At 39.5% G+C, this 144,179-nt stretch overlaps 4 protein-coding genes across 10 annotated transcripts in view; 2 read left to right on the top strand and 2 right to left on the bottom strand.

Moving 5' to 3' along the window:
* Positions 1-7,499, top strand: part of LOC113948778 (cytochrome b-245 heavy chain) — a 20,487-nt gene extending 12,988 nt beyond the window's left edge. Inside the window, exons 9-13 of the mRNA XM_027646689.1 lie at positions 1,328-1,581; positions 1,866-2,028; positions 2,829-2,975; positions 4,167-4,291; positions 5,010-7,499. Coding sequence (XP_027502490.1) covers positions 1,328-1,581; positions 1,866-2,028; positions 2,829-2,975; positions 4,167-4,291; positions 5,010-5,136 — 816 coding nt within the window. The 3' untranslated portion in view covers positions 5,137-7,499. The remainder of the gene's footprint in view (positions 1-1,327; positions 1,582-1,865; positions 2,029-2,828; positions 2,976-4,166; positions 4,292-5,009) is intronic.
* Positions 7,500-17,347: 9,848 nt separating this feature from the next.
* Positions 17,348-24,619, bottom strand: DYNLT3 (dynein light chain Tctex-type 3). The gene is made up of 5 exons (XM_027643523.1): positions 24,500-24,619; positions 23,430-23,471; positions 21,476-21,599; positions 20,447-20,524; positions 17,348-19,365 (listed from the first exon to the last, which is right to left on the bottom strand). Exons 1-5 carry the CDS (start codon positions 24,527-24,529, stop codon positions 19,289-19,291), a joined length of 351 nt encoding a protein of 116 aa, XP_027499324.1. The 5' UTR covers positions 24,530-24,619; the 3' UTR covers positions 17,348-19,288.
* Positions 24,620-40,255: 15,636 nt separating this feature from the next.
* Positions 40,256-128,173, top strand: SYTL5 (synaptotagmin like 5). Of its 6 annotated transcripts, none has more exons than XM_027636226.1 (18): positions 40,256-40,666; positions 68,805-69,312; positions 79,624-79,839; positions 90,648-90,760; positions 92,129-92,261; positions 94,105-94,230; positions 98,175-98,331; positions 99,906-100,035; positions 101,859-101,965; positions 106,439-106,513; positions 110,440-110,505; positions 111,446-111,624; positions 112,460-112,562; positions 114,685-114,846; positions 118,340-118,448; positions 119,923-120,058; positions 121,278-121,486; positions 122,110-128,173. In XM_027636226.1, the coding sequence occupies exons 2-18, from the start codon at positions 69,194-69,196 to the stop codon at positions 122,250-122,252; spliced, it is 2,283 nt and encodes a 760-aa protein (XP_027492027.1). In that variant the 5' UTR covers positions 40,256-40,666; positions 68,805-69,193; the 3' UTR covers positions 122,253-128,173. The 6 variants fall into 6 exon arrangements, with proteins under 6 accessions (XP_027492027.1, XP_027492010.1, XP_027492041.1 ...); XM_027636209.1 differs by having other exon boundaries at positions 106,439-106,531; XM_027636218.1 differs by lacking the exon at positions 40,256-40,666 and adding an exon at positions 43,511-43,563 and having other exon boundaries at positions 106,439-106,531.
* Positions 128,174-133,909: 5,736 nt separating this feature from the next.
* SRPX (sushi repeat containing protein X-linked) overlaps positions 133,910-144,179 on the bottom strand; it is a 25,327-nt gene continuing 15,057 nt past the window's right edge. For both annotated transcript variants that reach the window (XM_027635933.1, XM_027635942.1), the window contains 6 exons: positions 141,061-141,187; positions 139,530-139,651; positions 138,667-138,846; positions 138,088-138,221; positions 136,647-136,768; positions 133,910-134,375 (listed from right to left, as the gene is read on the bottom strand). In XM_027635933.1, the coding sequence (XP_027491734.1) occupies positions 134,195-134,375; positions 136,647-136,768; positions 138,088-138,221; positions 138,667-138,846; positions 139,530-139,651; positions 141,061-141,187 (866 nt within the window). In that variant the 3' untranslated portion in view covers positions 133,910-134,194. The remainder of the gene's footprint in view (positions 134,376-136,646; positions 136,769-138,087; positions 138,222-138,666; positions 138,847-139,529; positions 139,652-141,060; positions 141,188-144,179) is intronic.

The raw sequence follows: 144,179 nt of genomic DNA, 5'->3' as shown, positions 1-144,179 counted from the left end.
AAACACTACCATTATTTTCCAAATGGTACAGCAAAGCCAGAGGCTCCTACATAACAAAGTTGTCAGCGAAAGGCATGTTCTGACCACTGTCATGATGCAAACTTCTAACATCCTCTAAAAGGGAGCAAGAGGAGGAAGTTTAGCTAAGGCACAGGACTGAATCTTAGGAAGGAGAATTTTCATTTTATTGGGTGAAAAATTCCACAATGCAGAAATTCAACAGACTTAAGAGTAATTTAAGATACAGAATAAATGACTTCTGAAAATGAGAGTTAAAGGGTGAATATTTTATGCCCTCAAATCTAATGCTGAGCTTCCATTCCCCATGATGTCCTGTAGAAATAGTAACCCAGGTTCTGTAAGTCTGACAGTTAAATTTGCTAGGCACTAAGTTTAAACATATAAAAACTACCCTGGCCTTTCCCAGTGTAACTTCCTCACATGACACTGTGCTGCACCTTGAGGACACACCCTGTTCAAATCGCAGCAGGGTTTGGGGGATGACATTAGATTTCTCTACTGTGCTCTAGAACAATGTTGACATGTTGGAAGGTGCCTATATACTCATGTGCTTTTGGTAATTTTACCAAAATGTCTGTGAGTCATTTCTACACCATATGTCTCTGGTACCTGTTTAGTGCCCTGTTAGCAAAAAATTTCTTCCATAGTTGTAAGCACTGTTATTAATACCTACATTGGCAGATAGAGAGGCTTGATTCTCCCTCTTGCAAATATCTTTTGAAAAATGAAAATAACTTTGGTAAACAACTTTAGAATTAAAAAATCACAGTGGCAGAATTACTAGCAATTACTAGCCTTGCTTCTAGAATATTGCTTCTGTTTATTCTTGGCTAAAAATTAGCCAAGGTACCATCCAACAATAATAAGACAACATCACTTTCCAGTGGTTTTGCCTATCCAATTCCCTATCTGCATGATAGCTCTATGTTTTCTCCCCTTTATTTACAGTCAGGTCCATTAACAATGTGCTCTGTGCAACTGTGTAAAGTGCATCTGGAATTAACAACGTGCACACGTAGATCTGGTGATGTGTTACAAGATGTGCCAGTCTGGTCTGTCCCTTTTGGAGGGACTCCAAGCGTGGTGTGAAAAACTGTTTCAACCAAAAAATCAGCATCTTCTCCAGGCTTTCATCTGGCTGTCAGTGCTGTTCCTCACTCTCAGTTCTGCTGGGAAGACAGTTTCACCTGCTTCCCTTGCTCTCAGAGCAAAAGATGATGACAGTGATGGAAGATGTTGATACATCCAGTGAACAGCGAACACAGACGTCTTTTCCTGTTTTTCTCCCTTGTCCTTCTCACTGCAGGTGGTCATTCATCCCTTCAAGACAATTGAGCTCCAGATGATGAAAAAAGGCTTCAGGATGGAGGTTGGACAATACATTTTTGTCAAATGTCCAGCTGTGTCTAAACTGGAATGGCATCCATTTACATTAACCTCTGCTCCAGAAGAGGATTACTTCAGCATTCACGTCCGTATTGTGGGAGACTGGACAGAGGGCTTGTTCAATGCCTGTGGATGTGATAAACAAGAATTCCAGGAGGCATGGAAGCTGCCCAAGTATGTACAAAGAATCTCTGTGGTAAAGTTAAAAATCACTTATGACAGTTTAAATTTTGCTCAACCAGTTTTGCGACACCAGCTATAAAACCTTAACTACTTCCATCACAGATATGGGCCTTAAGTGGCTCCTCACAGTTTCTTCTATCAACTCCACCTCTCCTTTTACTGACTAGTATTCAGCCCAAGTATGCATTGTAGCAGAAAAATACCTTTTTACTCTTATTTTAAATGGTGTTAATAAATATTCATTATTGATTTATTGAGCATACTTTCAATTTCAGGATAGCTGTGGATGGCCCCTTTGGAACAGCGAGTGAAGACGTGTTCAGTTATGAAACTGTTATGCTTGTGGGAGCTGGAATAGGGGTCACTCCCTTTGCATCTGTGCTCAAGTCTGTGTGGTACAAATACTGCCACGATGCGACCAACTTAAAACTCAAGAAGGTATGTGTTCTCATCCCCAGAACCCATGTAGTTATTCATGGGCCAAGAGCCCAAATCAAAATAGGAACAGCAATGGTGATCTGCCTCCAAAAATACATAAGTCCTAAAAAAAGAAAGAGTCCAGTTGCCTCACAAGGTTAGCAGGAGGGATCAAAAGGAAAAGCATAATGAAAGGAGAAACAGCCCATGAGCAAATGTACCTACTGACTGTGGCCCTGGGGATTTCCACGTGCACTGGAGATGGTGTTCAATCTCCTTGAGGAACACAAAGTCTGAGGCACTATTGCAGCCTGGGCAAATATTGCATTCCTTCCCCGAGCACTAAGAGAAAAACTTTTCATCAGTGGCAAAGCAAAGCTACCATCCTCCTCTCCCCTCCTGCCCCTGGAAACTCCCTATGCAAAGGTGTGGGGTCATATTTTGCAGTTATGGTCTTATTCAGAGAACAGAACTGGTTTTGTTATCTCCTTTATCTTGCATGCCAGCAGACAGAAAGAGAGTTCACCTCTAAATCATTTCTTTATGTCCTAACAAACTGTTTTACAAGAATGTAAGCAGGGAAACATTGTGAACTAAAAATGTTGAAGAGAAATAGAAAGATATTTCCTTGTTCTTGCAGTCGGTCATTCAGCTTTACAACCCTCCCAGCATTAAAACTGATTCAACAGCATCCTACCCACCTACTGAAGTGGTCAGGACAATTTCTACAAGAACTCCACAACCCTCACTCTGTCAGCAGATATAAACCCAGAAACCATAAGTGCCTATATCCCCTGACAGCTCACTCTTGTCTCTTCCAGATTTATTTTTACTGGCTTTGCAGGGACACTCATGCTTTTGAATGGTTTGCTGACCTCTTGCAGTCTCTGGAGGCCCAAATGCAGGAGAGGAATAACGCAGATTTTCTCAGCTATAACATCTACCTTACAGGCTGGGATGAAACTCAGGTAAACACACAGTGGAAAATAACACTTCCACATGCACTGGTGTTAATCTTAGCAAGTCTGTTTTGATTAATGTTCAAATGGTCTTTTATCCTGGGCATTCATCTGTCTCTCAGAGGTTTTGTATGCAGACAGGTATTATCCATCAGGAGTTACATGGGATCAGTAACTAATGTGCACTCTGACATCCTGTCTGGTTTATTCTGGCCATGCAATGTGGGAAGCAGGCTTTCCTCGCAGCAGCAATGTCAGCTGACCATGAAAGTATCTCTAAAACAGTTAATGCTGCCTAAAGCATATAATTAAAAGCATTTGAGACCAGAGAATCTAATGCACAAAGGGTGAACAATAGCAGCGTATTTGTTTCAGGACTCTCATGAGTTCCCTGTCTGGTCCCACACTTGTAGATTACTGTGAGGGTACAAAGGAGCAACCACTTGAGAATGTGTGATGAGTCAGGAGACTCTTACTTTTAGTGAGGTTTTAATTAAGTTACATCTCACTGTTGCAAAATTCACCATGTGCCTACAGTGCTGTGGTTCAGCTGGACAGAGAGGGAGGTGGAGGAGCAAGGTAGGATGTTATCACATGTACAGTGTTAAAAAACAGGAAGGGAAGAAGAAAAGTCCCACAGTTTTTGCTTGGAGAGAAAGTTACCTGTAATTTTTTTTTTTCTCACATAAAATTTCTGCAAAACTCTACAGGGCCTGAACTTAAGCCCTTAACCACATCTTCTCTTCCTGGCTTTACTTAACTTAGCTGGTCTAGGTGACAGTTACACAGGCAAGGCCTCATGTGGATCAAACCTTCCAGAGAGCAAACTGGCAAGACTTCATTACAGTCAAGACAATTTTATTATTGTACCTGAAGGGAAAGTTTTGTTTTAATTTGCAGCTCTATTTTAGAGTTCTTAGACCAAAACATTTCATTGCAAAAGAAATGTAATTGATTTTTGTGATCAATTCTTCATAGCTTTAACTTTTGAGATCACTCAATGTGGGGAAAAGCAATGGGTAGACACTGATAGTCAGGGCTTTATGAATGTTACCTTTCCTTTCAAAACCCCATAAATTCCATATTCTTGGTTGGGAAATAATTCAGTCAATATTGACATTCTTATTTTTTTTAACAAGACATGATGCTCCCATATCTACCTCTGTCTTTACACTGTCCTTTGTGTTTCATTTCCCACAGGCCACTCACTTCGTGGTGCATCATGAAGAAGAAAAAGATGTGATTACAGGCCTTAAACAAAAAACCTTGTATGGAAGACCTAACTGGGAAAATGAGTTCAAAACTATTGCTGAGCGGCATCCTGGGTAAACCTGTGCAAATTTATAGTGTCTAAGGTCTTCCTTTGTCTAAATACCATGCAGCACAATCTTGTTCCTCTGGCTGATAAAGTCTGAGGAGCATATTTTTTTCTATCAGTCTCCAGGTATCTTCTATTCTCTTTTCAGCAATGAAAAGAGAATCTTTTCCAAAGTGTTCCAAATTTTGACCAAAGTGTTTTGACCTACAATTTAAAAAAAAAAAAAAAATCATCCTTTTTTGGTCAGGTACTTCTTGGAGTGTATAATTACTAGCAGAAGATTTAGGAAAAAAACATAGCCCATCATTTCAGCTGAAGTAAATAGGAATGAGAGGTGATGTCTAAATACCTCCAAAACCACTTTCTACTTCTAAAAACAAAACCTGAATATGGATGACCTTTAACTAAGCAGCTAAAATTAGTAGGAAAAAACCAGACAACTCCTCTTTGGTGCCATAAGACCTTTGAAGCTCTGTTTCCTTGATCCAGAGAGGTTGATAAAGCTGTTTTCACTGACTTCTGCTAAGATTTACCCACCATTATTTTAGAAGCAGCAGTAAGTTTTAAGGGATTATAAATTTTAAGAAAGAGACATCCAATTCTACTTTAGTTCCTGTAATTGAGAAAAAAAACCCCTTGCACTATAGAACATAAAAATTATCTACATGAAGAACATCCAGCTGCTCCATACCTAGTTTCTGACTATATTTTCATTTTCTTAACAGCTCCAGAATAGGTGTTTTTCTCTGTGGACCTGAGGGCCTAGCTGACACACTCAACAAGCAGAGCATCAACAACTCAGAAGCTGACCCACGAGGAGTACACTTCATTTTTAACAAAGAAAATTTCTAACTCCTAAGCATGTGGGAGTCATTCAGTACAAAGTCTAAAGACTGGATGTGTTTTTTCGTTTTGGAGTCTGGGAGGGACAGCCCAGCTTCTAATTTCAGCTACACTAACAAAAATCCCTTTGCTTCTTGGGAATTATTTTGGCGCTGTGGTAGAGCAAAAGAGTCAGGTTTTACCTCAGGGAAGTTTGCACTGCCCTACATGTGCTGGCTATTTAGTAGAAATCTATTTTCTTTGTCTGTGTGAGGGGATTTTCCCTCAATTAACTGCCTTTATCCTCCTATTATTCATCATGACTGCTGAACAGTCTGGGCTGCCTTACGCATTTGGGAGTCAATTCACACTGATAAAGCTTAATGCTATTGAACAATAAAACATTCTAGCATAATGCTTGCTATTGGGAGACCATAGCTGCAGCCAGTCCCTGAAGCAAGGGAAGTTGGGGAAGGGTGGCTGGGAAAGTTAGTTCCTTACTAGAGGAAAACTCTTTAGCGCACCAGTGTCTTCCAGGCTTCCAACATAAGCCTTAAATACCCTGCCCAAGAGAGAATGCAGGCAGCTGAAAAGCACCTGCTTCTCTTTAGGGAAGTGGAGAACTGGAAAGGAACCACCTGGGCTCCTGAGGACCACCCCAGCTGCAGGGGTGTGACGAGGAGAGATCCATCCCCAGTCCCACACCTTGCATATGAGCCATCGCTCGGCTGCTTTGAACACTCTCAGTTTCACTTCTTCAGATTCATGGTGCAGGGATCCAAACAAGAAGAGGTTTTGTGTTCTCAAGACTACCATTTCTGATTTTCAAGGCTGAAAAAACTTGTTGTTAAATGGTTTAATGGATATTTTTCTGAAGCACTCTTAAAAGCGCACTGTGCTTTTGGCCCTGTTGCTCAGCTGTTCCTCTTTGATGGTGAAAAAGGCTTGGGAAAAGAACGATCACTTTATTTCACAGCTACAGAATAAGTCTCCCATACACAGCACAGTACTTCTGTGTGTACACTACAGGTAGCAGGTTCTTAAAAACAACAACAAAAAGAGAACTGAAAGTTCTGATAGCAGTAGCAGAGGAACAAAAAAAAAAGGCAATAAAAGCAGAAGCATAGAAAAAACACTGAAAAAGCAAGAGCAAAAAGCCTTGAAAAACCACTCCAGTTTAGTATACTATCAGTCTTCTGTTGCCTAAGCAGTTGTCTGCTTAGTGATTTTTAAACTCCACAGCCAAGCCCTGTGATAGTTCCTACACAGCACAAGACCTTGCTGACAGGTTCTTACAGCCTCAGAAGAAAGTGGTGGTCTCCTTCTGCCATTTCAGACAAGTTTGTGAAGCCATCTGGTTGCATGTGGCATATTTTACACTTCATCTTGCCAGACAGGATGTGTTCTCCATCTACAGCAGTTTTAAATGTTATCGAAGCTCTCAAAGCTCCTTCAGAAAGACAACCTACCAGTTCCTATTTATTAATATCAGTTTTTGACTAATGTTGGCAGGGATCGGCTCTTGGTGGGGAATTTTACACTTCTTTCCCTCAGAAAGGCCATATTCAAATCCACATAATTCTGTCTGAAACGCACCTATTAAATAATAGTAGAACATAAGCAGAACCTAAGAAACTTCTTCTGTAGAATGAAAAATATTGCCACTGAAATATAATAAGGGTCTCGTTCAATGCAGAGAGTACTGAAATATTTGCCTTTGATTTTAATGAAAATGTGATCAGACTTTTATACTCTTAGAAAGCGGGCAAAGAGGAATCACAAGGATTCGAATGGAGACAGCATATTTATCATATGAAGAGTCTTGGAGGGGTGTATTTTAATTCACCCATTAATTTTCTAAACATTTCCGTGTTTGTTCTTAAAAGGGATCTTTTCTTAGTCAGTCATTTGCAATGACACTCCCTGACCTGCTGCACACTTGTACCAGGGTTTGTTTTTCACCCAAAACTCAGAAAAAGTAATTCTGTGTTTGTAAATAAATAATTATCATCCTAAAACATATAAAAGAATAAGCAAGTGATAGCTTCTCAGTTTCTTTCAAAAGTTTGTTATATTCCTGCTAAAATAGGAAGCCATGCATTATCAGTCATGGTCTGAATATGAAGGGTTGTTTATATCTAGGATACATGAGTGAAACAGAGAGCACTGAAATACAAATATAAGAACCAAACTAGCTTGTCCTCAGGGCAGTGGGCTACAGGTGAGCCTAAAGGACAGTCCTTCTTTGTGGCCAAATGCCACTGCTTGCAATCTGACCAGATTTCAGCCGGGGCTCTTGCTGAAAACTTCCTCCTTCCGCGTGTTTGTGGATTTTCTCTCTTGGTGGCAGGGAAAGGGATCACTTTCACAATAAACTGATTCTTTTGCTGTCAGCTGATTCTTTTGACTCCAAAGGGCCTGCCCTGGAAACAAAGGGCGGTCTCTCACCTTTGTTTGAGAAACATGGTATTATTCAGCAGTTTAGCCAAGGCCATCTGGCACCATGACCCTGCTGCAGTAGCACCATCAGGGTGTTCTGAAAGGCAGGGCTGTCTCAAGGTTGGTTCTGCGGACCCCAAGGTGAAACAGCATTAGTGGGGTGGCACTGAATGGTTGAAGGCAGGACTTGAGGGAGCTCCATGTTTCATTGATGAGAGCCAATTGCCACCACAAAACTCTTCCTTCCATCTTTATTAAGTTCCTAATTTGTTCGGTGACAAAGTAAACGAGCTATTGCGCTTGCTCTGGCAGAGCTCTGCCACTGTCCACACCCACCAGGGTCTCTGGGAGCCCTCCAGTATCACCTCCATTTCCAGTGGAATCTAAACAACACAAGCAGCTCTCCCAGTAAGACTGTCGTTTCACAGTAATCTTCAATCCTAGCTCTGCCTCATGGGCGGGGATGACTCTAAAAGAGATAAAACACCATAAGTGCAGACAGGAGTGCAGTCTGTGTGACACATGGTGCTGAACTTAGGCTGTACCTGAATTCACAAAGTGGATTGACATCTGATCTGTCCTTCAGTTCCAAAAAATTTGCTATTCAAATGAAAAATGATCTGCTGAGGGTAAGAAAAGCCAGTTGTTGGACTATTAAAGTAACTGTTTAAACTAATGGAAGCAATTACAAGTTCAGTTCAAAGTGACTGAAGAGTTGGCCTTGCTTATAGCCTCAGCCTAGCATGTTTTCCTCCCTTTCTTATGTATTTTCTATGTCTTCCCATAGGTATCATCCGAAATAAACAGTTAATCAATTCATTAATATCTTTGCTCTCCAGTCCATTGTAATTAACCTTACAGTTAAAAAAGATCATAACACTCAGGGGTGCTGCGCAGCTCTGGTTTCCACTGGCCTCATCTTGATTTTGGAAAGTGGAAAGGTGCTTTGGAGAGGACATGGCACTGGGCCATACTCAGACAATGTACTCAAACAAGACCTTCATCTGTACTGGGTCTCATCTAGTCCTCCTTCCTTCTCTGGTACCTACTTGCAAAGTGTGCACATGGGCAAATGAAATTCAAGCTTTCCTACACTAAAAATGCTACTCTGCCTGCTCATCACCATGGTGGGGAAACCACGCTGATTGCAAAATAGGTTTTCCTCTGAAATCTTTAAGACTTTCTCTGCTGTGTGGGGATTTTCTGCCTTTCAGTTCTCAAATGATGGGTTAAACTAAATTAGAAAGAGAAAGAAAAAGCTGCCTGTGAAACACAAGTAATTTTTGAAAAAAAAAAAAAAGAAAGAATGTTAATGTCTCATTATGGCACTTTTTCTGAGGATCCTGCTCTATTTTTGGAGTGTTCTTAGCAAGTTAATGTTTACCGATTTTTTTTTTTTTATCTTACAATTAGTTTTTTGTAGAATTCAGAGCCCAGTGTTAACCCTGGGCTAACACATAGTTATATATCCTCAAAGGAAGTCAGGAGCATACATGAAAATGCTACGGTTCTAAGTGCTGGCAGGATCAAGATCCTCATGCCTGACTGTGTGAAACAGTGTCAGTTCCACAGGCAAGCCAGAGTAGTTATTTGTCATGAACCAGACATTTGGTTTTGCATTTGATACAGACCTTAGCAACCCACTGGTCTCATTTACATTCACTACCAGCTCAGACCAGTAGTTAAATTAATCACAGTAGAGTGGAAAAGTGTTGAAAGACTTGATTAAAGATTACAAACGCTTTCCAGTCCCATTTTGCACCTCTGCTGGCTTCATTCCCTCCCTTTCCACTGGTACTTTTCTGCCTGGCAAACTGGTGCATTTCTGCCCAGACAGCTACTCTGGATTTCTCTCTGTCCATTTCTTCTACCAGTTGCTGCTGTCCTCCCTTCACTTACCCACTCCTTCCTGCTCCCAAGCTCCTCAAATTTCCTAAAACCCTCTGACTCCCATGTCTTTTTGCCAATGTTGTAAGTGCTTGTGCCCAATGCAAGTTCAGGGAGTGGCACAAGAGGCACTCTGAGCTCCAACCACTGCAGTGCACATCTCGTGTAACATGATTCTGCTGCAACCTCCCCTGTGACTACAAATAGACCAGGGCTGTAGCCACCTCTGCATTGCCAAAATGGACTGTTTTGGTCCTCTCCCATATTATTTTCTCCTTCTGCTTAATGATTTTAGTTTTAAATTCTGCAGTGAAAGAAATTTAGGAGCTGCTCTACTCTAGGTTTTCAGCACGTGGGTCAAATTATGTACATTTATCCTGCAAAAAAATACATGCATTTAACCCTGTATTTCATTTGCAGTGTTCAGAGATGAAAGAAATAGCCAAAAAACTCACTACCCCCAAATACACATCTACCTTGCTGAGCGTTATTGTACAGGGAGGGAGAGAATGGCCTGCCAAGGGGGAGCCAGACCACCTTTATCCCTTGGAACTGATGTTTTATAATTCTGGAAACAATTTACAAAGCAAGGGCCCCTACAAATAACCTTTTGGATTATTTTGTTTTGTACTTGTAGGTCAACTGGTGTTGAGACCAGAAAACATATACCATTCAGTATAAGTTTTATGGTCTCCAGGACAAAGGGATTGCAGAGATAACTTTGGACACCTTTGAAGGAAGGTGTAGATGCTTCTTATGCTGGTTTTGTCTTTTTGCACTCCTGTGAGCTAGACTGAACCATGCAAAAATCTGGGGTCTGCTCTGTGGCTCTGTAAGGTTTCTCTTTGAATGATGGAGAGCACTGACAAAATTCAGGTGGAGTTTTCCTGGGTGCAGAAATGACATAGGGAAGAACTTGGACAAGGCAATTACCATTATCTCTTTGCAGTTAATAGGGCAAAATGTAGCTGTCAATACTGCTGTTAATAGTAGGGTATTTTGGCATAGCGAGTGTCCAGTTTCATATCACAGACTCTCCACAAATACAGACTAAAGAGATTTCTACCTTACAGTGCCATAGAGCCAGGACATAAGTGAATATCCCTGCAGGATGACCCAAGGCTGGGCCAGTTCAGATGAACAGCTACTGAAAGAGTTGCTGCTGTGGTTTTATCACCCTCTCTGATTTCTTCTCATACTTCTCCTTCGTCTGTGACAACCAATTCTAGCTCAAGCCTGTTTTCAGGTGGTGAATTCACTCAAATCCTCTGAGACCTTACCCTTGCTCAGATAGCAGCAAGGAAATAATCAGCAAAGACCAACAAACTGTGAGAAACACTTTCCCTGAGGACACAGAAGAAGAACCCTGTAGACCTTCAGCAGCTATCTTTTGCCTCAAAATTATGAAAGTTTCTCTCATCTGCTAACAATTCGTGTGATACTGTCACTGTAATAGGGCAGCAAATGGTGAAGTAAATATGTGGATCATTGTCCGTCACTGTTGTCCACCTCAAATGCATAAACTAAGAACTTGATAGCAAAAACTTAATGCTACAAGCCAAAAGAAATAATTATAAAAACAGTGTGTAAAGGAGAGCAATGAGTTGTAATAAAATCCTGCTTACAGAACACCCCAAGCTCTTCTCTGGGGTAACCATAGTGATGCGAGTGCTGGCCTGAGCATTGCTTTACATTATTGTATTGGAATACATCAGTGCACTTACAGCATTTCTCACTCTTCCTTGTTGATAGCCTGCAAGAAGACGATGTTCTATTTAAGCCCCTTAATGCACTGATGTATTCTATAAGTACCTGTATACTCTAAATCCTTCCAGGTTGGTGGGGAGGTTTACTGTGAGTTAGCTGGGCACAGGTATCAGTGACAGATTTGAGATAAGATCTCTGTAGCAACATTTGGAGAGGAGATCTTGAAGCTGGATGAAAGAGAACAGTAGTAATCAGGGAAGCAGATGATCATAGAATCACAGAACGGCCTGGGTTGGAAGGCACCTCAAGTATCATCTAATTCCACCCCTCTGCCCCAGGCAGGGACACCGAACACTAGACAGGTTGATCAGAGCCCCAACCAACCTGGTCTTGAACACTTCCAGGGATGGGGCATCTACTGCTTCTTTGGGCAACCTGTCCCATTGCCTCACCACCATCACAGTAAAGAATTTCTTCCTAATAACTAATCTCAACCTACTCTCTTTCAGTTTGAAGCCATTCCCCTTTGTCCTGTCACTACACAGTCTTGTAAACAGTTCCTCCCTATCTTTCCTGTGGGCTCCTTTCAGGTACTGGAAGGCCACAATTAGGTCACCCCAAAGCCTTCTGTTTTCCATGCTGAACAATCCCAGATCTCTCAACCTTTCCTCGTGGTAGAGGTGCCCCATCCCTCTAATTATCTTGGTGGCCTCCTCTGGACTTGTTCCAACAGGTTGATGTCCTTGCTGTGTTGAGGACTCCAGAGCTGGATGCAGTGCTCCAAAGCAGGGGCTCACCAAAGCAGAGTAGAGGGGCAGAATCACCTCCTTTGAACTGCTGGCCATGCTGCTTTTGATGCAGGATATGGTTGACATGATGACAGATACTATATGAGTCTTAGCTTGTGAGACTGAATAGAAAAAAAAAAAGCATCCCCCAACTGCTAATGCTGCATGAAAAAATCTGCATTTCTCAGACACAGTGAGGGGGTGACAGACACAGGCAACTTACTACTAGGAAAATTTAACAGGAACAGTTTCTTTTATGTAAGCAACAGAAACCAGCCCCAAACCCAAGAATATTATGAAAGTCCTCATGTTACTTTCAAGTCGTTTCCAAACACTAAGCTCTAACCCATTAAGATGGCCACTTCCCCTTCAGAAGTAACAGATGTTCCCTCCTTATTTAGCTAATGTCCACAGCCATTTAATTTGTTTCCCTTCTCCCCCTACCAGTGGATAAAAACACTCTTCATTACCAGGTAACAGGGAGAGCTTTTGTATTTGGTAAACTCACAAGGCAGTGGTATCAGCAGAGAAAATACTGGTGAGGTGAGCAAACTGCTGCCTTACATGCCAGGTAGGTATTTACTCCTGCAGAGGAAAGTGTCAATGGGAAAGGTCACCCAGGACTTTGCATATCTTGTAAATGCCACAAGCTGAAAAGGGAACCTCTCACCTTGTTTGTCTTGTTCTCCATCCAACTCAAGAAAACTCTTATCTTTTAAAATACTAATAATTTTTTGCTAATACAACATGCCCAGCAGTGACCTTGCCTTTATCTCTGTCCTCATCATGAGATAATGGTTGTGCTCGAATTCCTTTCTAAGACTGCTATTTTTGGAGTGGCTAACAGTACCTCTTTGTGTTCCTAGGACTGCCTGTGTCCACCCATTTCAGTTTTCTCTCTACAGTCAAACCGAACAGCTTTCAGGTTGTAGCTGGGCTTTTCTTTTATGCTTGAATAACATCCAGCATAGCTGGGCATTGTTCCCAACTCAGTGCTTCTAGGTGATACAGTAATAATACTATTAGAATAACAATACTACTACTGGTACTACTACTACTGTTACGGAGAACCAAGATCATATGTTCCAGTGGCTACCATTTGAGCAATTCTTAAGCCAGGTTTCCAAGCTAGTTTATTTGTTTAATCTGTTTTCCAAAAGAAATGAGATGGAAGCTGAGGGGATGAACGGATTACTGAAAAAAGGAGAGATGGAGGCCAGGTTCTGTAAATTCAGCTGCATTTCAGTGTTGGTTCTGTGACTTGGAGTTTGCCATTTATTTAAATAATCTACCTATGCAGAAAATAAAAAAAAATAAATCTGGAGCTCTACTCTTTCTTCAGTTTCTGTTTCAGCTGTTGGTATTTTCCATGCCCCTTCACGCTGTTTCTCTTCATTGCTTCTCTCAGTTTCAAGTTTGGTTTATAAAAGAGAGAACATCATGCAAATTTTTACAAGATTGAAGGAAGTTGGCAATAGATAAGACCAACTATATTTTTAATTCGGCAACATCTGTTCAGTATCACTAGGTACCACGACTGGTACTGTGTCTCTTCTCAAGAGAAAGTATTTTTAATAGTAACAACACTGAAATTAAAAGTATGTAATGTATGGAGTTAAGCATGCATACAAAAAGATTACTTTTATGGGATCCAACAGTTAATACCAAAACAGCCCAAGCCAGAAGATGGGCGGGTGACTGTCTCACCCAGCTCACAGCTGCGGCTGCTGCCCTGAGCCTGGAATTCCCAGCAGGGAAGTAAGAAGAGCATCCATGGGGTATCTGCCAGCCAGCAAAGCCAGGCGGTTTGCAGCCTCATGTTCCCTGGAGGCTGTGCCAATTTCACAGAAAACACGGGTTTCATGAGGAATGGCATAACCATAACTGCCCCTCGCTGTTTTGTAACAAAGTTACTGTTACTTGTTATAACTACTTTTAAGACCACAGATGGGGGCATTTCCTCCATGGCTGACCCCCCACCCGCGAGTTTATCTGACAGGCTCTCCCACGCACGGGCACCTGCTGTAGCTGCCCCCTGCACCCAGTGGCAGCAGAACTGTCTGTTCAGAGATGTCTGTGTTTGGTTCGTGTGGAGCAATTCATGGAGCCCAAACTGGAAAACATGTATTTTCCAGCTGTTACTCAAATAAAGCTGAAACTTTGCACAGACAGACTCACACACCTGAGGCAACTGCTTAAGTTGCTTATGATGTCAAAGCAATGCTATGAAGAGATGAGCTTGGAAGATCTCAGCACTGATCCCTAAGCCTCAGTTGATCCAGAAATAAACCTTAAATTAAAGCTACTCAATTCCTTCCCATCCAAAGCCAGCTTTTGCAAAGTTGTTCCCCACAAAAAATCATTTCAATTTTTGTTCAGGGGACATGTATAATGAGTGCCATGACATAGGCAACTATAATTGGCTCACAGTATTAGTAAACCACCTAGCTACAGCTGTGGCTACAGTTTGTTTAAGATTAATTTCCTGTTCAACTGAGGCATGAATATTATATAGCTATCACAGCATTGATCTGTGAGGTCCTTACATAATCTTGAACACATTTCAAACTTGAAGACATTTCAAACTAACAAATGACATCACTTGAAACCCTGCAGTAGATTCTTATATGATTTGGTCAGACAACTCTAAAAGCCCCCAAATTTATTGACTGAGGTTGGATCAAGTCATGACTGTCTCAAGCAGGGTGCTGTGAGTACCAACAAAGGCAGTCATAGTCTTGCTATTACCTAGCCCTCCCAATTCTGCCTTCTGCTGGCTAATATCTAAATGCTAAATTGTATTATCTCTGGACAGGATATTTGTTTGTATGAACACTGTTGGAGCCCTTGTTTTCATACTTAGATGTTGCTGAAGTGGAAATAAGCAAAAAGAGATGGAATTATAAATGAACAAAATTGTCTGTGTATGACTCAAAATTGTTAGGGAAATGGATAAATAAAAAGGTATGAACATATTTAGAAATATATGTGTGCGTGATAAGTTATACAGAAAGATCATACTTCTTTCTGTCAAATAAGGACTTCATTTCATTCATTCCTCTTTCCCCCAACCTCTAGTTTCACCCAGGTGGTCATGAACAAGTACTGTATAATGGCTGCCTCAAAAATTGGAGTAAACTCTACAGAAACAGATATGATGCAGGGTTTTGCAGATAAGATATTTCTGATTTGGGAGGTGCTGTTCAGAAATTATTTTAACTATATCCAGTATAGGCCTTTGAGGAGGAGAACCTGCTGATTAGAAAGAAGTTTGAGTGTCTTGTACCTGAGCTGGTTTGTCCATCTTGCCACCTTCCCATGTAGATGGGGGATTTTAATGGCTTTGATTTGGTCTCTATGGTGTGAAGCTACATAAGCACAGATTACAAATTCTGTCATTAACTTAAAGATTTGGTAAAAATGTCTATTTAAAATGGTAATGTCACTACAAAATTTGCCCTACCGACTGTTTTGCTTCAGGCACTTGTGCTCTGTGGCCTTGGTTGTTCCTTTGCATGAGAGTGACTGTGAGTGCCTGACACAAACAGTAATGACCAGTGAGGTGTGTCTGTAACCCTGATTCTCCTTTTCAAGTCATTTTAGGTCAGACAGTGGGATGGGTGTTAAGGGGTGTTTGCAGCTGTCACTTCAGCACTACCCTGTTTCTTTTTAGAAAACTTTTATGTAACAAATAAAGCTGCTGTCACATGATTCCTGTGCTTGAAAACAGATGGAACATGTGAGCTAAAACCCCCAGTTACTCAATGGTGATTTAGATTCTTCAGAGGAGAAAAATCTCCCTCAGTGGTCATGTGGTGTTTGGCTGCAGCCTTCCACTGAGCAGGGGGAGGACAGAAACCATTCCATCTGCAAGCCAATGTCCACAGACCCCTTACCTGGCATAGACTCAGTAGGTTAGAGGAGCTCACACGAAACATAATGTAGATGTGACTGCACAGCTTTGGAGTCCCTTTGCAATTGGGTTTATTGCTGCACTTACAGAGTATCACATCTGAGCCTGCAGGCACACAGACAGGACTTCCTGGCTCAAGATATTCTGATGGGGGTGTAGTCAGACTCTGTACTTGTGTCACACCATGACTGTGCTAAAAAATCCTTCTCCAAATTAAATGGGAACAAAATGACCTGGTCAGACCGTACAGGAGGCAGAAAGGCACATCCCAATGATCAGGTAAGAATTGTTCACTACAGGATCTGCTGTCTGTATTAGAACAAACCCCATCTTTCTCTAAATGGTATCTACTGTACTGATGCATACAGCCCACCATGCTGTATTTAAAATATCAGTGTGCTGACATCATGCCCAACTCCACTTCAGCTGGCTACAAACTGGGATTTCAGTGTCTTCTGTGAAGTGTTTTAGATTACATGAATCTAAATTGAACATACCAGGATCTGTATTTTCTTCATTGATCAAGTTGAGTGTAATGGGAAGAGAGTCCTCAGAAAGGTAACGTGTTACTGACAGACACCTGGCAGGCAATGAAATGGAAAAGTAACAAATCCGGTCCTTTACTTTCCCTTTCACTTTTCTCTGGATTAACAAAATCTGCATGGGAAGAATAACAGGTGTCTTTCTTCATGAAATCATACATGGGAACATATATCTCCACATATATATGGGCTGCACCTTAATGCAAACTCTTCTGTCCCATTAAAAAAAATTCCATTGTTCACGATAACTCATTCTCCTGATTGCAACAACTAAGAAGATATTGTATTGATAAAAAACACTAATGAAATGTTGTTGTGGGTTTTAATATTCTGCAATTCATAGCTTTATCCTTGAAAACAAACTACTTGGAAAAGCAGCTGATGGTGTTCAGCATTTGTTTGGAGAGTTACATTAAATACAAGTAGCTGTTTGCACCCACAGAGGATGGGGAAAGATGGGAAAGAAGTTAAGTTCACTAGGATATGACACAGAATGAAAATACTTTTTCCAGTATTTCATAATAATCTTTCTATAGTAACAAAACTTTAACTTGCATCAAGACTCGTAGTAAGAGGAAGAGAGGTCTGAGTAGACGAGGTGTAAGAAATTAGTCTGGGAAGAAGCCTTTGAGAAGGTTTTGTCTCTAAAACGTACACAAAGCTTCAACGTATTTTCCAGGTTCTCACTATTGTATACAAGTGAAGGAAAGCAAGAGGAATATTTTTCTCAGTTCCTATATACACTGATCAAGAACACAAGGCAAATATACAACTAAGGCAAAACTTTATTTTTTTTGGTATAAATTAAAATGAAGCAGTCCTACAATTAAGCAGTATTTTCTAGGGTTCTTCTGCAGCAGGACCTTCACCAAGCCTCATTAAACTGATAGTCTTACTCAGCGCATCTTGTCTTCAAGTAAAACTAAAATACCAAATGAGATCACAAGTGCTATGTGGAATATTTCTTCTGACCATGGCACCTGAATGCACATTAAATGGGGATAAAAGCCACCACTATTTTTACATACCCACTTCCTAAACTGTATTAACTGTACCAAACATTTTTCCAGTGGCTACCCCACGTATTTTTTTCCACTTTGCACAATCCCAAATATCACTGAAACTTCCGCATTTTTGTCAGTTCCACATCTCAGCTCTTGGATGGTGGCACATAGCTCAGAAATTTGTCCCAGCCCAAATAGTGTTTAATAATTCTAGGTTTGAAGGTCAGTAGGACATACACATTTTCATACTACACTGTTAGGCCAATGCAGTAATACAGTCCTAACTTTACTTGCACTCAGGTAAAAGCAGAACTTAATTTGTCTGCAAAGCAAGACATTTTGAACAGTACTGTGAATTACATATACACATGTTCCTTCTGTAGTGTCATACTAGTTATATGTACACACAACTTAAGCAATATTTTTTAGCTTGTTCTTTGTACAGGACATTTGTTACATGCCTTAATAGTAAATTATCTGAAAAAAAAACCCCAAAAACAAATCAAACAGAACTTTGTAGTAGTGCTTTAATATTCATTTCTTGAAATCCAAAACAGCCTTACAGTAGCTGTTAGATAGTTACCAGTCTCTTCCAAAGACATACAGTTACAAAGAAAAAATTCTGTTCATAAGCAGCATCTGAGAAAACAACTTAATGCAGCTGCCACTTAGTGGCAGCACTCATTTAGGCATTTTTGGTATCAATACATCTCTTTATCATATAATTTGTGCATTAATGAACAAAAATGTAGGCCCCAATCCGGCAAATACTTTCATGTGTGCAAATGTTTTTCTTCCATGTGGAATATTTCAAGTTAAGACTCATCAGATGAGCAAAGTTAAGAACTTGCATAAATCTTTAAAGGAGGGGAACTCTTAGTGCTCAAAACTTAACGGTACTATTTCATTGGACTAAGATCCAATTCTAGACTTAGGGAACCTAGGAAACACTCTTATAAACAACAGATATGTTACTCTGATAAATGCTTTCAAAGCAAACAAGAGCCTCTAGAAATGTGTGTGCCTTCTCACCAAACAGTTTAATCCTACTTGCAGTGATGTGGGTCCAGTCTTACTGCCCTAGGTCCTGGCTGCTGCATGAGGAATCAATAAAGTGCTTGTCACAAATTCCACGATCATGGAATAAAATCAAATTTAAGTACCTTCAGAATGTTTTTGGATTTATAAATGATGAATTAAGGGCTGGTGTCAGATTCCCAGCATGTTTCCCTGAATTGCTAACAAATATTATGCTCTACATTTGAAGACAAATTAGAACTCTGCTAGGACTAGGTATATTTCACCCAGTAAAGTCCTCCTCTGCCTCCAGGGGGGAAAGCTTAACTGGATTTAATGCCAGTGTAAATGTTCATGCTTGACCAAAACATGATGCTTCTGAAATTTCACAAGCACCAGCATTCAAAGTGAAAGTCAGCTTTGTTTAATCAAACATGAAGAACCAGTATTGTTTATAATATATCCACTCTGAATTGTGTTTGTCATTTGTTCCCAAGTGCACCATGATCCTGAGAGGTCTTGCTTGCCCTTTGACACTTCCTTGGATTTGCTGTGTTTTGTTCTTCTTGAATAAAGTATCTTTGATATTAGCTTTGACATAAATTGTATTAATCTTTGTGGCATCTTCTCATTACCATACTTCTGAATATTTAAATTAATAAAACTTTCTCTTTAGATAGATACATATATATATATAAATTAAATTTTTTTGCTAGCTTTCACATAATTAATCTATGAGAACTGGCTTAGACTGTATGCTCTCTGTAGAGAACTTCTGTATGTTTCTCATACAGAAAAAAATCATAGTTTGAAACATTTAGCCATATGTTTGGATAATTTGTTTTTTAAAGGCTTCGGTGTTGCTTATCTTTATCTTCCAGCCAGCTACAGGATAATAGCAACAGCAAACACATTGACAATGCAGTTCATTGTTCGGTTTTCCCATCTCACTGTGCAGGTTCCTAGAAAAGATTATTACAAAATGAAAAATAGAATTCTGGTGTCTTTACTACATTCACTTTATCACAGTGTAAATTATGTCAAATTAGCATGAATATTTCAGCTGTGAGTTAAGGTAAATAATATTATGTCATCTTGCCCATAAATAGACTACACTCCTCAAAACATTTTCATTAATTTGTACATTGTTTGCTACCTAACATGAGCCTTGTATGCTTAAAACAGTTTTCAGCAAAACACCGTTTCAGTATCTCTCTTTAAAAGTTGAACTTGCAAAAATCCTTAAAAATCCCAAACTGAAATTGGCAAGATAAACAAACAAGAAATTAGAAAAAAAAGACAGGATCAAATACATACTACTGTATTTACTTTCTGTAATTTTTCCTCTTCTATTGTATCAATACCTTACAAGCCAAGGAAGCATGAAGATTAAATTGTACTTGTTTACTTAACTTCATTTTACAATTTTTTTTAACTTTGGTTAAGTTTTTGATGCCCTCTCTGCTTTAATGTTAAACCTTGGCACCCTCTTCTAAAAAGACCTTTCTGAATCTGTGACAGACAAAACATTATTTTAATATTGTTTCCCCATGATATTCTGAACCTGGGAAAAAAATTGTATTTAGAACTAATTTTGAAACAGTATAATGCATCCAAAGGCTGGTTGACAGCTAAGCAGATGAAACACATGCTGTTAGTCAAACTATTTCTATTTTCCACCAAGCTCTGCTCTCCTCTTCACAGCAGCCAGGCATATTTAGTTTAGGACTAACCACTTGTATTTACTGTGAATGTTTTATTGCCTCTTCAACCTGTCTGTGGTTACTGACAAGGATTAAATGCTTTGATTCTTGTTTCAGAATGGAAGGCATTTCTATTCCTGCTTCTCATAATCTACAAAGCAATTGCTCTTAGTGCAGGCACTGACTGGTAACATTTCTGCTGGGATGGTAAACAAGCAGCTAATTCTGAAAGCTGCTGCTTCTACAGCCACTCCTGAAAACGTTCAACACAAGTGTTACAGCTGGGCAAGAAGCAATGTTTCTTTTACTACAAATTCTCTGTTTGGATGGGGAAACTCACCATCAGTTGTAGTATCCCAGAAGCATGAGCTTGCTGTGTGAAGACCAGCTCCACTCCTCTGCATCACCGCACAGGTAACTGCAAGGTGCAGTCATAAAATCAAGGAATTAATTATTAAAGCAGAAGAGGTGAATCATTCAGCACTCCTGAACTCAAGCCTGTATTACATTTTCAAATGGCTGGTATGTGGCATTTAGCTAACTCAAAACCAATTTTGACAACCCTCTCACCCCTAGTATTTTCCTCAAGAACTTGTTATTCATTTCATGATTATTTTTACTCACATTAACACAGCGGCTTTAACAAAATGCCTGCTAATAGGATTATGATTTTTATCTTTTAAACTTCTTAGATATGGCTTGTGTCGTGTGCACCTCAGAACAGGACTGCAGGTACAGCAGAAGTCACACTTTGGAGAGTTGTTTCCCAAAAATACTTGTTGCCTGCTCTCTGAAACCACACAGTAGTAACATGCAGTGTTTCTAGACTGACCTGCAATGGTCATAAAACCAGAGACAATCTGAATCCAAGACTTTCAAAACAGAACTGAGTGCAAATACTACACTCCACAAAAGGACCAAAGTGGGTTAAACTTCTACTTATTTCAATTTCCCTTCCACATATATACAAATACAATGGGACATGACAGCACACAAGACTAAAGTCTTCCGAAAGTTTGTATTTATAGGAAGTTTAATCCAACTGATATTTTTATTTAAGATAGCAATTATTTCCTGAACTGGTACCAAAAACTTGATATCATTGTTTTGGGCTTGCTGAACAATCAGAAAAGACCATGTAACACATAATCAGTATTAAGAGTCACCAGCATGTTCAGCCCAGGTAAAACTGCCACAGCTTTACCACAAGGTATTACTAAAAATCTATATAACAGAAGAGTTCAGGTATCTGCTCTGCTTTGCTTACAGTTTAAAACTTTCTATTGAGTATAGCACTGCATCCACATGAACTTTTCAGTAATTCTTGATTGTGACTGCATGTGGTACAAGCACAACTGCTTGCACTTACCTATGTACTTGTATGTTTTTCCCAATTTCACCAGATGTGTCAGCGACTGTTCCACTATGGCAGCAGTCCACTGGTTGACTTTGTTGTGATTATAATCTGCCTTCCCTAAAACACTTTCTATGCACTAAAACAGAGAAAAAAATAGTTACAGTAAACATATTTCAAAATGTAAAGGTTCAAAATGTTTCTCATAGTCTGAAGAATTTTTTCTGTAAATTCGATAACTTTAAATCACTTGAGATCATCAAGTATCAGTTGCTGAATGGGAAGTAAAATGACCCTTCTTGGAAACTTACCTTTAGTACACATTTACTACAATATTATATGAATAAAAAAGAGGTCCTGACTGAACATTTCTTGCAAGAAAGACTTCAGCCATAAGCTTTAAGTACCAAGTATCTATTTACCAGTGAAGGTACTAACACATCCCACTGTTCCTAATGATTGCCTACTCCAGCTTGGCTTCCAGAAGCTACTGTAATGGAAATGGTACAACTCCAATCAATAGTATCAGCTTGGGCTGTCCAACCTTCCAGAACCTGTGAGCAAAATTCCAAAATCTTCAGAGACAGAGTGACAATAGTGAAATGCCCACCCCAGCTCAAAAGATGAGGAAGATATGGGAGATACTCAGAGATTGTATCTTGCAGCACAAGAAGTATCTGAACTGCTTGAAAATTAGCAGCTACAGATTGGCCAACCCTTGCCTAAACTTAAAACGATTGAACAGAAAGCCTTCCCGCTAATTGTAATTCTTAAATTGCATTCCCTGCTCCTAAGAAATTCAGAATTACGTGCTGACTGATACTTCTTAAAACTGAGAAACCTGGCTAAGAAACACACATCTGGAAAAGGTCAGTAAAATAAAACTCTGTTCTCCTCTGATTCAGTAAGATGAATCCCATGCACTAACCATCCACCACCAGGCTGTGTAAGAGCCTTATGCCCCAGATTTTGAAAAGCCCAATTAGTTCTGATCACAGTGTATAAAGCTGGCCAAAGGAGTCAATGGAAACAAACATCCACAAAATACAATAGAAGACAGAAGAGGGACAAGACCCCTCAGGGATTTTGGTTCTTCCAGAAATGTACCCAGTGCTAGAGCTCTGGTTAAGCTTCCAATCAGAGGCAGAAACATTTGGCTTTACTCCCAGCGTCTGGAGTCTGTCTCATACCGTATTTGGCTTTACAAGGCAGGGACAGTTACATAAAGGGTTGAATTGTCGTTTATCTGACATCCAAGAGCTTGCTGTTGGGTACTGTGGCAGCTTCAAAGGTACAGTCCTTTCCCCTCCTTACAGGGCAGGTGGAAAAAGACCTGCAGAGCCACTCCAGCAATTCCTTTCTCAAAACGTTGCTTCCCTGCAAAACCTGTAAGCCACAGTTTCTTTATTAATCACTCTCTAGTTACTAGGTAAGTAACTCAGACCATCAGGGTGAGTTAACTCAGACTCACTTGTCAGCCTGCTCTTTCTCTGTAAAAATCATTGCTAGAACAACGAGCTCATGTAGTGCAACCTCCCACACAAGCTAAGGCTAAATTCCAAGTCTGATTACATTGTCCAAGGCCTTGTCAAGTTTTAAAAATCTCTAAGAATGGATACTCCACAAGCTCTCCCTGCAACCTCTGTAGTTATCAGCTTCTCTCTAGCTGGATAAAGGGGCAAAAAATTGGTGAATTTCCCTTGTAACTTGTGACTGCCACCTCTCCTCTTTCCACTGCAATGCAAATCTGGCTCTCCTCTCATCTACCCTCTCCTCTTCAGGTAGCTGAAGACAGTAGTTAGATGAAAGTTAAAGAAGCTCCAAATTACACTGTCTTTATTTGATAAAAATAATACTTTCATATAAGGTTGAATTTATGTGGGATGGTCAATGAAAATAAGTGCTTTCACTATACTGCAAGGTAAGATAAGGTAAAGAATTTCTTTGAAATACAGCTGTTTAAACCTACCTCCTTAACTATGTTGTGGGCCTCATCAGCATTGAAGATCATCTGTAATAAAAGTTAATTATTATTATTTCTGACAGATATGTAAACCAATTATACAGTTTTACTCTCCGGAACACATAATGATTAGGTCTTGTGTCTGGTTATTTCCACTATGGTCTGTCAGTATAATTCTAAAAAATCTTACTTTTTCTCCCAGCTCCATGAATATGTTATTTAGTATTGCTTTGCCACTGATGTTTGACTGAGGACAAAAAGCTCAGGCCTCGGTAAGCTTGGTTCAACTTACAGTTTCTGCAACGACTGAATCCCACCACTGTCTATGCTTGCCATGGGAAATATTCTCCAAGAAAAATTAAATGACAAATCTTTTATTCTGGGTCTTAATCTGTGTTTTTATGGGAGTCATGGACTTAGTAGCATGCAGGTTACATCTTGCTTCCAAAAGGCTTTGTAACCCTGGCATAAAAGAGACGAGTTTGCACAGTCATTAGCTTACCCAAATATCTTTCCCTAGCGCAGGAAAAGCTTACAAGTTTTAATTCCTCCTGTTTCCTACTCATTCCTACTCATCGGCACTTGGCTTGGATTCCAAAGGGAACACGGCACGTGCCGTCGTGCCGCCTGCGTCTTCCCAGCCATGAATTTCAATCACTCGGGTAGGGGCAGAAACCTCAAGGGCATTAATGTTTAAGTCAGGTTTTGAGTTTGTTTTTTTTTTTTTTTTTAATGAAAACTGGCGGCCAGAGCCCCGAAGCGGCGCCCTGGGGAGGGATCGGCTCCCCCGCCCGGGCTGGCAGGACCGGCCCGCGGCGCTGACCCGGCACTTGTTGGCTTTTCCCCAGGGAAATGGGGGAGGTCGGGGTTTTCCAGGGAAACTGGGGGGGCTTCCCAGGGAAAAATGGCCGCGGTCTGACAGCGCCCGGCACCGCGGCCCCTTCCCGGAGGGAACGTCCATCCCCGGCACCGGGGCAGGCCGGTGGCAGCCGCAGCCGTGGGGCAGCGCCGCTCGGCCCCGGGCTGGCCCAGGGTCCCGGCACAGCCCCCGCGCCCTCGGGGGTGGCGGCCCCTACCTCGTCGTTGTGAGGGTGAAACTCCTCCATGGCCCCGGGCGGGCGGCGGCTGTTCCGGCAGCGGCGGCGGCTCCGAGTCCTGCGCGGCTCCGCCTCCGCCGGGCGGGCGGGGCTCCCGCGGCGGCGGCGGCGGCCGGGCCCCCGGGCCGCCCTGAGGGAAAGGGAGATGGGGTGATCACCCCGGACAGCCCTGAGGGAAAGGGAGATGGGGTGATCCCCCCGGGCCGCCCTGAGGGAAAGGGAGCCGGGCTGGTCCCCGCGGGCCACCCTGAGGGAAAGGGAGCCGGGGTGATCCCCCCGGACAGCCCTAAGGGAAAGGGAGGTGGGGTGATCCCCCCGGACAGCCCTGAAGGAAAGGGAGCCGGGCTGTATCACCCCGGAAAGGACCCCCGGGCTGGATACCCCCTCCGGACCGGCGGGTACCTGGAGCCGGCAGTGCAGAGCCGAAAAGGAAAGGAAAAATGTCCCCAGCACAGGAAGGACCTGGACCTGTTGAAGCGAGTCTGCCGGAGGCCACCAAGACTATCAGAGGCATGGAGCAGCTCTCCCAAGAGGAAAGGTTGAGAGCTCTCCTGGGGTTGTTCAACCTGGAAAAGAGAAGGCTTTGGAGTGACCTAATTTGGTCCTTCCAGAAGGGAACTTAGAGGAGAGATGGGACGGGACTATTTACAGGAGCATGTAGTGACAGGACAAGGGGGCATGGATTCAAATTGAAGGAGAGTGAGTTTAAATTAGATATTAGGAAAAAATCCTTTCCTGTGAGGGCAGTGAGGCACTGAAACAGATTGCCCAGAGAAGCTGTGGCTGCCCCATCCCTGGAAGTGTTCAAGGCCAGGCTGGATGGGGCTCTGCTCGACCTGGTCTGGTGGAAGGTGTCCCTGCCAGTGGCAGGGGGGTTGGAACTTGATGATGTTTAAGGTCCCTTCCAACCCAAACCATTCTATGATTCCATGAGCAAGTGCCTGCTCATTACCAATAATGTTACCACCAAATTTGCAATTTTGGAAAACTGTAATTTCATGTTATTTTAATTCCACTTTATTACAAAGAATTGATCCTGAGTTTTATTTCACTCAATGCATCATATATATATATCAGTACACCAGATCTTTTCTCTCTCTCTGAAGTTGCCTGGGAAACAGGAAAGGCACCTCATACAACACAATGCAGAATTTTCAAATGGTGGAGTTTTTTGTTCTTGTTGTTTTTTTAGATTATTATAATTCTTTTCATATGGGGGAAGGTCTGGTGTAGATTTTCCTCCTGCGATTTCTCCTGGTTTTCTTCTGGTTTCTCCTGTATTTCCCTCCTGTATTTCTAAGCCAGACTAAACATAACAGAGAAGACTAAGGCTGATACCCCACTTCTAACTTCAGTTTTTGCTGTATATGTTTGGACAGATACACATTTACCTTACAAAAGGTAAATGCATTGAGTCTTAATTGTACACTCATTGGAAATACTGTGTTTGAAAAACATGAAAGTACAGGGGGAAGCAAAACTAAGCATTTTTATACTGACCTGCTCTCAGACTAGTTTTCGTGTTTAGTATTTGCAATGGTTATGGTAGGACAAAAGCGAAGATGAAAACTGAATCTCTTTAAAAGCAGATCTTTACAAGCAAGTGCAGTTGGATGTAGTCATAGGAAAACACATGAAAGAAAATCTCCTTCAGTATTAAGGCCTTGGCATCCTGTAGACAAAGCAAACAGTGCTTAAATAACTTACCCTTGGGTCCTGGGCATTTTTTATTCTCTGTATTTTCAGATGTTTTGCATCTTTACATGTGTGTTTTCAGATGCAGTATCCTGTCAAGTGAAAATAGTTCCTAGACTATTTTTCAGTTCTGCTTAGAAATATTCAAAGAAATAAATTCCTTGAAACATTAGCAACAATTATGTCACTGAATTACATGGAAAATAAAGAAGGTTCCTGTATGATCAACGAGTGTGTGTGTGTGTGTGTGTGTGTGTAGGTCCAAATGCGAAAAAAATTACCTATTCTTCCCCTCCTGCTGCGCTTTGTAGATTAGGAGGATAGCAGGAGGTCTGAGGAAATGCTGAGTCCATCAGGCTCAGCTCAACATCTAGAGAGCCATTAGAAAAATAATAAAATGACTAAAGTATATTAACCCAGGATGTGTTTACAAATAAACTCCCAGCATCACCCATGAGCATCCAACACAGATGTGTGAGGAGTGTACGTTAAATAGTCTGATTTTTTGTTCTTTGCTAAGGCAGCCAGTTTAATGGATGAAGAGGAAATAAAGAGTAGGTGTGTTATTTTGTACTAATTTTGTCTTTTTTTTGCTCTCCCACATAAGCATGTATAATCTAGCAAAAAACTAGCCAATCATTCCTAATAAAGATTTATCAAAGTAGGAGGAATAAGTGCAAGGAGATGGGTAGGTTTTCACCCCAAAAGCTAATTAGTATTTGTCACAATAACTTGAATAATGGAATAAAAATAGTCCTTATAAAAGCTTTTTAATGACAGCATGTTTAAAGAAGTTACAAGCACACTTAATGACAGGATCAAAATTTCAAGTGTTGAATAGGTTGGAGAAAACAACAAGAAATTTCATTAAAAATATAAAGTATTATCTGTAAAACCAGAACATCAAATGCACAAATACAAAATGGGGCCTAATTGTCTAGGCAGTAGTGCCGCAGAGAAAAATATGTAATTATAATAAATTGGAACCTGAGTAGGATGTTATAAATAACTAAATCATTTGAAGGATACAGTAAAGGACACAGAAGGCAGTTATGTTGTTCTACTTGGTGTTGATCAGGCATTGAATGTAATAGAGACAGAAGAATAATTCTTCCTGAAGGCAGCAAGACCAAAAGGAAGCTTAGAAAATGTGATTTGCGGAGGAACTGGATTTATGTTATAACCCTTGCCCAGATTTTCTTGTAGATGTCTCTGACTGCATAGTGATTTACTGGAAAAGGTGATTAATGGCCCAAGGCATGATGACAGGTAGGAGATAAAATAATGCTCTTATTTGAACTCAGTGAAATTTATATTAAATATTAGGGGAAAAAAATCCAAGTATAAGAATAATAAAGCACTGAAGCAGACCTTTGGAATCACCTTCACTGGATCAGTAACATTAAATAATATCTGCCAGGCATCTAGCTAGCCTTTAGTGAGGAGGAGGAGATATTAAATAATCTTTTGAGATAGTTTTAGACATAGATTTTTTCAATTCAATGAAAGTACAACTACTTTCACAACTATTGAGTGGTTATTCTCCTTTCCTTCCTAGCAGATTCACTTTTTATCTAATCTCAGTAACCAAAATCACCATTATTTTTCCCTTTTTAGCTCTGAGAATGACTAATGCTATTACAGATTTCACAAAAGCAATGCTAAATTGTAACAAGGAGAGAGTACACTTCTTTTCAGCGGGAGTTACCTGATAACATTGCTTAATTCGTTTTTACTCTACTGCAAATTGTAACCTGGGAAATGCAAAGGGGTTGGCTGTATAATTAGCTCTGAGAACTGTAATAGGAAATGGGAAAAGTGCTGAAAAAGGTGGCTCAGAAATACAATCCTAAATGTGAAAGAGCTGTAGGCTTTCATCTTTCAAATGCAGAACACGAGCTCTTAACAAGAAAGAGAACAAAGAGTGCAGTTCAAATCACTTGTTGATTAAGCAGCAAATATTTGAGGAGGATTTGGCGTACTGGGGAGGTGGCAGCCTGTGTAGATCCTACGCTGCCTGAGCACAGCCAGCAAAAATTGTGAATGCTAATGCAGCTAAAATAGTCTGCCTCCTGTCTTGATTTTTTCCTTTAAATTGTTGTAAACATTTTAAACCTTCACATCTACTTTAAGCTGTGGAATCACAGTAGAATTTTTGTATTAATTTTTTCTAGCTTGGTTCCTAAGCTACATGTGGCTGGATGCTGGAGGAAGGATCAGCGTGTGCTGCTCCTGTTCTTGCTCTCTTCCTACACACTCACTGCTCGGTACCACAGAGGTCAGAAGGGTGGATCAAATGGACTCTTGGGCTGATCAGTATGGCAGCTTTTGTGCTGGCCAGACCAGGGATGCTCAACCCCAGCAGAAATTTTAATTAGTTGCGGTTCTGAGTCTTCTTTTTTTCTTTCTTTCTGAGTGCTGTTTTAGTGTCAACTGCAGTGACTTGCTAGAACTTCTCGGAAGAGCTGAATGGCCACTTGACAATTGTTTAAAAAAATCCTTGGTTCTAACACAGCAAATCAGAAGCACTACACTACACAACATGACTACTCAAACAGAAACCCCTGAGCTGGAAGGGGAGCAGAGCTCTGCCTCCTTCACTTCCTAGGCTTTGGAACTCACTTTAACATGAAACTGACAGAATAATGTGGACTGGCCTTGTTGCCTTGTGCCCAGGCAACTGTGCAAACGTATTGAGATGTACAATATGTAGCAAACACTTGGGATAAAAGCCGATCGACATTTTGAATTTCTCCTTCATGGGAAATGCCAGCATTTCAGATCTTACAGTTTTTGGCAGAAATTCAAATGAAATGCCATTTGTGGGAACTGGTCACCTGCTCACTGAGGGCAATATATTTATTGTGGCTTTCATGAGAGGACAAAACAAGCCATGATGAAAAACACTTGCACTGATCCAGTGCTGGAGACCCAGCTGCCACCAACAAGCATAAACGGCAATAAAGAAGCAAAAATGTTTGATGAAGGTAGGACAAGACAGTAACAAAATGTAGAATGAGATTGTCCAAAGAACTGAATGTTCCTGTGCATGGCAGTAATTAATCAGTGCAATGAACTGCTTCAGGAGAAGCTGTTACCTGCCCTTAAGGATGCTTTCAGAATGTTCATGTTCATAAAGACTTCTAGCTTCTCCAAAATTAAAGCTGAGGAGAAAAAAAAAAAAAAAAGAGCAGGGGGAGAGGATACGAAGAAGAGCTCTCTGGGATCAAACTCTTCAATATTTTCCTTGGCACCAAATAGAAGAAAAGTTAGTGACATAACTAATTAATCTTTCCAGTTTTTAAATATAAATGTTGACCTCAAACAAAGAGATAAGGGCTTTTAGGCCCGTTAAAGATATCAGTGATGGTCCTTGAAACAGTTTCCCCTGCTTCTCTTAGGAAATAGGCAAACTCCTACCTAGAGAGAGAACAACACTTATGGCTTAACACAGGGATCTGCCTTCCCATTTTGTTTCCTTCTGTGCTGGCATAGAGTTCCAAATAATGGCACAAACCTTCTGTACTGAGTTTGACATGGTAATGTGCTCGCAGTGGCTGCAGGGCTGAGGGGTGACCTCTGTGGGAAGACATCAGGAGCTGCCTCCATGCCAGGCACAGCTGGTTCCAACTTGCTTGAAAATGAATCTGCCGCTACCCAAGGCTGGGCCAAGCTGGTGTCTCCGTGCGAACATGTTTAAGAAAAGGTGAAAAACACTGTACAACACCAGTTAGAGGGAGGAGTGAGAGAAAAGTGCGAGAGCAACAGCCCTGCAGACATGAAAGTCAGTGAAGAAGGAGGGGGAGGAGGTGCTGGAACTCCTGAAGCAGAGATTCCTCTGCAGTACACAGAGAAGACCATGGTGACACAGCTTGTTCCCCTTTAACCTATGCAGGACCATGCCAGAGCAGATATCCACCTGCAGCCTGTGGAGGACCCCATATCAGAGCATGTGGATACACTCTGAAGGAAGGTGCAGCCCATGGAGAGTTCAAACAGAAGCAGACTCCTGGCAAGAGCTGTGGCCCATGGAGAGGAGTCTACACTGGAGCAGTCTGCTCTCAAAGGACTGTACCCTCTGGAAAAGGACCCATGCCGGAGCAGTTCTTGAAGAACTGCAACCTGTGAGAAGGACCCATGTTGGAGAAGTTTGTGAAAGACTGTAGCCCATGGGAGGGACCCCCTGCTGGAGCTGGGGAACAGAGAGAGAAGGAAGGAGCAGCAGAGAGGAGCTGATACGAGCTGACTGTAGCCCCTGTTCCTCATCTGCCTACAATGCTCAGTGGAGAGCAGGTAGAAGAGTCATGAGCAAAGCAGTGAAGCTGAGCCTGGGAAGAAGAGAAGATTGGAGGGAAAGTCATTTTAGCTTTGTCCTTATTTCTCATCATCTTACTCTATTTTTAACTGACAGTACATTAATTTTCCCTGAGCCGAGTCTGTTTTGCCCATGACAGTAGTTGGTGAGTGCCTTTATCTTAACTCATGAGCTTTTCCATCCTATTTTCTCCCCCTGCCTTGAGGAGAGGGAGTGCTGGAGCAGCCGGGTGATGGTCTGGCAGCCAGCCAGGCTTAGCCCAGCACACACACACCTGCTACCAACCAACAGATTACAGCTCCCCCTGTACATCACATCTGAGAGCAGCACGTTTCTCCGAGCCGCTGGCTGTGCTCTGTAAGTGTTACAGAATAACTGCCAGCATCGTTTTATTCAGTAATACTCGACAATTAGAGGCACAAATGGGCAAGAAGGATGACAGGTATTCTTTGAAGGTCTTTGAATATCAGCTTTCTTAAAGCACAAGAGGAAGATGCAAGAGCTGTTTATCATTTGCTCCACTTCAGTTGTTTTTCTCATTATTTTGCTGAATACAGAACAGGAACAGCAGGAACAGCTCAGGAGCAGAATGCTGAAGAATAGACCTAGCAGATATGATATGACTAGGCATTCTCTATCCTATGGCTTGTTTTTCTTCTGAAAGTGATGCCTTTGTTCCAGTAAGATAAAGAAATGAGAATAGATCTAACCAGTCAAAGGCAAGGGACGCTGTATTTAGAATGTATTACTGGCTTTTTACATCTATGATAAAGCATTATTATGTGTTAACATCTTTTAGACCTATTATAGCCCTAACTTGGGATTTGTGTGCCTGAGTGGAAAAGACCTTATTTCCCAAGTAGACCAAACAAGCATTATAGAATATATTTTACTTTTCCAAAACCATTAGCAAAACAATGTACGAGGCAATTTAGTGGGAGTTGCTAGGGATCAAAATTTAAAAATAAATACCTTAAAGCAAACAAAGTCCATGAGTTTGCACATTTTTTTTAACCAGAAATTGGCTGATTTGTATTTAAAATGGATCCAGATCTATTTATTTAAAATGTATTGAAAATGTATGGAAACTTCCTCCTGCAAATCAAAATACACCACAGATGGCTCAGGAACAATGTGTGATCTCTATATTGAATTCTCAGTTACTGTTTGGTTTACTTAGGTACATGGATAACCTCTGAAGTCAGAGAACCAGAAATACATTGTCTTATTGTGGCTATTCATATGGCTATGAAAGCTCAGAAATTTGAACGATTTCTGAGAAAACCGTTTTATTTGTCGAGATTTCTGAAAACAGTCATGTGTGGTAAACAACCTTCAGTGACCTTATTGTGCAAACATCAAAGTATACCAAGACTACCTGTTCACATGTTCGTAACTCTTCATTTTCTTCTGTTAAATGACATTAAATAATATGTTAAAATGTACAGAACACAGTGTTTTAAATGTTACTCAAGTAGTCACCATAACACTGTTGTAAGACTTGTGTCCAAATACTCCTACAATATACGTGTTTGAAGATGACAGATTTTATGATGTATAAACATTTAAGTGAAAATAAGAACTGTTTTAAAAAGTATTTGTTTCAAAACATCTAGCCTTTGAATTATTTTTTTTGTGTGTGCTGTCCATAAAACCATCTTAGTCTTTTATAATTTAGAAATGCTGCAGTATCAGCTATTAAAAGCAAGCATACTGTTATCCCTTACTGGAATGCAAGACCTTATTTGCATGAAATTTAAATAAAACATGTGGTTCTTTGCCATGACCAGAGCACTTATCTTTTAATCTATTACTTGCTTTACTGAGGTGAAAATAACCATTGTAGGACTGCGAAGTATTCTTAACATTGTTCATAATATAGCTGATATAAAATGCCATACCATTAGATGTTGAATTAAACACTGGCAAGAACATTCCATGGAGGCACTTACATTTCAGTGATCTTGTTTTTTATTTGCGGTTCAGAAAAAACACAAACACGTGTTATTTTTAAGGTGGGGCAAACATCAGAAGACAGCTGAGATGAAGGCTCAGTGCCAACAGATGAAGGGGTCCAGCCCCTCTCCCCTCAATTTCCTACTTCAACAGCACAACCCTGCCTTCCCTGGCAGAGGCTCCAGTTCTCCACTGACTCCTGATCCCGAGGATGTCTCACTAAATCATCAGCAACAAAAACTGAGTAACTTTCTGCTAGTTTTCTGCACTGGCTTGCTGAGAGATCACACAGACAGCTGAGCCACGAAGAACATCGTTGAAGAATGCAGCAAAAGGTACTGAATAGAGGGTTTCACCTTTCAGTGGCTGCAAACTGTTAGACAAATGCAGCCTTTTAGCCAAACATGAACTCATTTCCCTCAGGTATAAAAATAATTTCTTTAAATGATCTTTTTGCATAGTATTTTCTTTTTTATCTATAGCTGTGCTATGAACTGCTGTTAGGCAGCAAGAAATCCTAATGACTCTTGCCAGTCAGTCTTGCTTTAAGGCAATGAGCACTTATTCCAGCTAAAAGGGAAGAGACATCCCTCTTTGTCATTCTGTCTAAAACAATAAAAAACCTTGTCTAAATTATTGTTCAACAGACCACAGAAAAGCATGAAAAGAAATAATTTTTTGGCTAATGGGCTTGTCTGAACTAGAAATATCAGGACTAGCAGTTGTCTTAGTGAGCTAAGAGAGGGACAGGTAGCAGAGATGTGATTGTTCCTGTTGGGAGGAATGGGTTAAAAAGTGGAAGACTGATGAGAAAGACTTTAAATCTGGTAAATGACCTGGCAGCTGGGAATAACTCTTGATAAGCCTATGTGAACAGCAGACCAGTGATCCTCTACCACGGACAGATTTTAATGGTACCTGAGTTTCCTCTTGTGTACCTCTGCCAGGGTGTTGCTTTGGGGATCCTGTGGTTAGTGAGGTAGTGGAAATAAATTTACTCTCTACATTCTGACTGTGAGTTTTTGGACATCACAGCTGTCTACCTGTGTCAACTCACAGAGTGCCCTAAGAACTCTAAAGAGCAGAGCTTACTTTAGAAAACATGCTTTCTACAAAGACAAAACTGTATGTCTGCATAGAAAAGTTCCTATAGAAAGATAGTTCTTTCTGTAGTGTTGTACTGTGTTTGCATGGTAAGGTTTTGGTAGCAGGGATGGGGGGAGGGATTACAGGGGTGGCTTCTGTGAGAAGCCGCCAGAAGCTTTTCCCATGTCTGACAGAGCCAGTGCCAGCTGGCTCCAGGACAGACCTGCAGCTGGCCAAGACTGAGTCTGTCAGGCATGGTGGTAGTGCCTCTGGAATAACAGATTTGAGAAGGGAAAGAAGTTATTGTGCAGAAGCAAATTGCAACCAGAGAAGAGTGAATATGTGAGAACAGAAACCTGCAGACACCAAGGTCGGTGGAAGCAGGAGGGGCAGAAGATGCTCCAGGCACCAGAGAAGAGATTCCCCTGCCCATGGTGCGGACCATGGTGAGGCAGCTGTGCCCCTGCAGCCCATGGAGGTCCATGAAGAAGCAGAGATCCATCTGAAGCCTGTGGAGGACCCCATGGCAGAGCAGGTGAATACCAAAAGAAGGCTTTGACCCTGTGGAAAGCCCACACTGGAGCAGGTTTTCTGGCAGAATTCATGATCCCATGGGGAACCCATGCTACAGCAGTTCATGAAGAACCATAGCCTGTGGGAAGGACTCACATTGGAGAAGTTCATGGAGGACTGTCTTCTGTAGGAGGGGCCCCACTTTTGAGCAGAGGAACAGTGTGAGGAGTCCTCCCCGCAAGGAGGAAGAAGTGGTAGAGACAATGTGCAGTGAACAGACCACAGCCCCCATTCCATGCCCTGTGCCTCTGGTGAAGGGAGGAGATACAGAAATTTGGACTGAAGTTAAGTCTGGGAAGAAGGGAGTTTAAAGATTTGGGTTTATTTCTCATTATCGTACTCTGATCTGGGTGCTAATAAATTAAACTAATTTCCCTCAGTAAAGTCTGTTTGTCCTGTGATAGTAACTGCTGAATGATCTCCTCTTGTCCTTATCTTGACCCATGAGCCTTTCATTATATTTTCTCTCCCCTGTCCAGCTGAGGAGAGCAGTGACAGAGAGACTTTGGTGGGTACTTGGCGTGCAGCTGGGGTCAAGTGACAAGTGTTCAAGACAACACGGTGGGCTGTGTTTATAAGTCACTTAGACCATAGTGATCCTTCAAGATCATAGAATTGTAGATTGATTTGGGTTGAAAGGGGACCTTGGAGACCATCATCACCATGGGCAGGGACACCTTCAGCTAGATCAGGTTGTTCAGAGCCCCACCTAAGTCAACAGTTTTTCTCTTAGCAAAAATCACCTTGTAAGGCTACAGCTGCAAGCAAGTGCATTGAGCAAAACATAGTGCAAATGAAAGAAACTGAAGTTAGTGACTTTTGTGAAATAAATGGAAGTATTTTTTTGCTGTGAAGATATAAGTTTGCCACCTTAGTTATTTTTCCAAACCCTGTTTCAAATGCAGAATGCAGCTTCTCACTTCTGAGGCAGTTTTGCCAAAGACAAGTTGAACCAATTTGCTTGAGCTAAAGTGTCCTTTCAGTTTCTGACCAGAATGGAAAACACTGGTGTATAAAGCCTGCTTTAAATATTTGGTGTTGGTGTTAACAAGGTCTTTGCATGGAGCAGAATAGCTGTGTAGACCAATCTGAGTTTCAACAAGTTGGTAAATTTTGTTAATCCAGTGCATGATGAACCCTATAGTTTTATAGGTTTATTTTCTGGTTGGTGTATACTGAAGTGTTTCAGTGAATCAGAATATTGCGAAGACTGGTGAAATATCTTGACCTTAGAGCAGCTCAGTGGCAGCAAACAGAGGAGGAGTTTTGCCTGAAACCCTAGAAATTTTTGCAAGCCACGTATTATTGACAGGCTCTAAGGGTCTATATATGCATTTTCAGCCAAAGTGACTGAAGTCACTTGCAGAGTTTTAGGGAGGTTTTTAAGAAGAAATGGCACAACTCTTCACAGGTCTAGCAAAAATGTTGAGGTTAAGTATAAAAAAAAATAATGAAAGAGCTAGGAGAAGAGTGTTGCTGTTCATTCTCTATTGTGTGGAATTTTAGGAGTGTTGGAGTTTTTTCCTCTGCATCTTCTTTAAAGTCTTAAATCTTATCAATTAACAGTTAGTTAGAAGATAACTAACATTTAGGTGATTTCAAATATACTCTTGATGAACCTTACAAATTTTGTGTATAGGAAATCAACTGGTTTCATTAAACATTTCTGAATTTTGTAGAGGTCATTAAAATCATGTGCAATAAAACATTTGTGAAAAAATACAATTATTTTACAGATTAATTTGCTAGTTGATAAAATTGTACCTAGCTATTTTGAAGTAAAATTGTAATTCTAAAAAGTACCTTGGTATATTCAGGATGAAGTTATATGTGTGAGTTGCAGTTTATGCTTTGCAGGTACATCATAAATGTTCAAGTTATTTCAATGGTTCCTCCAGTGCTACTTTGAGAAATAATTTTCAATGTGGAACACCAGGCACCTGGGTGTTAACTGAACACTTCTTTATGCAGCATTTCGTTCTGCAGCTTTGACTCATTTTGCATAGTTCTTGCTTGTGCAAAGAATGGCATAGCTGACACCAAAACAATTGTCTAAATAAATAGCACACACAGTAGTGGGGTCTGTAGGAGCATTCCCTTAGCTTACCTGAGTTCATTCTACGCAGTAATTTAAATATTGACTTAACATAACACAGTGAGGCACCAATTAGTGCATTGTCTTATTTTTTTTTCTTTTAAATGTACTTAAGAAAAGCAGTAGAAAATAAACAGATTCCTCATTTTTAGGATGTGAGAAAGAGGAGAACAAATGTCTTGCTGCATTTGATATATCTCTGAGTCCGCTTTCAAATTCTCCTTTAAAAAGAACAGGAGATGCTGTAATTACTCTGAAAAGCTTTTTGTAAATACCTGCTTTTCTAAATCTTTTCAGTGGCTGAAACAGAAATGGCCTTGTCTTAGAACAGCTAATAACACTGGTTCCCCCTTTTTCATTTCTAAGCCTGTGATGTGTAATTTTTCTGTTCATGTAGTAACTAACATCAAGAAAGGCCTTTTTAAAGAAATACCCTGTTGTAAAAGAGAAGGCTTCATTCTTCTTGTAGAACATTTTCTGGGTCCTGGTTTTGACAATGCTCATTTACTATAGAGAAGAAGAGAAGGCCGAGATGACAGTGAATAACTGGAATGAAGCTTGAAGAATATCAATCTTTTCTCAAAGATAAACTTCTTGGCTTTGTAATAAGAAAACCTCTTCATGTCACATAAGTAAAAACAACGGGGCAAGTACACTCAGGGATAAGAACCCCTGACTTGCAGCCCAATGCCATTGTTACAAACACAAAATCCAAGTCCTAAGAAAAGCAGGTGGGTCTGGATCCCATGGCTTCTTGGTTGCATTGATCTCTTGAACTTTTTTCAGGAAAAGAAGGTTGTATATATGTATGATGCACAGTGTATGTTTTTCAGTACACTGAAAAAAAAAGTTGTCAGGGCTCTGTCAAATTCCAACAAACCCCATATGTCACACACTCATCAAGCAGGAATTGTGAAGGAACAGTCTCAAATGAAATTAAATGTGTCCTTAAATAAAATTAAAGCAGCAGGCATAATAACATTGGTTAAATAAATCCAGCTTCTTTCAAGAAGGAACTCTGGGTGAACTGGTGAATGGTTTAAAGAAATGTGGTGCTATTGCCTTGGCAGCAGTTACTGTATTTCTTCTTGAAATGTTGATTTCCCCTTTTATTCATCAGTACATCAAAGCAGGCATTTTTTCAAAAGATAAATTTGAGTTTTTTCCCCTGTTGGCTGGAAGTGGAGAGAAGCACATTAGTAGCACAATCCACATTAAAATTTTAACAGGGAGCCTTTTTGCAGAAATGCCAAAAAGTTCTTAATTTAAAATGCAGAACATACAAGATCTCAAACCACTGAAAAAAATACACGGAAATAGGACACCCGTATTGAAGTAGCTTCTATAACTTTTTGACCCAAAGAAGGTAATACTGAACTCTCTGGGTTTTTTTATGAGTACCTCCACAAAGTGATAGCTCAAAACCTTGAGCACTAAGAGCTGGCAAAAGGCTCCTCTCTCTCCATGATGGCTGCAATTACTTTTGGAAAATAGCCCAGGGAGTGTTCAACTGGACAATGAGAACTTGCATATCTCAGCTTCCTGAAAAAAGCTTATCTTTTTTTTTTTTTTTTTTTTTTTTTTTTTAATTTTATTCTCAAACTCTACCCCTAGCACCTGTGCTTTTCAGGAGAGAAATGTAAATACTTATCCCACAGCAGCTCTCACTGTTAACAGCTATGGGTGTTTATTAAAAATCTCTTTTCTGTTTCATGCCGCATGATTTCTTATCCAAAACATTTTAGTTTAGAAAACTGCATGAATAGCCTGGTTTTCTGGTATTTACTGGTAGATTAGATCAAGGTGAGGAGAAATAAAAGCCTGCAGAGTACTCTAATGCTACCTGAAATGAAAGCAAACTAGGTTTTGTTCATTAATGTTATTGACATAAACTCTGTGATTTGCACAAGTTCTTCATGTTTGGAAGAAGTTGTGGCTGTGGGAACCAGGACATCAATAAATGTTTTTTCCTTGATTTCTGGTGAATGGAGTTAGCAGTTCTGCATTCAGAAAAGAAAACTGATTGCACAGCTGATGTTCCAGAGGACTAGAGGGTTGTCATAGCACTCTGGAAAAGGGCCACAAGTACTGGAATTAATTCCCAATAAAGCCGCAGTCTGGGACCATATTTAGCTAATTCTTTGCAGTGATGCAAGAGTTACTGATGCAGATTGAAGTCAACAAAGAAATAACAGCAAGAACACTTTACCTTTGTTCTAAATAGGCCACAGATTTTTGTAATCCTGATTTACAAAGCCCTTGGTTCATGTGGTCTGTTATGGATCACAAAGGGTGCTTAGTAAGTATGGGCTTGTATGAGCTGTGCTACCAAAATAATATGGGGCCTTCCATCTCTAAGAGCAGCTGCTTTCTGTGCTGATAGAAACAGAAAAGGTCTGTGATGTTTCTCAGAAATTCTTCTTGTACTTGGACATCTAGCTGGTAACGCTGTACCTGAGCTCTTGAGCTGCTATGCAAGTGGCTATTAGCCCTTCTTTTCATAAGCCCCCCCCCCCCCCAAACCAGCATTTATAAGATGAAACTGTAAAAAACACCACATAAATCTGAAGCTGATGTTTTAGTACTTAAAATTAAATAATGTATTATGGAATATATTCACTTATGTAGCTCTATTGATAATGATTCACACTGTTATAGAGAGAAATGCATTCTTCTGGTAATTGCAGGCAAACGACATACCTAGGCATTTAATTTAGAGCAAATTCCTTCAACAGCTTTTCCTGAACAAGTCAGAGCACTTGTGAGTCACAGGTATTGTAAGTATAACGTGTAGCAAACTCAAATTATCCTTCAAAGGAGTTGTATTTATGTACTTGCCAAGTAAACATTTTGCCTCCAAAGAATAAAATTCCCAACACACATATCATTTGGAATAACACAAGCACTGCAGTTATTTAAAAACAGCACTAGGAATTTGAAGGTAACAAGTAATGTTACATTTCTATTGTGCATAAACTGTAAATTTTATGCTAAGATTTCATATGTGGAATCTGAGCAGTAGATTTTGGTTGTATGCATCGGAATTTCTTGAAAGTGATAAAATTTCACAGCTGTGAGAAAGAAAATCTCTTAAGTATTTTCATGTGTCTGCCTCTGTTCATTGCAGCAGTTTCAAAACAGTATTTTAGCATGTTAGGAAATGCACAGGTGCTAAATTAGTTTCCTTATCTGTCTTGGATGCCTGTTATGTGAGCTCTTCAGGTACCTGAGGATGCTTATGAGGGTGAATGAATCATTTGATTCATCTGGATGAATCGAGATGCTGGTTTTTTGCTTCGTTAGTTTTGAAATTTTGAATGTTTTGTAATGCTTGTATCTGTTTGATAAATCCAGATCACTTGAACCATTGAAAGTGATGGCCATAAAGCTTCAGAAGTGTTGTACACAGGTGTAAGGAGGACAGCTATGACAAGTGCCTTTTATTATACTCTTAAATACTGTTTTATTTTTTGGATGCTTCTCTCACCCAGTGCACAGAACATATTCAGCTACTATTTACTAATGGCTGAAAAACCATTAAACCTGTAAAGTAAACACCTTTTCCCTTTCCAAACCGATCCTGAAAAAATCACTGAATTGCACCTTGAACTGACAGCTCCACGCTACTAAAACACCACTGAAAACGAGGAGATAATATTAACGGGATGTGCACCCTTCCCAGCCCCGTCGGAAGGAAGGGGAGGCCTGCACGGGCGACTGGGTCCCCTCCGGCTCCCCGGGATGGGGCGGCGGTGGTACCCGGGGCGGCAGCTCCGCACGCTGGGAGCGAAGGGGGAGCGGGAGAAGGAGGAGAGGGAAAAAGGAGGAGAGGGGAAAAGGAGAAGCGGGGCCGCTGCGGAGACGCTCCCGCCCGGCCTCGCTCCGCCGGCTGCTCCGCCCCGCTCTCCGCAGGTCGGGACGGCGGCATTCCCAGCTCCCGCCCCGTATCCCAGCACGATTCCCGCCGGCGAGAGGCGCTGCGAGGCGGCGGGTGGGGCGCAGCCGGAGCTCGGCAGGGCTCACCCAGCAGCAGGAGAGGGTCGGGGGGGACGCGGGTCCCCTCCCGACGGGAACGGCCGGGTGGGAGCCGCACCCGGGCGGGAGCCACACCCGGGCGGCTCCAGCCCTTCCCGGGCGCAGTGGGAGCGCTGGGCTGCGGGAGGAGGCGAGGTTGGCTGTCACAGGGCTGCACCTGCGGGCGTCACTGCGAGCCTGCCCGTGCCCCGGGCGACTGTCAGTGTGGGGCTGTGCGGACTCGGTGCGGTGTGTGCGTTCCCTGCCCGAGCCAGGAGCCGAGCCCGCGGCGCCGGGAGCGGGACTTCAACCTCCCAGCTCCACTGGGCTGCGGAGTTGGCGTTGGCAGCCCTTGACGGCGGCGGGGATGATGCCGCTGGTACGTGCTCTTCGTCTCCTGCCGAGGTTCCTGGTGAGTCCATCGTTCTTAACAGCAACTGGTTTGGGGGTTTGTTCTGGTTGTGTTCTTTTTTATTCCTTCTTTTCTTTTCGCCGAGAGAAGGACCCGTCCTGGTGGAGAGCTTCCCGCGGGCGCCCTGCCGGGAGCGGGAAGAGAGGGCTGCGCTGGCCCCAACTTCCCACACGGAGACCGAGTGCTTCTGGCGTTAATAACCTGACGGGTGTGTGTGTATGTGTGTGCTTGTATATCGGATTGGGGTTTATTTTTTAATGCTTTCTACCGTGCGTTACTATGAAAATCGAAGGTGGTGGATCTTGCCCGCCAGTGATGCCGGCTGCGGTGGTTGTGCCGTGGGAGGGATGCGAAGGCGCTCAGTTGTCCCCATGATCACTGAGCAGGTGAGCGGCTCTGTGGCGCTCAGGTGAAGATCAGCTCTTGTCGTGTGCTGCCTAAATTTTTCTTCCACCTTTTTGCTTTTAAAAATATAGTCTACTTATTCTTAAATAGAATAACTTATAACTTCAATTTTATTGCGTGACTCTACCAAGAAAAGAGTAAATGACAGAGGATGAGAACCACTTACATAAAGTAGTTTTGGATACTTGATACCTACTGAGTGCAGCTAACCAACACTCATTTCAGCATACCAAATGTGGAATCATAGCATAAGCTGGTGATTCTGCACACCTGGAGTTAGTGATTTTTGGAAAGCCTTGTGGGAGGAGGGGAGGGGAGTATCAGCCAGGGAAATAGCCCTTTAAGCAAATGTGAGAAGATAGAGGAGCAAGTGGGACAATTACCTGTGAAGTGCACAAGTATTACTGTTTTCCTCTATGCACTTCAGCTGAGAGATTTGTGCTCCAGATGCAGCCCATTAAACATTTAAAAGCTTTTTGCTGTAAAGGCACCTTTTCTTGAGTGGATCTAAAAGAAAGAAGTGGTTGGATCATTGCCTAAAGATGCTGAGGTGAGGAATGGCCTCTTTACTCAAGAAAGAAAAGGGTTAAAAACAGACAGTGTTGGAAATTTGAAGTTAAACATCCTGAGACTAGTCAGAGTGTGCAGTTTTTTTAAAAAACCCCACTCATTAGACTAATAAGTTCTTAAAGGTTTTTCATCATTAAAAAAACTTTAAACCAGGGATGTTTTTTATAAAGGCAGATTTATTTTTAACAGGACTTAGTATGGGGAAATCTTATGGGCTATATGCAGGGAGGCCAGAACAGGTGATCATAATGAACCCTTATTGCCTCGAATAGGCATATAATCAGGAAAACCACATCATCTCTGAGCACATACTCTCCTGTATTCTCTCTTTCCTTCAGTCCCCTAATTTTCTTGATGTAAAAGGGCTTTATAATATTGAGAGCGGCCCTGAGGAAAAGGACTTGGCGGTATTGGTTGATGAAAAGCTCAACATGACCTGGCAATGTGCCCTGGCAGCCTAGAAAACCAACTATGTGCTGGGCTGCATCAAAAGCACCAAGGGCAGCAGGTTGAGGGAGATGATTGTGAAGCTCTACTCCACTCTGGTGAGACCACACCTGAAGTGCTGTGTCCAGTTCTGGAGTCCCCAAACATAAGAAGGATATGTACCTGCTGGAGTGAATTCAGGGGAGCCTCTAAAGTTGATCAGAGGGCTGGACACCTCTTCTATGAAGACAGGCTGAGAGAGCTGAGGTTGTTCAACCTGGAGGATAGAAAGCTCCATGGAGACCTTAGAACCCTTTCCAGTACCTAAACTGGGTTACAAGAAGCCTGGAGAGGGACTTTTGATAGGGGCGTGTACTGGTAGGGTGAGGGGTAATGGCTTTAAGCTGAAAGAGGGTCTATTTAGATTCAATATTAGGAAGAAATTCTTCACTGTAAGCTTGGTGAGGCACTGCAACAGGTTGACAGAGAAATTGTGAATGCCCCATTCCTGGAAGTGTCAGAGGCCAGGCTGGATGTGGCTCTGAGGAACCTGGTCTAGTGGAAAGTGCCAATGGCAGGAGGGTTGGAACTAGATGAAATTTAAGGTCCCTTTCAACTCAAACCTTTCTATGTTTCTGTGATATCAATGGTTAGCTTTTTGCTACCTGTTTTCCTGCGTATATTTAATATAAGTCATTACCCAAATGCAATTAGATCCAGGTTGCTCCATGTTTCTGTTTTGCATCTAAACAATTATATTGAAGTTCTGGAAGGTGAGAGTTGCAGTGAGAGTTGATGTTCATAGATCTGAGTAAGGTCTGAGGAATGTGGTTTGTAAGGTTGGAGGTGTGGGTATGATTTCCAGACAATATCAGCATGCTTAAACATTTGAACTGATTTCTAAGCTGACTTCAGGACTCAAAAAATACTTATTAGCATTTTTGACTTTTATAGATTTCATGATAGGTGAAATTCCCAAATCTTCGTTTGTGAAGCCTAGCCATGAGATGAGAGAGGCAGGTGAAATCTGAAGTTCTTTAGGGAGGGCGAAATGCTCATTTAACCAAAATTCTATGTGAATTATGTCTTGTAACTGTATGGGTAAGAGTGGACAGACAGTAGGTATAAAGGATCTTATTAAACAGTTTTCGTTGTGATGGTACAGCTATCTAGTCATTTGCCAGTCTGCAAAACATGATCTTGTTATATAATGCTCTCTTTAAATCTCCATATCCAGAGGGGTGAATTTCATATCTGAGCATTAACTACTATCTACTAGTAAGATGTTTGGTCTTGTGGGGTGGGAATCTGTTTGATAGAATGATGGCTGAACACATCTTCAGTGCAGGATTGTGCTATGACTGAGCACTTTGTTTCCTAGTTCTTTATTGCTGTTGTCTTGCCTACATTTACTCTGCCTTCCAATCAAACTTCCCTCATACCAGGGATGAGCACACTCGAGTGTTTGTTGTCCCAGAGCCTGGAAAGCAGAACAGGTGAGCACAGTAGGAAGAGTAGACCTTGAAAATCAGTGTGGGTTTTGGTCCAAGGGTGGAAGGTAGGAGGTACAGGAAGCTGTTATGTGTGTATTTCTTTGGACTTTTGGAGTCATTTTCTCAACTCTTTATATAGGAGGAATGTATAAACATAGACATGCAATGTATAGCAATGAACATAACACACATACAATACATACCAATGGAGCCTTCTGCCTTCCTCCTGTTCCAAACACACTGGCTTTGCCGTATCTTAGTCTGTCCCTGCTGTGATCATGTGGCCCCGTTCTGTGGGCTTTTCCATACACTGAGGCACAGCTTCAGAGCAGAATCAATTACTTGGGAACTGAATTTGTCTGTTTTTTTTTTTTTCTTTTCTCTTTTTTATTTAAATATTTCTCTGCCTGCACTGAAATTTCTACATAATTCAATTACTTTAATCTGTACCTTTTTATTTTCATTGTAACTTTTCCCTGGGTATGCTTTTTGTATTGCTTAGAAACAGAAATGGATATCAGAAATGAAACAAAATTCCATTGTGGTTTGAACTATATTCCACAAGTGAGTATTAACATGAAGCTCCTTAAATGAGCATTTTATTTATTTTGAATAGAGTTGCTAGGCATCTTCACTTCAGTGCATCTCTGGAATATTTAAGTTATATTTGAAAGTCCTCTTTTCAGTTGCTTTGCCTTGGTTCCAGGTGATTTTGCCACAGCTTTTTTTGTGAGAGATTATCATCTCAGCCATTTCCAGTGAGGAAGACAGTGCTTCCTAGCAGTGGTTGCATTATGTGTTGGGATGACTCGTGATGTGAATGCAGCTGAACATGTTCTTGTCTCTCCACTGGGACTCCAGTAACTTTTGAATTAGGCAACTACCTTTCACCTGTACAGCCTGGGAAATGGTGGAAGTAGCAGTGTACCAGCAGATGGGAGGAAAACATGTTCATAGGGTGAAGGGCTCCATTTACATCATATATTACAGGGATGGGTACAATGTAGGACTTGTATACAGCACTGATGTGTTTTAAGGGCTTCAACAGGACAGTGGAGCTTGAAGGAGATGTTTGTTTGGGTATTTTTATATGTGTGATAGTAAAATTGCAGATATTATCTGAATACTGTGGAAATAAACATCTTTGACCAAGGAAATGTTGTTTCCGAGGATTCTGCTATTAGATTTCTGGGAAGAAGTAGTGTTTGAAAGCAAGCCATTCATCACTTGGAGATGACATTTTTCATTTGCAGTTACTGCATGACACAGTTAATGGCTTTTTGAGCAATTGTATGTGCTTTGACTCTGAGCTTGCCTCCTCGCTTTTGAGGGCATTGCAGAGGTGTAGAGAAGGTCGGTCTCAGGAAGAGATGTACTTGATATCACTTCTGAAACCTCATTACTTTTCCTGAATTTTTGCACCAATCCATGGTGCCTGATGAGTCAGAGAAGAGAAAAATGGATGAAACAAGGAGCCAAATTCCCATTCTTGCAATACAAGGCCTTAAGAAAATAAATAGGTTAATGATGCCGAGGTGACAGGGGCTTAAACACACATGTGGCTTCAGAAAGCTAAGAGAAATATGACATACATTTGATTAAATAAAGGCATGGTCTAGGAATTAGCATTCATTCACTGTAGACATTAGTGCAGTAATAGCAGTAACTGTATTATGAAGTGTGTTAACACTGACAGGCAAGAACATGAGATTTGTATTGGGAATGGGGAATCTTCATCTTGTGTAAAGTAACCCAGAAGACTGGAATATGACAAAAGTGAGTATTCTTGAAACCTGTAGGTTTGAAACAGGTTTGGGTTTTACACTAAAGATTAACACTAAGAAAATGCAATATAGCTACCTACAGGGAAATGTTGCATTGCAGAAGTCACTTTTTCTAACAGCTTTTTCTACACTAGCTGTTGTTTCTGTAACATTTTGTCACAGTTACCAACCATAAACCAGCTTCCTTGACTCTTGTTGTTCTCTGGAGTAAAAGTACAAGTACGTTCTTTTCCCCAGAAGCATTTCTATCCCTTTGTTCTATAGACATATTTTAAATAGACTTAGATGATACATTAGTAATGTCTATTAACTGTTGGCATCTTTATCCAGATTAGAGTTCTCTTCAATGTTATTACCCATATTAAGTTTTAGAGGGGAAAAATAGTGAAGCTATAGCTAAGTTTTTAACCAGACTGTAGTTCTTAACCATGTCTAGCTTTGAAAGAAAAATATGGCTGAGTAGGATGCAATTAGGAGAAGAATAAGAATTAATGCATTGGAGAATGATGATTTACTAGGTAAGACTGAAACCAAACAAGGGAGAAAGCTATACCTCTTTGTTATTTTGTTCTGCTGGGAAATTATGGCAGCAAAGAAAGGTGGAGAACTATGAGTAACCTGTGCAAACACAAGTGTCATCTGGCTGCTGCTGGGGTAAGTAAGGAGTGCCCTGAAAGACGGGTGTGAGGAATTCTGTGTGCCATGGTGTGTTTGTAAACCCTGTGCTTTCATTAGTGTATGTTTGTCTGGCTTTGGCCTTTCTAGATTCAGAGTCTGAATGGAGGCCATTTTGGCAAATTTAATTATCTCAAAATTTCAGCTGCCAGCATTTTGGACTAGAAATAGTATTCCTGTGGATTTTCTGGTTTTTTCTGAATATTTTTGGGCATGGGTTTGTTTTAGTTCTGATTGTGAGAATCTTTAATGGAATTGTTTAAATGGTAAAATCCATGATAAGGTACAAGTATCTCCTTATCAAACCTTTTCTTAAGATTTTTTTTTTAAGACAATCTCTGATTTGACAGGAAATTGCTGTTGCCCTGAAATCACTTTAAATCATGACCTTGCCATTTCATTTCACTTGTGGAAGGGAGCAGAAACACGTCAAAATGATTTGTGGGACATGAGTTTTGAAAGTAGACATTCTCATTTAAGTATCTAAATAATTAATGTAATATTTTTTGTATCTGAATTGAACTTATGAGCTTCCTTCTGATTAACTTAGTGAAAACGTTTTGATGTTAGTTTGCCACATCACATTTTCAAACAGGAAAAGACTGTGTTTGGAAGTAAGAGCAGCTAATCATTCAGCTTCAAGCTTGGTGGAAGACTTGAACCACTGATGCCTGCAAAAGCATCCTCACTAATGTAGTGAGCATAAAGCTCATGATTGCTACAAGTGTTTCTGACATTGTAATTTTTCCGAGTAAATTTGGGGTTTGAGGGAAACAAGGGAAAATAAATGTTCTAAAGGGTTTGTCTTCAGTGCCCCCATCCTTCAGCTTCCAGTGAATTTGTAGGTGGTTTTAAAACCATTAGATGTCCACTAGTAATGATCATCTACAGTGACCTGGACAATGTCTGACCATTTCCAAGCTTGTACCCGGACAAAATTCAGCTTATGATTTCAATGGTTCTGATAGCAGTGTATCCCTTATGTAAGAAAAGGAAACTCCTCTTACAACCTGCTTCCCTACGTGAGTCAGGCATGCAAAACATCCAGTAACAAAAATTGTGAATCAGTTTGTGGAAGGTAATGTTGTTGAATTCATCACTTTTCAGAACATAGTTAGGCCTTTTGGGTATGTTTAGAAACACTCTACCTATTTTGTACTTTTGCATGTAAGAGTGGGATCTTTGACTCAAAGGTAATGGTGTAGAATTGTTTTCCAAAGAGTTTACTGCCTTCTGAAAATTGCTCTTTCCCTCCCAGACTCAAGACTAAAGGACTTAAGGCAAAAAAAAAAAAAATATGTGGGTTTTCATTTATCTTGCTTTAAAAGTCCTTGCATTCAGCCTCTCCTGCAATGACGTGGCTGAAAGTCCTCTTTCTGAATAAGTGCAGTCTGTCTTCTTTCCCCTTCCTATGCCTGCTGCCATCGAGAAGGTTCTGGCTTTCAGTCATTGAACCTCCGCACTCATTCACATCTTGGTTTATGAGATGGATCTGAGTCAGTGCTATTACTAAAGACAGGGTGATTTCATTACTTTCATTTTAAACATAGTGCAGATTGATTCAAAGGCTCACTATGTCTGTAGTGGGCTGCCTCAAAGCGCATAGCAATATCACAAACAAAGCTTTTTTTTTTTTTGTCTGACTTTCCTCCCTTTAATTGGGAAAGTAATATTAAAACAGCAATAACTGTTTCTGAACTTGAAATCTGGGCAATATATTTCATTTGGTACCAAAAACATAGCCATTAGGTAATGCAACATGGATGATTGCAAGTTTGTTTGGGGTATATGTTGACATGTATCACATGTATCAGTAGCACACAAACATCTGATCTCAACTTTGAAAACCCAATGACTTAATGAAAAATGAGAGAACTTTAATAGCACAAGCTGTTTATGGTGGAATGGTTTATTATACGTGCTTTGTACATGTTTTTTTTTTTATTGTCCTGTCCTCAAAAAGCTAGAAATAATCCAAGTCTTGTTTGATACTCTTTTCTTCTGTCTTGATACAATTCTTCTGATTCTGCTTGGATGTAGACCACACCTCATGTATAAACTTGCACTTTTCTGAAACTGCATTTATTTTTGACATTCTCAAAAATGCCCCATTTGACCTTCTGGCTCTTTTTAATGGTGAAGGAATGAGACCAGGTTACAGTTTTTAATTGTGACCTTGGAGGAACAGAGGAATGTCAAGAAGGACAGATTAATGTATCACCACATGGCAGCCTGACATAGATAGGAGTGTGAGGTTTGTATTTTGTTTTTTCTGTGAGGGGTGGTTTTTCTTTTTGGTTTGTTTGGTTTGTTTTGTTTTTAAAAAGGTAATTCTAGTGATGAAATAACTGGTAACAATACAGGAGTCACTAAATGGAGTGGAGCTGCTTGTCTTACTGTAGTCTCTGGTTTTACAGTAGGGATACTTCTTACTTATGTAGGTGCAGGCTGAAGCCAGAGAAAGAATGACAGAGAGGTTTTTTTTTTACCCTTCTGACTTCAGAGTGCTCTGTCCCTTGTGTCATCTCCTTGCACTGGGTTGAGATTGAGTCATGGTCATCAGAGGAGGAGCTGGAATCTATTGCATGCCCCAGTTGGCTGAGTCCTTTCACTTGGCTTCAGGAGGAGAGTGAAAGCACAAAATGAGTCAAAGAGTGGTTTGGGTTGAAAGGGTCCCTACAGATCACCCAGTTCCAACCCCCTGTCATGGGCAGGGAAACCTTTCACTAGACCATGTTACTCAGGACCCCATCCAACCTGACCTGGAACACTTCCAGGGATGGGGCATCCACAACTCTGGGCAATCTGTTCCAGTGCCTCAAGACAATAAGATGCTCAGAAGTTCAACATTGCAGTTCAACTATAGCCTGCATAGTATGAAAGCTGTAGGTTTATTAAAAAAGAATTAATATATTTGTTTGTATACACAAAAAATCTCAAGTTGATTCACAAAGAGGACTTATTTTTTGTTAGACTAATATGCAGATGTTTTCAGACAATTCTACTTGAGGACTGAAATGAAATAATACTCAATTATCAGTGCATAAACTGAGAGAAGGCTGAAAACATTCTTTCCATTAGTGCAAATATTCTTGAGCTTTGCTGACAGTGTAAGGCCCCTGCTGCTATTTTTCCACTTTATTTTTTTCTTTTTTGTCTTGAGGAGCAAAATAAAAAGACCTGTAAATCCTAAAGGATAAAATTCATAGCAATATATTCTCCTTTCAATATTGTAAGCAGATATGTAGACAACATTTTGGAAAGGAACAGACTAAAATTACATATATGAGGTCTTAAAAGTGTTATATTTGTGTTCCTGTGGATAAATAATTCTGGGATCCTTCTACAGGATCATAGTTTTATGGATGTTTTCCTTTACTGCAATATTAACATGCACACCCAAATAGCAGTTTTTAGGTGAAAGAGGAGCAGCAGCAGGATTATGCAATATCAGGTCTCAAGGGGCAGGAGGCAATAAGCAGGAGGTCAGTGACAATTAGCAGTCTGGGCTTTGTGGTTTAGAAAGAGTTTCTTTTTTCCTCCCAGCAGGTTTCTGTTTAGTGTTGAAGGACCTAGAATACCTGAGCAGATTGTGGCTCATTTTAAAAGCATAGGGAGAAACTTGCTCTTTTGAAAGATTGTCTTTAATTAGCAGTGGGAAATACCTCTAAAATTGAAGTGTACTCCCTGTGGTATGATGTTCTTTGTTTACCAGTGAATATGGATAGTGAAAAAGAAAATGGACCATCTGCACAGCACCCTAAAAATGAGAATCTTTCAATTGGTCAAGCATTCAAGCAAATGTTTCTGAATTAGCCAGATGTCATTTACTTTCATATTATAAAGTGTCTGCATCCTTAAATTAAGGGACTATGACCATATTCTTTGAATTGACTATTAATACATTACAACTTCCCTGTTGTTTTTTAAGGAATCCCACAGTGCTGACCTACCCAACTTATTATTGCTGCATCTCCAATTAATACCTAATGGAGTTTGAGTATTTTGGTTGAAAAATACACAGCGTAATGCAGCATAATTTTGGCCTTCCGCTTGTGTGATTTTTTTTTTTCCACTTCAGTAGTATAATACTCAGTAGTAGAGGCTGACTTCTCTCCCTATGTTATGAAACCCCTGATGTATAATGAAATGTAAATTGAAGGTCAGAATGAGGCAATATGTAGAAACAAGTGAACAGTAATGATCATGATGGTGTGGTAATGAAATGCTGTGCGGTACTTGAAATGTTTTGGATTCTCTAGAAATAAATGGAAATTCTACAAATTACGCCTTTTGGATGAAAATGTGTTCAGTGATTCTAGCAGAGCATGCTTTAATGTGCTCAGTGACTGTGCTGGTTTATTGCAATTCCCTGGCTACCTTAGACCTTTTGGTTTTTCTCTAACAGTTGTAACAAAACATTGTATTGAAGGAAAGTAAGAATGGAGCTGAACCCAAATGAAAAATATAATGACAATTCATTTTTCTTCAGCAGTTAAAACAGTTTATATTGCCAGAGGAGCTGGATCCCCGTATTTAAAGTAGTTTAAACTGGGCTCTTTGTTCTCATGGAGAATTCTATCTGGCACAATGGATAGGGGGAGTCCCTTTAGTGTCCTTCCAGACACAAATGGCTAATTCCCTCACACAGGGGCACTCACATTGGAAAATATACTAGAGGCTCGTAGCAGAACTGGAGACTGGTAGTTCTCAATCTTTAATGAAGACTCAGATCCTGTGAAATTGAGGTCTATGCATGTTCATGGGGGCAGATTTTAAAGGCAAGCTTGAAAATCAAAGCTGGCTTTCCAAGGTTTGTGTCAGTTCTGGACTGGAACAGCACTGGTTTCAGTAGGTTTTACTCTAGAGCGAACTGGAACAGAATGATTGTTGCAGTCATGATGGCTTAAACACAAAGAAAGTAATTTCTTCAAGCTCTAGCAAAACTAGATAGTTTTACACAGGTCTAATTATTTTACTCTTGGAGTCCCTTTTCCAACCCCCTGTACAATAGTTCTTCACTGTTTTATTCTGGTAAAAGCACTAAGGGCAGAGTAACTACTTTTCCAAAATACTGTTACACCTTCCCCACATTAAAACGTTGCAAGTATTTACGTATCTGGAGACCTCACTGGGGGTGGGAGTGTGAGAACTGTGACAAAATAAAAAAAACAGGAGAGCAGTCAGCCAAATGGAAAACAGCTAAATAGGATTTAAGGCTTACAACCTTTAGCTGTGATACTTTGCAGTGAGGTTTCATGACCTGTGCTAGTGCAGTTTTTCATGTTCTCTGAGGCTAAGGCATAAAAGCACTCCCATTATGCTAGAAACAAAGGTCCAGGAAGGCTGGTGTTTCAGACTATGAAAGAACAAAAGGAATGGGACAAGTACCAAAGAATACCCTACTTTTCCTCCCCCCAGTTCTCCACAACTCTAAAAGTAAATGGAACCAGTGCCCCTGTGCTTCCTTAGTTAAATTTGTGTCTGGACTACTGCAACTAATAGACCTGATAGTCTAAAAATCAAAGCAGGCTTTCTCAATTTTGTGAAACCTCCTAAACTGAGTTGTTTCTATGCAAATACCCCAGCTATTAGTCCTACATTTCAGTGCCTTGCTCTCTCAATCTACCAATTTAATTAACTTTTACACCATTTATAGTATTGCTTTACACAAGAAAGTCATCAAATGGACTATTTGGTTTGGTGTGTAGTGTTCCTTCTTTTTACTAAGCAAATAGTTTCAGCTGGTCCAGAAACCCGAATTTCTTTGCTTAAGGGATGACACAGATGTTTATGGAAGTCCCGAAAGACCCTCCCTTCTGGTGAGACCAGAAGAACAGATAGAATCAGTTGATTTGGATGTACTATAAGTGATACAACCAGCAATTCTTATAGATCAGGTTGTCCAGTATGTCTTACACATAGTATGTTTTTAATTTTATATTTATTTTATTTTGTGTATGTGGTTGATTTTTGTTTATTTGTTGACTGTTTTGGGCTTTTTTATCTTCACATTCCTCCAAAATCAGCCTGAATTTGACCATTGGGAAATTTGTTTCTTCATGTACTCAGTAGCTTTTGCAAGTCTTTATCAAACTTGTATGAGCTATGCTTTCCCCCAGAAGCTTAAAATGTGGTTTTAATCAGATAAGTTGTAACAGCATCTGCAAAAAGATATTCCCTGACACAAAACACTTCCTATCCTGTTTTTTAAGTTTCAAGTCCCTGTCCTACAACTTGTATATGAATTTATGAAAATGGAAACTGTGTATACCTATGACAAAGTAAGAGCAATGTGGTGGGTGTATTTCCTTGTTCTTTTCAGAATCTTCATCTAAAATATGTCCCAAAACATGAGTGTGAGTACCATGAAAACTTCATCTCTGATGGGTAACTTGACAAAGTTGTTAGAAAATTGACCTTTTATAATGGAAAAAAATATCAGTTAGTTTTTAATAGAGAGTCTTCTCTACCCACCTAATGTTATATGCTGAGCAATAAAGAAGGGACCCTATTTGCCACAGAAAATAAAAGGATGATTTTAGTAATTTGACATCTTTGTGTGTTTTAGCTAAATGTCTGCCATACACATAATATCAGTGAGCCTTGTGATCCTCGATATGTTTTTCGTTGAGATAGACTCTTGAAGAAAGAGAAAGGGTTCTCCCTGTGTCTGCTGAGAGCTGAAACGCAGAGAAATTGGGATGTGCGATGGTTTGCATATGGTGGGTGGCAATTGTTTCTTCTTCATATCAACCTGCTGCTCCACTTGGACGATTATTGTTTTTCATATTTTTACATGGTTTTAGGCATTCTCAAGAGTAATGATGAATTGATAATTAATATGACAATATATCATATAACAAAAGTGTTTAAGAAACTTCCCAAGAATTCAGTTATTTAATAATAGTTACATAAAAATCACTTTTATAGATAGAACTTTTATTTTAGAAATTCCTATAATAAATTACTGAGGAGGCACAATCCAGTTGAGGAGTTAGAGAAAGCTAAATAATACTAAATCTGTTTTTAAAAGCCTTTAAATGAATTGTGGTAAGCTTTACCTGCTACTACAGGAAAACTGAATATTTGAAAAGCTGATGAAAATTTCAGAGATCAATCCAAGTAAGATACCAGGGAAGGTAAATTGGTGGATGGAATTTGAGAATACTTTCATATGATATTATATATTTAAGCACTTGTGAGTATTACACATTCCCCAGCATTCTGCTGAATTTGACAGTCTAAATCCTACTTACCCAATTCTGGGGCAGCATGGAAAATGAGCTGTCTGAGTAATCTGTGTCTAACAATTAAATGGTCACCTAATCTTCCTTCTCCATGCTGGAGGGCATGTTCCAGTATCTAACAGTATTCATATACTTCTGTTCCCTTTGCCTCCACAAGTCATGAGTAGTCTTCTTATCAACTGGCAGCAATAAGTCCTACACTTAGTACATCCAGGATCACTGGATTCATTTAGTAAACCAATTTTAGTCCACACCTATAGACCTGGAAATCTAGCTGTGCCTCTCCTTTTGGCTTTATAGGTAGGACTTCCCTCTTTCCAAACATATGACTGCATAAAATAAGCTTTTTTAAATTTTTTTTTTTTAATTTTTATTTAAACACAATATTTTTTAGTATCCTGGCTTACTCCCTTCACAAACAACAAGGAGAACATCCCACATGTGAGATCATCTCCCATGCAGCTCCTCAGTGATTAGCCAGAGACAACCTCTCCTTGATCTGTCCACAATCCCAGGATAATGCTAGTCTAGCCTGCTGAAAAAAATCAGATTTTGCTCATGTGTTTTGGCAAGGCATCCTTGGCCCACGACATCTCCAAACCTCTTGTTTCTTTTCCTCTGATGTGCAGGCTTGTATCCTTTGCTGTGTCACAGGAACACAAAACTCTACCTTGAGCTGTGGGATGGATGATTCCTGTGCAGTTCAGATCGTTTGAAATGGTTGGATCTGTACTAGGAAACTACACCTGGGAATTGAGCTTTCTAGTGGGTTACGAGCAGGAGAGATGCCAAGGTGTGGTGCAGCACAGTAGATTTTATCCTCCCCTGTTATCTCATCTACCAGGTGTGTGGTGAGCCAATCACATTTGTTCACTCAAGTTCACAACTGGGGAAAAGCACTGAGGTTGCTGTGAAGGAGACTGAACAATAAAGGGGGCCTAAGGCGGGACTTGAGTGAATCTGATACATCAGATTTGACAGGTCTTCATCTCTGATGGTAAAATTCTCATTGAGAGAGGAGAAATGACATGGTGAGAAACAAAGTCATTGCTATGAAGAAGTAGCTTAACTCCTTTTTTATTGTTTTTGTGGGAATTCATATTGTATCTGCAGTCAAGGTGTATGCAGTAAATGAGTTTTTCAGGTGATGCTGAAAGAACTGTGAGTAATCCTTGCAAAGGAGGTTTAACTGTGGTTTGGATTTTCATGAACATGATGGAGCACACCTGGAAGTAACTTTTTTGGCCAATGCATGTGAAACTCAGAAATTAATTCCCTGAGGTTTTTTCTAGTGCTCATAGACCATTGCAGTGGTGGGACATTCGAATCCTATGGTAGCACAAAAGAATTTAAAAATGTCACCACCACTCTGTATGCACACTAGTCCTGCAATATTTTTTATTTATTTTTGAAGCTTCAGTTTCTTCATGCACTCAGTCTGTTGACATTGTGCTAGCAACATTGAGCTATAGAGAGACCATTCACTGATTTTCCACAGTTTAGTGATCGTAATTGTTGAATAATTAAGCTGCAAATGTATCTATTTATTAGTTTATCAAGTCTTCAGAATATATCAAAATTAGTTTATCATGCCTTGGTTGTAACATTCAGTGATATAAAGGTTGATCCTTTCATAGAAAAGCACATTTCAATCTGCAACTGTTTTCTCTTCCTCCTGCTATGCACCAAAAAAAAAAAAAAGAAGGACTCAAGCTCTAATTTAATTCAATGAAAGCTTAAATTTTATTGTTGTTTTTAATGGAGTGTTGTTTCCTGCTTGAACACCACATGGTAGGAAGCCTTACTGAGGGTGTTATGTGCACACAGCTCAGCATCCCGTGGTCTCTCTGTGAATATTTGAGTTCATACTGTGTTTGACCTATGGGCTGGCACAACTGCACTGCAGAGCTGTGCCATCCAACAGGCTGCTAAACAATGCTGAATTCAACTAGAAAGTTCTTCCATCTACCATTCTCTGTTGTTTTGTGATGTACTGTGCTTCCATTTTTAAGAGACTGTTCAGTAATGCTGCAGGTGTAGCATTTGTACTTCATTTGTACATTGAAAAGGTGAAGGACAGAAGGGAGGAAGACTGTGGATCTAAATTTGCTAAAAAGTAACTTAAGAGTTTCTAGGACTCATCATTTCAGAGGGGAAGGAAGTGCTGTTCTGAGGGTGTTTTAATCCACTGTTTCGGTAAAGTCTTGATGTTTTCCTAATAATAGATTAAAGTATTAAAGTCAGTGTTGTCTTCAGGTACTATTTTTAGCAAGAATTTAACTACCCCTACAGAGAGGGTACAGGTTGCCAAAAGGGATCAAGTTTGCCTCTGTTGTTGTTGGGGTTGGTCTGTAGGCTTTTGGGTTAAATCTGGAGCAACTGAGAAGTTAAAGCTTCAGTGCTCTGTTTCCAAGTACAGTCCCCTCAGATTGGAGGAGAATATTTTATCCTTTTATATGCTTTTAATAGCCTAAGGTGTGTTCTCTATGAGGCTGTGCTTTTTGTTCAGTAGATCCTATGTGGCAAAGACAAAACTATGTTATTTATTTATGTTGTTACCTTCTGATGATATTTTCAGTTTTCTAACAGCAGTTTGAAACTGCAATATAGGCTTTATCTGCTGCTTCCTCTTCTGCATTATACAACCCTAATAACATTCTCTATAACTTCGACATTTTTGGTTTTGTTTTGCATATTTTTAAAAGCTTATATAAGAAGAGCTTATAGAAATATGAATCCCTTAATATCTTCCAAGATGGTGTCTCACAACTGGAAAGGACATTTAGCTTCTGTGACTGACTTTCTTAGTGTCTCTTGCTATCCTATGGTTGGAAATTATGAGCTTTAAAATAGTACTGATTATTTTAAACAAATGCTGCAGAGAACAGTTTCCGATTTCCAGTTGATTTTAAATGCTGTGTTGAATATGAATATAGAAATGTGATAATGTTGCTCATAATGGTTTTCCAGTTTGTCAGTTTTCCTCTGTCGCTGTCACTTTTTACTAAACACAGTCATTGCTCTCCTGTTCTGCACTGGTGTGTATGTGTGCCTGTATAGAAAAATATATGTAGTGGATAAATGTGGGGGTTTTCCCATTAAAAAATGGGTCTTGTGGCTTTTTGGACCTTGTAGAGAAGCCTTTGAAAGGAAAGAAGAAGATGAGTGAAGGGTTCTTGTTCCCTATAACAAGGTGAAGTATTTTATACTTTAGGGCCTGACACTCAAAGCTGCTGGGTGTCCACAAGTTTCTTGAAAATCTTATGGGATTATGGATGCTCAATATACTTGAGAAATCAACCGGTCTGTAGCTAGTGTCCAACCATCAAGAAACATTAAATTACCTAAGTGTTTCCCTTCTTGTCCTCTCATGAACCTATAGGATTTTGCTTTTCTAACTAAAAATTAATATATCAAAAATACGATATAGATCAGTGTTTGTAAGGTACTTGGATACATGTGTACAAGTATGATAAAAAAAGTGAAGTCTTCTGTTAATTCTGTATTCAGGAGTGAGAAAATGTGCAACAAACGAGACATGGGCTGTATGGTGAATGGGGAAACCTGGAAGAAATTTGGGGCAGCTGCTTTTCCATGATCTTTTCTGTGTCTTGAATGGAATAGAAGTCCTGTGGAAAATAAAATTTGTGGTTGTGTAATATTTAAAACTTTTTCATATTGCTGGACAATCAGAATAAAAATTGTCACGTTTTTAGGATGTTGAACAGCTGCAAGTCTGAGGTAGTACGAAAGACTGTGCCCTAGGCACTGTGAGTTAGGGGTTTTTGTTTTTCTTCCTGAAAAAATCCGGGAATATCGTTTACAATAAAGCAACAATTGCTTTGGGGTTTCATGTACAGACACACAGGCTTAATTCCTGATGGTTTGAATAGTGCTGATTCACAAGTAGGAGTTATTGCAGTATATTAAATTGGGATGATCAGAAAGTGATTTTGTTTGCATTTATTTACTCTGATTTCTGGAAATATTTCTATGGGGGCTTTAAATTAAAACAAAAAATTGTATTTGAACTTGCTGATTTGCAGTAATGATGAAGGAGAGAGTAAAGACACAGATGGAGTCAAAAACATGCACTTTTTTAGAATTGGGGAGGTTTATTCTTCTGTCATAAAATAAGACTTCCAGTTTTTATAGGTTCTTGTGTGGTCTCGGAGGGGACCCCAATGGTTATCAGTACCCAATAATCTACATGTAGAAATGTGGACAGTGTTTGCTGGTGGGTGGTGTTTCAATACCAATGGACAGGAAAGGTGACTTGATCTAATACTGGAATAAGTCACAAAAAAATTTCTCTCTTTTTTCTCTTTCTCAACCATATGGGTTTATCCTGTAGGGAGGTGATTTTTTCCTGAATTATCTTGGAAGATAAAATAGCCTGCCCCAGATAAGGTGCATGTATGAATCCTTTTGAGATGGTCTTCTAGGCTGAGAACATGAGCTGTGTGCAACAGCAAGCTGATATGTTAGCATGGGGAAAATAAAACCAACCCTGAATCTCTGTGCTCCGAGTGAGTCAGTGATTGAATAGATAAATCTTATTAACCTTTCAACAGTCCCAAACTTAAATTGTCCTTATCACTCCCATGTACTCCCTGAAGGCATCTATTAAACTATAGTTGCTGCATATGACATGTAAGGAGAAATGCTCAGCAGTGGAACACGGGTATCTAACATTTGATGGCTGGAAAAAGTGTAACTGTATCCACACTGATAAATTATTAACCATGGTCCCATATATGTATCCTTAGCTTCTAAAACCTGCGTTGGTAAATGAGGAACTTGGTTTCACAGGTCAGGCTGTGATGGGTTGACTGCTGTAGGGTAGCAAGAGGCAGCAGCAGTAGCAAGAGATGCTACTGTGGGCATCTCCTGACTATGTCCTTGCCATTTTGGAGGTGCTCTCTCTAGGTTAGGACATGGTGCCACCAACCCTTCCTTGCTTCACACACTTTGGTTGCCTATTCTGTGTACACTGGACCATCTCAGAGATGACTTGTCCTGTTCTGCAAGATCTTTCATAGATTTCCTACTGGAATCGTGCATCCACTGTGCTTTCTATCTCAAACCCTGACCAGTGAGTAGTCTGACCCTCACATAATGATAAATTTTGGTATCATTTCAAGTGGCATAAGCTGTCTGTATTGCAAATGCAATCAAAGGCTGAAACACTTACTATGCAGATAGCTGGAGTAAATTTTGGACAAAAGGAGGCAGAAAACTGCTGCAAAAAGGTCAAGTTGTGATTAATATCCTGTGAGTGCAGCTCTGCACAGTCTTTCTCCTGAATAATTTCTCTTTTGCCATTTCACCTAAAAGCTAGTGTTCCAGTAATATGTTGCCTGTGCCCACCATCTGTTCTTCCCAAAACCTGGAAAAGCCACCCTAGGGTAGGCACACAGTCTGGAAGTTCACTTCCAGGTTCTTGCACTCTTTTGTCTGTAGTGCCACTGGAATTACATATCTAGCTGAAAAGTAGGAGGGAGTTATTGAATATGGAAACAAAGGGAATCAGTAATAAAGAGAAGTGATTAAGGACTTTTCTGTGTTAAAGCAGAAGCTGCTTCTTGAGAGCTTCTGCATCTTCCTGCTGTTTCTACAGCACCCAATAGTATGATATTATGGAATTGCTTTGATAGGTCATGGGCAGAAGGATAGCTGAGAAAGCTTCTGATCCTTTTCTTATAGTTAGCATAAAATACCATAGTATAGTGTATGACTTATGTCTGAAAAATTCAGAACACTGCCAAAGACTGGACAAGGCCTCAGATCTCATATGGTATTTCTACAATGGAAATTTATATTTTCTGTTATGTTCTATAAAGTAATCTTTAGCAGTTGTACCTGCTTCCTTCTAGTTTGAAGCACTTCCCACGCAGTGATCCATCATGCAGCTTTGAACTTCACTCCTCCAGCCCTGTCCCTGACTGTTTCTCACTGGCCACTGCTGAAGATTGTGCTACCAAGCAGTTGTGGTACTTTTTGTGCAAACTAGACAGAAACCAGACAGTCTGTTCAGCACTGGTAACTTCAGCTGCATGCCCTTTGCTTGGGAGAGATCCATCTGAGGCACTGGGTGGGCTGCACTGAGAGGGCAAAGGCTGTTAAAATGACAGTGAAAACCATCCCAGACGTTCCTCTGGTTTGATTAACAGTATTTTTGGAGGAATCTGTCACTTCACTTTGTTGTGCAGTGTATGAAAAACGATGCTGATCCTGTGTATTCTGCTGCCAGACAGTCTGTGCAGGCTTTTACTGAAGTTGCTCATTGGTGTCCCAGAAGATCAGGTAGCAACTTCCAGTTCTTTTCTCACTGATCTCACTTCTGGTCCTCAGTCTTATATGATGTATGGCTGCTCCCCACAGATCATCTCCTATTACTTTGAACTGTCTTGGATAGGTGTTTATGTTACAAATCTCACCTTGGGAAGCAGAGGGAAGACTCCAGATTTTCCACTGTCTCCTCTGCCCCACTGAAAGGGATCCTCAGGACTCTGATAGTTGATGCATAATCCAGACTTCAGTCAGACAGCAGTGTAACCTTTGAGATTACATTTCCTAACTAGATTTTTATGTTGGGTTTTTTTTCCTGCTTGCCAAAAGAATTTTGGAAACTGATATGCTTACATTTGCAGACTTTCCAAAACATGCCCATTTTGAGGCAGACACTCTGGGACAACCCAGATGCATTTCATGGCAAGATTTAAAAGACCTGCTAGCTTTATTTGCTGTTTGTAGAGAAAAACATTGTAGCGTGGTATTTAATGGAAAACAAAACAAGGCAACACTCCAAGCTCATCCCATTTTCTGATTAAGCTGTTTGTATCCTCTGGTAGGTTTCTGGATAAGTGTCCTTGTGAACAGCTTATTTTATACTGCAAATGAGAAGCAGAATGCATTTGGTCATGTGTTTTGCAGGCCTGCATTTGAGGTAGTCATGCGTCATCCCCTTCACAGTCACTGGAGAGAAATGGATGCTACCAAACAAAGTTTCCTTTGACCTTTTAAAAATCTCCCTATGAAGATGAGGTGAGTCATGCCCTAGAAACGCTTATTTCTCTCTGTAACTTATAGAGAGGGACTGGAATGATTAGGTCAGAATAAATAAGAGAGATCACAGAATAGAAACATAGGATGGTTTGGATTAGTTGGGACCTTTAAAGGTCACCTAGTCCAACATCCACACACCCCACCCTCATGTTGTGCAGATGAAATTCCTAAAGGTTTTTCCCACCTCTAGAGAGAAGAGTCATATAATGTATGATTAGATACCTTTGGTGTGTACGAAAATCAGACAGTTCTTCTCATTTCCAGTTGCTTTGTGAAATCAAATAGAAAGTTGCTATCATGCATAGTGGAAAATAAGGGTTATTACACTATCCTGTTGTTGCAGAAAGGTAAAAGAGTACTGGACAGGCTGAAATACTGGAGGACTGGATTTCTCTCCTCCTACACACATACACACACGTGCCATGTGCACATTTCCTCATTCAAAGCACTCACACTCAAGGTCTGTATTCCCTTCTCCCCAGATCCAGAGCAGGTAGTGGCTTGGTGGATGCTTTCCCGAACGGCTGCTTTTCTAGGTGCTGGTTCCCTCTTCTCTGACTCTGCAACCTGGCAGCAGTTCCTCAGCAGTCTTTCTGCAGCCCTCTTGCAGAGCTCAGAGAGAATTTTATTTTCATTTGTTCATGAAGAAAGCAAAGTCAATGACAGAATTTTTTCAAGACTCAGATGAGTCATGAGTCTTTCTGTAAAATGAAACGTTTGATGAAGTTAGGACACGTCCTTTGGAATACTTTTAGCTCAGCAAATCAGTGAAAACATTTGAATTTGAAGTTACAAAAGAGTTTGTCATAATCTTTGAAAAATCTTCATCCATTCCCATGTAACACACCTGCTGCTGTTTTCTGGTGAGAATATTCTGCTAGGGAAAAAAGAAATCAAACAAATCTACAGATATTTCAGCCAATAACTTGCTGCAATTAAAAGAAACAGCTACTTTTATTTTATTTCAATGTGAGGAAAGGTTGCTACAAACTTTTGAAAGTAAAGAATTGATAACCTTTCTTCAGCTTGTCTTAGTTAAATTTCATAATGGTGAGTCTTGGTTAAATACATAATTTATTCAGGTATTAAAGAAAACATATGTACTGTGCATATTAGAACTTGTTTTACAACTGTGTATAAATCTATTCTACTGTTCCTTGCTTTTCTTTCTATTTCATCACAGAAAGTATACAGACACAGGGATTAACTTCAATGTATTAAGGTAAAGTTCAGTACTGAATGAATACTGCCTTCATACATGCTGTGACTAAGCAATAAGACTGAGATGACTCAAGCCCTAAGTCATATTTTCATGGCTGATTTAATATTGCACAGATGTTATTTGCTAAACAATAGCAAAAATATTTTTCCTTCATTCATTCTTTGATGCAGATCTGTTCAGTTTCTTTAATTTTGCATGCTGATTCATTGACTTTCTCTCCATTCTTACCCTGGGAAGTATCATCTCTTCTGGTTAAATGCTCAGCCAGGAAAGTGAGCCACGTTTACTCCACGATGGGCAAAACAAAATGACACACCCTGTTGTGTCATTCTTCCCACTCCTTGCCTCCTCTTCGTAAGTATAGCAGCTAAAGCAGTGTAATATAGAGATTATTAGATATTTGCTTATCCAAAGCATCACCTAAGGGTTTAAATTCTCTCATTTAATTGTTTTGTAGGATCTCTGGGGTGCATGGGTTTGTGTTCACAAGTGGACTGCCTGGTGTACTCTCTAACTCTGTTCTGCATTTGCTCCCCTGCCTGCATACACGCTGCCTTTTTCCCAGTGCACTTGAAAAATAAGCCAGGGTTGTTGGGGTAGCAGCCAGCAGTGTACTCCATGGGCAGTTTTGCAGGGCAGTGGTGTTCCCTGTTGATGCAGTATGTAACCTGACTGGGTGGCTGCATGAATCTAAATTTCTACAGCAAGGAAACAGAAAATGTAATTTGTTTTTTGAAAAATGCTTTTTTTGTGTCACTTGAAGGCTTTTATAAGGGCTGAAAAACAAGCATTAGGAGACCTGTAGAAGGAGCAAGGTTTAATATACGCTCAGGCTGTCAGTGCTGAGCTTAGTCTTAGCTCTCTTATTTGTATAGTTCTTACACAGCAAGATCTACTTTGTAGACTTAGTGAGATTTAATATTACTGCTGTAGTATTTAAACACTTGCGATTTAGGTTTTGAAATGTTATTACAGTAATTCTAGAAATTAGATACAGCTCACAGGCATTGACTGTGGTTGGAGAGAGATCTGCAGTCCTGGAGGTAGGAGTATGACAGCTTTGCCAAGACATGACCAGACAGCTGGAATCATGCCTGACCTAAAAATGAAGTGCTTCTGGACCCACTGTGTTTGTTTGATTAATGAATTTGAGGTTTTTCTAATTACTATGAAATCAAACAACACACTTCACTACATGACTTAGAGATAGGTAGACTTAAGGAATCAGATTTTCAACTTTTCTCTCAGCTCGTTTTCACTCCAGTGCACTGATACCAATTTGTATGTGCTTTTAATGGCTCTTCAAACAATGTTGCTGTCAGTCATATATGATCCTTTCTTTAATGCAATATAAAACTTGCCAGTTCATAAATCTTCTAGCTCTTATATCAAAAGATCTTTGAAGTTTGCTCTTAACCAAGAATCCGCTTCCTATTTGCATTGTAACACTGAGTAGACCTCTCAGTCTAATCCATGTGGAATTAACTGGGATCACATTCAACAAGTATCGTTTGTTTTTCCTTTCTTGCCACTTGATTTCGGTGTCTTGACTTGATCTTTGTCACCTTGCACATTTGCTAATTTTGTGCAACAATCATTTCCTCATGCTTCAGTCCCTGCTGACACTTCATTTGCTTACCTGGGCGTGTGCACTCTGCAAACACATTGCTGAGAAGTGAAGCTGGTTTTTCTTGCTCCTGTTTATGGCATTCTGCAAGCAATGCTTACGTGAAAACAGGAGGAGAGACCAAGTTGGCCATTACAGTCTCCAGCATGATAAGCTTTACAATTTTGCATTTTTGTCTTTGCTATTTTAGTAGACTTAATGTGGGCAGCCCTTTCCTTCCTTCCTTCATCATCGACTTTCATACAGCAGTGGGCCTCAGAAAAAAGAAAAATAACTGTGGATATGGACCATGTTCTGGTGATTGCCTACTGGTGCCATCTTAGTTTCGAATTTTACTTCAGATTCCAATATGAGCTAACTCAGGATACACAGGATTTCTGTGTTTTAAGCAGCATTTATATGAAACGTCGCTTTTCATTTGAGTGTCGAAGCTGGTTGCGTTGGATTTAGATTCAGCATACTGTGTTATATAGTGCTGGCACTGAGCTGGGAGTTGGGAACTGTGGCTACCTGCAGCATGTGGAAGAAACAGCAGTGCCATCAATCCTGCTCCTGTGAAGTTCCCAGCTAGGCTGTTGTGCCTCATGCAGTTTTGATCTGAGCAGTGGTTGGTGCCTCTTCAAGAGACAATGTATCTTGGCTTCTTATGTGAAAAAGTCAATGACAGCCACCCCACCATGCTACTGCTGATAGGAATTTCTTTATCAGCATGGAAATACTGTTTATACCTGTCCCAAATACACCAAAGCTGGTAAATATGTGTGCTGCAAACAACATTGTTGGCAAAGAATTTCCCACCAGTAGCAGTAGGTGAAGTTTCTGTCACTCAAGCATCAGGAAGCTTTGGGAAACCAAACAGGTGTTCAGGCTAGAGGCCCTGAAACAGCAACTCAGCCAGAGGCCTCAGAGATAATGCTGGAGGAAGCAATGCTGTGGTTCCTGTATCACTGCAGTCAATGCTTGTGGAAAATGTTGCCTCTGTTGCTGAGTCACTAAATTGTTCCATGTGCTGGCTTCTGGCTAAGTAAACACAATGGTTCAGCAGTGGGAGTAATGTCTTGCGTCAGGCAACTTGATAATAACGCCATTGAAAAAAAGAGAATAATTCCTTTCCCTTCATCTTGCTTCTTTTCACCTTTGTCTCTTGAGAACAAGATGTCTCTCCTCCTTCCCAAGAAGATGAGGGAGAGATGAAGGGAAAGTGTCTTGGAGTGCAGATGCCTGTTGACTTGCTGGGCTTAAGAGGATGCAACAGTAACATCAGAGGTCACTGCACCTGCAGTAACTACAGAAGTGGCCAACTGCAGTGGATTCACAGTGCTTCCTGTAGCTCTTAACTAATGTCTCTCATGAAGATTCAGTTTCAGGGTGTTGTATTTCTAATTGTCACAAGCAGCTGTGACATGGCATGTTCTTCCCTTACTGTAATGCTTTTCTCCCTTTTTTTTTTTTTGTTTACTTGTTTCATTTGTTGTTTATTAAACAAACCTTAAGTAACACTTGTCTTGAGAGGGTGAGCAAATGCTCTCTAGATAGACATGGTACCCACGTGTAGTGGATGCAGGGATATTGCAGGATAAACTGCACCTTATTATTCATTTGCATCTAAATCTGCTCTCATATGCTAATAAGTGTCTATTATTTCTAATGTATTTTCCTCAACAGTAGCTTCAGATGGAAAAAGTCAATTCTAAAAATACCTTTCCACAGGGTTAAGAGAAGTGGAAAAGCATGGATAGTCCCAGTGAGCAATTCTTCTACCCTTTCCATGAACCAAGGGAAAACAACCCCATCCCGTAGAAGTTGTCTTACATACAACCTTGGGATTGTGTCACAATGGAGGAGAAATGAATGAAGTGACTCCTTCCTCTGAAAGTCTGATATCAGATCATTGCTTTACTCTGACTTAAGAAATTAATGATCTGTCTATATACTGAACGTAGATTAGAACAAAGCCCATTCTTTTAGAGGCCATTTTTCCACGTATCCTAATTTGCCTTTCAGTGCTTCTCAAATGCTCTGTTGTGTGAACTCTTCAGTTGCTCTAGGATGAAAACAACCACATTTCCTGACTAGCCCCAGGGCTACTTAATAAAACATCAAAAGTCTGTTAAAAGGGACATTGTCACTTCCCTTCCTAAAAGCTGGCTGGATTTGTTTTTAAACCCTATGCTGATTCATGATTCAACTCTTGTCAGCTATTTTATTCTGGACCATTTAGAAAGAGCAAAAGCAGTTCAGGAAAGGAGAAGAGCAAATTTTCCTATTAGGTCTTAGTATGAGGTACAGGTTTGATCTCTAATTATGTGTTGTCTGAAGCAGGGAAGTCTTAAGTGGTAGCTTGTTAAAAACAGTATCTCACTACTTATTAGTCTCCTTTCCCATAGAGCAAGAGTTCCTGCTGGTTGCGCTATCATTGTTCTCTTTGTTTAACCACTACGTGTGTAGCAGAAACGCCGGCCACTTATCACAAAAGGTAGGGGAGCCAAACCAGATGGTCTCCTGCTGTGAGGTGGGGGATGTTTTTGGTACGTCTTGTACCAGCACGTGCCACAATAACAGCGGTGTCCTTAGGGTTTCAACAGAGAATTTGTCTAATTAGACAGGAGTGCTGTAGGATGCTAGGACAAGGGATTTTTTACTAGATCTGTTTCGTGTAGGGTAAAGATATCTGCACTGTCTTCAGTCCTTGAAGTTAGCCTTGCAAGAGTAACATTATCTGAGAATTTGGAAAAGCCTGGTTTATGTAAAGTTAACTGCTGCCAGTACTTCAGCTGGCTTGGGGTAGAGAACATCAGCTAGGTCAGGAGTGTAACATGTTTAGAAGGAAGACACAGTAAATAGCAGCTTCTCTTGAGCTACTTGCTAAAGTTTCAACAACTAGGTAGTGTCTTGTTAGGAAATCTTATATTCGAGTAGCAATTTAATAGTGCAGAAGAAAATCTGGAAAATGAAGTGAGTCTGAACCTTAATGTCAATTAGCTGGTAGGTACAGGTTTGTTGGACAGCTGGCAGACAGAAAAACTGAGTTGTTCCAGCATCGGGTCTGTTACTGCAGTCCTGAACACAAAAGTTGTGTTGCTGATGTGCTTGAGGTGCTGGAGACTGTTTCCACCAAAGCAATAAGAGAAATTGGAGGATGCTGCTTTTTAAGGTTGTCATTGGTGGATTTTATCTTTCTGATACTGAGATCATTAAACAGGCTGCCATCCTGTCTCTTTAGGAGAATATTTCTGCTAATTGACAATATATTTTTACCTACATAGAACATGTAGGCAGGTAAAATTATATTTTTTGACAGTTGTCAAATTGCTCTACTAGGTGATAAAGACAGCTAAAACCCACAAGATTTTTGTCATAGATGATACTGAAGGATCTATTCCCAGGAATGTTCAGTAAAAAATAGAAAAAAAGCCACAAAACCCACTGTGAATGGAATAAAACTTCAGTTGATTTTAGTTGTCCTATAAGAATAGAGTCTACTACAAACATCTTTCTGTTAGTGTTTTTAACATGAATGTAATTTGGTACTATCTGTCCATTTGGTAAATTTTATAATGCTCTGCATTATTCTCTATATTGTAAACTCTTACATAGTTTCTGTTGTCATTACAAGACTGTAGTGATTTCTATTCAAGATTCACATGGTTCACCGCCCAGTTGACAGCATGAGATACCAAAATTTTGTTGAATAGAGCACTGTCCAGTGATTCTGCTCTGCTGTTTCTAATCCAGTCTCAGCTGGCATTTAGAGCAGTGTTAACCTGGAGATGAGTTGTAATGTCAGGTTGTACTTGTGGGCAGGAAGAATAATTCTTCCCTTCTCTCCTCTGTTAAATTTGTCTTGTATTCTTCCACTCTCCATGCCTTCAGACCTCTTACCACCACCTTTAGTGCTTCCTCCTAAATCTATCCTCTTCCCTACCTCTTCCTGAGCATAGCCAGGGGTAGCTGTGCCTGTTGATCTGTGGCTCCGAAGGATCTCCATTCCTGTGGAATTTAGATCCTACCTCCTTTCTACCTGCAAGTGCTGCCTCTGCCGGCAATGGTGTGTGTCCTGTGGTTTAGGATTTCTTCACTGTAAGAAACTCAATGGAGTGATCTTTCAGCTGCTTTACATCTGGCACAGGAATGTGTAGCACTCACTGAAATTTTAAGTCTCTCTTATCAGATAGTTTATGATCTCATCACCCTAAGCATTACCAGTGCTTAGTTCTGCTCTGGGGTCTGTATATTTGCCCCTGTACTCCATGTGCAAATGAAATAACTGGATTCCCAATTATGGCAATAGTAATTTTGGGTTTCATATATGCCCCCCTGTATTGAGAGAAAAATCTTCCAGGACTTCTAAGGATCAACGATGTTAAAGGGAATATTTGTGGATTTTTATATTCTGGTAGGAGCACTAACCTCTTTAGAGTTAAAGGAAAAAAGCTCAGAAAATATATGTCCACATGTCAAGGTAACTTTATGAAGTGTTTTTTCTCTTCCTTGCATTCCCAGTGCCAGAATTATCTCACAAGGTCGAGTGTTCTTGGTAGCCTGCTTGTTGTACCACTGCACTGTGCTTCTGCAAGAACACTAGTTGCCTGCAGCACATCATCGAGGCAATAATGGTGCTGTCAGAGATCATTTTTAACACTTTCGTTGTCCTAAATTTCTAACTGTTTTGCTCAATCTTTCCCCTTTACCTCTTGGTTTTCCATTTTCAATAAAAAATGGCATTTTTTTCCAAGTTAAAAATAATAAATACCTGTCAGAATAATGATGTGTGTCATTTGCCCAACCCTTGCAAGGAATATTGATGAACAGACATTCAGAGCACCTTGACCAGCCAAGCAATTAGCTTATTCTCTGACTGCAGAACTTGGCTCTGTGAGTTTTATGCCAATGTCCTGTGTTCCCTAGTTTGCTGGTGTTGGGATCTGATTGGGTTGAAAGTGCTGTTTTTACAAGGCATTTTTCTAGGCAATTCAAGGAAGAACTTGGCCTTCTTGAGAGTGACAGAATGCAATTCACATGTTGGATTTTTTCTTTTTCTTAAAAGTAATTCAGCCTTATAATATGAATAAAAAGACCTTTTTCAGGAATTTGAGAACAAACATAATGATCCAGTGTTGTGGGGTTTTTTTTCTTATTAAAATAAACACGGAGAATAAAAGTAAATTTTTTCCGTATGTGTTTTAATTACTTAGCTTTTGTATGCTTAATATAGCAATCTAACCAGGAGTAGTTGTCTGTGGTTTGTTTGTTTCCCAATTTTCAGTAATAGTAAGCTCATAATTGGCAATTCTGACTTGTATTTCTGCCTTGCATTGACTTCTTGTGCGATAACTTGTGTATTGTTCTTCTGTCCCATTTTCTTACCTGATAAAAATGACACTGATAAGTGGATCTGTGTTGCAGAAAGAGTGAGGTTTTTTTATTATTTTCTTGGGGGGGTGAGAGGGGAAAGAAAATGCTTTTATGTCAGCTGAGTGTAAGTAGCCGCTGAATAATCTGACAGTCTGCAAGCCATTCTTTGGTGACTTCCAAACCATTACTAGATTAAGCCTTTCTCAAATCCGATTCTGATGGTAATTTCAAAATCACCCAGACATATTTGTTTTGACTTTCAGGTAGTTTGAAATAAGTATACCCAGCTGTTTCGTGGTTCCAGACTACAATTATTCGGGAAGTTGATTCTGCAGCTGCTCATGAATGCAGTCGGAAGGCCTGCAGTGTGTCGGTGAGCATCGGTCAGGACCCGAGGGCATCCAGTAACCAGGAAAATGACTGGCTTTCTCAAGGAACAAACAAAAGAGAAACCTTTATTTCTTGTGTAGCTGGAAGGCAAAGCAATACAATCTTGCCACCCAGTTAATTTAAAGAAGCATTTTTCAAAATACCTCTTGACTGTGTGGATCTTGCAACTCCGACATAAACGTGCCTTTGGACTTGTGCAAATAAATCATTGGAAGAACGGGTTGGGCAAAGTGGCTGTTGAAGGAGTGACTGTTGGAGAACCATGACGAAGCACCTGGAGATCATCAATTTGTCATTTTTGTTGGAACATGAAAGGGAAACAATACTGGGAGTACTGAAGAGAGATGAATATTTGAAAAAAGTTGAAGATAAAAGAATAAGGTAACTCTTTTTGTCATTGCTTTTAAAAATATGGTCAGTAGAATATTTTGTTGTACCTAGTGAAGGTTTTCTTGATGCCTCAGGAGAAGGATGAGTACTGGGAGAAGACACAGTTAATTGGAAGTCCAAGTAAAGGGTGCTAAAAAGAAAATTTCTTGCTAGTGCGACTCTCTGTAAACGAAAATGATGTCCATCGCCTCAAAGCAAAAGTGTAAGAAAGATAACCAGTGCAAAAATATGCAGTAGTGGTTTATAAATTTCAGATTCTGCAGATTTAGTTTGCTGAATTTCCCCTGTGAGTGGAAGGCTTTAGTAAGGCTCTTGAAATTTCTTCCTCTGAGAGGTGCTGTACATGTGTGCCTTCTGAGATGACTGCAGCAGAGGAAGTTTGGAAGGTGTTAGAGGGAGAGAAAGTTGGCATCTGCCTCTTCAGGACTGCATAAAGCCTGGGGAAAATGTGAGATGATGACCTGTTTTTATTGTTGCAGTACTTACAGAATAGGGAGGAGGAGGGGCGTTTAATTTTTCAAATGGCTTAGATTTACTAATAAATAAATAAAACTGGTAATCTCGAGTGGGGATCTCAAAAGTAGAGCTCAAAAGCTGGGAGAAGTAGAATCTCAGGGTATTAACAGAGTCTATGAGTTCTTTTCTGAGGAGAAAAAATAAAAATCATAGTTCAGAGAATCGTGTGTGGAGGCAAGTTGAGAGTCAGTTTTAGTTGATTCAAATTGAGTTAATTCAGCTAAGTATCAATTCTGCAAAGGTTCCTCTGCTTTTCCTGGATGTTCTTGCTGCTTCCTCTCACTTCTCTACACTGCCCTTTTAAACTTTTAGCAATACTTGTTCTTAGAATTAGGCTTAGTGTGGATGGATGCTGTTGGAGAAGCTGGTGAGTGCAATGGATGACAAAGGGAAGATTTCCAGCCTTTGCTGTTTTCTTTCCATGTATTCCAGTCCAGACCTCATTGTTTTTCCATTTGGTTTTCTGAAAAGCGTTTTAGACACAGTGCATTGCACAGATGTATGTTCAGCACCTGCTGAGGCTTCTATTGTGTAAAACTACTACTTGGAAATCTATGCAGAGTTAGCCACTGCGTTTGGAAGTTTTTCTCTGCCAAGAGAACCAAGTCTAAGTGCAATACCCCTGCAGGTGTGCAGCCCGTTTACCTGGGGCAACATAGTAGCTCCTCTGGGTGGGCTAAAACTGATTGCTTCTGCTGCTGTCAGATTGGAAGGAAAAGTGTTTCTTTATGGTGGTGTGGGCAAATTAATCATTTTATCTACTTAATGGTTTGTCAAGTGAAGAAGAAAACAGACGGAGCACTGTTTGTTCTGGGTGTTGTTCTCTATTTAGTAATAAGACAAAACTTTCAAATTAAGTATTTCAGTTTTCTAAGGTGGTGGCCTTGGAAATGAGAGATGAGCCATTAGTCATCTGTCAAAGGCATCAGTATGAAGTGCATCAGATCACTGGCTTCCTAAAGCCCCAGAAAGCTTTCTTTTCTACTACAGTTGTTTTCCAGTCTCAAGTGGAAAGCTGAAACTCCTGAGGTTTTGTGGGTTTTTTTTTTCTTGTTTTGTTTTATTTGCTTAGTTTGGGGAGTTTTATTGCTGTTGTTTTGTTTTACTTTAATATGATGTCTTAAACCCTCAAATTTTATGGGTTTTTTTTGATACTACTGGAAGTCACTCTGTCAAACCTACTGAGTCTGAGAACCCAAGGCATCTTTGGAAGATATGGTTCAGTAAAGCCATGGGTGGTATTGGCTTATCAGCATTTTGGTACAAATGAAAAGAACACCCTAAGAAAATGCTGAAAACTGAGTTAATCTGAAATATGCTAATTAGGATAACTAATGATGTAATGTGATGCTTATGCATATTTCTAGCACCTGTAAATGAACCAATTGGTTTCAGATTCATTGTCACTAGACTATATTGTTCCTGATAACAGTGGAATGTAGTCTATTAAGGTCTTCCAAAATGTAAAAACTATAAAGAATTGGATGGGTATCTGCTTCCTAGGAGACTTCTTAATTTTTCTTTCTCAATACAGCTTGGCAAGGATATCTAATTGTGCCTTGTAACTATACTTCAGAGGAACATTTGCTGTCTTTGGAATTCCATTTGGTACAATCTGTTATATATTTTATTGAAGTACTTTACAAAAGAGCAAAGTGTTTCTTTTTTCAAGGCATTTTTCAGTCTTGAAAGATGTTTACTTGCATATTGTACTGAAGAATTTTTATTTGTCTGTTCCATTCTTTCTGAATCCATCTTGATAATTATTTCTTTCTCTTCCTTTTAGTCTTCAAAAACCACTGTAACTTGAGAGAACCTTACTATTCAACATGAAAGCAATGATAAATGTAGGAGGATGTCCTAATAATTAAATTGTTAAGGCTTATTTTCACTATCACTGCTCATACTTGTGTTCTGGAGTGCAGGTGGCTGTTCTTGTATTTTTATTTGATGCACAAGTATTTCACCCACACATGAGAAAAACACAGAAGGCAGCAATTTCCCTTTCTGGGGTCTAGTCTTGATAATACAAATAATCAATCTCTGATAAAGATTAGAGTTAATTTTCTTAACTCTGTTTGCATCTTGCATGACTGGAAGTTTTCTTTGAATATTGATTTAAAGCTGTTAGTAGATTACTTGTGCAAATCACCTACAGCGTTCTAAACATTATGATGCTTTTGACATCAGTTAAATTATCATCATGATTTTTTTCAAATGCTAAGATTGTTTGAGTAAAATCATTAAACACAGCTACAACAGCTAAAAATAGAGAACTTGACCACACTGATGGTAAAAAAGTAGGGTTTTTTCTTTTAACATGTGAGTCAAGACATGCTGAACTGAATGTGTTGAACTGAAACTTGTATCTTTGTCCTTATCTCCCCATCCTTTTACTATGTTGAAACAGTTTTGTTCTTTTAAGACCTTTTCTTATGAAAACAAATATCACATTTAATGTGTAGTGTGACAGGTCATGAAGTCAATATGAAATTGAAAGGATGTGTTTGTGGAAAGGAGGATGTACCATGGAATAGGTGTGTTTCATTGAACTGCTGGTGCTTTGTTTCTGTTCCAACAGCAGCCCCACTGCCTCCTCCCCAGCTGTGGTGGTGCACAGGGAACTGGGTCTGATGGTCATGGCATTTTGTATTTGGAGCTATTTGACATTTTCACATCAATATTATTCTGCTACCACAGAGTGCCACATGTGGCACACTGCTAGTGTACGTTGCTTTCTTACCTGAACTGTTTTCTTAGAGTTTAAAATACAAAGGTTCTTTTCATTCTTTATGGAGCAAAGTTATGAATGCCATGCTTTGGGGGGGATGAGAGTGTAAAACTAATAATCGCTGCACTGAGAAAACAAAGAAGGAACATGCCAGTTTCTTCCAAGGAAAAACCTTTAATGGGTTATTATTGAATCATTTTAGTTGCCAGAAGAATTTCACCAGCTACATATCTGTATTGACAAGCAAAGTTAGCAGGCCTGTCTTTTTCATTTAACTAAAATGGCACCTCCTTATTAGTCCAAAGAGATCCATGGAAGCAATTTAGAGTATTAACTTCAGTGTAATGCAGAAGAAACTGTTAGCATGGACACCACCATGTGGTAGCTACAGCCAAGTACTTTAGAGGGGGAAAAAAAAGAAGTTTGAGGAATGGGAATGGGTATTGACATCTGCTGACTGTACATTTGGATCTGTTTATAAGCACAAAATGGTTGCAAGCTAGCATATATAGCATGGTGCATGGTCTGTGTTTTTATAAAACTACCTATAAATATTCAAAGGAGAGAGTCCTTGTGTTAAATCATATTCCCATCTCTACCCCTATGAGAAGTAACAAAGTTGCTGCCTGGTGGCTCAGTCATTTGAAAAGTGAGTTTAACAGTTTAGCACATTGTTATTCCTTGAAGTAAAGAGTTCTCGATCAAAAGTAGTAACTTTTGCCAGTTACTCTAAGGGTTACCTTGCTTGTTTTGGTGTCCTGTGTTCTCTGAGAATGAGGATCCTCCATTGCTGAAAGAATTTCTGATGGTGACTAATTCTCATATTCTGAGTACAATTTTTATTGTCAGACTAGTAAGAAATCAACAAGCAATTTGCTTTTTTTTTTTTTTTTAATCTTAGTAACCATTTTTATTTGAGAATATGAGAGAGTTACTCAGAAAATTGTTCATCTGTGAAAGTTTATCATTCTGGTATCCAGTATCATTTCAGTTCCTATGCCTCACTTTCCTTTTGTTCACTAGGCTCTGCATTCATTATGCCAGATCTCTCTTTCTTTGTAAATTCACTTTTGCCTTTTCCTGTTCCCTTGCCTTGTCACCCATACACCTCCACACTTCGGTACTCTTAGCACAGTTGATCATTTTTATCAGCCTTTTATCATGCAGACATGTTACATAAGCAAAATGGGAAATTCGGTGCTTATACAAATAACAATCTAAAAAATACTTAAGGTACTCAAGCAGATTTTACAATGCAAGGAGATCTTAATGGAAATTGATAATAGACCAATTCCTTTTGTGAATTGTCAGTGGTATTTACTGTTACTTTCAACATACTGTGCTAGACAGTGGAGGGAGTCTGGTTGAATTTGTAGAAGGTACTGAGGATCAGTCTGGGGAGGAAACTTCCTTTCTTCCTCATGCTCCAGAGATATGTTGATGCCATTTCCTGCACAGAAAAATTCTCTGGTGTCTCAGTTAACAGCTGCACAGCTTCTAAAGGAGGATGTCTATATTCGTCTGTGAAGAAGAAGTTTAATACATTTGATTTCTTTAATTTCTTTAATTGTAGTTGGTTGAGGATGGGGAGGGTTGCCTTTTTTTTTTTTTTTGGTAGTTTAATTTTTTATGATTCTTTGGACTCTGGAAATTTAGAATGGCAAAATAAAGTTAGGTATACTTGGATTTTGCTCTTCTACATTTTAAGAGGTAAAAGGTTTTTGAAATGGGAAGAAGGAACATCCAGGAGAAATTTCAGAATCAAACTGAGGAATTATGTATACCATTGCATTTTACAGTAGTTTTGTTTTTTTTTTTTTTTAAAGGGGGAGGAGATAAGGTAGAAAAAGAAATCAAAATAAAAAGTTTTCTAAAATCCTACTAGAATGAAAAAAACACAGACAAACCAGTCAGTCTGGTATAAAAAAAATTACCTGACTCAAAACAAGTGGATCGTGCTTACAGAGTTAATTTGGCATTGCTTGGACAATGAGTGTCTTGCCTCTTGCAGCAGTATAGTTATTCTACTTTTCTGTATTTGGGGAATAAATATACTCTAGGGTAAAGCATACTATTAAGAAAAAATGGATCTGCTAAGGTTTCTCAATGCTTCCTCTGCAGGGTTATAGGGGTTTGGGAATATTTCATCTCTGGAGGCTACATTTGTGAGGGATCAAGTGCCTTTGGCTACCTTGTAATTTTTAGCATCAGTAGGGAAGAATCAGACTCCTTTAGGGACTCCTGTGTGCCTCTGGCAGGTGGAGGGTAACTGTGCCAAGAGTTATGACTGCTACTCCTCTGGGTGGGTTTTGTAGAATTGCAGTCCTTGCAGATTTTTTTTTTTTCCCCTCATCATTTCAAGACCTCAGATTTTCATATTTATTTGTTATATGGACTTAATCTAGGATCTGAGTAATTTTTCAAATTCAGTGTTGGCTAAAATTTGGGGATTGGACTGTTTGGTTGGTTGGTTGTTTTTTTGCTTTGGTTTGTTTTCTGCTTTAACACTTTAGATGGACCTCTTAGGCCACATTTGGAAAGGTTCAGATTAAGTTGTTCAGTATTGCCTGAAATACTGGTTATGACAGAATTCCAATTCACTTAATATATTTTCTCTGACAGTAGAGTTTAGAGTACAGTTATTAGACAGTTTAGAGGAATGGCTACTTATCCTGTTATGCTTGGCAGAAACAAATTTCTTTTTAATAGCCATCTTTTATCAAACAGTTGTTGTGATAGATTGTTTAGAAACTTCAGTGTAGGATAGGATTCTTTTTTTTTCCTGCAGCTTATTAAATTGACTTCTGCTGAGTTTTATTTTCCCCTTTATATTACTAGGAGAAGACTGATAAAGATTAATTCTTGTTTAATACTGAAGATTAAAAATATCTAAGTGCATGTTTAAATATATTCCTTTGATATTACAGAGAGCTCAAATGCTAGAATGGCAAAAGCAAATTGGGTGTTTATAATACAGCTGGTTCCTGCCTTGGGAGATAAACATAGCTGTTAAGTCAGTGCAGCTACAGGCTGCACTTGTTATCCCTTTTCAATACTGGGTAACTAGTGCAGCTCAGCTCTGGTGGTATAGAGGCTGTTATGATAATGGATTTTTTCAGATGACTCACCCACTTTCTCCTACTCTTCCAGGCCTTGGAGACAGTTCATTCTTTATTTTCTTAAGATTTGAGCATATTTGTTACAGTCAATCAGTAGTTCAGTTCAACAAACAATACAGGGAATCTCAAATGAAAGTTCATATCCAGTGTATCTGTCCATACACTATTTATTTGCTTTTGATTTTTTTAATTTTATTTGATTAAGGGAGTGGAAAAGCTGTGGGTTGATTTATTTTCTCTCGATTTCCTGGAACTCATCAAAGGTAGTTTTTATTCAAAAATAAGAAAACAAACACTTCTCAGAATTCATGCTGTTGACAGATCAACTGTCACCTGACAAGAATTTTAGATTGTCTGTTGCATAAGAAGTGGGAAATCTGTTGCAGTCACCTCTACTGGATAGTAGGAATGATGCCTTTTTAATGTCAAAAGAATACTGATAAGTTTTTTAACATGTTGATCTCTAAGCAACCATTTAAAAAAAAATGCTCCGTTTATTGGTTTGGGATGATAGAGATTTTGTAATTTTAAACTGGAATTACTTAAACCACAGATTTTGTGACCAATAATACTTCTAACAAAAAACCAAAATTTCTCAGAGAGGAGGGAGAAGACTGTAATGGAACGAGGTCAGTTTAGTTTCACCATTAGGCACCTGGATGCAGTCCATAGGACACAGTGATAATTGCAAAAAAAGATGGCATCACACTGCCTGTGAAGTTCCTGAAATGCAAGAGGTCACTAGCGATCTAAATCTTTTAAGTAAAAATAAGCCACTGGAAATAAATCTGTTATGAAAAAAAATGAGCCTTTGCTACGACTTAATATTTTAACCCTTTTGAGATTTGAGGATAAACAATATTCATCTTTTGAGTTGCCCTGATACTTGGGCAAAGATCAGTTTCTCGTTCTGCATGCAGATGTTCAGGTCCCAAAGGAAACTGGAACTGAATTGGATGTGCCCCTTTGGTTCTGTGGCATGTGATTCACCAAATCTTAACAAACATGAATAAAAAGTGAAAATTCAATTGTCTCTGTTGAACACTGGTTGGCATCTGTACTGTCTAAAAAGTCACAATTTAGACGGGAGACCATGAAAAAGATGAGGTAGAGAATGACCTATGATCAAGGTGGTCCAGGTTTGCAATCAAATTAATTGGGGTGAGGTGAACAGGAGGAAAAGGTAAGCAAGAAAATGGAGGCCAAAGGAAGGTCAGGAATGGAACAGAGGGCCTAGTGACAAAGCATGTGGAAAAGGCCAAGATGCACAATGCCTTCTTTACCTTTAGCTTTCAGTCCAGAAGAAGCAGATGAACTGACTTTTGCTGTTTGAAGGCAAACTTGTTTAGAAGTCAGATCGAGGGGGAGGGTGGCAAAGGCAGTGAGCATCTCCCTTCCCCATGCACGATGGCAACATGCAGCACAGTGGGCAGTGTCTATAGCGCAAGGCACCTTTTAATCAGCATTTAGAGCTGACTGACTGACAGAAGGAAATGGACGTGTGCCTACAACCAAATCTGTCTTTACAGGAAGTAGGGAGATGTAAGATGCAAACGATAAACTGTGAGAACAGTTAACAAAGTGCCAAGAAAGCTCATGAAACCTGGACTTTTGAAGGCTATGGCATAAGAGAAAGGCTGTTTGGATTGGATGTGAGACAAGGGTCTAAAGCAGAATGAAGAAATCACTTTTGGATAGAGGTCAGTAGAGGAAAACACTTGACAGGATTTGCAGTTCACTGCCTGGAGGGATTGGACATGCCCTTTTACAAAAGCTGCCAGAGGCTGAACATCCACAGGTCAGGTGGCTTCAGAGCAGCTGTTGTTCAGGGGATCCCAGTGGGAAGGAAAACGCAAGCCAACTTTTAGCAAGGCTGTGTATCCACAAATAACCTAATTCTGTTAGAGCTGATTCTCTGGTGGCCCAAGCAATGTTCCTGGCCTCTTCTACTGGGCTGCAACCTGTAATCTTTTATTGGTTTTATCTTCCATGTGTTTTTCTTCCGACATCCCTTCTATGGACCTTTAGGTGAAGCTGGTAGCAGGGTTTTTTTAAACCCCCCTTAAAGCATCCATGTGTATGCAGAGATTGTGATTTCAGCGAGCTGGAGTGCTGCGTGACTGAGGGACTTTGGAAGCTCCTGGCTGATGGTGGGCATGGAGTACGCAGCAATACCCAGGCACCTAAAACTGACAGAACGTATCAGCTGCTGTGCTGGGACTCTGGAGAGGAGGATGGAACAACTTAAGATAAAAGCAATTAGGGGGTGGGGAGTTGCAGGAAGAAGTCAGGAAAGAACCTGGAGAGAGCAGGGAACCCGTAGCTTGTTTATTGAACAGGTTGAGATGGATGGGAGGACAAGGAGCCTGGTGCTTGAGTGGATGGAGCTTCAGCTGAGAAGTGTTGAGAGAACACAACAGTTTTGGCCACACACACTGGCCTCAACTACATTAGCACTTGAGGCTACTGATTGTCCCCTCTAGTCAGCAATTGTGAGACCCCATCTGGAATACAATTTACAGTTTGGGGCTCCCCAGAACAGGAGGGGCATTGACATACTGGAGCATGTCCAACGGAGGGCCACCAATATGATTTGGGGCTGGGGTATGGTGTGTAGAAGGAGAGGTAAAAGGAACTGGATTTGCTTGGCCTTCAGAAGAGTAGGCAAAGGAGAGATGTGATTGTTGTCATAAAGTCCTTAAAGCGATGGTATAGAAAAAATGGAGCCAGACTCTTTTCAGAGGTACACAGGGAAGGAGAAGAGGTAATGGGAACAAGAAGAAATGTTGGAGACTCTTTTTAGATATTAGGAAGGATTTTTTTTATTATTATTTAAGACAAAACAAAACAGAATTAGCTTATGGAACAGGTGCCCAGAACCACTGCAGACTGTACTCGGAGTTGCTCTGTTACTCAAGATTTAGTTGGACAAAGCATTGATCAATCCAGTCTGGTTGTCTCTGCTTTGGCTTGTGAGTTTAGACTACCCGACTTCCAATATTCCCTTCCAACCTAGATGTTTCTGTACTCAGGGTGGGAGGGGTAAGAGCTAGAAACTGTGGCATGGGAGGGAAAACTCTGGAGTTGAGGTCAGAAATTTAGGTGCAAATAGCTATCATTGAGAGGTTTATGTTATGGTGGGGTCCTGCTTAAGTCCCTGTTTTGGGAAGATAACCATCCAAAACTGCCTCTCTAATTATCTTTCCCACCTCTTTCTCTTTAAATTCCTTTTTTTGCTGTTGGAAATGTTGTAGTTATGCCTCACAGCTATTTTCTTTTTGAAGACACAACTCATACACAACTGAAATTGCAGCCTTCAAAATTAGGTCTTAAATGCAAATGTTTTTATTCTGTAGTCAGTGGCAGAACTAGTAAGATCTGAAAGTTACATTATTTAAACAAACAATCTCTTTTTTAATTTCAATTGTTGCATTACAACATAACATTACTACCTATTTAGATATTTTGGTTTGTGTTTTCTTTAAGGTTTTGAATACCTGGTGCAGAATTGCATATGCATTCCTAACTAACTTTACACTGGCACTAGCATTACTTTACACTGCACACTACTTACAAGAAAGATTTTCTTCTTCTGTGGATGCACTGGATGGTCCCAATTCTGAACTGCTGTCAAGTTGGGCTGAGTATGGCTTGAATTATTGAGGAGGGCAAGCAAAGATGGTTTACCAGTTGTCCAGAACAACTCAGCTCTCTGCAGTTACTTATACTGATCTACCACAAGATTTTCCTCTTGACTACGTGTCTGAGAGCTGGAAGATAGATTTATTCTCCTTAGTCATATGTGTGTCAGAAATACAGCAAATATACTTACTCATGTGTTGTATCTTTAGCATAAAGTGTTTGTCTGTTAAAAAATTCTTACAGATCATTGAGTTGAATCTCCAAATTTAAAAGGTTCTTTTTTCTTACTTCTAGGAAATTGAAAAATGAGCTTCTGGAAGTGAGAAGGAAAGGAGGAAATCATCACTGTCAACAGGAAAACAGCAGGGTCTGTGTTCGCTGTCAGAAAAGCCTGGGCTTAATCTTTGACAGAGGAGACCTGTGCCAAACCTGCAAGCTTCGAGTCTGCAGTAATTGCCGCGTCGTGGGAACTGACGGGCAGTGGAAGTGCTCGGTGTGCGCCAAGATTGCGTAAGTTGTGCAGCTTTCATAAATACCTTTGGAGATTAAAGCCCTGTAAGTAATTTTGTGCTGCTGTTACTGTTGTACATCCCCTTAGCACAAAAGCATATGTGCAGTGAATACACGAGGGTGTTGTACAACTGGTGGTTTTATTTGCTGCGCTGTCTAGCACTCCCTCTTTTCCCAGTTCCATGATGGTTTCACCTGGCTTGTTTTCCAAAGAAAGCTGCAAAAATCACAGATTCTAGGCTGTTAGTGACAGTACTCTGAAAATGACAGAAAATCAGTTATAATCCATTGCCAGCCTGTTCACATTATGAAGACAGAAGTGTAAGCATCAAGTAATTCAAATTAATAAAACAGAGTTAAGAACAAGTGAGGTCCGTGTGTTCTGACTGATGGGGTAGGCTGCACTGTAAGGAAAGAGATGTAAAAATTGTGAGTCCAAGCATTTCAGTCCATGTTTCTGTCCCTGGGGTTTTTTTCTGTCTTTATAGTAACTGAACATCTAATTATGGAAAAAGAGGGTTATATTTATATTGTCTCTATTAGTGGACATGCTAAACTAAATTGTTCTATGATAAGAGGGAAAACAAAAGGGATCCCTCATTTCTCACAGTTGGAATATTGAGCATGGGGAATGAAGAAGGAAGGTAGTCAGCATCGTAGATGGACATCAGTGACAAATTGTGTCCCTATGGGGATCTATACTGGGACCAGTGTTAATATCTTCATTAATGACATAGATGAAGGGATCAATTGAAGCCTCAACAAATTTGCAGATGACACCAAGCTCAGTGGTGCAGCTGACACACCTGAAGATCAAGATTCTATCCAGAGGGACCTGGACAAGCTTGAGAAATGGGCCCATGGGAATCTCATGTGGTTTAATAAGACCAAATGCAAGCTGCTGCAGCTGGGTTGGGGCTATCCTTGGTGTCAACACAGGTTGGGGGATGAACAGATGGAGAGCAGCCCTGCTGAGAAGAATTTACGGGTGCTGCTGGATGAAAGGCTGGACTTGAGCCAGCAATGTGTGCTGGCAGCCCAGAAAGTCAATCATATCCTGGGTTGCATCAAAAGCAGCGTGGGCAGCAGCTCGAGGGAGATGATGCTGCTCCCTCTGCTCTGCTCTGCTCTGGTGAGACCCCACCTGCAGAACTACATCCAGCTCTGGGGTCCCCAGCACAGGAAGGACATTGACCTGTTGGAGCGAGTCCAGAGGGGTGGAGCACCTCTCCTGTGAGGAAAGGCTGAGAGAATTGGGATTGTTCAGCCTGGAAAAGAGAAGGCTTTGGGGTGACCTGATTGTGGCCTTCCAGTACCTGAAAGGAAATGACAGGAAAGACAGAGAGAAACTCTTTACAAGAGCATGTAGTGACAAGACAAGGGAGAACAGATTCAAACTAAAAGAGAGTAGGTTTACATTAGATACTGGGAGGAAGTTCTTTCCTGTGAGGGTGGTGAAACAGTGGAACAGATTGCCCAGGGACGTTATGGAAGTCCCATCCCTGTGAATGTTCGATGTCAGATTGGATGGGGCTTTGAGCAGACTGATCTAGTGAAAGGGATTCTGCCCGTGGGCAGGGGGGGTGGAACTGAATGATCTTTAAGGTCCCTTCCAATCCCAACCATTCTATGATTCTATGAAAGTAGCAGATCACAGTGTTGAAAAGCAGAAAATCAGTATTCTAACACAGGGTATCAAGTACATATACCAAAAGAAATGTTATATGTTCAAAGATATTTACTTGGTGTATTCTTGGAAGAATAATTCACTTGATTAGTGTGGTAATATGGGATTTTGTGCCTTTACTCGGTAAGATAACCGTGAAGGAAAGAAGAAAGATGTTGGGCAACAAAATTCAGTTATGTACCCTGATGTAAGAACTGGTTGGTATAAGAAAGAGATGTCATAAAATAATAATGTTAAAAGGAGAAAGAATTAGAGAGATAAGTTTGTTGGTTTTTTTATAGACCATCAAACTAATGAGATCAGAAAGGTAAGGTTTTTTGTAAATTGTTTCAGGGACTGAAGGCAAATTGCTAGTTATGTCCGACTTTGGGTACCTAAACAGCTAGTGAAAATCTAATACAGTGGGGCATGGAGTTTAGGGTTTCTGCATTCTAACTTTAGCTTTAGCAGATTGCATCTATTTTTAACTAGATGCCTTAACTTTCTCTACATCCAGTGGGGCACATCCAAAGGACACTGTCTCACCTCTTAAGATGAAATATATTCAAGTATTTGGTTTGTGAAATGATTTTAAACTGGTAGGAGCCTGGCTGAGCTCCTTGTAATTTGCTTTAATCAGTTTCTGAGATGATGTCAGTGTTATGCCTTTCAGAAATGATGGGGTGCAGGTGAGATGACAGGGAGGAGAACAGCAAACATAATACTAATCTTTAAAAATGACAGGGATGTTGACCCTGTCATACTACCTTTAATTTCTCTGAATAAGCTGAAACCAATGATTGCTGTGTTGTTCAAAAGCTGAGAGATGACAGGAAGATGAGTAAGAGTTGGCTCAAGAACAAAGAGTGTCAAAACCAATTTAATTTCCACCTTTGATAGGGTGAGAGAGGAGGATCTGTTGACATCTTATAATTTGACTTAAGTTAACCTTTTGACAGTTTTTCTTGTGTCATTCTAATAAGATGACAAATCAGGGGAGCCATGCCCTGGAATAAATTCTGCCAATGTGATTGCAGACCCCACTGGAAAATTATAAAGCTCTGTTCTCAGAGTAGTTATGGACATTTGACTGTCAAAAAGCCCCAAGAAGACAGAGGAAAAAAAAAGACTCCTAAACAAATAAATTAAAACAAAAAAGCCACACGTACCAAAAAAACCACCACCTTCAAAAAACCCCCAGTGGGATAGAGCAGAGTATTTCCTGGCTTTTTACAGTTAAGTACTTTAGTTAAAGACCTTGATACAGCAGATGAGTTTGCCAGTTGCACCTGCAGGTGACATAAAATTGAGAGGTGCTCCAGGCATGCTGAAGGACAGGATTAGGATTTGAAGTGATGTTTAGAATTTAGAGAAGTGGTTTGCAGGAAAAGAAAGTGTTGACTCCCTGTGGGCATGTGGAAGTAGTACATTTGGGAAAAAATGCAGCTGCAGAGACATAGAATGAGGATAAAAACAGCTTATGCAGCTGTTCCTCAGGAAAGGATCTGAGTACTGTGCTGAATAAAAGCTGAACATGAATCAACAGTATTTTCCATTGCAGAAAAGTTGAACATCACACAATGATCACACAATGATGAAGCTAAATTATGGCCTGCAAAATACATGATGCAATCCTATTTTATGTAGAGTACCTGCCCAGTTTTGTGTAGTACAGTTCATGTTTGCCAGTTGGAGAAAGCTCAGCAGAAAATAATGATCCCAAGCCCAGCACACAGTATGTCCAGAGTAATGGAAGGAGTCAGACGTGTTTGGCCAAGGCAAGAGAAAACTGAAAATAACTGAGTTTTAAGTCTACAGAAGGCAGGCATGTTGAAGAGGTATACAGGCTGTTCTATGACCTCACTTTGGATAAGAAAAGTCACGTGATACTTAAATTACAGTGAAAGGATTTAGGTTCATGGTATGAACATTGACATAACTTGGAAAGGTTGTAGAATGTTGTTCTAAAAACAGGTTGGATAAACCTCTCTTTGGGACGATGACATATGACATCAGTAAAGATGATTCAGTTTTGGGGCTGAAAGATGGATGAGGCAACTTCTCAAAACATGCACCACCACTGCTTCTCCTGCAGTGGTTGTGCTGAAATTCTGCATGCCAAGCAGTGGTTTTAGCAATCACCTTGACAATTAACTGTGGTTGAAGCCTGCCTTTAAGTTATTACAAGCCATGGTGTAATTTGCATGTAAAATGCTAAACTTTGCACGTGCTAAAGTCTTTGTTGTGTATCTTTATGAAATTGAAATCTGTGTCCTTTCTTTTTGTTCATATGCACTGTTTTTACAAGACTATATGACAGTTAATGATCTGTAAAATGTCTTTTGCACTGCTGGGAGTAGACAGAGATATTATCTTCTGCGTGGGCAGTGCAGAGATAGAAGTTTGCAACAGGCACTTCAACTACATCGCTGTGCATAGTTCTAGTTTAAATTAGTTCAGTTCTGCTTTTCTCTCAGGCGAGAAATCCAGGAGAAATCAGGATTTTTAGGTTTTTTGAGTTACAGTTGATGGAGGAGCTAATTAAGTTAATGAAAATAGAACCTTTGACAAGATGAAAAGGCAGAAGGCAAGGAAAAGAAAACAATCCAGTGTTAAGAGATATTTATTCAAACAAAAGCAGGAGGAGGGGAAAAATCTTTTAGCTCTGTAGCACTGATCTACCCACTGTGTTTCTGTCTGTGAAACTGGAATATTTTACCATACTACTGGCTTTGTAAAGAGTGTTGGAAAACTTTTATTTTTGTCCCTCTCCTTTGTCCCCCTTTTAGCAGCTTTAGCGAATAAGACCAGATTAATATTACCTGTATAGACTCCAGCACCTGCTGTGCTACTCCATTAGCAGAGCCAGGCTATATTGTTTTTATGATGTAAATGTATGTTGTCATGCATACCATAAGAACTCTAAAAGTCAGGGAGAGGGGCTTATGCCCTTTGTGAACTCTTTACAGCTTTGGTGCTGTACTAGTTCATGGCTGTTCTCCCAAAATTGTTCTCAAGAGTGTCTGTCAAGTGCCACTTAAGGCGATGGTGACAGTAGTAACCTGTACCAGTGCTCTCACATAGCCATGCATTATACCTGCAGGAATATGTCCAAAAGCAAGTTTTTCAGAACTGTTGGGAAACCTACTGTATTACATCTGGTGTCAGTGAAGAAGGTCTGATATTGGGGGTGTTGAGGGAGTGTCTTCATTCAAAGACACAAATACTGCAGAAACTACTGCATACATCCCTTGAATTACACAAACAATCCAAAACGGGTGCTGAAACAAACAACTTGCTGTGTCAATAAAAGAAAATGTGGATAATATCATCCAGCTTCTGCCTGTTGCTTCATTTTAACACATTTTGGACTTTCCTTCCTTCTGAGCTTCCTGTATCCTGCCTATCCACTCGTAGCACAGGAGTTTGGGATTCCTGTAGCACAGTGAAAGAACATTCTGTCACATGGCCTGGGATCAAATGTTGTTATTGCTGTAACATTTATGTGCAGCTACCAAAAAAGGTGTGAGAAAAAAGGTTTATATGTGAATTGTCTTACAGTTTACAGTTACTTTAAAAGGATAACCCCCTTGAATGTCCATTAAGAGAAAATTACTGGAATTTGCCCCTTTGTAGGTGTTATTACCAGCTAGAATATGTCACAAGATAAAATATTTATAGGTCAAGAAGGGTTAGAGTGAAATCTCCAGGTAACTGCAGAACTTAGTTCTTAGTTCTGCAGTTACTGAGGGCAGAGAACAACACAGTCTTTATTTATGGGATTGTGTGTTTGATGGTCACATTTTTATACTATTTAATGAGTTAAATTGAGCTTGTATGTAGTGATGCACTTGAAAGGTGAAGCTTTTCTGCTTCACTCACTGCATACAAGGAACAGAGGTCATCAGGAGCTTTCAAACTAAGATCACTTTTTTCCCCCTGCATCTTCTTAAAATGTGGTCAGTTTATGCTTTAAATTTGGCCAACAAAATAATTAATAAATTGAGGGAGAACAAGTTCTTCAAAAAGGCTGCTGACAAGCATATTTCACATCTTGATGCTGTCTGTATTTCTCCTTGGGAACATGTCTAGGTATCCGTGAACAATGGCTTTATTTTGATGGAGTTCTTCAGCAAGATCAAATGCTTAGGTGGTCCAAGTTATTACAGAAGAACAAAGCAGTAATGGGAAATTTATCTTCATCTTTGAAATAATTGTGCTGTCTTAACATGTCATGAAAATTCAGCAGTATCTTAGTAACAATTATTCCCATTAGGAACCTAAAAATAGGGCATTTTCAATGTTTTAATATGCAAATGCTTTTCAAATTTCTTATAACTTTTTTTTTACTTTAGTAACTTCTAAGCAAGTTTGCCTTTTTTTCACAGGGTCAAAATTTTCTATTTAATAGCCTCCAGCAAATTAAAAGCTACAGTAGAATTAATTTTTATTATAGAAAATACTCTGTGGAATTCAATACATACAAAAATGAGGGTGTATGTTTGGAATATTCAAGCATAGGCTCCATTTTATCCAGCCTTTGGTCTTGCCATTTTTTCCTAAGTTTTACTCCTGAGAAGGAAGTGAAATAACTTGAGGAACAGAGGACGGAAAGGAAGCTGGGTTAAATCTCTTGCCTCTTCTGGGTTAGACTGTATGATCAAATGGAGAGTGAAACTGTTTTACTAATGTGGGACTTTGCTCAAAAGAAATAATTGAAAATAACATTTGGGACTTTCCATCTTAATATTTTTATTTTTCTTTTTTTAATGGCTGGGCATTTGACCATAAAGTGCCTTGCAAAAGTGAGAATGGAAAATAATGAGCTGAGTGACAGGGATAGGCTGTAGGTTATGTTCCATTTTTAAACTGAGCAGTATGTTATTAAAGTGAATCCATTTAGTAGGAGACCATTGAGAGGGAAGAAGCGTGGAACGGTAACATACTCCCTCTCACATGATTATGGGAGTAGGTAGATCAGTAATTATTGTGTAAAGATTTTAGCAGATACCTACAGTATTTGGTACTAAACTTAGCTACCTGGATGCAAATTTTCCTAGCTCTTTTGAGCATAGGAAAGAGCTATCATGCAAAAATTGCTGATATTACTATTTATAACACTGCTTTTCTTCTTTCTAAAACTACTGACTTCAGCACCTGTTACACATATTGGAAAACCAGCTAAATACTGTTTTGGTAGAAATTACAGGTTTTTTGTACATTGTAAGCTACATGCTAACTGAGAAAGTAAAGAAAATGTATACACATACCATGATCTACAGTCAGTATGGACCTTGGGCCCATTTTACAAATAACAAAAACCAAAGCTGCAAGCCCTGATTTGACATACTGCTGAGTAAAGTCTTTGTTTCTTTTCTCACAGAAACAATTATTTATACAGAAAGGGTATGTTTAAGACCTCTATCAGAAATAGAAGAGAGATGCACCATTTTCAGTAGGAAAGACAGACTGCCTTTGTCATAATTATAAATACATGAAGATAACATTATTATAAGACTGTTTAGGTCTCGCTTTTCAATTTTTGATTCAGAATGTCAAATGCAATTATGAAATTTAAACTTCAAGTCAGAGACTTAAGTAGTCATTTGATCTGAAATCAATTCTATTTATGTGTAGAATTCTTTCAACAGGTACTCCTGACACCTGTGAGTGATTAAGATAATATGAACACTAGTCTTTGTGTGAAATGTTCAGTGTACATGAAAAATAAAACCGATAGTAGCACAGTAGAAATTCAAAGCTTTGAGGGTTTCCCCCTTATTTCATTAGAAAATGATATTTTTGTAGAGGTGATCTGTTGGGTAAGGACATTTTTGCAAAAAAGGACTGCCACAGCAGAAGTCAGGATCTCAAAACACAAAATAACATTGATGAAAATAAGGATGAAGGTCTGAAATGAGTGTTGAGGCCTTTAGACTTGTTCCATGAGGCACTTACAATGGCTGGCTGTCAATGGCTGTTGTTTTTATCCTTTCACTGTGGATAAACAGGATTGGCCAGAGAAGTGAAGCACTTGACTAAAACAAGGCAACCCTACCTTTATTTGCTGTGTTTCGTGCCTCAGTTGAGATGTCTGTGTTTTACCTTACACCTGGTTTTCTTGGTGAAGTCAGAGTAGAATGTGTAAGGACCTCTTCAAAGTAGCCCTGTCAAAAATCTGGCACCTCAGTTGGAAATGTGGATCTCATTGCTGTTTATTAACAGCAGTCTGATGAATAAGAGGGGCAATTCAGTTTGCCATCATTAGCTGAACAAGCACACGGTTCAGCTCTGTCAGTGAAGTGACTGTCACACTCCCTGTCCCACTCAGACCAGCAAAAGGGATTTGCACACTCTTCTTTGCTTGAGGGCCCAGTTTGTGTTTGCCAGAGCATGCAGTGATGACCCTGAACTTCTTTGACTAAGTAAGAGAGCACCAGCTATGTAATTTGGGGCTGTTTAATGGTGGCAGGTTACAGGTGGCAGAGAGAGATTAGTAAGAGAAGTGGATTGCTTATTTATCCGTTACCAGAAGGAAAAAGAATCAGCTAGTGTTGCCCAAATAGACTAAACTGTCTCTTCCCTGCGCATCTCTGAAGCCATGAGCAAGAAGAATATTAGGTGCTAGTTACTTCTACAAGGGGATGGTAAGAGGAAGAGGAAGTCGTTCTCCACACTACTCATTCCTTACTCTGAGCCTGGTGCGAGCCTTTCCCATCTTTCAGTCTGCTTTGGTCCCAGAGGAAGGAGTAGAAGAGGTTTGGATGGAGTGGAGTCAGAGAGAGGGAGACTGATGGTGAGGTCTAAGGTTGTAGGGGACCCATACCCCAGTGGAGTGAAGAAGAAGAGGAAGACTCTTTCTTAGGGATGGATGCTAGGGGAGGACCTCCCTCCACCAACAGCACCTCTGCTGATCCTTCCTTGTACAGCCCAGCAGCCCTCCATCCTCTTCCTTCCCAGTCTCCTTCCACACCTGCACCAACCATCCTTCCCTTTGGCTGCAGCTCCTTCGATCTCTCCAGCCCCCGTGACTCTCCTTGAGCCCTTGGTCCTGCTACTACAGGATTGAATCTCCACATCAGATTGCAATAATATGTAGTAAAACAAGTAGACACACTGGTCTCAACCAACATTCTACCCAGGCTGAGATCTCCTGGGTGCTTGTGATGCAGGAGGCACCAGAGACGTTTTCTTTCCCTCATCACTTCACATCCAGGGCCCCTGTGGCAGAGAGCTGCCTCTCCATGAACCCCAGCAGCCCAGGTGGGTGTCACAATCAGGGTTGTGTGTGGAAATAGTTACAAGGTTGGGTTGTAAAAGCCTGTAGGGTTGTGGGGAGCAGCCTCCCACTCTACTGAAAGCCTTGGCGTACGTCACACCTTATCCTTGATTGTCCGAGCTTGGAGAAGGGTGAAAGTGCTTTTGTGGATAAGTCTGTGGGCAGTGAACTGTGTGACCTTGATCAAGTTAAGTATTTGTAGTAAGATATTAAGGATGAATGAAATCTTTGATCAAGGGGAGTTTTATGGTCAAACTTGGTAGTAACTGAGGAAAAAACTGAATGCCTGATACGTCTTTTATATGATAATGGAATTTGGTGGGGTAGTGAAAGGTCTGAAAGGTTTATTATTTGATATAAAACATTAAACTTGCCATAAATCTTGCTATAGAATACTGCACAAGGAAGTGCATGCTGTAAAGGAATTGAAAAAATGCACGTTTCAGAGAAAAAGCAGTTTACACACTAGCCAGACTGTGCATAGTTTCTAATGAAGTGAATCCTTTCCAGTGTCTGTGAAAAACTGAAGTAATTTAAAAATTCTCAGTGGAAGTATAGGGCTTTTATTTACTGCCTTTCATAATAACTGAGTGATTGTCATGATGAATTATAGAAGGTTTTGTCACTAGGAGTCTGGAACAACAAGATAAGGCAATAATTTGTTTCTATGCTTGTGGACGCATGTTTTGAATTTCAATTTTTTATTTTTTAATTATTTTTTTTTTTAGTGAGTCATGCAGAGATGTGTGATTCATTAACGGGTAAGGAAGAACTGATAATGTTAGGGTCTTTTCACCAATGGTAGGATGCTATTCAGTAATTTTTAGTATTTTCTCAGGTAAGACTCCCAGGCATGACTCAAAAATAATTTAATAGCAAAGATATTGATCAGTGCTCTAAATCCATCTGTAGTAATTTTCATGCCCAAGAGACTAGATGGTTTCTTTTCCAGTGTAGGTGTGGAAATAAGTTTTCTTATTGAACAGGAAGCAGGAACAGGTCTGGAGTTAAATAAGTTTTTAATGTCTGGGGTTTATTAGTTTGTTCATTGTTTGTTTATTATTAGAGTATTCAAGATTAGTAACTTTTTGCCATCAACTGCATTTAGTGGGGCAGTAGAAATTGTTATGCTGTGCCATAATGAAACTAATTCAGGAAAAAACTAGCAATCAGCATAAAAATATACCCATGGGAAAACAACAGTGCCAGTACAGATTTTCTTAATTGCTAGTATAGGTAGAAGAATTTGAAATCAGAAAAGCAGCATTATCCAGAACAATAGCAAATTTTCATTGCTCTGAACTTCTGGCACATATCTAATTCACAGCAGCACTGTCATGTGAAGAAACTGCATGTAGTGTCAGCATATCAAACTAGAGGTGAAAAATATAAATAGACTTGCAGTGTCCTGTCTATAACCAGGTTGGGTCCATGAACTGCTGACTCACCTGGCAGGAGCTTTGGTGGGAGTTTTTCTCCCTCTACCCACTGTTGCTATTTCTATCTGTCTTGTAATTTTGGAGCTATTGGAAACTGTGAAGTTGAATAGTTCACAAAGGACTAGGATTACAGCATGTTCCATGTTTTTTACAGAAATCCAGTAAAAGGGGTTGAAATGCCTTCTTTGCAAAGAAAATTTCCATATACTGAAAATTGCTTTCCATTTACAAAGTAAAATGATATTTTTCAGCTATGTGTCCTGTTATCCCAAGATTTACAATCGATTTCTTTACTCTTTAAACTGTGTAAATGTTGCTCCAGAATTGGTGAGCATGACAGTAGAATGACGAATAGCAGTAGCCCAGGTTGGCCAAATTTGTTAATTTGTGTATGTGTCTGGCTTTTTTAATTTTCCCCATACAGACAGCTACGGATAGTGACGGGAGAATGGTTTTTTGAGGAGAGAGCAAAGCGATTCAAACAGTCGAATCTTGGAACCGATGTTGTCAGACAGTCTATCCTGCGCAAACTCCCAGGTAGGGGCCTCAAGAGAGAGAATTGCTTGTGCTTAATACGTTCAAACCTTGTTTCCTGAGTGTTTGACTTGTTTTGACTGTAGAAGTTTTAAGAATATTCCGTATTTTAATTTTATTTTTGTATTCGTGTCTTACTATGTAGTGATTTGTTCATGATTAATGTTCGGGAAAGGTAAGGCCTATGTGAAAGGAGTATCTCTGTGGAGATAGCTGCTGAATGACTCACTGTCAAAACAGGTGGACAGTGATATTCAGCAGCAAAGCCCAGCAGCAGAGGCTCTGAAAGTTTATTCTTAGCTCCTACCAGGAAGTTCAGCTTCATGGAGAGATCTAAACATGGATATTTTTTGACTTTAGCACTCTTATTTGTGATGGCAGTGTGTAAAAAGCACTCAATTTTTCTCTTCCAACTCTGAATAAGAAAGGTAAATATTAACTCCTGTGCTGTTTGCTGGAGCATGGCCTATAACCAGACTACTTGGTATTCAGACTTTCTTTTTGACCAGTTGTCTCCAATAGATTGCACCTGCACTTTTAGGTACAGTAAAGGGTCTGGCTCTCTTCACCAAGCACAGTGGTGTGTCTGTTTGTGTCTGTACCTGTGAGCTGCTGTGGTACTGTGAGTGGTGCCACGGACCACTGGTTTAAGAAACAGGAGGTTTTCCTCATGCTGATGCTTTGTATTCACTTAACTCCTTCCCTCTGCACACAAAGCTGTTCATTGGGCAGTCTGTCCCAGATATGGCATCACTTGCAGTAGGAAGGTGATGGGTGCAGTCAGTTTGTAAGAAGAGGGACTGGTTTAGTGCCATTGGAAAAAATGCCTGGTGCAAACATGCTGCTCAGCAAAATGTGGATCTTGCCAGTATCCTCGTGCTTCAGAAGCTGTAAAACTGGAAATATCCAATGCTCTTGATACTACGTCACCAATCAAATTGGGTAGCTCATAATTCATTACTTTCTTATTTGATAAATATATCGAAAAATATATTTTAGCCATTTTCACGCTACTTTACTCCTAGTTGAACAAACTCTCATTAGGAGAGCACTCCTTCATTAACACAGAAAATACTGTCCAATTCAAAATTAAATTTCAGGTCTGTTAGTTATTAAATGTTGTCAGTGATTAAGATAAAAAAGAAGCACAGCGCAAGACAAGCTGATAATGAGAAACATCTTAAGCTACTTACAGTTTTATTTTCTTTTATTAAAAGGAAAAGCCAAACAACCCCCAAGGTTTTATCATTATATTTTATCACAAAGATTTATTTTTTTATGTTAAAAATGGAAAATCTATTTTTGTAGGTTGTTTGACATGGGCTGTGTTTTCATGCAAACATTCACTTTTTCTTTCCCCCTCCACTGCAGATACAGCTTCAAATAAAGATGAAGAAAGAATATTCAAAGATCAACCCCAAGAGAATGAAGAACAAAAGCCAGGGGTATCAGTCTCCTCCACAAGTGGGCATAAGTCAGTCTTCAGCAGGCCAAGAAAGATAGGGTAAAGCCTTTTTTTTGTTTTCTCCCCAGAAACTGATAAATATGAAAACAGTTTCATATGTTGGAAAGATTTTTTTATGAGTTTTTCCGGTGTTATACATTAGCCTCAAACTTTCCAGGGTTAGAAACAACCTTCATTTAAAGTCATACTTATTATAATTAGGTTGCTGTTTCCTGGGAAATGCAGCAATAATTACTCTTCAGCTGTGAGGGTAACTGAAAATAAGTCAGTTTTACTCCTGGATTTTTCTTGTTTATACTCAGAAATAAAATACTGTCCTTAAAGGCAGTTTTGCTGAAGAAATAAATGCAAACAACTGGTTTTGGAGGGCCAGTTTTTTATGTATACTGGTCAGTTTTGCTCAAGGGTTAAGTTTTCCTTTAGTTTCTATCTGTGCAAATGCAACCTGACAGTGAATGAACAGATTTGCTGCTGGTCACCTTGCAGTGTTTAACCTTAGTCTGACTATGCCCTTAGAGGAGCACTTGCTTACTCTCAGGGGACGTGAAGAGGTGCATTGAATATATAATTGCACGAGTGGTGTTTGGACCTAATTTGAGGTTATTGGGTGAATGGGAATAAAAATTGGATGGATGTTCATATCATGGCTGGAGTTCCATCGGCTGATAGTTGGAAAACTTTGTTTCTGTTGAAAGGAAGAACACATTTCTATTATGGATCCTAAATACAGGGTAGGTGGATGCTTTCTGGAGCTTTTTTACTTCTGAGGAGAGCTGAGTATGGCATTGTTCCAACGATTTCAGGAATTAACATAAGTGATTTATCACTCTTTAATATAGGGGAAAAGAGCATCAGAACACCCCTGGCTTCTCAAATTATGGTAAAGAAAGAAACAGTTTAGGGATTCTACTGTAATAGAACCTAGATGTTGCTCTAAGTCATGCTAATTGATAGATATAATAAAAGTGCATTAAAGTTTACTTTTCTAATCCTTCTTCCATTTAAATCCTTTGGGCTAATCTATTAGTCATATTCCCCTATGGGAAACAATTATTTTTATAGTTGTCTGTTGTTTATTTTAGTGGTGCTCAATCTCTTTCTGTTTGTGGCCTGAAATGGTTTTTTGTTTGTGACGTTCCCCATAACAGAAATTTAATCCTACAATAATCTGGCTTGCTTTTCCTAGTATATTTTGTGACCTCTTTTAGGAGTAGTTCATTAATCCTCCTCTTCCTTGCTTGCTTCTTCTTCCTCCCTCAGGTTCCATATTCCTGTATCTCATGAGTGGATTTGTTTTAAGGAGGCTCTTTTGGGGTCAACTGCTACTGACAGTGTTATGAAATAATTTGAGAGACTAATGTTGTTTGTAAGGTTATGAAAAATACTAATATTTTTCAAAACTTTAATTAATTTCATTAATTTCTTTCTTACTAGGCCATGTTTTGCGAGGCAAGGGGGTGATATTATGTTTTTTTGAAAATGGCACATTTGGGGCATTAATGTTTATAATTGTAGAAATACCTTCAAGAGAAAGTATATATAGCGTATATTGCTAGGGGAAAATACACATATTTAATTAAAAAAAACTTCGCTATCTATAAGCTGTAAAAAAAAAAAAAGTGAGGAATTTTCACAAAAGGCACTTCAAGTTCAAAGCTAGAAGTGACCACGTTGAATAGGACAGATGCTTTAATGTTTGGTGTCTTAAAAAGCAGCTTGTAGTAAATATGATACTTTTTTTCCCAATAAGAATCAGTTTGATAACCACATTTGGTCCTGTGTTGACCCTTATATCCAGAGTTGTCTGCAGGTCAGACAGATGAAATCAGTAGAATGTGCACATTACAACTTTTAAAAATCTTCTGTTCCCTGTTTTCACCAGGAAGGTAATCAGGGCAGTTACCAAAGGAGAAATTACATATGGAAAAGATGGAGGTGAGAGGAGCACAGGCTCAGAAGCCGAAACCCAAAGTCTGCGTAGTGGCAAATCAGCACCGTGCTCTGAGAGGTGAGCAGTGACCTGGTACAGCTCATGCTGGGGTTGACCTGGGGTGTCTGCCAGGCCCCTGTGTTGCTTTGTGTCTTTCAATACTCAGTATTAATACTGTCTGAGAAGTAAAGCTTATGTTTACAAAACAAACAAACACCCAAAAAGCCCAAAACCCCAACAAACCCAAACATTTCCTCCATCCCTCTCATTTTACTCTCCTTGTGTTTGGCTGGTGATTGATGTCAGTATGTTGGTTTTTGTTTTCTGGCTTTTAATAGATGAGCTGTGTTCTGGTTGCAGAACTGAGGCTCTTTGTTTTTCTTCAGTAATGACATGTTAACTGATTATAATTTATATTTTCTTCTTCAAAGGCTCTGTTTGCCCTTCTCTTTTCATGATTATTATCCCAGTTATATCTGGTAGGACTCCACTTAATCATTCTTCTGGGCTTAAGAGATGTCCGTTACTGCCTCTGATAACATTATAAAACACCAGATACAACATTCCTCTTATGTCCTACCTTCAAAATTAAGCAAAAAAATAATTCCCATTTTTCTTGTTCAGTTGAATAGTCTGCACTGGATATAGACCAACATTCTTTGCTCAGGTGCACACACCCGGAAATGCTACAATTTGGAATCAAAAATTAAAAAAAAAAAGTACTAATTTTGATATAAGTTCCAATGGAAATTTCTATCTCTAAAAAAGTGTTTCTGGGAGACTCTAAATAGGTATACAGGAACACAGGATAATAGCTAAAAGGATCATCATGAAGTTTAATTCACATAGATAAGCCTTCTTGTTTAAGCAAGAACTTTCTTCTCTTTATTACCTACAATTCAACAAAAACAATTTCTAGATGTTCTGCAACATGTCTAACGTTGATGGTGACAATCTTGTTGGAAGTTTATAACTGGATTATTTTTTTCCACTGGATGTTGCAGCACACTAGGCAATTCAGAGCTAACTTTCCTTTTGTAATCCATACACAGTCAGCTCTGTGTACAGATTTAGAAAGATAGAGTGAAGTAGTCTGTAAAGATAGCTTTTGTGTTTGATTACCTTGCTTGACTTACACATAAGTTATCAATTTCTAGCATTTACCCAGAGTCAGGGTGCAGGACTTTTCAAATTAGGGGTATTGAGTCATTACAGCAACTTCCTTCTGCACTTGTCATCTCATTCTCACCTGGAGAGATCAGTGTCCTGTGTCAGAGTAACCCAACTGTGTTGCCAGGAGATTCTGTTCATAGGAGGATTAATTGTTTTACTCTCTGTGGAAGATATGGCGCTTTTTAAATAGCAGTTTGTGGAAGGATTGAGGAACAGCTTGTAATTAGTAGAGGGATGAAAATTCCTGTCTTGCACATGCACGGTTAAATACTTAGTTAGGTATCTGAGGATGCTTGCTTAGTTTATGTGTCACTAATTTATACAACTGAGTGGTAATTATTAAAAATAACAGCAGAGCTTCCCAGGCTACCCTTCCTAACTATTTTGAGTTTCACATTATAAATATATAACATCTTGGGCCATTGTAGCTGTCCTAGATTTTCCAGCGTATTTCTGATTTTGTCATTACCTTCGTCTTTTCAGCTGCATCGTCAAAATTGGTGGTATTTCACCTTCCAGCAGGGAAATGGAGACAGAATTTTCATTCTTTTTAAATGTTTCTGTTTAAGAGAATATGTACTGAGCTGGGAACAGAGAGACCCAGATCACGAGTCCACTTCTTCAACTTTATTTCTACTCCAGCAAAAAAGTTTGCTGATTTTGCTGCTGAATGAACTGTGAGGCTGCATCAGGTCAGGATACCTCTAGGAGAAATAGCATAGGAATTTCAGGGTCATCTACACAGGCACTCTGCCCCATCATACTGAAATCTTGTCTACCATGTAGTCACAACAATATTTTTCTTCTGTTGTCTACTTAAAATGTATAAAAAGTGTTGAATCTTTCTCTAACAGCAGACTGAAATAAGGACAAAGGACAGGAGAGGCCTGTTAGCAGGTCTGATGTGCAAGTGGTCAGTCTGACTGAAGACTCCTGCAGAACCCTTTGCAATATGTTCTCAAACCTTTTATCCCAGCTCACTTCTGAACACTTCTCTTGATTTATATCAGTTTACACAGTTTTTGTAACAGAAAACTACAACAATCTAGCAGAAGTGGTGTGATATGCAATAAAACTCAGGTTTTGAACACTTTGGTTGCTTTACATGCATTGGCAGGTTTGGAAATTAAAGTGTGTGCTTCTAAGTCCAACAACTTTGATAAAATACAGATGACAACCAGAAACTGATTTTTCTGACTTTGCAGAACCGAAGATGCATCTTTATATAAAAAGATAAATCCAACTACAGCATATTTAGTAGAATTTGTTGATCAATGGCTGATCAAATTAAAAAGTAGCAGTGTGTGTATGTGAAGTGCACACGAATAAGAGTGTGTTTATTCATGCACTATCTACAGTTGTCAGTATGTGAAATTGGATAGTAATTGTTAATAAGGTTACCGTATGCTCATTAAAAGACAAAAACATGGTTGCACAACACTTCTAGATAATCCTGATCTTTGGGGTTGTCCTTTGTGTTCCTTTTTTTCTACCAGTGTGGATTCAGAGCCTGTGCTCATTGCTTAATGTAGCAGTGAGACTGGAGCTGTGGTGTGGCAGAATATTTTTTCTCAGTTTAGCGGTAGTTTTAATAAAAATTTAGGTTGTGGTAGAGAAGATTTATACTGTAGTTACTCTAAACACGATATGACAGTCTACACCTAGTGAAGGAGAATTGTTGTCCAGCACGATGATGATACCAGCAAATCTGAAATATTTATTAAGCAAGCCTCTTTTGACTGAAAATATGCTGTAAGTTCCAAAAACTTTCTCCAGCAAATTTATACTGCTATTGTCCTCTGACACCATATTTTCCACATGGAAAGGATACAATTCCTTCAATTCCTACTTACTAATAATTTTTTAAATATTAATATAGTAAGTAGGAATGTATGCATATCTCTTACTGTCCTGCAAGACTTTTTGAGATTTCTATGAATTGTGAAGAAAAAATAAAAGGTTTGAACTGATGTTTGTGGAGAAAGAAGAGTTGATCTACCAGGAATGTGTTACATTTACTGCAAATCAGATTTCAAATAAAATAAAACTTTAATTACAAATGTGTTGAAATACATTTTAAAATAATTCTCATTGTTTCAAAAGGTTAAAAAAGTGCAAGAGCTTACCGTTTCTATCCCTCAATTTTCACATGGACTTATCCGTATCTTCTAGTATGAACTGTCCCATGGAAAAGTTTCTGCCTGTTGTGATGTTAGACAGCAATGGCTTCTGCTATGAGGATCACAGATGATTTTTTGTCATTTTTACTAAAGTGAAACCTGGCAAGAAGACCTGTACACACTGCTTGAAAGAATCAACCGCTCTGGGTCAAGAGTCATTACTGCAACATAAATAGGACAGTGAATGAGTCAATGTTTACCTGGAGAGCTTGGAGAGCAGATAGCCAAGGATTTTAGACTTTCTGGAGATGGTGCTGGCATTACATTGGCTGCAAAAGGGCCAGAAGTTTCCCTTTACACCGAGCAGCAGTCTGGTAGGAAGGGTTGCACGAATTGTCACACCTACTGCTGGGATGTGAATGTGGTGTGAAACGGACTCAGACAAATTGTTTCTTCTGCAGCCTGGACAGGAATTGCCCATTTGAGCTATTTACAGTTCTGATAGGAGTACTGACAATACTTTTATGTATAAAATAATTGTAATTCACCTTTGCCTATATTTTTTAGTTTTCCAATGACCGTTTCCTTGCAGGGGATCACACAGTCCATCCAGGGCAATGTTATTCTCAAAACCTGTAAGCATAGTTGTTTTCTTGCAGTGGTTTGCTAAATGAGTTGCCTTGGTTTTCTCAAAGCAATAACCTTTTAATACTCCTCTCTCCACCCCAGAGGGAGCACTCTTTCACTGAACAGCAGTGTTGTGGAGGCTGCTACAAGTCATCTGAGAGGGGCTGTGGGTCCTGTGAGGGGGGGCAGTGCTCCCATACCTTCCCTCCCGAGGTCTCCGGCGCTCAGCACACGCAGCATGACTGCAGATTATAGCAGGGTAAGTACAGTGATGTGGAGCTCACACCAAGCACAGCTGACACCAAACAAGATGACTTGGCTGGTATCTGCCCTGTTAGATCAATTTGTAGCTCAGTAAAGACAAGCCTGACAGAGAAGATCTTATTTCTTCCTTAGTTCTGCTGGGACCAGTGAAGATCTCTGCTGGAACAGAACTTGTCATGCTCTATCAGCGACGTGGTTTTTGGTTTGGCAGACTCTTCTCTTTTGTCTAAAAATTGCTGTTGATATCCAACATTATATAATGAGTTAAAAATTCTGAACTGGGAGGCACAAGTGTTTGGGAATAAGGATTTTTGGCACTTCAAGGCCTTAACTAAGTGTTATGAACTAAGGACAGGACTTTCAAGCATGCAGGGTCCAGTATGGTCCCACTGACTTGTAAATCCAGCACTTGCAAAAAATCGGGCCAAACTGATTTTAGTTTTTTCTGGATTTGGACACTGGGCTCTGCATAAATTATGCCATAACACAAAATGTGTGCTAGACACATTATCAAAATGATTCCTCTCACCTCCTCTTTGGATGTAGATGGCCACACCTGAATGAGGCTGACCACCTTGGCTTTTTGTAATCAGCAGAAGGATGTGGCTCATCTATCCAGAAGCAGACACTCTCTTTATTCCCAGACAATCTACCTGTTTGTCACCCATCTCCTTCTGGCTATGCACAGAGATGCCATTCCCCAATTCATTTCAGTCACCGTCTTGAAAAATCAAGACTGTACTAGCAAGTTATCCTAAGTTACCATGATTTAAGTACACAGGGGAAGTAAAATTTATAGTCAGAGCCTTTTTCCATCAATGTTTGAAACAAAAGTAGATGAGTGTTTAGATCAGAGCTCTATTAAATGCATCAATTTTCTTTCTTACTTCCAGATACTTGGTCTAATATGTTGTCTTTCATAACAACAAAAAAAATGTTAGTATATATGAAGGGTTGTTTTGGGACCTGTAAATAAATTAATAGTTGTTTCATTTGTATTCTTTTTGGTATATAGACTGACTTGTTTTCAAGTGCATTCAATTTCTTTGAAAAATTAATTTAATTTATATGGAGTTATGTAATTAGGCATTCTTTTAAGGAAGGCAAAATATCATAATGATATCAAATATATTGGCTTTATTTAAGGGGTCATGCTGGCAAAATTTAACTAGTTTAAGTCCATTTGGCTCTACCTTGGCTGAAATCATAATGCTGGTATAAAATCCATAGGTTTTTTGAGTTTTTTTGTTTTGTTTTAATTTCTGAGCTAAGTGAACTTCCAATAGATTTGAGTATTTCAGTTCCCTGCTCTCACTCCTGATGATCTGCTCTGATTCTTCAGCTGTAAACTCAGCATGTAAGCATGAATCGCATTTTTGTGCAAATTTTATGCATGATCAGTGCTAAGTGAAGCAGATTAGATTGGAATCTAAATATGTTCAGTAATAGACTGGTTGCTAAAGGAGCTTTGGAGTTCTGGGATCTAATAGAAATGATGTTTTTATAGACTGCTAGTGAATAAGCTCAGATTTTGTGTTTATAGGGTGTGCATTTTTTTTTATTGGGCAGGACACTGGCTTAGAAAATGGCATGATTATTCCAGCAAGTGAAAGTGTACCTGAAGATTTAATAAAGAAACACTGTAGGAAAGCATCTGGAACACCTTCCATTGCAGTTTCTAGGGTATCTTTGTCATCAGGCAAGTATTAAGTCTTTTCCTCCTTTCTACCAGCCTTTACTATCAGAGGATTATTCCTATTCTTATGACTCTGCTCTGTTTGTTTTTAAAGTACAATGAAAGACCAGGTGTAAGTTTTATAAATTTGTTCAAATTCATTCTGAAAATGTTTCCCTTTTATTAACAAATTTTATACCACTTCACAAGTTTTACATGAAAAAAATGGTAATCCTAACCCCGGTAATATTGGCACAATGTGAGTGTTAGGTAAATCACATGCTCAGAATTTAAAAGATTTCAGTCACAATTGCACATTGTTAAATCATTCTCTGTGTGCTCACCTGAATAAAATGCTACCAGTCTGCAATCTGTATATAATACTACTCTGCTTCTGCCATTACATTTCACACCCACTTTGCCCAGAAGCAAATTTGTGAAACTAAGAGTGGTCAGACAGCAAGCCCCTTACAGACTTCATGTCATTTCATTTTTATATGTGATGCACTGAACCAGTCAATCAGTCTTTAAATTACCTCATTTCATGGGAGGTTGTTAGGTGAAAAAGGCTTGCACAGGAAGGTGCTGTCACAGCCACTTTGCAGCAGCAGGTGGAGATCCTCTTTTTCCCATCTGAAACAGGAGGCAGGAACACCCTGCACTCTTCTGCTTCCCCCAGATACTCAGTTGGCTTCCTACAGGGATAACAGAATGGGTTTGGGTTTACAGGTTTCTCTCTGAAACACAGCAGGACTCACTTTATTGCAGCTGAATTTAGCCCAAAGCTGAAACCTAGTGGTGTATCCCACAGAGTTAATCAAAGGAGGTAATGTCCTTTACCTTAGATACTTCAGCTTGAAAGCATCTGAGTTTCTTTTGATAATATTGTACAGTGCAACTCCAGGCAGAGATGCTACAGATGGCTACTCCCTTATGAAGTGAAAATTCTCCTGTTCCTGCTCCCTTATAAAATAAAGGCTTTCCTAATAGATAAGAACTGACCTCATGTTACCAAAGCAGATTGATGCCAAGCAAAATTGTAGGTAACTTGGGAATTGGCCTCAAACTCTTCACTGTCTTCTTGTTGGCAGATATCAAAGGTCATTAAGCTCAGAAGAGTGACCTTTCCTGTCATGTCAACTGTAGATGAGGTAGAAGATGAACAGTTAAAAAGATTCAGATTCCCATCTGCAGGACCTAAAAGCAATCTTTTCACTCTTTTTCTTTCCAAGTATATTGAAACAGTCACACAAAATATTTATATGTGGAGGACTAAGAAAATCTTCCTCCAAGACATCTGTGTTTTATGCCTATAGAGTGGATGAGAGACCCGTGGGACTCAAAGGAATTGCTGGAGGTCTTGAAACTTGTTTGTTTTCCACTAATTTCTGCACAAGGAACAGCATTAATGTCAGAAGTACTTTCTACATCCATTTGTATCCCCAGTTGCTTGGTTCTGAAGCAGATACTGAAGCAAATTTGGTGGTGGTGGGAGGTAATCACTGTGAGCACTTGGACGGCAAGTTTTGCAATATTCCAGGCTGACGGGTCCAGAGAAAGTCAAAACTTTGATCTATAGTATCATCCACAGGAGACAATCCTAGCAGATAAACAGTGCAGGGGAAAAAATATTGCCCAGAAGGCTGAACAGCATCAGAGGACAAATTTTTCCATTTATTATATTGATGTTCAATTGTCATAGTTTTCGACGAGTAACTAAAGTATTGTTTTGATGAATTTTTATTTTCTTAAAAAACAGTTGAGTTTGGGACAATACTTGTGTGGTATATGAAATTAATATCTTGGTACAAATTATAGCAAACATTTTAATTGATTTTATTTTCCAGACCGTAGCCGATCTGAGATAGATTTGAGTGAATCCTTCTCTGAAGGAAATGAGGATACTCTCAGCATAAGAAGCAAATCTGTACCTAGTGCCTTAGATCAGGAACTGGTGAGTTATGAAGATGTAAATGTTTATCTGGTGGAAATTCTGTTTGTTTAGACTTATGAAATCAGCATTGCATGTATATCAATGTAAAATATGAATAATCCAGAACATTATTTCAGAGTTATTTAATGAAGTGTTAAACGGTGTCATCTTCTGAGTCATGGTTTCAGTTTGTTATTAATTGGCTGGGTTTTTGAATGCACAGGTGAAAGAAATCTAGCCTGAAAATAAATTCCAGGCAATAAATTACACATGCTCGGAAGTTCTGTTAATTCATACTTTCATAGATTTTAATTTTGATGCTGAGAAATTCTATACTTTGAAGACTTTAATCTTTATCTGGTTTGGTTTTCTCCTTATTTATATTTTTGGCAAATGAAGACCCGACTTTCTGTTCTGCCCCTGTTGTTTAGCTCTTTTTCCTGTTGAGTCTTCCATACATCTTCGTGTCTTTTTCTGTGTATTTTATGAACTGCTTTTACTGAAGTGATTCACAATTTCCTTCTCTTCTTATGCACATATCCAAGCTAGGCAATTTGCAGATGTGCATCAATGCTATAAAAAAACATCCAAGCTTGTTAAATATGCATGAGGGAGGAAAAAGTTATTTAAATAGTTCTTCATGTAATCATAGTTTATTCTAAAGTTTCCAATTGTGTGTTTGTAGCTTATGCATTTTGTCTGTTGTCACAGTCCTTCCTTACCATCTGCTCTTTTCAGAAGAGCGTTGGCCATGGGAGATGTCTCCCCTCCTTGTAGAGTTTGATACTTGTGTCTTGGTGGCAAATCACATGTTGGGATTTCCATCTGTTTCTTGGACTGTTAACAGTCAGAGAATTTGCCTGCAGCATTGCTTTGAGTTATTCTTTAAGGAGTCTGTCAGATGATGGAAAAATACTTCAAAAATAAGTGGCTTATTTTTAAATTGTAATCAAGAAAAAGATGTATTCTTTATTAAGAAGCTGGAAAATATTGCAGAAGAAAAGCGTAAAATAAAAAAATACAGACTTTAAATGTCTTTATATCAGTTCTCTACTCTAAGTGTACAGGGTCTGATAGTTACTACTTAGGTATTTCTCTGAGGCAGATGTCAGAGATGACAAGTCCAGAGAGGTTTTCTGTTCTTTGATTTTTGTCTTCCTCTTATTCAGAGGTGGCTTTCTTTTTTCCTATTTTTTTCCTCCTTCTTTCTTGCTGTCTCTGGATGAAATTTTAAATTGTACTCAGCAAATCTCCAGCTCCTTTGCTAGCACAGAAGACCTCTCTTGTGGTATAACCTTGATTTAGTTGCTCCAGGGTCTGTGAGAGCGCTCATTCCCTTTTAAAATTCATTCGTAACAGGATTCACAGATCTCTGATTCTACCCATATCCTCCCTTTTCTCTGCCTTATGAAATGAATTGATTGCATTCATCAGCTTTAGCATTATCATATTTTTCAAGGTAACTTGACTCACAGGAGTCCTTCATAGTCTTGTCCTATAATCATTATGGATGCAGTGCTTCGAGATAAAAGCTGTATTCCTGCTGGAATTTAGGTTGATGCTCAGTATAACTTGATACTTGATATAAGAGACAAAGAGAAAGAGATCTGATGAAGGTAACAACAGTTCCTGCAGCCTGAGAAAAGTTAGGAAGTTTCCTTTCCTCTCAGCTGGCTGATGGAGCCAACTGAGCTCCTTTAGTCCTGGGAGATGGGAGCTGACAGCAGTGGTGTGGGAGATGCCACATGTCAATAGGATATGCAGATTTCTGGAATTTATAAGCTGGAAGGATGGGAAAAGGCTTTCAGCTGCTTTGCTCCAACCTCTATCAGGATAACCCAGCACACATACAGAGAAATTAACTGGACAATGGAATGGATATTTTGCTTCCCTAACTTACTATTGCTTTTGATAGTCACAAGGAACAACACCCAAAACCCCACATAGTGTGGTAGGTATTTAGCAAGGAACACAGGGAACCAGTTAAATCTAGTGTTCAAGTGTGAGCACCTTGTCTAGAGAGGTGTGTGTTGAATTCCTCACCAAGCAGTGTTCATTACATGCTCAGCTGCTTTTTCAGAAGTAATTGGATGATGTGCATTTTACAACCCCCACTGGAGACCATGAGATTAATATCCTACTAGCCCTAATTTTAATAACCTAATAGCACTAACCAATTATGTAGTTGCAGTTCTGTGACACCTCCTGAGAAACATAATCATCTTGGTGTAAAATGAATGAAGAGCATAGGTTAAACATTAAGCTTTTGGTTTTTCAAGTTTTAGATATCTGCTTGCAGACAAAAAATTGGTAGTCAATTAGCAGTCCTTAGGACTCTGTCTGAAACATCCCAACACCCCAGTCTGAAGGTGTTGCCTTACCTGTTTTTCTTTCCCTCTCTTGTGTTTTATTATTCAGCAATAAAAATGTAGCACTGTTTATTTTAAAGTTCACTGGTATGCATACAGCACTGTAAAAGAAATAGTTTTGTATGGATTACCAGAACTGCTCCTTCCTGTTATATAGGCAAGAAAGAAAATTGTGTTTTCTTGTTACAAATTTAAAACTAGAGTACATCATCTGAATTCTGAACTTAGTGAGTGAAGTAGAAATGAAGGGTTGACTGGGTTTTTTTGTTTTTATTTCAGGTTTTTGGTGGGGGGTTATTTTGGAGGATTCAGCTCTCAGTCTACCTGAAATAGTTTGCTCTGTTGTGCCTGGATCTCCATGGATTTTTCCTTTTGTATATTTATATATTTTCTCTTTATACATTTATAAATATCTATGACTTCTTTTTTTTTCTGTGGGATGGTAACACTGCCTTGAATAGGTTAGAAAGGTGTGAGACCAGCAGAGGAAACTCATGGTAAGAACATGAAGCCAAGAGGAGAGTTTGTTTCAGTATGTAAATCTCGGTCCCAAATAGCAGTAGCTTGTCCTGATTTCCCTCTGCTCAGTATTAAATATGTGCTTACAAATTGTAATAGAAAATTTTGCATCACTTTCAGCTGGTTTTAATTCAGTTCAGTCACTGGAGCAAAGGAGAAGAGATGTAACAGCCAGTTTTATGCACACTAACAAAAAATGTACTACAGATCTTTAATGTAAACTGTGACAGTTCAACTCTCCAGCAGCATTTCATCTCTGCTCTGTTTTTCCTGATTAGCATAGCAGTCTTTGAGACCCTTGAATTTGAATACACTACTTCTCTGTTTAGTTTCAGAGTGAGAGCAACTAAGCAATAGAGATTGAGGTAGGTCAAAACACAAGATTTTTATAGCTGCAAAGCAGATATAAGGAAGTTGAACATTTGACTTCCATCAAAACTAAAAGCAGAGTCTTTCAAATACCTACCATAAAGTTTAAGGAAACACTTGAAATTTCCAAACTATACTTGATAGGATGATAATTGTCTGTTGGCATTTTTTTCTGTTACTTCAAGCAAAAGTTAAAAGTCCTATTAGAACTATCATCCAGATTTTGTTTCTTTTTAGATTTTATTTTATTGCTGTCCTTAAACAATGAACATTATTTTTTCTCTATATAAGTTAAAGATGTTGCAGTTCAGTCTTGCTTGTTAAAACTCGAGCACAAATATAAAGCTGTGCAATTATTGAATTTCCTCCCTTTCTTTTGTTAAAACAGTACAGGAATTTTAAAAACGCCCATCGACTTGGTTTTTTGTGTACCTCTCAAGTATATTCAGTGTGTATGATGGCAAGTTTCTTCCCACGTGGTTTGACAATAACTCAGGGCTTTCAGCACTGCCTGTTAAAAGGGGTCTGTTCTAATGACTGTGTCCACGAAATCATCTCTAAACACTGCAGCACAAAGGGTGCAAATGTAATGCAGATTGTGTGCTTGTCTGTTTGTGTGACTGTGACTGATACAAATGTGGGTAATAATTGGAAAACTGGATTTCTAAAAATTTTGTCTTGTATGGGCATGTGACCTGGGCTGTAACCAATCAATCATCTAATGGCTTTTGGCTGCACGTCTTCAGGTGAACCAGTATCAGTGGTCCCCCTGGCCACTGGAATGGGACCTTAATTCACTCATTTCTTTTTTTAGGATTTAACAAATTCTCACCATATCCCTCTAAGATTTTCAAACCTGAATTCATGAATGCAAATAGTAGCAAGCAGAATAAGTTAATTCACATGGGATTGTTCGTAGGCGTGGAAGGGGGGTTTTGTTTATGTGTAATTGTTGGCCACGCAAAGATACGTTCCTCCAGAATAAGAGATAAAGTGTATGTGTGAACTTTTCCAGTTCTTAAGCAACTGAATCCTGAAACTGTAACAGAGCCTCTTCCCCTTATCCTCTGTGCCTGTGCAAAGATGTGGAAAATGTAAATCAAAATTCCTCTAGAGAATAGAATTTGCATTCCTCTTGTCTTCCTAAAGCAGAAAATATGTGAAACAAAACTAAGTGACAGAGGCTAACCAAATACACAACAGAATAAGACAACTAAAATGCCTGTTTGTCATTTAGGATTATCTGGATGAAAGAGAAGAAGATATTGATGCCATAGTGGCCTCTCGTTATTCAAGAAAACACGAACATATGGCAAGTGGATTATCAACAGTAAGATCTTGAGTAGAAAACATATGCTTTTTCCTTCCACAAAACACCATCTTTCCTCTAAAAAGGAATTTATCTTCATATCACTTAGCAGCAGGTCATCTTTCATCCTGCATATAAGAAACATCTTTTAATTTTAGATAGATTTTCTATTATATTTTTGATCCGTTCAAAGCTAAAGTGCTGTTCTCTGCAGTGCATGAAAAGAGAAAACTATTTTTCATACTCATCAGCAGATTTCCTCACATGCTCAGGCTACTACCAAGCTTACATTTGGGGAAGACAAACCATAGGTGTCCGTGGTAAGTGACTGCTCAGCATTGCAGAGGAGCACTTAATTTAATTGAAATTAAGAGAACAAGGCTATAGTGGGATTTTCCATCTCAAATCACTTTCTGATTGTTCAGGTTCTTGGGACACAAATACTTGTCTGTGTGTTTGCATACATACCACCCATCATGGTTCACCTGCCAAGCCAGCTTTATTTATGACATGATTGCTATTCCACCCACATCTGAAAAGTATTTCCCTTTACAGTGAGGAGGGAAATACTTGAGGATTTGGGTTGGTGACAACGAAAGGATATCTTCATTTTCAGGTTGTAACAGGCATTTTTGAGATGCAACAAAATTGGAACAAGAAGACTTGTGCAGTTTGTTATGCTGTCTGTTATTCACTGGGAAAGAAAATGGATGATAAAAGTAGCCTTTAACATGTCTAGTTTATTACCTGATGTATACCTCATTTTTTGGGATCTGTGGGCAACTGATAGTATCGTCAGAGAAGTCATGGAGTTCTCTGTGGCCGCTCTTCTTCACCACTTGTGTTTAATAGCTCTGGACAGCATAGACAGGATCAGAAAACTGCAACAAACTAGGTAGGATGAGAGTGTTGAAGTTTTGAAGAGGGGTGATGAGTCTGTATATTAAAAGGGAAGAGAAAATTTGCTCTATGACAATAACCACTGAAATGTCTTTTCTAGATTTCATCCCCTTTAGTTGCCATGCAAGCAGGGCCCGGGGAATCCCTACTTATGTTCTTGATCCCAAAGAGATGGAGATGGCTGAACCCAAGCTTGGCTTACATGGGCATGAGAAAAGGCTGGGAATACTACCATCACAGAGCATTTTGATGTCTTAGATCTGATCGTGTCCAGACCATTTTTCCTTCTAATTTGTGTAGTTCACAGAAACAGACACGACAGAGACGTGCAGCTCTTCGGACCAAATCAGACTTGAGCACATCTAGCCTGTTGATACCGGTCTAATTAGACCCACTTAGCCAAAGCTGACTATGACTCATATTATCCACTGCTTGCTGGTCCCATGGATTTTATAGAAAAAATAATTTTTGTTTCCTGTGAATATTGATAGGAGGGTTGCAGGTGCTCAAGTGCTTTCTCTGATTCGGGCACTAATTGAGGAACTGCATTTAGAGATCCCTCCCTCTGTGCTGTAGGCAGTGTTCTGTCTGTATGCTGGGTTTGTCCTTTGCTGTAGGTTTCCCTCTGACCTTTTTCTCAAGCAGAGTGCAGCTTCTTCAGTGCTGTAGGTTTGAGATAATCTCACATCTCAATGCTTTCGCTTCTCCTTATTCTCCATGACATGATATTTAATGTCACTGCATGCTATGTTAATGGCAAAGTTGTGAATGGCAAGCTGCTTCTCCCCGCAAGAGCAGGTCAATTTTACAGATTATTCTTTTTTTTTCATTCCCCTTACATGTGTTACTAGTTACCAACATCTCCCCATCTCTCTTATTTTTCCCATCAGTCTGATTGTTAAGCCCTTGAGCTTCTTCACTGTATGTTTTTTTACGTGCTATCTTTCAAGTGACTGTGTGCTATTGAGTCACATTGAAATAACATTATTAATGCACAGTAATCTCTAACTGCGTAGTTTTTCTCCCCTTTTTTTTCCCCTGTTTTTTCTTTCTTTTTTTCAAATCTGAGAATTTAATGTAAGTATGTCTAGTCTGAAAATGGGCATTTGAGCAAAAGGAAGAAATGTCACAAGGGGTAAAAGATACTTGAGATCTGCCTGCAACATGAGTGAGCAAAAATAAAAGTGGAAACTGCATCATTGAAGAGAAATTGTATCTCATAATTTTATTTTAATTTGTGTTTTCCCAGTGCTAATAAATGAACTATGTATTTAGTTTTCCCTGTATCCTTCACTGATTTCTTTCCCAAGCATATTTATATGCCGTTGTCAAGACCCATCACATCAGGAAGACTAAATGGTTCCAGTGCTTTATTGCAGCCATAAGATATGGTGCAAAACAAACATAATTCTTAGTGAGGTACTAAAATGAGGATCTGCATCCTTCATGTGTGATTGTTGTTTACTACTTATGGAACTGGAATATGAGTATATTTCTTAAGGATTTTACATTGTAATGACCAGTGTAAATGCTACAGAACAGTCTTGTGGGGGGATAGGGATGGGAAGTGAAGTATATAAAGTCCTACTAAATTTGTGTAATTTTCTTTGTGGTTTGTAAACAGTTCAAAAATGTGTATGCATAAATTCTAGGGTCAGAGGTCAACTATTTGTTTAGGAATTTGTGCTGTGTTTTTTTTTCTCAGTTATTTATCCCTTGTTGCCTGCTTACCCAAGGATTGAGGAAAAACGTATTTGAATTCAGTAAATAATAACTCATCTACCTCCTTGTGTTAGTATAACCTCGTTATATTCTGAAATGGGTATACAAGTTGTTACAGGGATAATTTAGGCATTTACAGCATGTACTGGAGCTGTTAAGTTCACTGACAGTTTCAAAGGCAGCAGTGTCCAAGGATACTCATTTTCATGTATGCTAGAGGCGGAAATGCATAAATGGTAAAGGCTGGAATGTAGCTTAAGGCATGTTAGGAATAGAAGGATATATGACACATTCTTTGGTGTGTGTTGATAATTTTCCAATAATTTTATGCAATTCTGTTTGTGGGATTTCAGCCAATTATAGAAAGGATTAAAAGGACAAGCCTTTTACTTTTTTCTGTTTTTTTTTTTAAATTGAGGATAAAGAAGGCCAGCAGAAATATAGTAAAAGTACATTTTTTGCTGTTTATTATTCCTTTGTGGTATATAAAATTAACTTCATGGGTAATTATTGCTTATATAAATAATTTTTTTCATGTCTGTTGTTGTTTACCACATTGACATAGAACTGTTTATCCCTCCAGCCTTCTGTGCTGCAGGGCCCTTTGGCAAAGTGCTTGGAGATTTGGGGGTTGCCACAGACAAATTCTTTCTGTGTGGTTCCTTTCCTTGACTGTGCTCTTCCCTGCAGCTGGTAAGGAAGGAGGTAGATCAAGATACAGTTTCCCTTGAGGTCCTTAGTGAGGTTTCCAGATCCTGCTCTAGCAAATAGAGGAGGGAAAATATTTCCGCCAATAATTAAATACTGTATTTTTTTCCCAGAGAGTGACATGTTTCAACATTTTTGTGCATTTGTCTTTTATTCTTCTGAACTCCACAGAGAAACTGTACAGTGCCTTGTACAAAGGCACCGATGCTTCAAACACAGGAATGCTTAGTTTTTGAGTAGCTCCAGGGAGGATTGACTTCATGCACATGTAAATGAGAACAAATCCAAATATAATCTAATATGAATCCAAATCTGCTGAGTTGGTGGTCTAAAATAGAACTCATTTAGTTTGATACAGAGATTACATCTCATTTCTATTTAATTACCTTGAACAACACATCCTTCAATACTTGAAATATATAGAAAACACAGCGTTTCTCTGATTTGGTGATACCCTTTTTCTTCCTTTCTCACTATGGCTTTGCAATATAAACTTCCTTTACCTGTCTGTATAGGTAAAGATTTCTCACTGCACTTATTCTTATTGCAGCAATCTAATGCTCTTTTCTCTTGATCTTCTTGCACTGCCTTCTTTAAAGAACTCCCCAGAAGTCTCTGACAGAAAGTGGACATATTTAAATGTGCCTGAAAAAGACGGTGATACTGTGAGTTCTCCTGAATCCTCTGCTTAGCTTACTTTAAAGGTTTCTCTCTCTTTTCTCCCTTTTTGTTGAAGACTGTTACCTGTTTGTCTTGCAAGGTTCCTATGTGTTAGAATTTAGATGTTTATATATGTTTTTGAGAAGTCTTGCTTGGTGACCCAAAAGAAAATGTGCACCAGATTTCTTGAATGTTCTGACAGTGTGCATATTGCTTTGATTTTCTTTAAGAAATATTCAGTTCTTTCCTAACTGTAAACTTCTGGAAGGGGAAATCCTCATGGCAATACTCTGCATCTTATTACTGTGAAGAAAAAGGGATTGGGGGATGATATGTTATGCTGTAGTGGAAAATTTGTGGGATTATTGCCAACGCTTTTGACTTTACAAAAATTGCAGAAATGGGGGGTTTTGAATTTTACTCATTGTTACAAAATTGCTAATGAGACATGTGTTGCACTTTAAACAAATATGGTTTTATACCATCTCCAATATTGGAAACATCCTCATACTTTTTTCTAAGGGTTCTATCAGTAGTTGTCTTATGGCAGTCAGTAAAAAATTAGGTGATCAGCTGAGCCAGGAGGTGATTTTTTATTTTTTTTTCTGCTTGGAACCTATGGGAGCTTGCAATTTATGTAGCCTGTCTGCTCTTCAGTTCATCCATTAATTAAAAGGTGGTAACTAAGATTTAACCATTTTTATAAGTAGATTTGAGTTCTGCATGTAAAAATATAATCTGTTTAGACATTTAAACTATTATTAACTGTAATTCTCATTCCCTTTTACACCAGATTGTGGTACTTCTATTCTATGATATATGTGCTTTCATAGCAAGCCCTAACAAGTGTGATAATATTGCATGGCTGTAGCTGTATGAAGAAAGCAGGTTCTGGAAAAGAATAATGTGTTTCAGTCTCCAAGACCTTTTTCTCTCCCCCTCCAGACAAGCATTAACAGCATGCTGAGTGTATACAGTGAAACTGGTGACTATGGCAACGTGAAGGTCAGCGGTGAAATCCTTCTCAATATCAACTACATCTACAAAACAGGTGCCCTCAACATCCTGGTGAAGAGCTGCAGAAACCTGGCCATTGGAGATGAGAAGAAGCAAAGAACAGATCCGTAAGCACTGAGAAGAATTTCCTTAAACTCTGCTAGGGGTGTCCTTCTCCATATCACACACTGTAATCCGGGGCTGTGATATGAGCCTGTGAATTACCAGCCCGCATTTCAGTGATGGCTGGGTTTGGGTTCCCCGTGGGAAGTGCGTTTTCCATGTGCTTCTTAGGGAAACACGTACCTGCTCTGGGGAAAAAATAAGATTACTTAAATTATAAACCTGTTTAATAGTAACAGGACAAAAATATGAAGTAATAGGGACGTAACATCAATTTTTTTTACTTCTAGAATAAAAACTAACATACATGAGAGGAGTGATGGGAGGGAGGGATAGAGGTAACTTTGTTTTCATGCATCCATAGACTCGCTTTGCAAGTACCATGTTTTCTGAGTTTCTCATTATAGTTTTCAGTATAATGTAAATTCTCTCATCAGACAGTAATAATTAGTGCCTCTAGTCATAAGTAATTCTGTCGTATTTAAGTTATGAAGTTTTTAATTATCTTGTAATTTTAGTGTGTGCTTTGTCCTATGTAACCAACCAGTAACCGTATACTGCAAAAGGGATAGTGTTAGGAGAACTTGCTGCATTTCTGAGGATGAGTAAATTAATTTAGCTCTGCCTCTTGTTATTCTGATCCTGTCTGACTAACATTTCTATGTTTGTAGGTAAAGACCAAATCTTTCCACGTTTCTCATGTTCTCTGTTGCACATTTACACTGTTTATACTGCAAAAAATTAATTTCCTCATGTGTGTTGCTGATGCAGCAATGTCATGTCCTTGCTCGAATTGACCATTTTTTATTCCTTGCTAATAATTTTCTACTTGATCTGCAGATATGTCAAGGCGTACCTTCTGCCTGATAAGTCCCGCCAAAGTAAGCGCAAGACCAAAATTAAAAGTAACAGCACCAATCCAGAATTTAATGAGCTGCTGAAGGTGAGAACAGTCTCTCTCTCAGGCTTTGATGAATGTTTCACTTGTTCTCAAAGGTATTTTCTATATGTGTTCCAGTATGGGGATTAGAATCTGGAAGAGATGCCTTAAAAGGGAGGGTGTTTAAGCAAAAACATTTAGTAAGCGTATAAGTTGCGATTTCTGGCTTCCAGCATTAAAGAGCTGTCTTTGTTTGGTTGTCCCCTTTATAGGTAAAACAGCTATCAGTTTCTATAGATCTCTTTCAAAACTGTTGATGTTCCCATCTAACCTGAGTTTAGAGTTGTTAAAAGCACCTTAAAGATTTTGTGTGCCTGATGCTGAAGTAAAGCTACCTTCAAACTTCCCATCTAACTGATTTTGAAGAGAAAAATAACATCCTGCAGTAAGATCTGAAATCTTCTGGAGGCTTTAATTTATTATGAAAGTAGAACTGACTTTGATAAGAAAAGATCAACAACTGTTTCTCTACTTACCTCCCTAAAAAGCTGTGGCAAAATTCATTCTCTGTAGCAAAAGATAAAGATGAATTACTTCCTTGAGGACTGATGGAGCACAATGTCCTCTGTTTCCTTGCCTTTAACCCATGTCCACTACACAGGGTGAACTATTCTGAGCTCCTCACAAGCCTCTTATTCACCTCCCTGGCTCTGTGGTGCAGTGGGAATGGCAGAGTTCACTGCCTGTCTGGGACCTGGAACTCAAGGCTACTGATTTATTCCCTTTGCTGTCGACTGAAGAGAGTTATCCAGCTGGCTGTCATGAAGCCAGAAACTACTTTTAGTTTCTCCTGAAATATTTCTTTTGTAGTTTCAGTTATGTTTTAAATAACATTCTTATAATAGAGACAAATAGATGTTCCCTGGCCAGTATACTTGGCTTAACCTGGCTACAAAACCATTTTGCAGGCACACATACTTGGTCTGGCGGGACTGCTTGCCAAGGGAGAGTCTCTTTTATAGCGTTGGTTTTAAATGGTATATAGTAAAGTTAAGACTTGCCTGAACTGGAAAAAAGAAGGTGTTAGACTTAATTTAGCAAGTAACATAGCACTAAAGATGTTTGCTAGTAGGGAACTGGGAGAGGATATGATCTAGAAACTCCTGAAAAATACAAATTGTAACAAAAAGGGCTTGCTTGAATTGTGGGTAGGTAAGCAAGAGCTACGTCTCTTCATCCCAACTGAAAGTCCTGTTAAAAAAAAAAAAGAAAAGTAACTCAATCTGTCTGGATATTCCCCCTTTGACTTTTACTCCATTTGATATTTCTCACAGTGGAACTGTGTTGGCATCTGGGATTAAGCTTTGTAGAAACATCTATACATTAATTGCCAACTGACTCGACTGTTTCAGCTTTTGGAGAGTATGTGTCTCTGTTCAGACACTCTTCTTGATGCAAAAATAAGGCATCTGGGTCTCTTCAGCCAACACTATGAGAAGAGTGAATTTCAGGGAGTTAATGAGCTTTTTGTTAAAAGCAGAGTGTGCAGAGCTAGAGTCCAGATGTTTATAATCTTCTGTGTATTTGCTAGACTATAATGCTTTTTCAGATGAGTTTTTTAACAGTGCTCAAAACCAACAATGGTAACTAAGATTGATATGCTCAGTGCATGCCTTGCAGATGCAGTTGTATGTGTTTTCAGAACAACTTTTCAAAAGTTACAGAGATAAAACTGGAAAGGAGAGGATGCCTTCTATAAAGTAGTGTTCAGCAGACACTGTTTAGGGATGGAAGAACTAATAGGCTTTCTTCTTATGAACCAAACTTTGATGTTGATCTGCTTCTTTTCCGTAAACTTGTAAGGAATTAACAGGATCATAGTTTTAAGCATCATAATTTACTTTATAGCCATAAATACCCAGTAAACAATAGGAAAAAAAAGCCACAATTGTGATAGTAACATAAATTACTATAGGATGCATACAGCAAAGAAGAGATTTCACATTAACATTATGAGTTTTCTGGCTAGGTCAATCTTGTTTGCATGGAAAACAAATCTTTTTTCATGCTCCATTTGTTAGCTGCTGTGGGCTCTGTGAAATTGAGCTAGAACTGTTAAAGGCTCAGTGGAAACTATTATTTCTGCTTATTCTGAAGGGGTTTTTTTCTCTTTTTCTGTTGTTAGTATGTCATCAGTCACACACAGCTGGAAACCAGGACCCTACAGCTTTCTGTCTGGCATTATGACAGATTTGGACGCAACAGCTTCCTTGGGGAAGTGGAAATTCCATTTGATTCCTGGAACTTCGAAAATCAGGGCGATGAGTGGTTTGTGCTCCAGCCCAAGGTAAGGCTTTCCAGGGCTGGTGAAAGTGCTGTGAAGCAAATTTAGCAACATTTAGTTATTTTTTCCTTTGGAACTTGCTTTTAAACCGGGACTTTATGAGTGTCTAATATGACAATTAAAAAAAAAAATCTTTGTTCTTTATTCAGTGAAGGATTACTGGTTTCAAAGTCTTCATGAAAGCTTCAGATGTGATTGGCTACTTAAAAACAATAACAAAAAACCATATAAACCATAAGTTCATCTTGTAATAAACTGCAATAGAAAAATGACCTAGTAAATACATTATTTTTTTTAAAATAGCACATAAAACAAAAGGCTTTCCTACCACTCTCCCTACCCAACCCCTAAGAGTTTATTGAAGAAACAGACTTTTTTTTTTTCCAATTTGAAGTGCTTTATGCCTTTCAGCTGTGACAAAATGACTTCTTAATCTCTCAGTCACCTTAACTAGAAAGGTACCTGATAAGCCTTCTCAGCCAGCAAATCAACTGGTCTGTGAAACACTGCACTTAATGAAGGACAGGATGACTCCTGTCTCTAGTGCACCACCTGCTTTGGGAAAGGTCTTTATTTTTGGAAAAGATTCAAAGACCTACTGTAAACTAGAGGATTGAAGGCTTCTGCCTTCCTTGCTCCTGCAGAGCCTTAATCCCCAGGAATTCTACCATTTCAGAAAATGTATCTTTCTTGTTGTGGAAAAATATGAGGCGTACAACAAACGTTGTCAAATTGACTCATGACTTGCTTGTTCTGTGTAAAGAAATAGTATTATATTTGGGGTTTTAGGAGAATGTGTTTGGTTTGTGCCTTTCTCTTAGGTGGGAGATGGATCCAATTGTTGTATAATTTATTTCTAGGTGTAGCCCTTTGCAAGGCTTACACTTAAATTGTCATAAATTTATATTTTTGGTAAATAATTTGCCAGAAGATACATGTGGAAATTGATCTTTTCTTTGAACACTTATACACCTCATGCTTTATAAGAGGCAAGGTTCTAGTTCAGTTTACTTTATGGGGATGACCACCAACTCTTCCTTCATGGACAAGACCAGGTGAGACCAGGAACAGGAATTGGCTAGAGATGGCAAACGTGTTTCAGCCAGCACTGTGTTCAGGCCACGATTATACCGTCCTCTTCTTACAAGCTTGCTTCATGTAAATCACTTTTCTTGGATCTGCTCTTGAAGTAGAAGAAATGTCTACTCCATCTCTGTGACAGCTCTGGCTGATGTCAGGTGTTGCTCTTATTTAGTACCCACCTGTCTGCAACAGTAACACACACATTTAGTAGTTGTATTGCTTGCAGTTTGTATGGTCTGAAATTGAACTTATCATGCAGTAGTCTCTTTGTCACCTCATTTCAGTCTTTGGGGATTTATGGGTATAGGTGGTTTCTTTTAATCCTAACAGGGAAAAAAAAAAAAAAGACTGAAAAAGAGTTTCGAAGCTTTCCTGCTCAGGAAAAAAAGTAGTAAAGTGCTAAGCATTTCAGCAATTTCAGCTGGAAGGTGCTGTCTTGTTATTTTCAAACTCATTAAAAGAACTTTTAAATTACTTCATGTTTACCAAAGAAAGCAAACACAGGATCGGTCTTGTCTGCCTCCAAAGTTGCTATATATAATGTTTCTAAACTTAAAACGCTGCTAGGGTCTTTGATTAGCAAGTATAATACTTTTTTAAAAAGTACTGGTTAAAATACATGCAAATGACATACTGTTCTCCTATATGAACTGCCTGATAGAGACAGCAATGGAGTAGTGCCAGTGAAACATTTTCCAGGTTTTATTACAGTGCTTTATTTGATCTGTCATGAATCATTTAGTTCCTTTAGTGGAAAGGTTGGAGACTTTAAGACACGTTTCTTCTATGAGCATTGAAAGGCCTGTTTTCAAGAGGAATGTGGTTAAATTAGAAAAAGGAGAGAAAATAATTCTGTGGTTAAAGAGGGGACAAAGTCTAGAGTCATGTTGTATGTGGGTTTGGGGGAGAGGTTGATAAATTTTTTCTGATATTAGAACTTACATGATTTCTTGTCCACTGGCAGAACAGAAAACAAATTAATCCTTGCTGCCTTTATGGGAAAGTCCATCCCAAACTTGCTTAACTTAGACCATAAGTGAGCTGCCCAGTTGGCAAAATGTAGATGTTGTGCAAATTATTCCACAGTCGTTTACTACAGGTTTTCTTTTGTCCTTTGTAGCAGCAGCTGACAATGAACACTGGTGTGAGAGGACTGTGTTTCTTAGGCAGTGCAGCAATGTCTGTGTTGCTGTAAAACTGCTTCAAAGTCACAAAAGGGCCATGTTGTCATCACTAAAACTGCTTTGTTCTCTGTTCCATCCCTGGGTGCAGACTTACCCTACTGAGCATGGTTAGTGCCTCAGCCTGGAATCTATGATATGAAGGCAATGCTGACTCTGTGCATATCACTGTATGTGTTTCTGGTGGGATTTTTTTGGTTGTTTCTCTTGCTAATAGAATTTTGACCTTCCCGGGGGGTCAGCAAACAAGCTGAATGCATCTCAGAGAAATACAGTCACAGATCAGACATTCGTCTAGAAACAGTTCTTTAAAGGCTTAGGTGGTGCCTTGGTGTGTGTCTTGCAGTTCTGGAGGATCCTCTCCCTTTACACATGTGCTTTGTCCCTCTGAGGAGATCAGGAAGATTTACTGCTACCCAAACCTAAGCACTGAAGCATGGACAGAATTGTAGAATGACTTGGGTTGGAAGGGGCCAAGTCATCTAGTTCCACAGGCTACCACAGGCAGCTCCCTCTGTGTTACACCTGTTGTTCTAAAATGAAGTTTCTAATTTCTTACAATGTGAATGGAAGTTCAGCACGCTGCCAGTGAAGGCCTAACGTTATTTTAACAAGGATGGTCTGAGGAGCACTGAATGCATTCTTCCTGGACAAGATTCAGATGTTTATAAAGCAAAAAGATGCAGAAATGTAGAAATTGTAGCTGTGTAGAAAAGTAAAAGGACATTGAAAACAACAGTTTTCAAGAAGTTTTTCTGTTTCAGAGCTGTAGTCTGCTCCCCCTCACATCTTTAACCCACATGTCTATTCCAAGAGTAACTCAGGAGTGACTCCTCTAAAATACATGAAACTAAATGCAGTTTAAAATCTTGACTGGAGGAAATAAGGGATGATTGTCAGCTTAAATCAGCTACAGCTTATATACCCAGAAATAAGTTTTAGGGGTTTTTTTGCTGTTAGTTTGCTTCACTTATTCATGCTAGATAACTCTCTCCTCTGTATGTTCACTGAACAGTGTCTAATGGTTTATTTTTCTGAGAACTTGCATTCCCTGGCTCAGAAAGCTTTCTAAAACAGGAGTGCTTTCAACTTGGAATGTCTAATTACCTGAAAGTGGCCTGGTGTGTCTTGATATGTTTAAGAACTTTTTCAAACACTATGTTAGTACAACAAAATTGAAATCAAAAGGAGAAATATGAATTATTAACCTTGGCTGGTTTGTTTGTTTTCAGGTGGAGGTTGCAACAGATTTTGGACTTCAATATAAAGGAGAGCTGACAGTTGTTTTACGTTACATTCCCCCAGACAGAAACCTAATGCTTCCTCTAGGGCTGTTTCAAGGTAAAACAAACATTAATGGTAGCATTATAATATAACATCCCTCTGAGTATTAAAAATCCTCACCTGGGGCGAAGTAACGGTACTAGTGAAGATTGGAATCATACTTAAATATGCTAATTGTGTTCATCTGTGGAAATTTTGAAGCATGAGTATGTTTCTCCTTCTCCATTCTCTTCACTTGCACTGAACTTTGGGGGAGAGAAGGGGAGCGTGCAGTCAAGGGTTGTTGTGTGTCTGTGACCTAACTAAAAAAAAATCCAGCCATTAGATAACATGGTCAAGGGCAGTCACAGAGAAATAAATTGTCTGCATCATAGTCTGTGAGTACTTTGTTCAGCTAGTTATATACAGTGTTTACCTGATCAAAGTAATAGACTTCACTTAGTTCTTGATGCTTAATTCTCCTTAAGCTGCCTTCTCAGTTTCACTCTTTTTTTCACACCATTTTTCCTCTGCTCATTCTTACTGTATTACTGCTGTAATTTAGTCCTGCAAATTATTATTTAAGTTCTTTAGGATGAATCATTATTTTGGTCAGCAATGAACAGGGGAAAATAGCTACTAACTCTTTGCCTTGTAGTAGCACGAGGAACTGCAATCCTTTGAAGTAAAAGCAATCACTGTCTTAGCAACAGTATTGCTTGTTAGCATTTGGATTTGATAGATACATCAGATATCTTTCTTTGCCTTTTTCTTTTTTTTTTTTTGACAGATGACATTCTCTCTGCTAGCAGTAAGGTTTTCTCAAGGTTTTTTCTCTTAAAAGCTGATTGTTGTCTGCTGAGTCCAGATATGCTGTCTGCATTTTTTTTAAATTAATATCTTTTAGCATCACTCCTGATCTGTATTTCTGATGTTTTAATACTGAATCAGGGTGTATGATCCCTGCTGATAAGCTTCTTAGAATCTGCAGCAGCAGCAAGGACACATGTCCTTGTGCTGCTGTTTGAAAGCAGTAGTGTGTCAGTGAGCACTCTGTCCTTCATACGGTCTCTGAGGAGCTGTGCATCCTTACACATAGGATACATTTGGTTTCTTTCTGGATTTAAGCTTTGGGACAAAGGTTTTATAGCTTGCTTTATGGTCCAGGGCTGCCTTAACATCAGCAGTGGAAGCAGATTCTGAAAAGCGAGTAGGATTTACAGCGCACGAGTCCTTTGTGTTCAGCAGAGTAATCCACAAATACTTATGTTCTCACAGGACTTCAGATAGGACACGCTGTTGTGTCCTGCAAGGACTAGCTAGTTACATGGCCAAGTTCTTTATCAAACATGGAGTGACCTTTCTGCCCCTACCTTACTCTTTTCTCTACCCATAGAGAATCAGAACCTCCTCATAAGGAATGCTTTAATCCTATTGCAGTAAATTATTTTTAAAAATCTAGCCAAGACAATTTATGTTTCCAAATCAGTCTTACAGTATATATATAATTTCTGATGCTGATGATGATGTTGCAACTTTGTTCTATGTATAGGAAAGAAGAGCTTTAAAAAAGGAAAAAAAGGAGATTCTCACCTGCCATCTGGAGGTATATTAGAAGTCCTCATCAAAGAAGCAAAGAATTTAACAGCAGTGAAATCAGGAGGCACATCTGACACTTTTGTGAAAGGGTTTGTGGCTTTTTTTTCCTCCACCTTTTTTTAATGGCTGCACTGAATCATATTTTGCCTGACCCAATTTTTTTCAATATATCTGTATGTGTGTGTGTGGAGTGTCAGTCCTGAAAAGCAACTGGCACCTTGAAATTGTTTGCTGAAGAGAAGGATGCTATGGAACAGGGGCAGAGAGGTATGAGTTGTCCCAGGGGTTAAATACAAACATATTTGTATACGTCTGAGTCAAGAAACAGAACCATTCAAACATAAACAATCCGGTTGCTGATGTACCTGATGTTATAAAACACAATGTTTGGCAAAAGAAAACACTTCCAACTGACATGTTGACGTGGATTACTCAGTAGCATGGAACAGGGCTCTGTTTTCCTTGGACTATTGGTCTGTCATGTGTCATGGCCAAAAGCATAATGGAGTTGCCATAAACCATTTGAGGTTCTGCAGTGTTCTAATTACAGCTTGAGGTAATTTGTCTTTAAGGAGCCCACAGTTAACCCACTGCAGTAAATTAGCTCATGTTTATTGTCAAGTAAAAGCCTACACAGAAATCTTGATCAAGGTCTAGCGATATAATTTGTATGTGTGTTTGACCCTTTAGTACTTATGTGCATTCACATAGTTATTCCATCAACTTTGCTGAAGAAGGTGAAGGTAAAGACTGTAAAAACTTGTAAAGACCTCTGATTTTTCAATTCGAATGTTAAATTCTTTCAGTTTCACTAAAGGAATTCTCCACTACAAGTAAAATGTGAAGAAGTTGTCAGCATTTGTGTTTCTGCACTCAGTGGGGCTTTAGGCAACTCAAATTTATGATGTTAACTTGCTCAAGTTCCTTATCAGTCATTTCCATTTCCTTCTAGAGGGTCTCTTGTCCTTCTTTGAGAGGGACATTGGACAAGGTGACTCCAGAGGCCCCTTCTAGCCAATGATTTATGATTCTGTCTATATTTAGCCTCACTGAAATAAAAAATCTGTTGTTGCCACCCAAGTCTTGGGGCAAAGAGACCTAGTTCCAATTTGTGCTGGTGATAACTGACACTGTAACTATAGGAACAAATTAAGCACAAATGCAAAATATGCACTTCAGGTATATACTTAATACTAGTGGGGAGATGGGGTTCTGATCCCATTTGAGCCTTTACGTTGTTGTAACTCTTTGTGAATATTATGCAACAATCCATTTACATATTCAGTTTTCCTCTTCTGTGTCTCACAGATACCTGCTCCCAGATGACAGCAAAGCTACAAAACACAAAACTCCCATAGTAAAAAAGAGCGTGAACCCCCAGTGGAATCACACCTTCGCCTTCAGTGGCTTGAATTCAAGGGATATACACAACGTCTGCCTAGAACTGACTGTGTGGGACAAGGAGTCACTTTCCAGCAATATTTTTTTGGGAGGTGTCCGTTTGAGCACTGGAAATGGTAAGGTCCCCTCTGACTCATGATTGCTCTTCTTATTTTGCTCTCCTCCTTCCTCACCCCACGTGATTCACGTGTGGGAAGGACAGATATGTTACAGAGTGTTTGGAAAGTATATGGGAACTTGGGGAAATTGAAAAGGGAGAGGAGGCAACATGTAATAGATAGGTATTTTAGATGAACATAAATAATTTAGTTCTTTCCTTCATTGAGTGAGATACAAAAGTTGTGTGCCAAGTTGTATTTCTGCACAGTCTAGAAGAACTGTGAACACCTTGAAATGTTCCTTAGCATCCCAGTGAGAAGGAGGAGACTTCTTTGGTCCAGCAGCAGCGTTTCCGCTGATGATGACCTGGAAGAGGTGTGAATCCATTCCTCCTCTGTTAGGAAAAAGTTGCTTGTGGTACAGAGTGGGAAGGTTTATATGCCTCTGGTCATGTGCCACAAAGGAATTTTATGACAAACTGGTGCTTTCCAGGAGCTACCTGTTTTCAGTATAGCTCCCTGTACAGATGGTAGTGTAAAGTGCTCAGCATTTTTTTGTACACTGTTGTAGCAAATGAGCAGTGATATTAAGTAACTGCTTCCTAATATGACAAAATGCCTTGTGTTTTTATAATTGTCAGGTGTAAGCAACGGCAAAGAGGTTGACTGGATGGACTCTCAGGGGGAAGAGCAGCACCTCTGGCAGAGGATGATTGACAGTCCCGGAGTTCCAGTGGAGGGAATATTAATGCTGAGATCCAGCATGGGAAAACGCAGACTCTGAAAGACTTTAACTGCTGAGGAGTACAACATATACTCCTGAACTCAGTGGTGTTCAGGCTCTTACCACTTTGCCCATTTGAACAAGGGGAAGGGTTGTACTCTTGGATGTTAAGGCTCCGAGTGAGATTCCAATGCATTCTGCACTTCCACGCACAAATTTTTTACCCAGGTTTCCTGTGTGAATTATGTTTCCCCTGAAACCAGTGAGAATTGGACCTTGTACAGAGATGAGACTGGCTTTCTCTGTCCCTTCTGGTGACTGGTGTGCAGATGATGAGCACTTCTTCTTGAGGGATGCTCAGAGTGACAATTCTCTAGCTGGTAATTTAAAAAGTAACACCAGGTTTACATATCTCCTTCTGGGTCAAAGATGGCCTAGAAGGCAGCACTGGTACAGTGCAAGCAGATTCAGAGTGAGTCTGTGCTGTGGGATTTGAAAGTTAAGGAGCCATAATGGTATGAAGGGTAACAAACAGCATTTCTTTATCGTGTTTACTTGCTGGGTTGTGCAGAGGTGCACTTGGGACAAAGCAGCCAACCAAGGAAGGCCAGTGGAGTGTGTTGCACAGTAGAAATGGGCAGCAGGTGAGCAGTGCTGGTGAACAGGCATTCTCGTGGATGTTTCAATGCACTGTATAAAAGGTAGACTTGGTTCAATGTAAGCAAAGAAGCTCTAATGAAAACAAAACATAACAAATCCTCAAACAGTTTTCAGAACTATATGATATTATTGTGTTTTCATTCAGTTGACAGCTCTAACAGGATCTTTTGATGCCACTGAACAGATGGAGTCTGTCTGCTCCACATGCCTGTCCCCATCTATATTGCTGAGATAAGACATATACCAGGTTTGGACATAATTAGATAAGAAATTCATTCAACAGATCGTGTAGTAAAATAATGAGATTGAAGCACATGCCAAAATGATTTGCAAAACTGTAGAAATTTCCCTGGAAGGTCTGGGATCCCACTCAGATGTGCCTATGCACAATAATTATTAACTAGAACAGGAATTTTTTTCTCCTGATCATCCCTCTGTGAGTTGAGTGGATTTGATGATGTGTGGGTCTTGGCCAGTTCAATCGTTAATCTGATTGACCACGACAATTGTTCAACAGTAATTTTACCATTTGGATTCCGAAAGTGACTTTTCCACCTATTCAGATTCCTCATCCTTTGGGATACACAGGTCATTTGTGAAGAGCATGCTGCTTTGAATAGCTGTTGTGGGCTAATTCTACCTTAATGAAATCGGATTGTAATGTTTTCTCAAGGACAGCACGTTATTATCCTATTGGATAATAACATAATTGTATGGCATGTGATTTCTCAGGGTATAAGACAAAGGAAGATCAGGAAACTGAAAGAAAAACATTTCTTCTGGATTTTCCAGAGTTAGAACAGAGTTTTCTATTTGTACTGGTAAATTAATCTATAACTTTTCTTCCCTTTTTTATTTTTAATTCCAACTTTTTCTCTTTGGAAATATAGTATTAGTACTATAACTAAGTACTAGTACTAAGGAAACAATTTGAAATACATGGAAATTTATGTAGATTACTGGAAAAAAACCACAAACTATAAGTGTGTCATTGCCTGTAGATCAAAATACCAATATTCAAATATTTCTGTGAAGAAAAAGACCATAAAATCTAACTTGAGAGATTTAAATGTTCCACACAATCCAGAAATTGCAAGAAATCTAGACTGAACAACAGAATATGAACTGATAGCTAAGTAACTACAGCAGGAAATTTTGACATCTGTAATTGTACAATTACATATAAGTGTTTAGAGATGAATTCAAAATCTTAAAATTTAATGTCCTTTTTTTAAAAAGATATTTTATACTGTTTTTTGTTTGACTGGCTGGAAACTACAGGAAAGTTCACAACCAGTCTTTTAAAATTCTAATATTATTGGAACAAAAAAATATTTATTTATGTTAAAAATAGGAGTTTTAATAAAGTTATTTATTTCACTATGAATATTTTCTACCAAAATTGTGATATGACTTTTAGAAGTCATTGGAGGTATTGTTTGTCCAGCTGGAGACTCACAGTTTTCAGAAACTATTGAGTAATCTTTGAAAATAAAATTCTCTTAGAGAAGCTCAGATTGGTAGCCAAAATTCAGTAGCTACTCAAGAAAATTGACTTCATTTTCCTTCTTTATTCTTCATTTTCTTCAGAAGTTTGGCTCCAAATGGGCAATGAAGCAAATCTAGTGTAGTTTACCTGGCTTTTCCTTTTTCTAACCTAAACAATTCTATGATTCTACAATTCTGTGCCGCAGATGCTGTGAGCTGATAAATTCGAGCACAAATATGAAGCACATGACATTTTATGACCTTTTTCTGATCATAATAGTCTGTCTTTAAGTATCAGATAATTTTTTCTATCAGTATTTTCGAAAGAGAAACCAAACCTAACTTTTAGCACCTAAACTACCTCTGGCTTTAACACAATTGTTATAAGTTGTCTTGGTTGTTTGTACTAAAACTGAATTTAATTTGGGAATAATGATATCACATGGACATGTAGGCACAAACTTGATATTTTTTTCTTGCTAGATTGTTGATTCAAACAGATAAAGCTTGCTGAATCTAAAGAAAATTATCATTTGAGGTAAAATTCCAGCCAGAGTTATAGAGGAACACTGGGCATTGGATGGTTTGCTTTTGTTTCATTTTGATGGTGAAAATGAGAAAAATAGTAAGAACACAAAACTACCCCAAGCTGAACCTCAAACTGGGCACTTTTTCATTTGCCAAATTGAAAACCTTAAAATAATTTTAAACTGAATTTATTCTTGAATGGAGTACAAGAGTTTGCCTAATTTTTTTGAATGGTGGTTCCTAACCTTCTAAGCATGAACACCTTAGCTAAATCAGGTCTTGCTTTGAAAGAAAAGAGTTTATACTTTACTGCTTCAACTTCTGCTCATTTTGGTGCTATGGTAGAGTTTGTGATGAATGGTCTCTTCTGGGAGGTGTCACCCAGTGTACACATGGACTTTAAGTTCAGCCTTTTCCTCCCAAAGGGCCAAATGTCACCTGAGCCCACACCCAAAATTATAGACTGGGCTATGAATAGGCTGCAGGGATCAACTGCAGTTGAGCATGTGAAAGGAACGATTTCACCTGGGAAGCAATTTTGGTCAAGGCGCTGTTTTTTGCCATGATGAGATTTGGAGTAGCACAGTGAAATTACCTCCCGGTTTAGCAGTGACAGTTCTGCAGTGTGGTAGCACATAATAGACGTCACACCCATCATAGCCTGGGAGAGATGATGAGCATCATATAAACACTGGAGCAATTAGGAATGTTTTGCTGCTCTGTGATGTTATCGGCACATTTGTAGGAAGCGTCTGATTTACGGAAAATGTCGCATTTGATTATCTCTCTCGTATCTTTGTTCTCTCCTTCTATAAAAACAGTTTATGGTTTGGAAAAAGCACAAGATGATTAACTGCAGATGTGATTTCTTGTTTCCCGGATATTTGAATTAATTGCCTATAATTGTGCGTCATCATGTTCTGTGTGTCACCAGGCTGAACAAAAAGACAGAAAGACAGGAATTACACTAAAGCCTTTCTTTTCCATCTATCTGTGTTTATGGTATTGAAGGTTCGTGAATGGTTTATTCAAGGATAATTTTTAGGAGGAAATAACCACAGTTTTACCATTGATTCATAAACTCCTGCCCTGAGTAAATAGATACAACAGAGCTTATGTTTCTGAAGTCTTTTTCCACACAGACCTGAATAACTGAAGCTGCATCAGTGGAGAAGAAATCTGCTCTATGCTTTTAGAAAATGTGTTACAAACCACATTTTACTCTGATACATAATTTTTTAGCAAGGTAAGTACAGGGTGTTCATCATTATCTTTTCCCCCTTGTGATGAGAGTTTGAGGGTTCAACCCATTAAAGAAGAATAAAAGTGCAACTTTTTCTGTAAAAGGTCAAGTGGGGCCAGTAAATACATCTACAGACCGTGCCAGTATCTATCAAAAAGCTGATGCTGAGGGCTCTCCAAGCCATGCCATCAGACTTTGGTATCCAGCCTTGTTCTCTAGAAGTTTCTCTACTCAGTTTGTCAACTATCTGGGAACTCTAGGCTTCTACATATTGGTGCTCTTGCATGTTTAGATACCAAAAGTATGGTAAAATAGGTATGAAATGACCTCCCCATCTCCTCTACCTCCATCATGTTACGTTTGAGTGAGAGTGGGAGGAAAGCTGCAAAGACTGAGAGACACTGTTGCCATCTTCCTTTGCTAATCCAAGTGCCATTGCCTTCTGTGGATGCCTTTTAGATGCCACTTTCTCATCTTTCTTTCCCAGCTGGATGCTTTGGCAGATGATTTAAGAGAGAAGACGTTGGGATGGTGAGCATGTTTTGATCATGGTGCATTAGATTGGAAAGTTATTCTTCTGTGTCTCTTCTAATGCAGATTATGCCAAGGTAGCATGAAGGAAGCATTTTTATATATTAATTTTTGATTTTTCTCATCCTTACTAGTTAGGCCCTGCTAAGTGCAATTATTCTAAATTGTATTCTGCAAAATATCAACTCAATTGTAACAGCAGAGCAGCCTTTGAGCGTTTGCTGGTATAAATTGATAGGAACAGGTAACAGGGGGGTTGAGCCTAATCTTGGCATAATTTTGGCTTCTTGAGGAGTATGCACAGTGCCCAGCTTCAGGCATGTAAAGTTTGCGTTTTGCTCTACAGAGTCAGTGAAGAGAAAGGTTGCTTGGATCTCTTACACCTTTGGAAAAGAGATGAGAGTCCTATTTCCACATCTGTATAGTTTGTGGATTCACACAAGACGCTAAAGGTTGTATCTGAATCTTTGCAAGGGTCTCTCTTCCCTTCATCCCTTCATTTGGTTTGGTAGCCCTGACCAGAAGGTTCTACCTGAACACTAATCTTCAGTTTCTGGAAAGAGGCACCGTGCAGAAGTGAAGTGACAGCCCCACTTACATACAAGGTTAAGACTGAAATTTTACTTCCTTAACACAGTATTGATTTACAGCACTTTGCCACAATGACAGAAATAAGCATCTCCTGAAAACTGTCCATGCACTTTATAAAATATTTTTTTTAAGTACGAAAAAAAAATTATATTTTTATTTATTTATTTATTACGCATAGAATTGTTAACATTGGAGAACCCTAGAGAAGTGTTGGTAGAACATGTGGTAAATTCCAAAATAGGATGCAGACTTTGATTTGCAATGATGCCCTTCACCACAGCTCAGCAGGAGGTGCTGAGAAGCATTCTACCAGAACCTTACCACTGTGTCCCACACATTTCCTGCCTGGTGATTTCATGTTTGCAAATGCTGTTTAATAAGCGGTAATAATACAGTGTCAATTATACTGTGTATATTGACACTGACACTGGAAACTGAATCTCAACTTGCTTTTTAGGTGTTTTTGTGTTGCTTTTGAACCTTACCCTTGCTGCATCTTGGCCCTTTATTTAGACTAGTTATTTCAACAATTCTGCTTTGTGGCAATAACATATATATGGCTGTGTGCTACTACTCCCAACTGCTCAGTGTATATTTTTGAGGATAGGCCTAATTCTTGAGATTTGTCTAAAGCCAAGCATAGTCATTTGTTGCAGCAATTATGAAATGTCACATATCCCTCATTCTGCCTTTGTTCTGCTTAAAATCTGTTGCTAGCAATTTGTTTAATTATGCTGCTGGACATGAACAGTAGTAGTACTAAATGGCATTGCAGTATGTTAAGTTCTGCCCAAATTTAGTCAAAGTAATGTTTCCTGCTGAGAACATTTTTGTACTGTGAGTTGTACATTCAGTTTTGTGGACAAAGGTGAATGGTAATACATTTGAAACTGTTGTCAAGATTTCTGTTCTGTCTTTTAAATTAAAATACTGAAATGTTGCTGAGTCTTTGTCTCTTCTAAAATGCATCACAGCAAACTATGAGCAGGTCTTCCAGGAATATCCCACATTATCTCGTTGAAGTAAAGATATCACTTACATGTGATGACTAATGCAAGAGACCTTGTATGTCTTCAGAGATGGGACTCCATTGATGATGTCTCTGTCTCTGCTTTTTTTTTTTTTGTTTGTCCTAAAAACTCTTAAAGTGTAGAAATTAAACTATTTTTGATTTCATAAGCAGGTCTTCCCCTCTATTTCTGAAACTCCAGCCCTAGTTCAAGGTCCTACCCACCTGAAAATCCACACATGTTCAAAACGTATATTTTCTGTAATTGTTGGTCCTGATTTCTTTATTGTTATCATTGTTATTATTATTATTATTATTAAGAAAAAACAAGTATTTTATCACTCAATTTATACCTACAGCTGAGTCATGTTCAGGTCAACTTACCTCAGAGCTGAGGGCTCTCTTGCATCTTCTCTTGGTTCTCCAGTTCCCTGGGATTTTTTATCTTGCTGTGTCTTCCCTGCTGTCTGAGAATGGTCCTGGGCTCTGAGCTTGCACTGCCTTTGCTCACTTTGGAGTAGTCCAAAAGTCTGGCTCAGCTCACTTTGGAGTAGTCCAAAAGTCTGGCTCAGCTCCTGGGTTCCTTTGCCCAGGTTAAGGGAGACCAACTCAGGGGGGCTCACTGGTCTCTTGGTGTGATTTGGGCACAGGCAGATGACTCTTTTGCTCTCACACCACTCCTGTTCAGCTCATCCCCACGCTGGTTCTGGCCTTTTTGGGGAGGTCAAACACCTGTAAACTGAAAAGCAGGTGCAGGTGGGGAAGAGCTCTCCTGCCATTTCTCTGCTCTTTGTACTTTTGCTTGGGACTGTCCTTAAGGATCTTCATGGACATCTAGATGACACTTCTGTAACTTTGGTACAACTGAACAGCAGGCTCTCCTCCCCTTCTCTTTGAGGTGATAGATGCCAAATTCCCCTTGTAAATTTGAAGTATGGGCCATCCTAATTACTGAAATGCAGGTCTTGGTTACTTTCTGGCTGTGTGGGTGGCAATAGGAGATATGATGGTAACTAGATATGCACTAGTACATTCTGTGTGGATGTTGGCTTTCCCAACTGTTTCCCTTGTGCTTCACAGAGCATTCAGCAGCTGGATCACTGCTTGAAAGGGACCAGAGAAATGCATGTGCTCTCCTCAGCTGTCCGTGTCCTCACTGGCTCCTCTAGTCCAAGGCAGCCTCGCTGCTCTCTGCCTTCCAGCATCTGCAAATGGTTTCCTACTCTTCCCTTCACCAAGCTGCCATAAAAATATCCTCCAGCCACAAATGAGGAGAGAGAAATGGGCAGCAGCTACACAGTCAAGAGGAGCTGTTCCACCTCCTGATGGTGTGAAGCACTCGCTGCCTTTTCCCTTTCTGTGGATATACAACAGGAACAGAGACTGTGCTGAGTGCCTGGAAGTGATCAAGTGCTGAGATTGCACAGCTTAAGCTCCATTATTTCACCACCTCAATTTAAAAAGTGGGTTGTGATTGTAAGAGTGTTTAAATATACTTCAGGTTACTTTTTAGCCTCTGCATTTTCATTAATTATGTGATGCACTCTGACTCACGCTCTTATGTAAGTACTGAGCTGTAATGAAGCTGCATGTTATAGTCATTTAGTGCAGAGCTGTTAAGGGTCATTGGTGTTTTCATTAAAACACAAAACTTTCTGTCCCAGAGGGAAGGGGTTTGAACTTCAAGAAAAGGGATGTGCAACTCCAAATTTTGTCTCTCCTCTGCAGCTGTATAGGAGATGTGTGACAGCAGGGATTGTTCTCATCTAATTAGGTAGATTATTGGGTAGAATCTGGGGAAAATCAGGCCATTTATAAGACTGCTTTGTGTTGAGAAATTGCTGCCTCCCACAATTTATCTCACTGGTTTTGTTTGTTAAAGATACTGCATGTCAGAAACAAGGAATTCTTTTCTGATCTAAAGTAGTTGAAGTCTTTTTGTTCATATTCAAAACTGAAAAGTACCTCCAGATTGATGTAGAAACCTCCAGCCTGTGACTGTATCCACACACTGTGATGTGTCACACATCCTGCAATGAACAGCCTGGAGGTGGGAGTGGAAAGGACAAGACTTATGGTAGGTCTAATATTCATGTTTTAAACCAGATTTGCATTTTGACAGCAATGGTAGGATCAGAGCTATGCAAGGAGAGCCATGCTCATAGTACAGGAGAGACTCCAGACAGTAAAACTTCTAGGGAGAAGAATTTTCTGTTAAACCTTTAATTAAAAAAGTGTACAGGCGTAAATACTGAACCTTGTTTACGCAGTTTTATTTTTTCTGGGACCAAAAGGCTACAGGATGAATTATTGGAATATATTTGAATATATAATTGCTGGGCTAAAGACAGAACTACTAAGTCCCTTGTTCAAACTCTAGTTTCCGAAAAGGCTTTTCTACTACATCCATATGTACATCCAGGCTGATTTGACTCCAAAACAGAGACGGTAAATGCTGTTTTTCACTGTTCCCCATAAAAAATATAAAACAGAAAATACCAGAAACCTTGTATTACTAATCAAGAACAACTTTTCTTAATCACACGATTTTAATAGATGTTCTGTGCAGAACTATAACCACTAATCCAATCACTCATGCACTCTCCTCCACTTAACTCAATTTCCTGTAACAACCTAGTGATTGCAATCGCTTTCCTGATTGTAGCAATTTTAAAGCCCTGCTCCTGTTCACCCAGTCGTGAAAGATGAGTGAATGCACTGACTTCGTACCTAAATCAAAATGGAGCAGCAGCAGATTGGAATTGCAGCAATACAGGAGAAAAACAGACCCTTCAGAGAATTTTTTTTTTTAAATAAATTTTAAATCAGTGGAAATCACTTACTCTGCTTTTGCAGTGAGAAAAGTGAGGGGAAAAAACCCCTCCAAACCTACCCACCTGTGATTCATGCTATAATTAGAGGCAGGCTGAAGAACCTGAGCCAGAGAACTGGGGCCACAGCAATCTATGTATGGATGTGTCCTTGGGCTGTGTTCTACATTCCTGGAATCATAGAATTACAGAATGGTTTGGGTTGCAAGGGATCTTAGTCTAGTTCCAACCTACCTACTGTGGGCAGAGAAGCTTCCCCTAGACCAGGCTGCTCAGAGCCCCATTCAGCCTGGGCTTGAACACCTCCAGGTTCCAGCGCCTCGCCATCCTCACAGTAAAGAATTTCTTCCCAACATCTAGTCTAAACCTGCCCTCCATCAGCTTAAGGCCACTTCCCCTTGTTCTATCACCACATGCTCTTGCGAAATTTCCCTCTCCAGCTCTCTTGTAGGCCCCCTTTAGTGTGCAGTGAGGTGTCCTTGGAGCCTTCTTCAGGCTGAACAGCAGCAAATCGCTCAGCCTGTCTTCCTTGGAGAGATGTTCCAGCCCTTTGATCAACTTAGTATCTCTTCTCTGGGCTTGTTTCAATAGATCCATGTCTTTGGTGTGACTGGCCCTGTCTAATTTTCTTAACCACTGCTGTTAGACAGCAGAGGAAAGGCAATTGGGGTGCGGCTGTGTCCACCACCATGCTGGCTCTTATACTCCTTGCTCCTTTATAGTGGGTTTCAGGATTTAATTTATTTTGGGCTTGGTCAGGTCCGGAAGATAAATGTCATTTCTCTGATTTTTTTCATCACCCCTCTTGTCCTTGCAGCTTATTCCTAACAGTAATACTTGTAAAGCTCAACCAGGGCTGCCTTGACCCCCAGTTGCTCATCCTTGCAAACCTGGCACCACCATCTGCAAAGTTCAGGGCGTATCCTGATCTTCCCGGCCTTTGACATCAGCATCGCTGGCAGCCCTCGACAGGTCATACTCTTCAGTGTTTAGCAACAATTTTCTAACACTGGAAAACAGACCATCCTGTTCAGGAGACATGGCATGCCACCACTCTCCTTAGTGCTGTCATGCCTCAGTCCACAAGTTAGCTTTTGCTAGCTAGTGTGGCTGACTTCCCTCTCTTCACAGTCTGCTCCTGATAGTGAATTAATGAGGGACTATCTCTTTAAAAAAGTTTGTGTAGTTTGTTTTTGGTTTGTTGGGGTTTTTTTGTATTTTTGGTTTCTTGGTTTGTTTTGTGGGTTTTTTTTGTTTGTTTGGGTTTTTTGGTTTTTTGATTTGTTTGTTTGTTTGTTTGTTGGGGTTTTTTTTGTAATTTCAGAAAGCATGAGAGACTGAATTCTGGTAAGGATTGCTTTAAAGATGATGGTAAAACTGTTCTTCTGCTGACACCAGAGTGTAAATTTTAAAAAATCTACCTTATGGTCAAAGTCAAACAAGCATTTGGCTGAAAAAAACAGGACCGTGCCCTTGATGGGCAAGAACGAACAGCACAGACACTGGAGTGTTGCTTTTCAGAAATATCAAATTATGCACCATATCCTGTAAACAGGCATCCAAAGCTGTAATTCCCAATCTTCACTCCTTTGTTTGTATTTTCATGCATGATGTATATTCTTTGCAGCAGATTGGCAAGACTGTGGGCTATAGTAAAACAACAGAAAAATTTTTCCTTTTTTGATTACCTCCTAATACTTCTTATTCAACATGGAACTATTTTTTGTTACTTTATAAGTGACTATTTGCAAACAAGTATTTTCACAGCTCTGGAAGTGACAAATCCTTGATGAAGTTCCCCTGGAGGTAATGTTTCCTTGCCATCAAATAAACAGTCTGGTCTGTCTCCAAGGTGAAGAGAGGAAAGAAATCTGCTACTCCAAGATGGTTGGACATTAAAAGCCAGAAGCAGAAACATACCAGGTAGGACCATATGTTTCTATCAGGCATTGCAGTACGTGGCCTTCAGTAATTAAAGCCCATCCTCTACACTGCTCGTTGTTCCTTTATCATGTTCCCTGTGGCAATGATTTCCACATTGCTGCTATTATCTACTTTCTCCTTGCTACTGCTGAAAACAGATGCTCGTGTTGCCTTTGGCTCATGCTTTGTGTCTGCAATTGGCCATGTTTTTAGTGGAGCTGAAAGATACCACTGGGTTGCTTGTACACTTTCAGTGTGAGATTAATGTCTGTTTTAATGGTCTGCAGAGAGGTATTTTGTTCCAACTTCTGAATCAATCAACCAACTTTAATCTCCAAGAGGAATTTTAGACAACTATCTGTTTGCAAAACAATATTTTATTAATAAAAAGAATTATAAACAGTAAGAAAGAAACCCCAATTTTACACTGAATGAAAAATCCCAAATAAACTCCCAGAAATGTGCCTCAGTTCTTCGCGCTCTGTACAAGAAATTCCACTAGATAGCAAACTTATTCATCCAGCTCTGGGGTCCCCAGCACAAGAAGGACATCAACCTGTGGGAGCAAGTCCAGAGGGGACTACCAAGATGATTAGAGGGATGGAACAGCTCTCCTATGAGGAAAGGCTGAGAGGATTAGGATTGTTCAGCCTGGAAAACAGAAGGCTTCAGGGTAACCTAATTGTGGCCTTCCAGTACCTGAGGAAAGGACTTTTTACTGGAGTATGTAGTGACAGGACAAGGGGGAATGCCTTCAGACTGAAAGAGAACGGGTTCAAATTAGACATTAGGGAAAAATTCTTTGCTGTGAGGGTGGTCAGGCACTGGAACATGCTGTCCAGAGAAGTTGTGGATGCCTCACCCCTGAAGGTGTTCAAGGCCAGGTTGGATGGAGTTCTGAACAACTTGGTCTAGTGGAAGGTGTCCCTGGTCATGGCAGGGGGGTTGGAACTAGATGATATTTATGGTCCCTTCCAACCCAGGCCATTCTGTGATTCTACGATTTAAAGATGACTGAAAGTACAAAAAAGCATCGTGCATACTTCTATGCAGAGCAGCTACACGGCTGGACAGACTTACTGATACACACAAAAAATCACATCAGTGATTAAAAAAGCCATGCTTTGTGTAGCACCAAGGAGAGAATTATGTGAATTAAAAAAAATTCACTGACAACTGCAAGCCCTGAAATCCTGAATTAGGGACATGATTGACCAATTTCTGCTTGCAGTTTCATCTCATCTTTTCTCAAGGGAAATTTGTCAATAAGGGCAAAGAGCTCAGCTGGTGTTGCTGGGAAAGGATAACGTTCCTTGTCCATTCCGTGCTTGTCCATCACCACGATGTTGAAATTGTAATGGGGGATCCTCAGCAGCAGCCTGAAAAGTAAGGAACTTTTGTTAAAGCCTGTCACCTACTGCCTGGGCACTTCCAAGTAACAAAGGGCAGAACCAGCCTCTTGATTCTGAGCAGAGGAAGGTGGGGATGGTCAGAGGGGGCTGCACAGAGGCTGCTCTGTTTCAGCATCATGAACAAGGAGTCAGATAAAGAGAAGGTGCCTGCATGTGCTGCAGGCTGTACCTCTGCTTTAGGGATGGGTCAAGGTACTGCACCCAGCTCTGTTTTCTTCTCAGACCTCTGACTAAGTAGAGCACATGCCATTACCTATTGCTATCACAAGAGTGAAAAAAGGTAAGGCAAAAAAGTAGTATATACATTGTCTAAGGAAAAACATTGTGATGAAGCTAGAGCTATAAATAGATTATTCCCTTTCTTGGATTCCACATGGTATAAAATCACAATTAAAAAACACAGGACAAAATTTTTGGAGTCTGCTTTCATTTTTACCAAATCAGACATCTACTTGGTGGTGACTCCAATTTAGGAGAACAAAAGCCACTTCCTAATCAAGGAGGAGTCCTTTTCTTCCACAGTGGTAAAAGGGGTCATTTAAGCTCCTCTGAAGGTGCAGGAGTAACAAAATCTTATCTGCACTGCTCTTTTCATCTTTGATTTGAAGGGATAATGAACGGGATGATCCTCAGACACACTGTCAGTCACCATCATTAGTGTGGGGCAAATAAATTGAGGCAGCCATGAGAGAAAATGGTATGAGGACAGAAAAGCTGCCATGAAGAAGAGAGTCTGGGACGAGGGGTGTTGGAAAGGTGTGAAGTCTCAAAATTAATCTCCCTCAGCCTTCTAACAAGTTTGAGCTCTCTAGGCATGGTCTTGTTGCAATTAGGGAGCTTGGCTATTAAATTCAAGCTAAAGATTAAAGCTAAGCAACAGTGATAGAAAACTACATTCATCTTGTGCCTCATATCACCTGAGGAAAATGCTTACCTTCTAAAAATCCAAATGCTAAACTTCTGAGCTTTCCAAAGGTTTAACTAGGGTACCTGTGCTCATTAGCTTACTGAAATCCCAGTTCTGGTCAATGTTATTATTCAAGATGTGCATTTCATATTGATTTAAGTGCCTTCTAGAACTGGAAAGCTGTAATTCACACACTAAGCAACAGCTGAGAAAAAAAAAAATCAATGGAAAACTACCTTTCACTGAGTGCAGGGCAGGTCCTACCATACCGATTTCTGAAATGTAGCTCCATTAAAGGCTGCAGGGGAGTAGGGATGAGGTGTTAAGAGAGCTTATTATTTTCTACAGAGCCACAAGAAAACCATCTCAAGTCCAGTAACAGTACTTTTGTTCAAAAAAGTAAAGAGAGATTCTTTGTGCTCTCTTTTTTCTTTTTATAGAGAATATTTTTTTAAAATAGAAAACAAACCCTTCTCTGATGTGTCAGCAATTTGCACTGTCTCCAACTAAAACTAACTCTCTTTCATCAGGCATATATCACAGAATATGTTGCCTAAAATGGTCCTGGACTTTTTTTTCTAAATAACTACTACTTTCCCTGCCACTGTTTCACTTTTGGCTTTTATTGTCTTCCTGTCCCGTGGAAATGCTGACACTTGAAGTCTCCCTTTCACTTGAAAACCAAACCTCTGCCAGTCTAAACCCAAGTCAAACCAGTTCAGGCACCTCAGTAAAACTGCTGATGCTGCAGCTGGGGTGAGGAGGCTGAGATAATCTCCTCTTTGAAATACTGCCCACATCATTCCTACATGTGGGCCTTCGAAGAGCCACCACTGCTTCCCCTTCGGGCCTGGCCACAACCACCAGTGTCCGTAGGATTACTGCTGGTACAGAGAGGATGGGCTGTTGCTACCATTTGGGGCTGCCCTGGTAGCTGCTCCATGGCAAAGGGGCTGTGGCCTGTCCTGTTTGCATCAGACCAACTCCAGTACAAATACAGATATGCCTGCAGTGTTTTCGGTGGCAGCACCCAAAAATATAGACCTATCACATGAATACGGGGATATTAAAATCATAATAAATTAAATTAAATAAATACTAAATTTGTTATTATATTTTTGTTTGCCTGTGAATTTGCAGTAGCCATCACACAGAGAGCAGAGAGCAAACTAATCCTAAAGCATTTTCATCAACATCTACCTTATAGTGTCTAGTTATGTACATTAGAATAGAATATGGATATTTAGAGAGTAAGATGCAGGGAATCAAAAGCAATGCATTTTGTATGATAAGGTGCAAACACAACATACAGTAGTGAGAGGTTCCTTTACCTGAGTTGCAGGGCAAGAGATGGAGGCAGCAGCTTTACACCTATTCTTCCTATCTGAGCTGGGAACACACCAACCAGTTCAACCACAGTAACGTGTCGGAGGTCTAACCCACACTGTGCTGGCTGGAAGGGTTAAAAGAAGAAACAGGTATGTTAGTTACCAGGGAGAGAACAGGGAGATGTGTGGAGTGTGCAGCAAGTGTTCACAGAGTCCCATCTTCTTATGTTAGTGAGATGTTTTAAACTGAATCGAGAGCATAATTTGAAAACCCTCTAATTTTCATGGCAAAGAACTAGAGCCTCAAGACTGCAGGCAATGTGAATGACAGATTCTTAGCTACTCCAACAAAAACAACACACGGGGCCACCTAGAAATATATAAACTTCTCTTTGTAGTGAAAAGATGTCAGGGTATTAAGCCCTGTAATCTTGTAATTTGTCAATCAAAGCAAGGTATGTGAAATAGAAGTTGACTGCAGAAAATATTCTTTCATACCAACTTATTTGCCCACTGTCAAGCACTGGAAAATGTACAATAGTCATTAAATTTAGTACCTTAAACTATTTCAGTTTGATAAATATACCGAATTTTCTTGCAAGTTTATCTAATGGGGAAAAAAACATTTTTTTTCTTATATACAACTTTAACTTAAGTCAGAAGTTAAAAACATAATCCTGTTCATATCCCAATGACTATTTATACTGAATTTTCCTACAGTTGTGAGAAGAAGAAAAACAAGATAAAAGCACTTGATGCTGTGAAACAATACAGGACTGGTTCCTTTCCTTTCTTTCCCTGAGAACACAGATACATTTCGGAGACATATCTCTAAGCTTAGCAAGAAGCTAGCAAGATCATCGCAATTACAACACCTAAAAAAGACAATTACAATAAGTTTTAATTTTTTTTAACAAAATACTCCAGTGTTATCTCCAGCACTAGATGATTTCTGTGCTGAGTCTCTAGTCCTTTGTTTGCTGGTGCACTTGTTATTTCTGAAGCTACTCACATTTCCTCACATTGTAGTTACAAATTCCATAAGCCTGACTTACATGAACTGCATCCACTGAAGTGCTGGAGGGCTGGGGTTTTTTTCAACTTCTTTAGCAGCTGAGTGAGGGAATTATTATTGAGTGCAAATTAATATTAAATTAATTTGTGGATGATGGGAGGGGCAGAATTGCCTGGGATTCAGTGACTGGTTAATCAGAAGCAGCACAATCCAGATTGAAGGTGAGTTAGAGACTGGGGAGATATTTCAACTCAAACTCCTGTGAAAAGGATTAATCCCAAACCACAACTGTTTCAGCCAGATCCTCCACAGGCTGGAATATAACAGCTGAAGTTTGTGGATTTATATCCGACAGTGGAGCTTGTCCTCTTGTGTCTTTCCTTAAAGAAAAAAAAAATAGTTGCCCACCCCCCCTTAAGTGTGTTTTACCTGCAGCATTCCCAGCTGCATCCTGTAGAAGAAGTTGGCTGCAGTGGGAGTTGAAATAATTAGCAGTCTCCGCTTCTCATAAAATTGATCCAGAAGCGCAGCTGCAGTCCTCACATTCACATTAATATTCATGGCTAGAATTAAAATGAAAACAAAAGTTATAGAGCATGCTGGAAAGAGATCTATTTCTACAAGCACGATTAGACAGCAGAAACACAAGAGCAAGGAACAATAATAGAGAAGATATGGGTGAAATACTGGCCTCATCAAAGCCAACGATTTTATTGTAAATTGTTCTGGCTGATGGATTGGCTTCAGAATGTGACATTTTGTAGAGAGCTTTGAGCTAAATCAAACTATCAGTTGTGAGGTACCATCATCACCATAGGAAAGAGCAGCCGAAAGTGGCAAAGCCTTCAGCTCTGAGTGTAAATTGGCAGAGGAGACAAAGATTTTAAGTTTCCTACCTCTGGGATGCTGCAGCTGTATTCCACCCCACACCCACTTCCCAAATTCTCACTGCCCTGAGAACCATTGCTCTGTCAGTCCTCCTGGTAAAGTGGTGAAATACTCACTTACGTGCACAGGTTGGCTCCACTCCTGACCACCCCAAATTGTACTGGCACACTCTAGCTGGGCTTCCTTGCAGCTCGTAGCCACCAATGCAGGAGAACTCACATGTAGCACCATAGTTATTTCCATCCCCTGAACACTTGATGTAGCCATTATCTGGGGCATTTAACTTCACACAGCGCCTGACTTCAAGCAAGAGAAAACCAACAAAAACAAAAAGACAAGGCATGAATCACCATTTGCTAGGAGGGCACCACAGGCCAGTGAAATACCAGTACTGAGGACATTTTTCTGTTTGCTTTCTGTATTATGTATGTACTTAGAAACCCCAGCCAACCAAAACAAATCCCCACCCTGATCTTTTATGTAAACTGAAGTGAAACAGATGTACAGGTGTATGCACGTGATTGTGGTATCGCAGTGACAAAAGGTCACGGAGCATAAAGAGTTGAAGCCAAAACCTACAGGGCTCATTTCTGTAGATTCAAATCCAGATTTGAAGATCTGGACTTGTGAAAGGGCAGCCCTGCTTGACAGATGTGACTAACAGTTGAAAAAACTCCTTTACATCTTTCTTTCAGCAGCTCACAAGCTGAGTATCAGCAAGAAGGTTGCAGGAAGGAAGGGGTATGGAGCAGGAGGCAGGAGTGATTAATGAAGCTCTTCCTTCGTGTGCAGGATTGCTGCACCCTGCTGCAGACTGGCCCCCAGGGTCTTGAGCAAGACTGTATTCTCCCTTTCAGTATCAACACAGAGTTTATATCTGCATACATATGCAGATAAATACGGAAATAAGGACATTTTCAAATTGCCTGTTAAACCAGATGCAAATCAGTGACTGTATTTAAATGGTAAAACAACATTCTTACCTCTGACTTTAACAAGAAATTTGCAAGTGCCTTTGTTTTCAGCTCTGTCATACACTGTATACTGGATTTTGTGGTCGCCTTCTGGAAAATGTGACCCTGGTGGCAGGCCTTTCAAAATAACACTAAAACAGGAGATAATACAGGACAGACATTCATAAGTTCAGCAGTATCTTTCTACAGACAATACTCTTAGGCACATGGTGCGATTACTGGGGATAGTCAGAAGGGTGTGGTGATCCACAGCAGCGTTTTTACCTGGAATTTGCCCCTATCCTGCAAATGAGACAGGAGAATTCAGATACATTAAACATATCCTCAGTATTGAGGCACTGAGGTCGAGTAGTGTTCCATGTAATTGAAAAGCTTATGTACTCGTGGAGCTGCAGGACCTTGGGCATTTAAGGAAAGCACTGCACACTCTAGTAAACATCACAGTTTAGCAAGACTTTATAAAAATAGAGATATGGTTTAAGGAAAAGCTTCCACAGAATCAAGAGTTTGCCTCTTTTGAGTTGACAAGTTACTTGTATGACAAAGGCTACATGGGACACTTCTCATTGTTTTTTCCTATCAGGCAAAAAGACTTCGGAATTTCTTTATTCTGTCATTTCCAAAATTTTTGTTTTATCAGGTGTAATTTTTTAATGCTGTTAATTGTCATAGAATTATTAGATCAGACCTTTACAGCAATATTGTTTTTAACTGTACAATGAATTTTTCTTTCTAATATTATTAATTTATAGCAATAAAAAGGCAATACCATTGTGTCTTTCAACACCTTTTTTCTATTCTTATGAAGTGTGAATATCTTTACGCTTACAACTTTAAGCTTTTAAGCTTAATCAGCCCACTATTACACCACTGAAAGCTGTAACTTGCTTATTGAAAGAAGCAGATTTTCTATACTCCTACCATTACAATAATCTCAACAGATTGACACAAATCCTGCATAATAAAAATGGGAAAATCAGAGGCAGTAGTGCCTTAATGAGTACACCTTGCTCTTCTGGGAAATGTGACTGTGAAACCATAAAAATGGTAAAGAAATTTTGTTAAGTTTAAAGTTACTAAAGTTTCAAACAAGGAATGTTATTTTAAAGGTAACTGCAGAACCCTGGGACATCAGTAGCCAGCACTAGTTCAGGAAGAAGGCTAAAGATGATTTTTTTGTGCCACAATTTACCTTGTTTTTTTTTAAGGCAGTCAAACTTGCTTCTACTGCTACCTCCAGTGCACTACTCTCTCTCCATTGTGTACAAAAGGTAACTTGCTGTAAGAAAACTTGTTGACTATGAGATCTACAAAGGAGCTCCAGAAAATTTCACAGGTCAAAATGCTGTTGTTTATTACATCAGCTCTAAAATAACCACAACAATCTGCTATTTACTTCCTGAACAATTCACCTCCAAGTTGTCAAAATAAGCATCTTGGATGAATTACAGGGAAAGAGTACCCAGCCACCGTCATCAGCTGAATTTCTAATCAAGGAATAAGAAGGAGAAAATGCAAACATCTACAGATTTGCACCTACTCTGTCAGAATCCCATCAGCAGTGTCCCGTCCCTCTGGGGTGTCCCAGAACACTCTGGCTGTCAACTTGTTGGGCTCCGCAGTTTTCTCCTTCACGCTTGGGCACTGGATTCTTGGAGGTTCAGTATCTGTTGAAATAAATGTCACAGAAATGGGCACTGGTGCACCTGTTGGACCTATGCATTTTCTTCACAGCTCTTTCCCAGCATAACCCAGGACCTGGCCTAGACTTCACCTGGCCTCCTCAACACTGGGGATGTCCCAGTCAAGGCATGGGACCTTTTTGTAGGAAGAGTAAGAGCTGACAATGATCAGTCCTTTGCAATGCAAAAAAAACATTAAAACAAGTTATTGCAAATTTCTTTGCATAGCCATAGTATGCAGTATGTATAGTACCGTCTAGTATATAGTTTCTTTACATCAGTTAAAAGATAATGTCAACAAAGGGATGCCTTTGGACTTCAAGGAGGGATGTCAAAGATTGTATCCAAGAAGCTTCTGTTCTGTTTATCTGCATTCTTCTCTTTGTTTGTCTGCGAGGTAGATATTGTGATTAAGAGCATTTTTAAAGTACACTTAACGTCCATTTCTCTCTGCATGATAACTTTTCATGTTACGCTCAACATACTGGTTAATCTTACTGTGGTAATGGCAAAATAAGAAACAACAAAAGACTGGCACAATTGCAATTTTGCAGAAAATTAATGCTGCATTTGATTTTTTCCTAATAACTCTTATAATTATGCCTTACAGGTAATACAAAAGAAAATGTAGGTACATTTTGAAAGACTGTTTGTCTGTTTAACACTGTGACTACTATTCAGAAGCAAAGGAACAGTGGTAATGACGGAAGACCCTGATGGAGGATAACGGTGATGCACAGCTGCTTGTCTTCAGCCAGTCCTGACACTTTGTCTCCATTCCTCATGTTTCTTATTCACTCCCTTACTTTTAAAGCACCCTCCAGTTATGTGTGAAAACCTGCTGACACTGCAGCCTGTGAGAGCTCTGCCCTCCTCTACAAAGCTACATTCCTGAATTAGGGCAAGAAATAACCCAGCCTCACCAAGGCTGCTTCTGGTTCTGATTAGTTCACTGCAGTGACCACTCACCACTGTGGACAGTATAAATCAAATAAATGTGATGCTGGAATAAAAGCTAGAGCAGCATTTAAGAACCCAGTGCTTTAAACTCTTAATTAATCAGAAAGCTCGTTAAGCTTAAGTGCAGAGAAGACTGGTTGGTATGAACTAGCTTGGACTTCCATACCATAAAGGCAAACAATGCAGTTACTGGGGGAACCAACTCACCAAGAACCCAGGGGCCAGGCAGCCTTTTTAGCTGGACTTAAACATTTCTGGGGAGGATATTTGCTTTGGTCATTTCATCTGCCTGTTAGCATTCAACAGGCACTAAATAAACCCAGACAGAATAACTCTGCTTTGAAACAGGTCAAGAGAAAACAGCTGTCCACCAAAGAGGTTTTCTAACTGCAGTCTCTACTGGGATGTGTTAAACACCAAACAATGCTCACTGCTCTTTTTTCTCATTCCCTTGTACAAAGTTGTGGCCAATTTACAGCACCTTAAGCACTTTGGGCACAGCCTGGCCAAAGGAAGACAGGTCTAAAAAACCCCCAGCCTGTTTAAATGCAGAGAAGGTGATCAGAGACCATCCAGGCAATGCACAAATGACAAAACTGAAACACAACTACGCCAAGAAAACCTTCAGTAAAATGTATGATGTGAGCAAGGTGCCCACCTGCAGGTCAGAAAACTAAACTGGTTCCAAAACAAACCCCAACAGAGGAACCCCCAAGGTTGCTGACTGTTGGAGAGGTTTTATCAGAGGGAAGAATTGTCCTGTAAGTGCTGGAGCGTCAGACCCTCATTTAATAAGTATTCCTGGGCAGACTTGGAACCAGGACACACTGCAAAGGTCTCTGACTTGGTAGAGCAAGTCTTAGCTTTTACTGCAATGTCAGTGCTGAAAAACCAATGAAAAGCCAAGCAGATTTATTTAAGCTGTTTAGCAGGGCTATGTATTAAATGTCAGACTCTCGCCTGCAAGGTTTAAATCATGGTCGTGGAGATTGAGTTTTCATTGAAAGCATGGTACTTTTCAGCCACATTCTTTCAAGCTGTCATTTTTCTTGGCTATTTGGCAGCAGCAACCGGTACTCTGGCTCCATGTGGGGAAGTGGCATTGCAGACATGGCATCAGGAGTTCAGCAGTGGAACACTCCATTTTAAATTAGCCTTTTGAACTTTGTGGAGAAAAAGGCAAAGTTTTCAAACAGGTTTTAGGTTTTGGTTGTGGGTTTTTCTGTTTGGTTGGTTTGAGGGTTTTTTTGTTTGGTTTGGTTGTCTTTTTTTTTTTAAACATACTCCAGGAATTGGCCATATTAACAAATTCAACAAAATTTAAAGAGCTTGTTAACATTCTTTCTCACAGTTTGCTAAAGGTTTACATTTCTTTGCTTGTGAATCTGGGATGACAAGAGGAAAGAAACAGAGAGATGGTTCTGAATGCCCACTGCTTACTTACTCAGTGGCCTGTATGGGATGGGTAAACTGTCTGTTGTTCCATGAACATGATGTTATTACTGATGACATAAAAAAATGGCTGGAAGTTAGCTCAAAACATTAGTCTATATCAAAAGCATAAAGAGATGAAATCATAAAAATGAGAATGAAAAACATTGTCCTGCTCTCCCCACCCGCCCACACAAGGGATTGATTTGTATTTCAAAACATCCATTATCAAGTCCTGTGTGATTACTGACTCAGAGTGCAAATCTTATTTCAGATGGAAGGTGTTAGTAACTACCTATCAATAGAGCCTTAGGATATGAGAAGAGGATGACTTAGCGTGGTGACAAACATTTACCACAACCTCTGTTATAGAATGAGCAGGAAAAGGAAACCCTTCCAGAAGAAAAGACATTGACATTTTTCAATTTTCTAGAAGAAAATATGTATTTCAATATATGTTACAGTGCACTAGGGTTATAGTGGAAGTATTATTCAAGTTGGCATTTTCATCTAACAGATAACCAAAAGCAGCTGTACATTGATCTTTTTTAATCAAAGTTATTTCAGCAACATGAAGGAAGGACAG

Source organism: Corapipo altera, unplaced genomic scaffold, assembly GCF_003945725.1.
Source record: "Corapipo altera isolate COAL_440 unplaced genomic scaffold, ASM394572v1 0, whole genome shotgun sequence".
NCBI classification, from domain to species: domain Eukaryota; kingdom Metazoa; phylum Chordata; class Aves; order Passeriformes; family Pipridae; genus Corapipo; species Corapipo altera.
This window is presented reverse-complemented; position numbering and strand designations above follow the sequence as displayed.

Excerpts from the sequence above, each read along its gene's own strand:
- DYNLT3 (XM_027643523.1), bottom strand. The coding sequence starts at position 24,529 with ATGGAGGAGTTTCACCCTCACAACGACGAG. Across the intron at positions 23,472-24,499 it reads TTCACCCTCACAACGACGAG|ATGATCTTCAATGCTGATGA; the intron begins GTAGGGGCCGCC and ends CTTTTATTACAG. Across the intron at positions 21,600-23,429 it reads CCCACAACATAGTTAAGGAG|TGCATAGAAAGTGTTTTAGG; the intron begins GTAGGTTTAAAC and ends TCTCTGTTTTAG.
- SYTL5 (XM_027636209.1), top strand. The coding sequence starts at position 69,194 with ATGACGAAGCACCTGGAGATCATCAATTTGTCATTTTTGTTGGAACAT. Across the intron at positions 94,231-98,174 it reads TCAGCACCGTGCTCTGAGAG|AGGGAGCACTCTTTCACTGA; the intron begins GTGAGCAGTGAC and ends TCTCCACCCCAG. Across the intron at positions 112,563-114,684 it reads AATTTAATGAGCTGCTGAAG|TATGTCATCAGTCACACACA; the intron begins GTGAGAACAGTC and ends TTCTGTTGTTAG.